A 142,933-nucleotide genomic window follows, 5' to 3' on the forward strand; every position below is an offset into this window, starting at 1 on the left:
CTCCAGAAAAGACGCGAAGGTGGTGACGTGTCCCGGGCACCAGTGCGCCTGCGCAGGCGGTGTCGGCAACTGAACGTCCTGCGGCGCCTCCTCGTGGAAGAAAAGCCCCCAAGACTGCCGGAAGCGGCGGGGGGACGAGAGGAGAACGTGACTGACGTCATCTCGCGGCGGCGAGTGGGCGACTGCCGCGTGACCAGGCCCCACCCGGCGCGTCCCGTTTTTCTTTTTTCTCTTTTCCAGCTCTCAGTAGGGAGTGCGGAAGGTTAATTTTGTGCTCTTTCTCTTACTTTGCCTGTTTTCGGACTCACCACGTTAATGTCGGTTACAAAAAATTTGGGGGACAAAACGGGAAAAGATAGGAAGAAAATTATCAGCATCCCCGATCATCTTTAACTTTTCATTATATTTGCTTTCAGCCTTTCTCATTTAACTAAGTTGTGATCTTATAGTGTAACAGTGACATTAACACATCTTAAGATATTAAGAGTTGCTTGAAAAAAGAAGAAAGGTAATAAATTTAAATAAAATATTAAAAAAAGGAAAAAAAATTTTTAAAAATAGTGTAACAGTGACTAAGTACAAAGATTCCCAAGAAGGGGCAAAAAGCACTATTCCAGCCTCAAGACTAAGAAGAACAAAAAGAGTTCAAACAGAGGAAACTAACGATTCACCCACCCGCAATGTCTAACTTGCTATTCACTTTATCCAGCTCAGGAAATGAGCTCAGAGAGTTAAATAGCTTGCCCAAGGCTGCACTTATTACTAAGAGGGTGGTAGAACTGGTGTTTCAAACGCAGGCCTTAGGATCTGAACTTTAAGATGGATTGGGGAAGACAGTGAAAAGTAGTGCTTGGGAAAAAGGGAGTAAAACGGCAGAAAATTTCCAGAGCTACAAAACCCACTTTTTGCTTCTGGAACTGTTAAGTTACAACTAGTTCCAAGGAACAAGGCTAGTACCACCGTCCGTTGGAGTAATCTTGTGGGAGAGTGCCGTAAAGCAGCTCCCATCAGTCCACTGCCCTTGCTACATGGTGGGGCCACTAGTTGCTGAGTATCACCGACCACAGCACTGCCCTTCCCCATTAGTAGCGGTGAGAGGTGGGAGGGAAGTTACAGTAACAGGTTAGGCATTAGACTTTGCTACTCAAAGTGCATTGTGCAGTCCAGCAGCATCCCTGCAGTTTAGCACTTTCTGCATCACTTGGGAGCTTGATGATAGAAATGCAGTCTTGCACTCCACCCTAAAACTTCTGAATCAGAATATGCATTTTAATTGGATCCCTGGGTGAGTCCTATACGCACTGAAGTTTGAGAAGCTGTGTTGTAAGTCATCCTGCTCCCTTGGTAAGGCAAGTGGGATGGTAGGAAGATGTGAAGGGTACTTGCAGAGTTGGATGGTGAGAGAACAGGCAGACAGAGCAAGGTCGTTAAAGGGGGATTAAAAAGGAATGTAAGAAAATATCACAAGATGCAAAGGAGGAAAACCAGGAAATTGGGATTTGAGAGATTTAAAAAAAAAAGGAAGGAGAAATAGGTTGAGAGGTAAACAGATCCATCTTGTGACAATTCACAAATAATAGACACACGGGCTGTTTCCTGTGGCTGACTTTTCTGTGTTGTCGTGACTTGTGCTTGAGACGGTCTAGTTAATTTAAAGGGGTGGGGGAGAGCAAACCCTGACCATCCCCTTCAGCAGAGTAGAGTGGGATTTCCCTGGGTTCTTCTAGTGGAGGGCATGTTCTGGGCTTTTACTGACATGGAAGAGGGGATAGGAGCTGGCTGAGGTACTTACTCTGTAGCTGGGGGCTGGACTGTGTATTGGGTACATGTGTATGCACATGTGGGCTGGAGGGAAGAGCAGGGCATTGGCACCAACACCCCACAACAGCAGTCATTGAAAGATGGGGTGAATGTGATTGGGAATTGCTAGGCCCAGAAGACCACAAGCCGGATGACTTCTGGTACCTTGACAGACTCAGGTGGCAGGCATGTACACCTTCACTTGGGTAGGTAGTTCTTGGAGTCAGATTTTCTGGAGGTCCCCAAGTGGCTTCTAAGTATTAGCAGGCTGTTGAGATGACAGCAGCACTGGTAGAGGTAAGGCCATAGTAGGCTAGAACCAGCTACTGGGTGGACGAGTAGCGAGTTGTTCTCTTTTTTTTTTTTTTTTTTTTGACACAGAGTCTCACTCTGTTGCCCGGGCTAGAGTGCCATGGTGTCAGCCTAGCTCACAGCAACCTCACACTCCTGGGCTCAAGCAATCCTCCTGCCTCAGCCTCCCGAGTAGCTGGGACTACAGGCATGCGCCACCATGCCCGGCTAATTTTTTTACATTATGTATATATATATATATATATATTAGTTGTCCAGCTAATTTCTTTCTGTTTTTTTAGTAGAGATGGGGTCTAGTTCTTGCTTATACTGGTTTCGAACTCCTGACTTTGAGTGATCCTCCTGCCTCAGCCTCTCAGAGTGCTAGGATTATAGGTGCAAGCCACTGCGCCCAGCCAGCAAGTTGTTCTCTTGATGTCAGAGTGCCTAGCCAGGTTGCCTAAAGGCAGGCAAGTTAAGAAGGCATTTCTCTCAGACCCATAATACACTCAGTCTGTGTAGTAGACAGGAAGCTGTGTAGACATGGAGAGTTTTGAGCTGCTCCCTCCAATGCCCTCAGTGCTTTTCTTAGTGGGGGTTGCCTGTTGGATCAGTGAGTCCTGTTCCGATGTGGAAGCCATACTTTCAGGCACTTCAGGAGCCTGAAGGCCTACCATGAAAAGGAGTTGCTCTGTGCTGAGAGCAAATGAAGCCCCAGAGGCAGGCAGAAATGGGTCAGATGGACCCTAGTTCCAGGGGTCCTGAGGCCCAGCCACACCCAGCTCTAGCCCAGCATAGGAGTCACAGACTCCTATTTTGCCCAAGCTGGTTAGCTGGTTTTCTGTCACTTGCAGTTGAAAACCAAGAGTCTGCTTCATGTGGATTTTTGTCTACTCAAGGACAATGAAGTATAAGAAATTTATACCAAAGCAACATGATAAAGTGGAAAGAACATGCACTTTGGAGTAAAACCGAATGTTATTTTAAGACTGTTTCCAGCAAGATACTTACCCTCAGAGAGGCTGTTTCTTTAACTTTGAAAAAGGAGTAACACCTAAACATAAAATAACGAAGATTCAGTGAGAAAAATGACTGAGAATGTAAATGAAAGTGCCTGGCAAATAAAAGGCATGTAGGAAATGTTCATTCCCTTCTTTCCTCCTTACAGACAGGTTTCTGTGTCCTTCGGTGTCTCCATTCCATCATCTGTGAACTCAGAAACAGCAATTATATTTTACCAGCTGTTAAACTTTTTGGAGAGTAAAGAAAATATCAAGTGAACATGCAATTACAAGCATTAGTTTGAAATGTCAGTATTCCCTTGACACCTGGATCTCTTTTTCCTATTTCACTATCAGCTAAATCCCCCCAAAAGTTTGTAATTTTATAATCAGGCCAACATGAGAAATAATTTGGAAAAACTAGTGACACTGTGCTTTATTTGAGAACAGAATAAAGAGCATGGCTAGAACTCTGCCTGGATGGTCCTTAACATTCTGCCCTTACCAGGGTATGATTAACTTTTCAACACTATTGGTGTAATAAGGCTGAGTGCTGCTAACTTCTTAGAGAATTAGAAAAAGGTTGAAACAAATTCTAAAGGTGAATCCATAAGAAGGAAAATGAGCTGATTTTCTTTTTGTTCCTTTTAAAAATACTGCCCAATGTATAATGAAGACTGTACACAGCAGCACCAAAAAGGCCATTTACAAGAAGAGTTTTTCTTCAACAGAATCCACTTGAAAGTGTTGAGAAATTGTTAACTTAGCTAAGAGCAGTTTACCAAGGAACAGAGCCAGATATCTACGTGCCTAACTAGTATTTAAAGTTGTCAAGGGTTGGGGATGTGCAAATTAGCAGCAAAAAGACTCTTGTTTTGCCTCAAGGGAAAGTGATAGTGGTCAGAGGGGCCAGTTCCAAGGGCTGGTCCAGGGGAGGCTGCTGGTCTTGGTACTCTGCCACATGCCCATTCCGGTGGTGACCGTACTCAAACTTGATCCGTAGCTCGCCAATCTTGGATTGGGGAAGGATATCTGGGATCCACTCGATGATGAAAGGTGTTGGCTCCTTTTGATCTGGGGAAGTGTTGCCTAAAGAGAAAAAAAAAGGAACACTTATTAGTACAATTCTACTTGACTCAAATGAGTGTTCCTAATAGCAAGAAGCTTTACTTGGAACAGAGACTATACTCAGCTTTGATAATCAGAAGGCTGCGTAGTGTTTGCAAGTTCAGTGGTAATTGGAGTATCAGATTTCTTTGTCATCATGAAGTTAAAACATATATTTAAAAATTGTAGGTCTTTCTTACCGATGCTTCAGGTTACGGTGACAATTGCATAGCAAATATGAAACAAAAAAATTCAGATTCAATAACTTCTACCTTCTGCCAGCCAAAAGACTGACGCCTTTCAGGAGAAAAGTGAAAAAAAGGCCAGGTGAAAAAAAGCGGTTTATACCTGTAATCCCAGCACTTTGAGGGGCTGAGACAGGAGAATTGCTGGAGGCCAACAGTTCGAGGCCTATGTCTCAAAAAAAAAAATTTTTTTTTAAACTGGCCAGGCATGGCGGCCCACAACTATAGTCCCAGCTACTCAGGAGGCTGAGGTGCGAAAGGTTCACTTGAGCCTAGGAGTTGAAGGTTATGGTGAGCTATGATTGTGTCATTGCACTCTAGCCTGGGTGACAGAGCAAGACGGTGTCTCAAAAAAAAAAAAGCAAAAAACAAAAATTTTAAAAATATGTATATATGAAAAAACAGGAACAGAGGAAAAAGACCCTACCTAATAATGTATATACCTTTTTCTTTGAGCACTACTTACCTCTGACTTCATAAGCTAATATTTCATTTTTTTACTTCACTATATTATTCTCTCTATACTTTACCCCAGTCACCCCTTTGAAATTCCTTCCCTTCACTTTTTTTTTGTTGTTTGTTTTTTCAAGCAATCCTCCTGCCTCAGCCTCCCGAGTAGCTGGGACTACAGGTATGTGTCACTATGCCCGGCTAATTTTTTCTATATATATTAACCAATTAATTTCTTTCTATTTATAGTAGAGCCGGGGTCTCGCTCTTGCTCAGGCTGATTTCGAACTCTTGACCTCGAGCAATCCACCCGCCTCAGCCTCCCAGAGTGCTAGGATTATAGGTGTGAGCCACCTTGCCCAGGCCCTTCCCTTCACTTCTTTTGGTCATTTCCTTCTCACAATGACAAAGATATCATTTATACGATGAGAAACAAAGCTCCTGGCCAGGCGCGGTGGCTCACGCCTGTAATCCTAGCACTCTGGGAGGCCGAGGTGGGCAGATTGCTCGAGGTCAGGAGTTAGAAACCAGCTTGAGCAAGAGCAAGTCCCCGTCTCTACTATAAATAGAAAGAAATTAATTGGCCAACTAATATATATAGAAAAAATTAGCCAGGCATGGTGGTGCATGCCTGTATTCCCAGCTACTCGGGAGGCAGGAGGATTGCTTGGGCTCAGGAATTTGAGGTTGCTGTGAGCTAGGCTGACGCCATGGCACTCACTCTAGCCTAGGCAACAAAGCAAGGCCCTGTCTCAAAAAAAAAAAAAAAGAAAGAAAGAAAGGATGAAATGGTAAATTTCCTATTTTATATAAATATAAATTTATGTACATTTTACAACAATTTAAAAAAAGTTTTAAATAATAACATTAAGAGGCCGGGCACAGTGGCTCATACCTCTAATCCTAGCATTCTGGGAGGCCGAGGTGGAAAGACTGCTTAGGATCAGGAGTTCAAGACCGGCCTGAGCAAAAGCAAGACTCCATCTCTACTAAAAATAGAAAAAATTAGCCAGGTGTGGAGGCACAGATCTGTTTTTCCAGCTACTTGGGAGGCTGAGGCAGGAGCATCACTTGAGCTCAGAAGTTTGAGGTTGCAGTGAGTTATGATGATGCCACTTCACTCTAGCCCAGGCAACAGAGTGAAAGACTCTGTCTCAAAGAAAAAAAAACCCCAAACAGAAAAACACCACACAAAAATAACCATTAAGATAGACATGGATTCCAGCTCTTAGGGAAATTGGTAAAAAAAAGAAAGAAAAAGAAAAAAGAAAAGAGAGATAGATATGGAAAGGAAAGCAGTTCATGATATATCATTAAGTAAAAAAAAGCAGTGAAGTATATGATCCCTTGTTTCGGAAACTCTTCAAACACACAGAAAAGAATCTGAAAGAGCATATGCTAAAATATTAATGGTGATGTCGCATGGAGGTGGGTGGGATTACAAGTGTTTTTTATTTTTTGTCCTTTATGCTCTATAATGAAATTTATGATTTCTCTATAATGAACATATACTACTTCTACTAGCTTACGTGAAACGAAATACTTTATCCCATGATTGCATTTACAAGATGACTCAATGTGTCTTTGTTTAAAGTCAAGATCCAAGGCCTTGGACAGTATACTGTATACAAGCTGACCCTCAAAGGAAGATGCCCTGTTGAAATTCACTTACCAACTTTGAGAAAAGTTTTTAGTTCCAAGGGTCGTAGCACTGGTTGTTTTTCCATACGACCATAGGTTTCTGCTATGCTCTCTACTTCCACTTTAGGGCATTTAAACAGCTCGTAAGTTCCATCTCGGTTTTGGATAAAGCTACGAGTGATTTCCAAGGGCATCTGGACACCAAGATAATAACAAGAAAGGTGAGAAAGGGAAAACTTTCAAAGTAGATAAATACTTGGATGACAATAGATCTTTTATCACTCCTTCTTTCTTGTTAAGCACATTCAAATTAATTACAACTTTCCCATTTTTAAGTAAATCCTGCCAACAACCTGCCTTTTGTCCTTTACATTCATTTATGGCTTGTTTTTTCTTTATAACCTTCATTTCAACCTTAGCTTAACCACATGCCAGCTGAACCTCTAACATCTTCACGGCTACACAACTGCTACTGGCACAAACCTGCTCTAAAATCAATTTTATTCCTTCCCCTACTGCTTTGCTAGCAGCATTCTTCTAAGTACTCTGTCAAAAGCACCTACAGCCCACCTCACGTCCAGTATGCTCCACACCGTCCTTGGAACTGAGCCAGAGAGAACTCTAACTGAATTTTGTGGTGACCCAAAGCGTTACTAAACTTCTCAGAGCCTGTTTTCTCATCTGTAAAATGCAGTTAATACCAGTGCATGGCTGGGAGGTTAAATGGGGTGATGTAGGTAAATAATGCCCAACAGACAGAAGGTCAACGATCACTGGTTCTCTTCCCCACTTGCTTTTGCTCTGGGCTACTATAGAGCCTCCCTGAATGCCATCTGTTCCAGGCTAGAAGCTGCCTCTGTGACATCTTGCATTTAAAGGAGTTCCGCAAGTATCTTTAGTGCCAACATAGGCCTTTTCTAGGGTTCACGTGTAAGTTCTGTAGTTTACCGAACAACTTGTTTTTTTCTGAACATAACAATGCCTTGCAATTAAACTAATTTTAATGCATCAAGTCACATTATGCTGAATTTTCTACACTATACCATTCCTGCAGGAAGGAAAAATCTTTCTCAAATTTTCAGGTTCTGCTTGAACATGTTGAAAAATGTATAATGTTATCCTGGTAAAAGAGAATAATAATTATGAGTCATTTTACTAATGAGAAAAAATTGCAGTTTAGGGAGGAGGGTTTAATTGTGCTGGAGCCACTAAATTCACAAATAGTAAATCATCGCAAATTATTTATATAGTTTCTAGCTGCCTGCCAGTCAAATCTAAGGTTCATCAAAGTTACTAGGGGATTATTACTTATAATTTAGAAGAAAAATCCTATTTTCTGATCCAAAGGATCAGAAAAAGCATACTCTAATTTAAGACATTTTTCTAGCCATAGAGGATACCCATCAAAATCAGAATCAGAACTATAAGCCATGGATATTTCCGAATAATATCTTAGCATGAAAAAAAAAAAAAAAGAAAGAACTCTCTTTGGCATCTATAACACAAAGCTGGTATAAGATACTCCCTATATTTGTTCCCTTTCTTCCCCTCTCCACCTTCAAACTATTTTAGAAATAAATGCTTACCTCTGGGGTATCTAAGATTTGTTTAACTTGCAGGATATTAGTGATATGCCAGGTATACTTGGAAAAGGTTCCCAGTGGCAAGGCATCTTTCCGAACAAAAGCTTCAATGTAAAAAAGGGACAAAATTAGACTACCTAAAAACATTTTCTTTCACTGTATTTGTTACTCAATTTCTAGAGAGTTCAGTGCAGTGCTATTTCCTTATAGAATCTCAGCACTTTAAAAAAGGAATTCTAAGGCCAGGCACAGTGGCTCACGCCTGTAATCCTAGCACTCTAGGAGACCAAGGTGGGTGGACTGTTTGAGATCAGAAGTTCAAGACCAGCCTGAGCAAGAGTGAGACCCCATCTCTACCATAAATAGAAAGAAATTACTTGGACAGCTAAAAATATATAGAAAAAATTAGCCGGGCATGGTGGCGCATGCCTGCAGCCCCAGCTACTCGGGAGGCTGAGGCAGGAGGATCACTTGAGCCCAGGAGTTTGAGGTTGCTGTGAGCTAACCTGACGCCACGTCACTCTAGCCCAGGCAACAGAGTGAGACTCTGTCTCAAAAAAAAAAAAAGAAAAGGAATTCTAGGGGCAAATATAATAGGGCTTGGAAGAAATGTGACAAGCCAATTGATATAAATATAGATAATTGATATGTTGATTATCTAAGGCTTTGTGCTCCAAGCATGTGATGAGAAGTCCTAACCCTGAAAATTCACCTGGATTTTTTCCAAACATAATTCTCTAAGGTCAAGAAATCACTATTCCTGAGGAAAAATCCCGTACCTGTGGTAGAGTTGGGGAGCCGTTTTTTCGCACTTCCTATTGATATCCTCTGTTGCAGGGCATCAAAAAAGGATTGAGGAATATGGAACACCAGTGGCTCTGGTTTGCCTATGGGAAATAAGTAGAAATGCATTTAAAGAAACTCAGTGGACTTTCTCATGTGCAGGGAGAGATGGAAGAAAACAAATTGCAGGACAGTATTAACTAAATATATCACTGAGGTTTTTTTATACAGAAGTAAAAAGGATGCTTTGATTGACTTTTCTGAGCCAAGCACTGTCACCAGCCTTACTCCTGACCCCTTGCAATCATAAAAACACAGTGGACCCTTGTCATCACCAAGGATAACTTTCCAAATCCCCAATTTTGAAACACCACCAGAGCATAGACTTTGCTCCTTAAAGGGTAAATGAAATGAGATAAGAACAATGAGGCCCAGTAGAGGAGAAGCTTCTTGCCTGCTGCCTCCACGTGATCCACTCCTGCTCGCTATGTGCAGGCACTTGCTACTCACACTCCAGTCTAAGCACACCACTAGGATGGTCAGCACCACGAGTGCTGAGGGACTGCAAAGTTAGGGTACTACTTAGCCAATGAGCATCAGTCTTTTTCTCTAAATGTCATCTCCAGGCAAGTAAAATATTTGAAAATACTTTACAAATCTCTTAAAGAAACTTATAAAACATTAAGTCAACAGAAAGACAGTTCATGCTCCTTATTTGTATGGTGGTTAGTAAAAGAAAAAACAAAGAGAGTCATGGGAGGGATCGAGTGAGTTCAGAGTTTTCCTTAAAATTTCTGCCCATCGGGCTAGTCTCAGCAGAGGGAAAAACTTCAGAACCAGGCCGGGCACTGTGGCTCACGCCTGTAATCCTAGCTCTTGGGAGGCCGAGGCGGGCGGATTGCTCAAGGTCAGGAGTTCAAAACCAGCCTGAGCAAGAGCGAGACCCCGTCTCTACTATAAATAGAAAGAAATTAATTGGCCAACTGATATATATATAAAAAATTAGCCGGGCATGGTGGCACATGCCTGTAGTCCCAGCTACTCGGGAGGCTGAGGCAGAAGGATCGCTCAAGCCCAGGAGTTTGAGGTTGCTGTGAGCTAGGCTGACGCCACGGCACTCACTCTAGCCTGGACAACAAAGTGAGACTCTGTCTCAAAAAAAAAAAAAAAAAAAAAACTTCAGAACCAAATGGACAAACACCTAACTTCTACCTACCTGGATAGAACTGAAACAATGTCTCTTAAAGAAATACTCTGTCTCTCTCTTTTTTTTTTTTTTTTTTGAGACAGAGTCTCACTTTGTTGCCCAGGCTAGAGTGAGTGCCGTGGCGTCAGCCTGGCTCACAGCAACCTCAATCTCCGGGGCACGGCGATCCTACTGCCTCAGCCTCCCAAGTAGCTGGGACTACAGGCATGCGCCACCATGCCTGACTAATTTTTTGTATATATATTTTTAGTTGGTCAATTAATTTCTTTCTATTTTTGGTAGAGACGGGGTCTCGCTCAGGCTGGTTTCGAACTCCTGACCTTGAGCAATCCGCCCGCCTCAGCCTCCCAAAGTGCTAGGATTACAGGCGTGAGCCACCACGCCCGGCCTCTGTCTCTTTTTAAAAAAAAAAAAAAAGAGAGAGAGAGACAGGGTCTTACTCTATCCCCAGGCTGGTCTCGAACTCCTGGCCTCAAGTGATCCTCCTGCCTCAGCTTCCTAAGTAACTACTACAGGAGCAAGCCACGACACCCAGCTAAGAAATACTCTTTTTTTTTTCTTTTAAGAAATATTCTTAAAGACAGTTCAGATGCCTTTTTGAAACAAAGCTTAAGCCAAGAAAAATAAAAATGAAAGGTTTTCTATAATTCTATAAAAAGACTTTACATTCTTCCCATTGATTTTGCCTACTTTATTGAATGCAGAATGTCAATGACAAAACTATCACTGCTTTTGAGCCACTAAAATATTAATATCTGGGTACATTAGAGAAGTCACTACACACAGCAATTTTAAGATTGTTCATCTAGAAACTACATTACAGCCTACATTACAGGGAGCTCTCAAAGTACTAATTCACTAGAACTCAGCTGACAGGATGCTAGAGCTTAGGTTTAAGAATTAGTCTTGAAAAACTCTCATAAAAGACAGACTCAGAGTCCAGGAGAGGCTGATGGTGACTTGGACAAAGGTGGTAGTAACAGAGATGGTGAGAGGGGGTTAAATTGGGTGGAAGGTGGCATAGTAATGGGGCGCAGGAGGACCACAGTGACAACAGCTTACAGCATTGTCAATGTTCCATTTTCTGTCTGGAAGGTGAGTTAATAGGTATGTATATTATTATTTCAAACAATAAATAAAACGTAAAAAGAAAAAAAAATGACTCTCTCTTTCTAACCCTCCTTAGCTTATTTTGTTGTTTTTCCAAAAAGTAATTTCTAATGTTTTATTTAGTCTGCATTAATATCTAAACAAGTATTTCAAGATCTCTGTGCTTGTCCTTTTCCTCACCAGGAAGCTGTAACTAACTGTTCTAATCCTTCAAAACTCCCCTCCTGCCACAGAGTGTCTGCTGTTAGGCTATTATTCAGCTAAAGGCAGTTTATTTTTTTATTTATTTATTTTTTTTGAGACAGAGTCTCACTTTGTTGCCCAGGCTAGAGTGAGTGCCATGGCGTCAGCCTGGCTCACAGCAACCTCAAACTCCTGGGCTCATGCAATCCTGCTGCCTCAGCCTCCCGAGTAGCTGGGACTACAGGCATGTGCCACCATGCCCAGCTAATTTTTTCTCTATATATTAGTTGGTCAATTAATTTCTTTCTATTTATAGTAGAGATAGAGTCTCACTCTTGCTCAGGCTGGTTTTGAACTCCTGACCTCGAGCAATCCACCTGCCTCAGCCTCCCAGACAGCTAGGATTACAGGCGTGAGCCACCACGGCCGGCCTCAACTTAGATTTCTACTCTTGTGGCTTCCTAACAAAGCACAGTAAAACGATAGCATAGTTACCTTAATTTTTCCTATTTTCCACAAGAGCCCAGTTGGACAACCAATACTTACCATCAAACTGATAGTGCATGGTCTGATGGATGCGTTCTGTGACGCTGGCCAGCCAGTCTTGGAAGGATAAAGTCACTTGTGCCTCATCTAATAGCTGCCCACAGGCTAGGAAAAGAAAAGAAAATGCCTCTTCAGTAACTTTTCTTACAGAATAAACAGTTAATTGACATTAAAGAGTTCATACAGAAAAAAAAGAACATGAAGCTGAAACTCAAAGAAGGTAGATAAAATAAGTGAAATAGAATATAGAATATTCTGGGACTTTTTAAAAAAGAATCCACTTAGAAAATAAGAAATGAGAAGTTCTTAGAAACTAATAGGTTTAAGATTATAAACCATAGGCCAGGCGTGGTGGCTCACGCCTGTAATCCTAACACTCTGGGAGGCCGAGGTAGGAGGATCGCTCAAGGTCAGGAGTTCGAAACCAGCCTGAGCAAGAGTGAGACCCCCTTCTCTACTAAATATACAAAGAAATTAATTGGCTAACTAAAAATATATATAGAAAAAAATTAGCTGGGCATGGTGGTGTATGCCTGTAGTCCCAGCTACTAGGGAGGCTGAGGCAGAAGGATTGCTTGAGCCCAGGAATTTGAGGTTGTTGTGAGCTAGGCTGACGCCATGGCACTCTAGCCTAGACAATAGAGTGAGACTCTGTCTCAAAAAAAAAAAGATTATAAACCACAGAAAATCAGCCGCCTTTTAACACTAAACTGCATATTAAAGAATGATCCTTTATAATGGCTGTTTTAGAGACCTCTAAATTAGTTCTATTCATGATGAATATGTATCCATATGCCCCAAATCCTCTCAATAATGAATGTATTTGTTTCATATCAAGGTTGAACACAAACAGATAAGACTGAGTGATGCATTCATGGTGGCTTGCTATGAGATTTACACTTAAAATCTAAAACTTTATATTCAGAAATGTAAACTGAATGAAAATTCACTTTTTTTTGAGACAGAGTCTCGCTTTGTTGCCCAAGCTAGAGTGAGTGCCGTGGCGTCAGCCTAGCTCACAGCAACCTCAAACTCCTGGGCTCAAGCGATCCTCCTGCCTCAGCCTCCCGAGTAGCTGGGACTACAGTCATGCGCCACCATGCCTGGCTAATTTTTTGTATATCTATATTAGTTGGCCAATTAATTTCTTTCTATTTATAGTAGAGACAGGGTTTTGCTCTTGCTCAGGCTGGTTTGGAACTCCTGACCTCGAGCAATCCGCCTGCCTAGGCCTCCCAGAGTGCTAGGATTACAGGTGTGAGCCACCGCAACGGGCCTGAAAATTCACTTTTTTTTTTTTTTTTTTCTAACATCTTCCAAAAAAGTCTATATATGTTTTTTTTTTTTTTGAAAATTCACTTTTAAATAAAAAAGGAAAGAGTGAAATCTTGCAGTCCTGGAGTAAATAACCGGGAAACACAATAACAGTTGTGAAATTCAATGGGGCCAGAATTTACAGTTTGGAGTCAAGAAGTTATAGGACATAGCACCCACATCCTCACTGAGTGATCAGAGTCCATGTCTCAACTTGCTCTTCCCTAAAATGAGGGTATAAATCTCTGGATGATCTCCATATTCAAAATCTTGCCACAAGGCCGGGTGAGGTGGCTCCCGCCTGTAATCCTGGCACTCTGGGAGGCCAAGGCGGGTGGATTGCTCAAGGTCATGAGTTCGAAACCAGCCTGAGCAAGACACCATCTCTACTATAAATAGAAAGAAATTAATTGGCCAACTAATATATATAGAAAAAATTAGCCGGGCATGGTGGCACATGCCTGTAGTCCCAGCTACTCAGAAAGCTGAGGTAGGATCGCTTGAGCCCAGGAGTTTGAGGTTGCTGTGAGCTAGGCTGATGCCACGGCACTCACTGTAGCCTGGGCAACAAAGCGAGACTCTGTCTCCAAAAAAAAAAAAAAAAAACTTTCCATAGATCTATCATTCTATTTCTTTTTTTTTAAATTTTATTTATTTACTTATTTTTATTTTTTCTTATTCTAGATAAGACCATATTCTATTTCTTCTCTTAAAATGTCTCCACATGTCTGAAGTATCACCTTTCAATAGAGAGATAAACAGTGCCATAATTACTATTCATTTGAAACTAAAATTATAAGTACAACCATACAGTGATAATTTGGTTTGGAGCTATTCTCGTTTTTCTTTGCATCAAAGGAAGTGGTGAAAAATTGTTCAAAATTTTTTGAAGTTGTTGATCTATTTACTTTTTGACCTTCCTAAAACACTTATTCCTAGAATGTGTAAGTTCTTAATGAATTAGTTAATTAATATTCAATCTTGTATTATTCTCTAATTATGTACTGGTCTTGCCTTCAAAACCAGAGTAGGTGGGCAGGAATGACGTCCAGTCTTTAATCAGCCAACAATATTATAAGGCCAATCATATCATAGCAAGTGTTCAATAAAAACTGCCAGCATTGAATTAAACTATTTTTTATACATTTTATAAGGAGAGTTAAGAAAATGTTGATTCCCAAATATACAAGCTTAGTTATTCTTTTTTTTTTGAGACAGAGTCTCGCTTTGTTGCCCAGGCTAGAGTGAGTGCCGTGGCGTCAGCCTAGCTCACAGCAACCTCAAACTCCTGGGCTCAAGCGATCCTCCTGCCTCAGCCTTCCAAGTAGGTGGGACTACAGGCATGTGCCACCATGCCCGGCTAATTTCTTCTATATATATTTTTTGTTGGCCAATTAATTTCTTTCTAATTTTAGTAGAGGTGGGGTCTTGCTCAGGCTGGTCTGGAACTCCTGACCTCGAGCAATCCATCCACCTCGGCCTCCCAGAGTGCTAGGATTACAGGCGTGAGCCACCACGCCTGGCCGAATATTTCTTTTGATTAGACTTCTGGCTCCTATAGAATGACTTTCCAAACCACTGTATCCTATTCTAAGGAAGGGAAACTTACCTTGCCTTTTTAATAAAGAAGCAACCACAGGCTTTTTCAGGCCACTTTTCCTTAGATTACTGCTCACTGCATCTTGAGGCAATAGTGAACTGTTCATCTGTGCACCTAAACCACAAATCATTCCAGTGTTTAATAATATGTCTGCAGAACATAAATTGATTTGACATTAATTTCTAAAGACTCTAAAACATATAAACTGTCTTTGCTAAATTCTAGGTTAGTTTCATAGTTTCTAGAAGGAATTAGCATTAGCCTCTTTTTTTTTTTTTTTTTGAGACAGAGACTCACTCTGTTGCCTGGGCCAGAATGCTGTGGTGTCAGCCTAGCTCACAGCAACCTCAAACTCCTGGGCTCAAGTGATCCTCCTGCCTCAGCCTCCCGAGTAGCTGGGATTACAGGCATGTGCCACCATGCTTGGCTAATTTTTTCTATATATTTTTAGTGGCCAATTAATTTCTTTCTATTTTTAGTAGAGACGGGGGTCTCGCTCTTGCTCAGGCTGATTTTGAACTCCTAACCTTGAGCGATCCTCCCGCCTGGGCCTTCCAGAGTGCTAGGATTACAAGTGTGAGCCACTTCGCCCAGCCCTATACATAAAATTTTAACTCTCTCTCTTTTTTTTTTTTTTTTAGTCTCGCTTTGTTGCCCAGGCTAGAGTGAGTGCCGTGGCATCAGCCTAGCTCATAGCAACCTCAAACTCCTGGGCTCAGGCAATCCTCCTGCCTCAGCCTCCCGAGTAGCTGGGAGTACAGGCATGCGCCACCATGCCCAGCTAATCTTTTCTATATATATTAGTTGGCCAATTAATTTCTTTCTATTTATGTAGTTGAGATGGGGTCTCACTCTTGCTCAGGCTGGTTTTGAACTCCTGACCTCGAGCAATCCGCCTGCCTCGGCCTCCCAGAGTGCTAGGATTACAGGCTTGAGCCACTGCGCCCGGCCAAATTTTAACTCTCTTAAACTCCTTATAGAAAACTGGAGAGAATAAACAGAAGTAAAAGGAAGAAAAAAGTTCACCTATTACTCCCACCTCTCAGACAATCATGATTAATATTCTGGTGAGGTATGTCCCATTTTCTTCTGCATGAATAGTTTGTTTTGCTGGTTTTCTGATTTTAAGTAGCTGTGATTATGCTATGGTTGCTGGATTTATCAAAAAAAATTTCTAGCCGGGCGTGGTGGCTCACGCCTGTAATCCTAGCTCTCTGGGAGGCTGAGGCGGGCGGATTGCTCGAGGTCAGGAGTTCAAAACCAGCCTGAGCAAGAGCGAGACCCCGTCTCTATTATAAATACAAAGAAATTAATTGGCCAACTAATATATATAGAAAAAATTAGCCGGGCATGGTGGCGCATGCCTGTAGTCCCAGCTACTCGGGAGGCTGAGGCAGGAGGATCGCTTGAGCCCAGGAGTGTGAGGTTGCTGTGAGCTAGGCTGACGCCATGGCACTCACTCTAGCCTAGGCAACAAAGCGAGACTGTCTCAAAAAAAAAAAAAAAAAAAAAAAAAAAAATTTCTTTTTCATTTCAGATAAACAACAAATAATTAGTTAGTATAAGTGTATTCCAAATATTGCATGGGAGATAATTATACTAAAAGTTATTTGTTATTTATCTGAAATTCAAGTTCAATTGACCATTTTATACTTTATCTGGTTACCTAAGTGATCTAAACACTTCCCAAATTCTTTTTTTTTTTTTTTTTTTTTTGAGACAGCGTCTCATTCTGTCACCTAGGCTAGAGTGCAGTGGTGTCATGTCATTATAGCTCACTGCAACCTCAAATTCCCGGGCTCAATTGATCTTCCTGCCTCAGCCTCCCAAGTTGCTGATACTTCAGGTGTGCGCCACCATGCCCAACTAATTTTTTCTATTTTTGGTAGAGACGGGGGTCTTGTTCTTGCTCAGGTTGGTCTCAAACTCCTGGCTTCAAGTGATCCTCCTGCCTCAGCCTCCCAGAGTGCTAGGATCATAGGCATGAGCCACCAAGCCTGGCTGAACATTTTCCCAAATTCTTTATAATCATTTTTAATGGCCATCTAACATTTTATGATAAAGTGGCTTGACCAGGCTTCATTTTACTATCCCCAGTTATTGGACCTTAGTTGTTTCTAATTCTTTAATATTATAAATAATCATAAAATGAATTATCTCTGGACAAAATGTTTTATTTCCTTAAAAAAGATTATTTAGAAGTGGGACTGGGTTCCATGGCCATTACTGGGACTAGGTTCCAGGGCTCACACTTATAATCCCAGCATTTTGTGAGGCTGAGTTGGGAGGATCCCTTGAACCCAGGAGTTTGAGGCTACAGTGAGCTATGATCACACCACTGAACTCCAGCCAGGGTGACAGAGATGTAAGGTAAGGGTAAATGTAGAGGTAGGGAAAGGTAAGGTAAGGTAAGAAGCAGGACTATTGAGTCAAAGGGTAAGAACTGTTTTTTAAAATAAGTAAACATTTAACAACAATCTCTGTTCTATATTCCTGCCAGAATTGCCTCCCTAAAACACAGAAATGACCATGTCACTTTGTTTCTCCAACTTTCTTCAACTTCCCAGCACCAAACTGCATGACCACCTGGCATGCCTCCATCAATATTCCCTATGGGGACCATTTTAAGGTTCTTAACAGATAGTGCAAGGTACTTACAAATCGTTATAGCAAGGTACACTGTACTAGCCATGCTGGAGAACCCAGATTTCACCTTTGCCTTTTGTCTCATCATTTAAAAAAAAATCTTTGCAGCCGGGCGAGGTGGCTCACGCCTGTAATCCTAGCACTCTGGGAGGCTGAGGCGGGCGGATTGCTCGAGGTCAGGAGTTCGAAACCAGCCTGAGCAAGAGTGAGACCCCGTCTCTACTATAAATAGAAATAAATTAATTGGCCAACTAATATATATATATAAAATTAGCCGGGCATGGTGGCGCATGCCTGTAGTCCCAGCTACTTGGGAGGCTGAGGCAGCAGGATTGCTTGAGCCAGGAGTTTGAGGTTGCTGTGAGCTAGGCTGACGCCACGGCACTCACTCTAGCCTGGGCAACAAGCGAGACTCTGTCTCAAAAAAAAAAAAAAAAAAAAAAAAATCTTTGCTAATTTGGTAGCAAAAGGTATCCTTTTAATTTTTCATTTCTAAAATGTTTGCATTTCTCTGTTTACTAATGAGTTTGGAGTTTGGTCCACATGTGTGGACCAAAGTTAATATTTTCATTTAGAGTCTAGACAGACACTTGACACCTGCTAGCATACTTCAGCATTTTCATATTGATTTATATGAGTCCTTAAGTGACAGTGGTATTATTTGAATTTAAAAAGATGTATATGTGTGTATCTCCACATATTGAAAATACAGATAATAAACTATATTCTTAAATTAGTGTGGGAAATATAACTTACCATTGTCACAAGTTTTTTAATAAACCCACTATGGATGAAAATGTCATAATACTGTCCTAAGGCAGATTAAGGTATAAGATTAACCTGAAGGTTTAAGAGATGAACAAACATATACAATAAAAGTGGAGTTTGGTTGGATCTTATTTTTGGCCAATAAAACCACTTTTAGTTTGACTTGACAAAGAAACATCAGTAAAGAGTAAAATGTTTTTCAGGAAAAAAGAACAGCAAAAACTACTTCTTGTATCGCTGAGATTCTGTGCAAGACATAAAACACAGTGAAACCATCTCTAAAGACAACACACAAAACCAACCAACCAGCCTCTCACCAGATACTTCATCCTTTTTCCTCTTCTTTGGCTTAGAGGCAGTAGACTCACAAGCTGATACTGTTGGTTCTGAATGGCAACCTAACTGGGGCACAATAATCTCTTTAAGACCTAAAAAACAAAAGATTTCTGAATTACTAATACTACACAAGAATAAGTATGAAAAATTACTATCTATTGAAAAATTTATTTATAAAAATACATATCCTCAAAACAAATTATAGGGTGATTGCCTTCTTTGAAAAAAGTTCATTTAAAGCCAGGCACAATGGCAGTAGTCCCAGCTACTGGAGGCTGAGGTGGGAAGATCCCTGGAGCCCAGAAGTTTGAGATTACTCTGGGCAACCTAGCAAGATCATGTCTTTTTTAAATGTGAGACAGAGTCTTACTCTGTTGCCCAGGCTAGAGTGCCGTGGTGTCAGCCTAGCTCACAGCAACCTCAAACTCCTGGGCTCAAGCTATCCCCTGCCTCAGCTTCCCAAGTACCTGGGACTTCAGGTGTGTGCCACCACACCCAGCTAATTTTTTTCTATTTTTGGTAGAGATGGGAGTCTTGCTCTTGCTCAGGCTGGTCTCGAACTCCACTCCGGGCCTCAAGTGATCCTCCTGCCTCGGCCTCCCAGAGTGCTAAGATTACAGGCGTGAGCCACCACACCTGGCCAAGACCATGTCTCTTAAAAAAAAAGTTATTTTAAAAAACTTTCCAAAACATGTGCTTTTGTTCATAGACAATCTGATAAAAGGACATGCAGAGTAATGTAAAACAAAAAAGTTGGGAGCTGCTGCCAGCTAAAGATCACTGAGAAATAAAAAGTGTCTGTAAGATAAAAATATGTTAACAACAAAAGACTTGATGAAGTAACTTTTAAAAGTCTTCTTTTGGCTGGGTGTGGTGGCTCACGCCTGTAATCCTAGTACTCTGGGAGGCCGAGGCAGGCAGATGGCTCAAGGTCAGGAGTTCGAGACCAGCCTGAGGAAGAGTAAGATCCTGTCTCCACTAAAAATAGAAAGAAGTTAATTGGCCAACTAAAAATATACAGAAAAAATTAGCTGGGCATGGTGGTCCATGCCTATAGTCCCAGCTACTCAGGAGGCTGAGGCATCGCAGGAGGATCGCTTGAGCCCAGGAGTTGGAGGTTGCTGTGAGCTAGGCTGAGGCCACGGCACTCTAGCCCAGGCAACAGAGTGAGACTCTGTCTCAAAAAAAAAAAAAATTTAAAAGTCTTCTTTTGAGCAAGATGCTAGTTTTCCTCATCTTCAAAGATAAGAAACAAGCAAGCAAGCCAGAATAAAATTTTTTGCTCATTCTTTGTTTTTATTAACATAGTGCTTCTATGGAATAGTAAAAAAAATCGAAGTAGAGCTAGCTAACTTTGCTAGATTATGTCAATGAAGTGGCCATTTCTCTTGGTCATGAATTTCAACCAACCAACCAACCAACCAACCAACCAACCAACCAACCAACCAACCAACCAACCTTTATGCAAATATGCTAACTGGGATTAAAAAAGGAATGCTTTTCACATGAATTATCCAGCAACTGCTTCTGACAGTTGCTAGGACAATCTCCACATGCACCAGTGGAACTCTTTCATTGCCATTTTAGAAAAACAGAGTAACTGTGTCAACCACACCACCTACCGCTGGAATCAAAATTTAGGAAGTCTGAGAATTCCTGAGCCAATGTCTCGTCACTGGCAAAGGCACAGATGCAAGCAAAGAAATGAATGCATCTCTGGGCTGCCTCGTCCTTGGAGGCATTCAACTTGTGGGATTTCAGAGTCTGGCAGGAGCAGAAGAAGCGGCGCTCAGGCAAGCTTTTGGCACTGATTTTCTGCACAAAAGATGTATGCAAATACCCCAAACTATGCTTCTGGCTTGCCTTGCATTTCACCACCAAGATGTTTTTAGTAATCCTCTGTACCAGGGGACCCGTGGGTTCTGTGGCCAACTGCCAGATGGTCTGTTTGGTTTCTGGGGAAGCCTGCATTGCATTTAGGACTGAGCTCTTCAAGGTCAGAGGTGTGGCCTCTGCCTGGCAGTTCACTGCCAGCTTGATGTGCTGGCACTGGTTTTCCACAACGCCTTGGGTGGCAGCCTTCAGGCATGAGGGGACATAGCACCGCCCAGAGCTCAGCTGAGTGATGATGGTCCCATCTACTGTCTGGATCGTTGTCTCCGAAACACCCAGCTCCACAAAGCATCGGTAATCAGGGCCCCTGTCTCTTTGCCGCACTGAGTAGACCTGCAGGTCAGAGCCTGTGATGATTTTGACAGCTTCAACACTAGGCTGCTTCCGTGCACCGTATCGAAATATGGTTCCACATGTCTTGTTCTTACAGCTCAGTCCCCGGGTTCCATTGTATGTGCCGCATCGGGGACACTTTCTGATTCCCCTCAATGTGGCCTTCCCCAAGTCAGATAAGAAAGCTGGGACTTTAGTCCTCAGAGAGTTTGATTCCATTTTTTCACAGGCCCTACAACAGGCAATAAGCTCATCAGCATGAGTAGACATTCAAACACATATACAAAGTTCAAATCACTTACGATACTCAGTACAGAAAGTGAAATGTAAAGAAGCTATCCACCATTTTTAAACTGTACCACAAAACAACATAAATTTAAACCCTCAAACAAAATAAACGTGAAGGAAACTTTGCCTTCCATATCTCTCTGTATTTTAAAAAATCGTAGCATAGGGGGAGGGGGGCAAGGGTAATATACATAACCTTAACATTTGTATCCCCATAATATGCTGAAATAAAAAAAAATCCTAGCATAACAATAAAAGCATTTCTCCAGGTTTAACCCTTTTCTATACAACAGATGAGGTTAGTTAACCTAATCTTTATGTGCACAGATGTTTAAATTTAGCAAGGACTGGAGAACAGGAAAGATGAGTCCCTTACCTTCTACCATTACCCACAAAACCCAGCAAAATCCTACCTGTACCAGCTGCCAGGGCATCTGGAAAACACTGTTACCTGAATTCATAAGACCTAAAAGATGTTTCATTAGTTTCTGATGATCAGAGAGGACAGGTGAAGACATAATCACTTGCAGAGTAAATGATACTGCTCAGCCTGCAGTCTTCTGAAGTCTGAACACTGTGGTGTAACAATGCAGACATTCTGCTGCCTCTTTCTTGACCATCCAATGGCAAAGCTCCTGCCCAATGTTCCACAGTCAAAGAAGATTCCCACTGCCCTAACTGGAGATCTTGACAGCCTATAAGTAAAATCAGAAAAAAATATTACAGTTATACAAAGACAGGATGATCCTTTCCTCTTAGAAATCAAAGAGAAAAGGAATCTGAGTCTTTCACAATTACTTGAGAAATATTTGATAGACATTTTTATGAAAATGGTTAAGTGTTTTGTACTTCCAACCACAAGAGGGCAAAACAGTGCTACTGTCATTAGAGAGGGTTGTCAGGAACACCTACAGCCATGCTATGTAACTGGTCAAACACTCATCCTTCCTAATAGTAATACATTGCATTTTTAGAGAGCTTTGTGCTTTTCAAAGTACTTTCACATTATTACATTTGAGAGCGCTGAATCCTAACCACTAGACCACCAGGGAGCGACTCATTATCACATTTGAATTTAACAATGTTAATATCTTATTTAAACCAAACAACTGTTCTACAGATAAACATAAAGAAGTTGGCTGGGCACAGTGGTTCACATTTGTAAGTCCCAGCACTTTGGGAGGCTGAGGCGAGAAGAGCACTTAAGGCCAGGAGTTTCAAGACCAGCCTGAGCAACATGGCGAGACCCCTTCTATACAAAAAAAAATTTTTAATTAGCTGGGTGTGGTGACACTCACCTGTAGTCCTAGCTACTGAGAGACTGAGACAGGAGGATTGCTTGAGCCAGGGAATTTGAGGTTGCCATGAGCTATGATCTCCCACTGCCCTCCAGCCCTGGAGACAGAGTGATACCCTATCTCAAAAAAGAAAAAAACAATAGTTAAGTAACTTGCCTGAGGTCACCTAGAGAAATTGGCAATGCAATTTCCACTAACCCACAGAATCTAAGAAGAGTGTGAATCTCTACTTGAGATTTTCCTCCAATATTTTATTATGAAAAATTTCAAACATTTAGAAAACTAGAATTGTACAGTGAACCCTCCCATATACCCACCTACTAGAGGTTATAATTAACATTCTACTTTATCTGCCTTATCACATCTATTTATCCATCCCTCTCTCCATTCATCAATCTCTTTGCAGTTATCAGTTCAGCATGCATATTATTAGCTAAAGTTCATTTTTTTCTGAGATAGAGTCTCCCTCTGTTGCCCAGGCTAGAGTACAGTGGCATCAGCCTAGCTCACAGCAACCTTTAACTCCTGGATTCAAGCGATCCTTCTGCCTCAGCCTCCGGAGTAGCTGGAAATACAGACCCACACCACCATATCTGGCTAACTTTTTTCTATTTTCAGTAGAGATGGGGTCTCGCCCTTGCTTAGGCTGGTCTCAAACTCCTGAGCTCAAGAGATCTACCTGCCTCAGCCTCCCAGGGTGTGAGGATTATAGGCATGATCCACCTCGCCTGGCCTAAAGTTCATTTTTTAAAAAATTTTTTTCTAGAGACAGGGTCTTTTTCTGTCACACAGGCTGGAGGGCAGTAGTGTGATCATAGCTCACTGCAACCTCAAATTCCAGTGCTCAAGTGATCCTCCCACCTTAACCTCCCTAGTAGCTGGGACTATGGGCAGGCACCACCATGCTGGGCTAGCTTTTAAAAACTTTTTTATAGGGACAGGTCTTGCTATGTTACTCAGTCCTCAAGAATCCTCCTGCCTCGAACTCTCAGGGTGCTGGGATTACAGGCATGAGCCACTGTGCCCAGCCCAAGTTCATTATTATTCAGTTATTATTATTGTTGGGTTTTTTTGAGACAGAGTCTCACTCTATCACCTGGGCCAGAGTGCAGTGGTGTCAGCCTAGCTCACTGCAACCTCAAACTCCTGGGCTCAAACGATCCTCCTGCCTCAGCCTTCTGAGTAGCTGGGACTACTGGTGCACACCACCATGCCCAGCTAATTTTTCTATTTTCTGTAGAGACAGGGTCTTGCTCTTGCTCAAGCTGGTCTCAAACCCCTACCCTCAAGCAATCTTCCTACCTCAGACTCCCAGAATGCTAGGATTACAGTGGTGACCCATAGTGCCCAGCCCAAATTCTTTATTTTTAATCCTTTTTATTTTTAAGGTAATCTGTATTATTTAGGGCCACAGGTTAAAAAAAAATAAATAAAAAGTAAATAAAGGTAATTTGCTTGTAACTTTTAAATAGGCTGTTAACATTGCTTTCTCATCCCATCCCAAGAAATGGTCTTTTTTTTTTTTGAGACAGAGTCTCACTGTGTTGCCCAGGCTAGAGTGAGTGCCATGGTGTCAGCCTAGCTCATAGCAACCTCAAACTCCTGGGCTCAAGCAATCCTGCTGCCTCAGCCTCCCGAGTAGCTGGGACTACAGGCATGCGCCACGATGCCCGGCTAATTTTTTCTATATAGTTGGCCAATTAATTTCTTTCTATTTATAGTAGAGACGGGGTCTCGCTCTTGCTTAGGCTGGTTTTGAACTCCTGACCTCGAGCAATCCATCTTCCTCGGCCTCCCAGAGTGCTAGGATTACAGGCGTGAGCCACCGCGCCCGGCCTAGGCCTGAATAATTCTTTATTGTGGGGACTATCCTATGCATTATATTAACAGAATGTTTAGTAGTGACCTTGATTTCCACCCACTAGATCCCAGTAACAAAACCCACATCTAATTGTAAAAAAAACAAAAATGGGTCAGGTGCCGTGGCACATGCCTGTAATCCTAGCTCCCTGGGAGGCCAAGGTGCGAGGAACCCATGAGGTCAGGAGTTCTCCCTGTGAGCAAAAGCAAAACCCCTATCTCTACTAAAAAAATAGAAAAAAAATAGCTGGGCAACTAAAAATAGAATAAATTAGCCAGGCATGGTGGCGAGCACCAGTAGTCCTGTCTACTCAGGAGGCTGAGGCAGAAGGATTGCTTGAGCCCAGGAGTTTTGAGGTTGCTGTGAGCTAGGCTGACACCACGGCACTCTAGCCCAGGAGACAGAGTGAGACTCTGTCTCAAAAAGAAAAAAAAAATGTCTCCAGATAATGACAAATTTCCTCTGGGGGAAAATCACCCCAGTGATTTAGAGACACTGATCTAGAGACATTAGCTCATTCACACAGCATTTCTTTCTCCTCTGCTCAATAAATTTCTTTGGTAAGTATTCTCATTCAGCCAAATGAGAATTCTTAGGTTCTTAGGAGAATGAAGTTCCAAAATCAAAAGATGGAGGATTTACTTTGTCCTTTACCACAAATTATCTGTGACCAAGTCCTTTAATTTTAACATCATCATGGAAATTCCATTCTTTCAGCTTATCTTTTAATTTTTTTAATTATGGCCTGTAGAGAACAATTTGTTAGTATCTTTCAAAATTACAAATGCATATTTATTTCTTAAAAATACATTTAATTTTGTAATAATTTTAGAAAATTTATTTTAAAAATTTAGCTTTATAGAAAACTTACAAAAATAGTACAGAGTTCCTGTCTACCCTTCACCCAGCTTCCCCAAATGTTAAAATCTTACATAACTATGGGACATTTATGGAAAATGACGTTTTTAAAATTTTTTAGTTCATTTATTATTATTGTTTTAGAGATGGAGGTGTTTTGCTATGTTGCCGAGGCTGGACTCGAACTCCTGGGCTCAAGTAATCCCTCGGCCTTAGCCGGGGATCTAGTAGCTGGGACTACAGGTGTGTACCACCATGCCTGGCTAAAAAAATAAGATTTTGGTATATTTGGTATATAATTGGTATAATACTATTAATTCTACTACAGATTTTATTTGGGTTTACCAGTTTTCCACTAATGCCCTTTGTAAAGAAAGAATAAACTTTATTTTAGAATTTTAGATTTTCAAAGTTGCAGATAGAACTGCAGATAGAACTGAGTTGTAGTTAGTTGCAAGATAGAAGTTGTAGATAGAACTGAGAATTCCCAGACACCCCTCACTTAGTTTCATCTGATGTTAACATCATATATTACCAGGGGGCATTTTTCAAAATTAAGAAACATTATTATTAACTAAACTCCAGAGTCCATCCTTTTTTCCAGGATCCAATCCAAGATACCACATTGCATTTAATCATCATGTCTCTTTAGCCTCCTCAGATCTGTAAGTTTGTCTTTCCTTGTTTTTCATAATCTTGACAATTTTGAAGAGTCAGGTATTTTATAAAATATCCTTCAATTTGGGCTTGTCTAATATTTTCTCTGCATATTCCTTTTGACCCAGAAATTCCACTAATAAGAATTTATCTTACAGATAGACTCCCACATGTATGCAATGAGGGAAGCATAAGGCTACTCACTGAAGCATTTCTGTAACAGCAAAACATTAGAACAACCTAATGTTCCTCAAGAAGGAACTGGTTAATTATGGTATATCTATATAATGTAAATATTTTTCAAAAAATAAAATAAAATACAGCTGTTAAAGAATAAAAGGTCGAGGAAATTATATATCGACCTTTAAGATATGTTAAATGGGAAAAGCAAGGTGCAAAATAGCCGGTATAATATATACTGCCAACTGTGTGTAAAAGGACCGGGCTTGTGAGGGGAATTGAGTTCAGTCTCTCTTTCCTACTGCAAGACGCCTTGCGGTGGTTCTCAAAAAAAATTTTTTTAAAAAGAAAAAAAGGAAAGTGGGAATATATGTGTGTGTGTGTGTGTGTGTGTTAGCTTATAAATGAAATACAAATGTTTTAAAATCTCTAAAAGAATAAACTAATAAGAATTTAATTAACTTATTAATTAATAGGGACAAGTGTGAGAGGGAAACTTTATACTATAATATACACCTTGTATATCTGAGCCATGTATATCCATGTGATCTTTTTGAAAATATAAATTGAAAAAAAAATTTAAAAGATAAAACACAGTCATCTTACAGAATTATAATTCAAAAGCAGAATAAAAAGCTAAAGATTCTTTTATGTTCCACTCACACCACTATCACTACCTTCATACTCTTCAAAAAATCCCCACTTCTCAAGAGTAATTATAGTTAACAGGCTGGCATAGATTCATCTGATTTTTTTTACATTTATAAATAAATAAATAGACACAGATATACATTTTTGTCTTTATAAAAATGGAATTAACTGGGTGCAGTGGCTCACACCTATAGTCCCAGCTATTTGGGAGGCTGAGGCAGGAGGATCACTTGAACCCAGGAGTTGGAGGTTGCAGTGAGCTGTGATCACACCACCATACTCCAGCCTGAGTGACAGAACGAAATCTCTTCTCTTTAAAAAAAAAAAAAGAAAGAAAGAAATGGAATTATATTATACAAATTGCTCGGAAGTTTGCTTTCTTCTCTTAACATTTGATCTTAGATTTTGCTCTCCATGTTAGCACAGATGGCTCTAAACACCATTTTTTTTTTTTTTTTTTTTTGAGACAGAGTCTCACTTTTGTTGCCCAGGCTAGAGTGAGTGCCGTGGCGTCAGCCTAGCTCACAGCAACCTCAAACTCCTGGGCTCAAGCGATCCTCCTGCCTCAGCCTCCCGAGTAGCTGGGACTATAGGGATGCACCACCATGCCCGGCTAATTTTTTGTATATATACTTTTAGTTGGTCAATTAATTTCTTTCTATTTTTAGTAGAGACAGGGTCTAGCTCAGGCTGGTTTCGAACTCCCGACCTTGAGCAATCCACCTGCCTCGGCCTCCCAGAGTGCTAGGATTATAGGCGTGAGCCACCTCGCCCGGCCTAAACACCATTTTTAATAGCTGTACAGTAATCTGTAGTGTCAAAATACCATGGCTTGATCAGCTCTACTGATGAGTTTTTAGTTGTAGACAATATTGCAGTGAACATCCTAAACATTTATCAGAATGAATAAATGCAAATTTTCTAGTAGAAGAGATTCTGAACATTGTTTCTAGTTTTCTTAAAAATTATTTGGGTGAGGTGGCTCACACCTGTAATCCTAGCACGTTGGGAGGCTGAGGTGGGAGGATCACTTGAGTTTAGGAAACTAGGCTGAGCAAGAGCCAACCTCTACTAAAAACAGAAAAATTACCTGGGCATGGTAGCATGCCTATAGTCCCAGCTACTGGGAAGGCTGAAGCAGGAAGATCACTTGAGCCCAGAAGTTTCAAGTTGCAGTGAGCTATGATGATGCCACTGCACTCTACCTGGGGCAACAGAGCAAGACTCTGTCTAAAAAAAAAAAAAAAAAAAAAAAAAAACTGGGGACAAGAATAAGATTTTATCAGGAGAAAAAGGTTATACTTCTAAAAAATGTTTGAAAATTACAGCAGTTATTTTAAATGTAATCAAGGGGAGGGGATTAAAATGATTTTTTTTTTTTTTGAGACAGAGTCTCGCTTTGTTGTCCAGGCTAGAGTGAGTGCCGTGGCGTCAGCGTAGCTCACAGCAACCTCAAACTCCTGGGCTCGAGCGATCCTTCTGCCTCAGCCTCCCGAGTAGCTGGGACTACAGGCATGAGCCACCATGCCCGGCTCATTTTTTATATATATATATCAGTTGGCCAATTAATTTCTTTCTATTTATAGTAGAGACGGGGTCTCGCTCTTGCTCAGGCTGGTTTTGAACTCCTGACCTTGAGCAATCCGCCCGCCTCGGCCTCCCAAGAGCTAGGATTACAGGCGTGAGCCACAGCGCCCGGCCTAAAATGATTTTTAATCAATAAATTTATTTATTATAATTTGCCAGGCACTGTGGCTCATCTCTGTAATCACAGCACTATAGGAGGCCAGTGTATGAGGATTGCTTGGGTCTAAGAGTTTGAGACCAGCCTGAGCAACATAGTGAGACTTCATCTCTACAAAAAATAAAAAATTAGCTGGGCATGGTGTCCTGTAGTCCTAGCTACTTGGAGGCTGAGATGGGAGGATCACTGGAACCCAGTAGTTGGAGGTTAACAGTGGGCTATGATGGTTCTACTACACTCCAGCAGCCTGGGCAACAGAGTGAGGCCCTGTTTTAAAAACAAACAAACAACCTCTTAAAATAACATAAAAGGAAAATTTGAGGGCAAATATTATCATTAAATATATATTATCCATCTTGTCTCACTTCATACACCCAAATTCCAGACAGATAACACATTCAAGCACAAAAGAAACAACTGTTAAAATATTAGAAAAACAATAAAATGGTCTATATCTCTATTTTTAAGGAAAAAAATAAAAATAACAAAAAAAGGGAAGACTAGATTTTAAATATGTATATTTTTAAAGATCTCAGAATGGGGATGGCATAAATGACACAAAACCCAGAGTCCATAAAATACTGATTTAATTTTTTCCTCTATATAACAGTGTTTTGTTTTTGAGATGGGGTCTCACTCTGTCACCCAGGCTGGAGCGCTGGAGTGCAGTGGCATCATCATAGATCACTGCAGCCTGTATCAGAGTTTTTTTATTTTTATTTATATATTTTTAGAAAAGGGTCTCACTCTGTCACCTAGGCTGGAGTGCAATGGTGCTCTGATAGCTCATTGTAACTTTAAACTCCTGGGCTCCAACAATCCTCCTGCCTCAGCCTCTGGAGTAGCTAGGACCTATAGGTGCATAGCAGGCTAATTTTTAAAAATTTTTTGCCGGGCGCGGTGGCTCACGCCTGTAATCCTAGCTCTCTGGGAGGCCGAGGCGGGCGGATTGCTCGAGGTCAGGAGTTCGAAACCAGCCTGAGCAAGAGCGAGACCCCGTCTCTACTATAAATAGAAAGAAATTAATTGGCCAACTAAAAATATATATATACAAAAAATTAGCCGGGCATGGTGGCAAATGCCTGTAGTCCCAGCTACTCGGGAGGCTGAGGCAGCAGGATTGCTTGAGCCCAGGAGTTTGAGGTTGCTGTGAGCTAGGCTGACGCCACGGCACTCACTCTAGCCTGGCCAACAAAGCGAGACTCTGTCTCAAAAAAAAAAAAAAAAATTTTTGTAGAGATAAGGTCATCAGTGTTTTTTTTTTTTTTTTTTTTTTTTGAGACAGAGTCTCACTTTGTTGCCCAGGCTAGAGTGAGTGCCGTGGCGTCAGCCTAGCTCACAGCAACCTCAAACTCCTGGCTCAAGCAATCCTCCTGCCTCAGCCTCCCAAGTAGCTGGGACTACAGGCATTCGCCACCATGCCCGGCCTATTTTTTGTATATATTAGTTGGCCAATTAATTTCTTTCTATTTATAGTAGAGACGGGGTCTCGCTCTTGCTCAGGCTGGTTTCGAACTCCTGACCTTGAGCAATCCGCCCGCCTCGGCCTCCCAGAGAGCTAGGATTACAGGCGTGAGCCACCGCGCCCGACTGCATCAGTGTTTTAAAATAACTTTATTGAGATATTTTACATATCAAAAAATTCACCCATTTTAAGTATATAATTCAATGATATTTATTAAATTTATAAAGTCTAGCATCCATCACTACAATCTAGTTTTAGAACACTTCCATCACCCGTAATAGATCCCTCTTGGCCCCTGCAGTCAATCACCATTCCCACTCCCACCTCCAGGCAACTACCAGTCTGCTTTCTGTCTCTACAGATTTCTTTTCTGGACATTTCATATAAATGGAATCATATAATATGTGGCCTTTTGTATTTGTTTTTTTTTTTTTCACTTAACATGTTTTCAAGGTTCATCTACTTTGCAGCATGTATCAGGACTGTATTCCTTTATATTGCTGAATCATATTCTATTGTATGGATAGGTCACATTTTGTTTCTCCATTTACCAGCCCACAGACATTTGGATTGTTTCCAACCTCTGGCTATTACGAACAGTGCTACTGAAAACATAAACACCCAGATCTTTGTGTGGGCAAATTTCTTCATTTCTCTTGGGCAGATACCTAGAAGTGGCATTGTTAGGTCACACATTTAAATATACATAAAACTTTTTAAGAAACTGCCAAGCTATTTTCCAAAGTGACTGTACCGTTTAATATTTTTACCAGCAACATAAGAGAGTTCCTATTTGTCCACTTCCTGGCGAAAACTTGTTATTGACTTCTTGATTATAGCCATTCGATTAGAATGGGTATAAAGTGGTATCTCATTGTGGTTTTCTTTGCATTTCTGTAATGAATAATGATGTTGAGCAACATTTCACATACTTATTTAGCCATCTGAAATGTTATGCTATGTGAAAGAAGCCAGATACAAAAGACCACATATTGTACGATTCCATCTAAATGAAATATGCAGAATTGGCAAATGCATATGAACCAGAAAGCAGATTTAATGGTTGTCAGGGGAAAGAAGAATTCAGAGTGAATGCTAATGGGGACGAGTATTCTTTCTGGAGTGATGAAAGGCTGCACAACTCTGTGAAAATACTAACACCACTGAATTGTAACATTTTAAAAGGTGAATTTTATGCTATGTAAATTATATTTCAATAAATCTGTTATTTAAAAAAACAAAAATATTTGAAATTCAAAAAGCTAATTTCCTAAGATTTCCAAATCTATGAGAAAATAAACAAATCCACTAGAAAAATGGGCAAAGGACATGAAAAGACAGCTATGAAAAAGAAATAAGAAAAATAATTTTAAATCTGTGAAAAGATATTCAACCTTGTAAGTGAAAGGCAAATTACTGCTTTAAAGTGACAAAAAAGATGAATGTTATCACTGTGTTATATGAGGATATGGAGAAACAGGCACTTTGCATTGTTGGTGGGAGTGTAAGCTGCAACACTCTTTGAAGGGATGTAAATAAATGCAAAATACATATTTTGAAAAAAAAAAAGTAGAAAAAAAATACATATTTTGACTTGTAAGATTTCATGTATTATATTCTCACATTTGCACAAAGTATATACAGGGATACTCACTGCTAAGTTGTCCATAACTGCACAAGAACAGAAATAGTTTTAAGAGTTCATCAGTAGAGAACTAGATAAATTATGGTATAACCACACAAAAGAATCAGGCACATCTATAAATATTGATAAGGAACAAGTATCAAAATGTATTCCGGAGTGAAAAAAGGTATAGTATTTTATGTGTAATATGCTACTCTTGGTTTTATAATAAAAAGAAGACAAGAAGATATACATACATAGAATATGTCTGCTGTCTTAGAAGAAATGACTTGGGACTTGGGAAATATTAACAGAGGGCGAGAGGCTTACATTTCACTGTTTGGTACTATTTGAATTTTAAAACATGTACTAGTATCACTTATTAGAGTTTCTCTACTGAAAGTAAATACAATTAACATGACTTGCAAAGAAACTGTATTTGAAGCCCCTGTGGATAGTCTCTTCTTGGCAAGTTTACAAATCAGCCTCCTCAACATAAGACTGTAAAGGGACTAGGGTTGGAAGAGTTAACCCACAAAAGCTCCCTGGGAGTGGTGGATTTCACCCAGGTACTATCTGGCTGTAGATCTATATAGTTTGGTGGTTGCTGCTTAATGCTTGTGAAGCACAGTTAGGTGAAGAGAACGAATGATCATGAATAAAAATAAAACTAGTTGAGTACTCGTGTTATGTCCTTTCTATGTATTTACGCATGTATCGCTCACAAGATCCTGTGAAGTAAATACTATTTTACCCATCTTAAAGATAAGGAAATTGTGGCTCAGATTTGACGAAAGTGTCACAGCCAGCAGGTATCTAACGTGAGCACTGCCTCGAAACATCGGGGAAAGGCCGATAAGGCCCAGAGGAAAGGGGTCCGTGCTCCTGCCTCCGGGGCGAGCACCTCCCCGGGCGGCTTCCGGACCTGCTTCCCGGCATCCTCCCCGCGCGAAATCTCACTTCCGGTCCTAGGTAGGCCCAAGCAGAAGCATCACCTCGCTGGCACCCTACTCCTCGGATACGCTCTCTGCCGGGATCCCCATCTCTACAACCCTCTTCCACCACCGCCCCGGTCCTCTCTCAGCACGGCCCCCTTACCTGCCCTGCGCCCCCCCGCAGGCCCCAGGGCCCCTCGCTGATGACCGCCCTCACCTCTTCTCTCTTCGCCTGCCGCGGCCTTTTACAAACGCGGTCAAGCTGTTCGCTGTAACAACAGTCGTTATTGGTCAGAGCCGCCCACGCGCGGCAAGTGCACGCCCATTTGCGTCCGCGTTGTCAGATGGGAGTTGTAGTTTCCTCCTGGAGACCACTGAGCACCGCGGAGGATGCGGTGGCAGAATCTGTGTTGACCTGGAGGCTGCAAAGCTCGGTTTCTTCTCTGGGGCTGGAGTGCTCTGGACCACCCTACTGTGGCGCCGACCCAGCTCCAAGGCTGATCATGACTACTTTTAGGCCCGAGAGAGTTCTGTTTCTGAGTTGAGTCTGATTGGTAACTGATGCAAAAATCGCTTGAGATTTTGTAGATTATTAGTAGATAACGACTACGAATCTAAAGGTTTGGAGCTCTTGTCCACCATATTTTTCACTGTTTCTATCACGTGTATGTTTATAACAAGAAAAAGTTATCTTTTTCTCTCTTAACCACTCTTTGATATAGTACTTGAACGTTTTCCCTTATAATGAGCTGAAATTGGCTTCCTGTATATCCTACTTCTGGTCCTTGGAATCACAGAGAATAGAACTAAATGTTCTTTGTTCATGAATGAAGATAGTTCCAACACAGTGTATTTCAGGGTGAGGCCTGTGGGTTGAAAACCCCTGAAATGAGATTTTCTGAACCTTTGTCCTAGCTAGTCCAGCTACTTACTAGTGGTGGCGCTGTGGGCAGATTGCTTTTTCCATTGAAAAACCTTAGTCTTCTCAGCTATTTATAAGAGAAATGGTCCTTTCCAGAACTAAGGTTTGTAATATTGTTTATTAAAATGGAGGGGAGAAGGACAAAGTTTTTTCAGAAGATATTTCAGTTTTCTTTCCTTTCTGATTATAAGTTGTTTTTCTTTCTTTTTCTTTTTTTTTTTTTTTGAGACAGAGTCTCACTCTGTTGCCCAGGCTAAAGTGCCATGGCGTCAGCCTAGCTCACAGCAACCTCAAACTCCTGGGCTCAAGCAGTCCTTCTGCCTCAGCCTCCCAAGTAGCTGGCACTACAGGCATGTGCTACCATGCCTGGCTAATTTTTTCTATATATATATTTTTTAGTTGTCCAGCTAATTTCTTTTTATTTATAGTAGAGACGGGGTCTCGCTCTTGCTCAGGCTGGTTTTGAACTCTTGACCTTGAGCGATCTGCCTGCCTCGGCCTCCCAGAGTGCTAGGATCACAGGCGTGAACCACCCTGCTAGGCCTGCAATAACAATTTCATTCATTCATTCAACAATCATTTGTTGAGCACCTACTTTTTACCATGTACTGGATATATACAGCATTGAAGAATAGTCACCAGTGGGGCCGGACATAGTGGTTCACACCTGTAATCCTAGCACTGTGGGAGGCCGAGGTGGCGGATCACTTGAGCTCAGGAGTTCAAGACCAGCCTGAAGAAGAGTGAGACCCCATCTCTACAAAAAATAGAAAAATGAGTCTCTACTAAAAAACAAAAATTACTGTAGTCAAAATAGAAGTCTCTGGTTATTAAAAAGTGAAACAAACAAACAAAAAAGAAATAGAAAATGTGTAAAAAAATAATTAAAAAAAAAGAAAATTAAAAAAATAGAAAAATTAGCTGGGTGTTGTGGTGCGCCAGTAGTCCCAGCTATTCTGGAGGCTGAGGCAGGAGGATTGCTTGAGCCCAGGAGTTTGAGGTTGCAGTGAGCTATAATGACACCACTGCACTCTACCAAGGGTGACAGAGTGCGACTGTTTTGATTAAAAAAAAGTCACTAGTAGTTGAGTGGGGAGCACACGTTTTAAAGAAATGATCACATGAATAATGAAATACAATTAAAATTATGACGAATGTTATAAAGGAAAAGTATAAGATGGTTTGAGAAGCTGCTGATTTAGATTGTGGGATAAAGAAAGGAAGGCCTCAGAGGAAGTGACTAAGTAGAGACTTGAAAGCAGAGAGTAGGGAAAAGGCACTGGGGAGGGATCCTCTCAGCCCTCAATTCACACTTCTTTTCCTTGTTTTGTGAAATGTTTCTCCTTTGCTAGTTGGCTTTATGTTAGGCTTTCGCTATAGAGGGCACTTGAGGAAGAATGCCAGGTGATAGTAGACTGGAGGCACTTCCTTCATGGGTTCTGGTTCTCTTCTCTTTATCATTCCATGTGGCTTCCAGTGGGTCGCTGTGTGAGAGATCCAGCAGTATTACTCTGAGTGGTCCTCAGGACCTGCCCCAGCTGCACCAAACTCCCCCCACCTGCAGGTGCTTCCACAGCAGCTTTGGCTGTACCAGCCTGCAACCATCTCTAGGATTGACAGATAAAATACAGGACCCCTATTTATTTTTTGGAGACAATGTCTCACACTGTTGCCCAGGCTAGAGTGCTGTGGTATCATATCCCTGCAACCTCACACTCCAGGGCTCAATCAATCCTCCTGCCTCAGCCTCCCCAGTAGCTGGGTGTGCAGGCGTGCACCACCATGCCCAGCTAATTTTTGGTAGAGACCAGGTCTCACTATTCGACAGACTGGTTTCGAACTCCTGGCCTCAGGTGATCCTCCTGCCTTGGCCTCCCAAAATGCTAGGATTACAGGCATGTGCCCAGCCTGTTTCCATTTTATGAGAAAATTAATGCAGAGTCTTTCCATTTCCAATATGCATTTTTGATTCATCAATCAAGACATTAAGTATTAACTTCATATTATGTTGAGGATTTTAGCTCACAGACCCCTTTTTCTTTGTCAATAGAACTCATCTCATTTTTTTTATTGCTGTCATTTCAATGTTTCCATTATTATGACATTATAATTAATATACATGTACTTGGTTCAGGAAGGGAGTATTTCCTTTCTTGTGTAATTTGTTTTTCCTAACAACTGCTTTTTTTCAATCTGCCTGATTTTCTTTTATCATTTAAGTCTTCTCACACCCTTCATAGCACTGTAAGATGTCCCACTATTCAATTCTCTGCAGAGTCCAACCTGAGTCACATACTCAGGTCTCGCCTTCTGACCATCAGTCTAGACTGGATGCCCAGTGACTTCACAGCCATCATCCTGGAACTTCACTTTATCTCACTCTTGTGTTGGATCCCATTTTTAGGCAGTACATGATACTTTTTCTTGATTTAAAGTTCTGAAGAAGTGTATCAAGTAGCATCCTAAGAACTGGTAGATAAGATAATCTTTTGAGAACATGCACATCTAAAAATGCCTTATTCTATTGTCAGCCATGACAGTGTAGTTGGATGTATAATATACCCAAACTTTTGAAGGCAGCACCCCAATCCCAACAGACCACTGATTTCCACCATTGCTGTTAAGAATCTAAAGCTACTATTAGTCTCAATTCTTTTGCCATTTGGTAATTTTTAGAATATTCTGCCTGGTGTCTTAAAATTTCATGGTGGCATGGCTTGATATAAGTCTCTTTTTATTAAAGTGTTAATTCAGTAATAGCTATTTTCAATCTTGATACTCATCAATTCTTCAAGGAAGTTTTCTTTTTTTTTTTGAGACAGAGTCTCACTTTGTTGCCCAGGCTAGAATGAGTGCCATGGTGTCAGCCTAGCTCACAGCAACCTCAAACTCCTGGGCTCAAGCAATCTTTCTGCCTCAGCCTCCCAAGTAGCTGGGACTACAGGCATGCTCCACCATGCCCGGCTAATTTTTTCTATATATTTTTAGCTGTCCAAGTAATTTATTTCAATTTTTAGTAGAAACAAGGTCTCACTCTTGCACAGGCTGGTCTTTAACTCCTGAGCTCAAATGATCCACCTGCCTTGGCCTCCCAGAGTGCTAGGATTACAGGCGTGAGCCACTGCGCCCAGCCTTTTTTTGTATTTATAAAATAAATTCCACCCATTCCCCGATTTTCTGTTTTCTTCCCAGAACTCCTTTTGGTTGCATGTCAAACCTCCTGAATCGATCCAACTTTATTTTTTCTCCTCCACTTTTGATTTCTGTTCTAAAACATTTCCTTGTCTTTTAACATTCTCACTGAATTCGTTAACATTTTAAATTTCGTATCTTGTTCTAGTGTCCTGGGTTTTTTTTGTATTTATTTTTATTTTTATTATTTTTTTGAGACAGAGTCTCGCTTTGTTGCCCAGGCTAGAGTGAGTGCTGTGGCGTCAGCCTAGCTCACAGCAACCTCAAACTCCTGGGCTCAAGCAATCCTCCTGCCTCAGCCTCCTGAGTAGCTGGGACTACAGGCATGCACCACCATGCCCCAGTAATCTTTTCTATGTGTATTAGTTGGCCAAGTAATTTCTTTCTATTTATAGTAGAGACGGGGTCTTGCTCTTGCTCAGGCTGGTTTCAAACTCCTGACCTTGAGCAATCCGTTCACCTCGGCTTCCCAGAGTGCTAGGATTACATGCGTGAGCCACCACGACTGGCCTTTTGTTTGTATTTTTTTTTTTTTTTCCTAAGACAGGTTCTCCCTCTGCTGCCTAAACTGGAGTGCAATGGCACAATCATAGCTGACTACAACCTTGAACTCCCCAGGCTCAAGCAATCCTCCCACCTCAGCCTCCTAAAATGCTGAGATTACAGGCAGAAGCCACCATGTCTGGCTTCTAGTTTCTTTAATACATTTTCTCTTATCTAAGGATATTAGTTCTTGGAAATTTTCTGATTCATGAGAGTTACTTTTTGTTTAGAGTTACCTTTCGTAATCAAATTTCTAGTAATCCCTGGCTCTCCCTATTTAATCCTTTGCATTCAGATGTCGAGTGTGACTCGACACGACTAGCAAAAATTATAGAGATTAAAATTACTCTTTGAATGTATCAATAATTTGAAATATAAAAAAATCCAAATAAGTTTGTATGAAAAGAAACTCCAGTTTTTTATTCTACTGCCACGCTTTGTAAAATCTGGGGTATTTAAAAAATTAAATCCTGAGTAGAATAAAGGAATCGAGAAAAAACCAAGCGAGGGCACAGGGTTAAAAGTGAAGCACTCAAAACCTGTTTGGAAGATTTGTGTACATGGGCAGGACTTACTGACTGGGACACTTCACTGAGAGGGACTGATGGTCAGTTGGCTTTTTTGGTGGTGACCTTCAAATGTCATCTCTCTCAGGAGTCATTTAATTTTTCCACAGAAGGATCCTCCAACATACCACCCAATATACATGTCTGTTGCTATTCGAGATATGAACAAGGATAAAGAGCTAGGGATCTTATTTATCCAGTATACAAAATTGTGCTTAATCCTTATTTTCTGTATAGCACAGCCTAGTAAAGAAGTTTACTTTTTCCTTTTTTAGTTTAATTACTACCACAGTAACCTTAGCCTCCAACTTTAGAAGCCACACTGTAATTACTGGTCGTCGGTCTTGGCAAAAATCTCATCTCCGAAGCCAGTGCTGCAAACAACTGTTTGAATAAAACAGAAATTTCTAATAAGATAACTACAAGACATGCCACCTTCAAAGGCCAGTCCCTTGGGAAAAAGAAAAAGAAAAAAAAGACATGCCACCATTGACACCTGTAGTTTTCATGTTTTGTTAATCCCTCACCACAAAGCCACATGAATGAAGGTCTCCAAGTGAAGGGAGAAAATCCTATTCAACTGAGACACACTCATACATTTTATTAAAGGTCTTAAGTTATAATTCATCATTTTGGAGGCATGCTCTTCAAATTTTAAATACAGCAGTCAAATGCAGTGATTGGAATAAAATGTAGTAACCCTCTATGAAGAGATGATTGATTTTATAAATCATCTCATTTGAAAGGTTTGCTTTTTTATTTCCTATAAACACATCTTGTTTTTCTAATTCAACTGTAAGCTCAGGAGCATCCTATCACATTTAGTAAACCTAACTCCCTTTGTAAATGCAATCTAGTCCAGAACAACTGCCTTCTCAAATGGAACAGAACTCTAACACACAAGTAAAAGAAAGAAGAAGCATAAGGACAAAACAGGAGAACACAAACTAGAATGTGAGGCCAGGATTGGTGGCTTACGCCTGTAATCCTACCACTCTGGGAGGCGGGGCAGGAGGATCCTTTGAGCTCAGGAGTTCAAGACCAGCCTGAGCAAGAGTGAGACCCCGTCTCTACTAAAAATAGAAAGAAATTAGCTGGACATCTAAAAACATATATAGAAAAAATTAGCCTGGCACGGTGGCACATGCCTGTAGTCCCAGCGACTCAGGAAACTGAGGCAAAAGAATCGCTTGAGCCAGGAGTTTGAGGTTGCTGTGAGCTAGGCTGACACCATGGCACTCTAGCCAGGCAACAGAGTGAGACTCTGTCTCCAAAAAATAAATAAAAAAATAAAAAAACTACAACGTGAATCTCATTTTCTACATGGAGGATAATATCAATAAGGAAAATAAGAACCTGGTTTTGCAATTAATTAAATCTGCAGAATGCCAATTCTTTGTGGTATTTAACAGTAACCCAATACAAACCACTGTTTCTGGAATAGGATTTTTAAACATTAACAAATATCTGAGTGAATGTAACAATACGGCTAGACCAAAAAGAAAAATCTCGCACACAATAATCACTGCAAGAAGATCCCACAGGTTATAGAAAACATAAAGGAACTTTAATATCCAAATAGTCAGGGTAAAGAATACTGAATTAATGACCCATTAAGTGTGAATCACTTCAGGTTCTTTACAGTACCAGAAAGTAAAATCTAAATGCATATTGCAGAGAATGAAACCATTTAAAAAACTTTAATTTCCTTACCTGATACTAATACCAGTCTGATTTTTAGACTGAAATATCCTCCAATGACTTAACACTAAAATTTAAACCAGAGTTAGCAATGTTCCTGAAATGTGAATTTGTTCAGTAGTAACATTTTCATCATGAGTACTGATACCACTTTCTTCTCAAAAAGTAGTAGTCAATGAACATTTTAAGACTTGTGCAATAAGAAAATATGCTGGCTAATAAAAACTGTTATTACTTGAGTTAGTCAAAATTAAAGAAAAACTATACTTTTGTTTAGATTAAATTATTTATGCCCAAATAATTTACCCTGCAGTCCATGAGATGTACAGGAAACAAAATATTTTTAATAAGAGAAAAACAATGAGGGTCCTAAAATAGAAACATTAAGCCAGAAGAATCTAAAAAAAATTCCTGATTTTTTTTTTTCTTTTTTAGTATTTCATTTAAGCTGCTTTTGGTTGCATGCCCTGATCTGTAGAAGTTAACAAGGAAATTAAATTTCCAAGTATTTAAAAAATTTACTCATCTTCCATAAAGCAACTTTTAATGTATCAACACTTAAAAATACACAGTGACTTAAGGAAACATCAGTACAACTGCATAGAATTGAGCTCCAGAGAATTATACACTTATAAGCTATCTTTCCTGGGCTCTGGTTTACAAGGGTATTGGCTTAGAGACCAGCTTAGTCATTTGCCCCTACCTGGAAGATACAGGCCAGGAAACTTAAGATTTCACAGGCCTTTTCTGTTTCTAAATAAAATGCTGGGAGCTCTCTAAAGGTCTTAAAAACCACCAACCATTCAAATATGTATACTGGGGACTCTTCCTCTCTGTGAGTCAAGGAAGGAGGTTTGTGACCTTCACTGAAAACAAAACCTCCCACAAATTTTCTAAGAGACTCTGAAATGTACTAGAAATTTCAAAACTACAACAATGCCATCAAAGATTAAACCTCTTAATGCTTGGAGCCACTCCCAAATAAAAAAATTGGGAACTCCAGGAAAACAGGTACCAAAAGAATCAAAATAATGATTGCACTGAGGATTCTCTTCTTTGAAGGCTGTTTAAGGAGGTAGGATTTCAAGGTTTTTTTGTTAATCTTTTGGCCTCTGAACATTTAAAAAATGCTTTGCCTGGCTGGTCCTTCAGGCTAATTTTGGAGTTCACAATGAAACTCAAGCCTGACATAAGGATATTCTACAGTTTCACAGCTATCATTTGTACATATTAAAATTAAGTTGATTTACTTCTTTTTAGTAAATCTAACTAGAAAACAGCAAATTATTCCTTTACATACAACTTTGTGTCTCAAAATTCTTGAAAAACAAGAGCAGATGACTTTGTATTCAAAGACTACTAAAGTGTGTATTTGATTTTCACATGCAAAGAACTTAAAACCTTATAAATCTCATGTCAACTCTGCATGATGCCTTTAAGAAGGAAATGACATACAAAGTTTGCTAACTGTGCAAAATATTAAATTGATAAAACATTTTACATAATGAAATAATACATGTAAATGTAGAAGATGACACATGGAATTAACATGGCATAAGAACTTATCACATTTCAGAGATTTTTTTTAAGTAACAAGTTTTTGTTTTCATAGTTCCTGGTACACAGCAAAATTTATCACAGAAGATAAAAATCCTTTTAAACAAATCCAACAGGGAATTCTTGAGGCACCTTCTCATATAAAACACAAGATAAATGCAATTATCAATCCATCTGAGAAAAGTTTTCAATCTAAGTGAACATCATTTTTTCCATTTAAGTATATTTTACAGAACTTTAATAAGGCAAGACAAATCTGTGAAAAAATGTATACAAAAATGACGTAAACTAATAATTTATATTTAAAAACCCCAAAGGGAAAACAGCATAGATGGGAGAGCTCAAACAATGCCTACTTTTTTAACCTAAAACAGATTTGTGCATAAGCTGAAGATTACAAAGAACTTCGAGACTCTGCACAGTTTTGGTTTTTCTTTTCTTTTTTTTACATCTTTATATTACATGTTTTAAATCATATCAGGAATGCAAACTAGAACTGCACACTACTTTAGTGGAAAAGAGTTCAACATTGTGCAATTTTCTGCCTCTTAATTTTTAAAAAGTGGCAGCAATCCCTGCATTTGTATTTGAAACAAGGATCTGAGAAACTTTATCAAAAAAGGTAATGAAGGCAAAAATTGGCAGACATCCAGCATCTTGTTTCTTTTTAAAACAATGTGGATGATAATTTCATGATTAAAAAATGAATCTTTTAAATAAATACATTGTATCTGACATTTGCACTGACTGATTTGATAAATCTTTAAGTAAACAATGGCTTTACTACACTCCCTGTAGCCTCAAGCCACTGGCTTTAGATTCTGGAGTCCTTTTTCACTGGGTTTCATAACCTGCCACTCGATACCCCGAAGGCTGATTAGGCAACATGCTGCCATTCTGCCCTTGAGGCGGCTGTATTCCGTAATTTGGTCCCATCCATGGTGCAGAAGACTGAGTCTGACTGGTGAATAATGTGAAAGAAACAGAGGGGAGAGGAAATCCACTGATTAAAACAAACTAACGCCAAGGACAAATAACATACATAGGAAATGGGAAACATTTTTTCTTAACCCAAATATAAGGATAACTGTTATGCCAGGGAAAGCAAAGCCTTTTAGTTAAGTTTTTTCTCTTAAAAACAAGCAGCCCTGTATGTTAATTTGGGCAGTTTAATTCTGATAGAAATTGTAGCTCTGATAATAACCTTAACATATAAACATCTATCTCCTTTGAAGCCAGCAAAACCCATCTCCCAGCTCAGAAGGGAAAACTATCTATCTTCAACTTGGCTAGACATATGTTGAAAAAGCCCCTATCTGAAAGAAACTCAAGTCATTTGGTACAATAAGAACTAGCATTTATATTGCTTAGAGAAGAAATTAAAATGACCACTAGCATATGTAACCTCATAATTTTTTTTTAACATTACAAATATAAGATACTTTTTTAACCTAAAAAGTTTTATTTCCAGTTTCTTTTTCAGTAAGTAAGATGGCATAACTCAAGGTTTATAAGGAAGCTTGCCATATTATAATGAATGAATAAACTCTTTTGCATAGGAAAAAACATAATGAATAAAACAACTAGCATCAAACTAAGTGTATCTAAGAGTGGCTAAGTGAACATTAGTCATGTGAAAAGCTTAATAACTGTTTAGCTCTTATTTTCTTGCTAAGAAATTAGTTGATTTACTATCAAGCATTACCAAAATTCATATAATCTTGATTACACTTCAAGGCAACATATTTCTTTTCTTTCCTTTTTTTAATAGAGACAAAGTCTCACTCTTGCTCAGGCTGGTCTTTTTTTTTTAAAATATTGAATAAAAGTTTTTTCGTTATATATTTTTTACTTTTTTTTAAACTCTTTACACCTTGATGTCTTGTGATATTCAAGCTTCAGGCTGGTCTTAAACTCCTGAGCTCAAGTAATCCTCCCATGTGGGCCTCCAAGAGTGCAAGGATTACAGGCATAAGCTACTTTGCCTTACCTAAGGCAACATACTTCTAGGCAAATTTTTAAAGAGAAATATTTAAAACTGTAAATTTAAAAACTACTCTATATTAAGTCCTTAAAAGGCTATGGTTATGCTTTACACAAGGTGTCATACTACTAATTACTTAAAATTTCTTTTGGCTGGCTCATGGTGGTGTGTACCTGTAGTCCCAGCTACTTGGGAGGCTAAGGCAAGAGGACTGATTGAGCCCAGGAATTTGAGGTTGCTGTGAGCTAGGCTCATACCACGGCACTTTAGCCTGGGCAACAGAGTGAGACTCTGCCTCAAAAAAAAAAATTTCTTTTGACATTTTCAAAGGTCTATAAAGAAAAAAATTAAATATACTTACTTAAATCCCTGTTGGTTCCATGCCTGGCCATACATTCCATACGCAGGTACTTGCCAACCATTAGGCATGTACTGGCCAATTTGTTGTGCATTTCCATACCATTGGCCCCACTGGCCATAAGGTTGTGGATATCCAATTTGATTCTGCTGTTAAGTAAAATTATAACAGATAATTTAGTATTATTTGAAGTTATTTGTATATATCTAGTCCTATTTTTAGTACCACAAATACTTAGCCAAACCACATATGGCTATCATTACAATTAAAATGACAGGACAAACAAGAATTTAGTAAGTGACTAGTAGAAAAAAACAAGTGAGTAGGCCGGGCGTGGTGGCTCATGCCTGTTATCGTAGCACTCTGGGAGGCCAAGGAGGGAGGATTGCTTGAGCTCAGGAGTTCGAGACCAGCCTGAGCAAGAGTGAGTCCCCGTCTCTACTAAAAATAGAAAGAGGCCGGGTGCAGTGGCTCACGCCTGTAATCCTAGCACTCTGGGAGGCTGAGGCAGGCGGACTGCTCGAGGTTAGGAGTTCAAAACTAGCCTGAGCAAGAGTGAGACCCCATCTCTACTATAAATAGAAAGAAATTAATTTTCCAACTAATATACATAGAAAAAATTAGCCGGGCATGGTGGTACATGCCTGTAGTCCCAGCTACTCGGGTGGCTGAGGCAGTAGGATTGCTTGAGCCCAGGAGTTTGGGGTTGCTGTGAGCTAGGCTGACACCACGGCACTCACTCTAGCCTGGTCAACAAAGCGAGACTCTGTCTCAAAAAAGAAAAAAAAAAATAGAAAGAAATTAGCTAAAAAACTAAAAATAGAAAAAATCAGCCAGGCATGGTGGCGCATGCCTATAGTCCCAGCTACTTGGGAGGCCAAAGCAGGAGGATTGCTTGAGCCCAGGAGTTGGAGGTTGCTGTGAGCTAGGCTGATGCCACAGCACTCTAGCCCAGGCAAGGGAGTGAGACTGTCTCAAAAAAAAAAAAAAAAAAAAAAAAAAGAAAGAAAGAAAGGAAAAAAAACAAGTGAGGTTATACTGCTATAACTCTACAGGATGCTCTGAATGGCACAGTCTTTCTAAGGCAGCAGTTGATTCCCTAGTAATAAATATTAAACTCAGTCTAATGTATAAGTGTTTGGTAAACTATCTACATGATTTTTTTTTTCTTTTTATACTTCCTATCTTTCAGATACATGATTGTTATACATAGGAAAGATATAAAGATTACTTATTCTTTTATTCAGCTAAGTTACTAGACCTACAGAGTTTAGGATTTTCTTACTCCCACTTCTGTGTTGCATTTACAATTTACTCATAGCAACCTTTGTGGTGTTAAGTTTGAACCACTAAAGCTACCTGGAAGAACAAAAAGCAATAAAATCTGGAAGGAAATGCCTAAATATATTTACAGCTTTATTTTCGTTACAGTTGAAAAAAATTTAATAACCTGTTAAATTTTTCAGAGCATTTTAAAATTCACTGTGTGAGCATGAGTTAAATGAGGTACTCATATTCATCATGTCATCACTACAATTCATGAACCACCACTCTGGAACTGTAATACACGAAGGGAGAGCCCTTATATACTATCATGTTAGCTATAAACTTACTAACAAGGATTATCAACAACGTTCATTTTAAGATAACTTTATTATCCCCCATAATATGCCGAAATAAAAAAATAAATAAATAAATAACTTTATTATTAGCCCAGAAATTACTTCTCAAAGTTAAGAACCCTCTCACCTGTTGCACAGGATTTATCATATCAAGAGATTCTTTGCCCCAATAGCATTTCACAACATGACCTTCAATGGTAGTTCCATTAACAGAAACAATTGCATGTGCTGCACTTTCATGGGAATTGAACCTATTGAAAACAAAATTAAGAATCACCAACAAAAATTTCTTTAAATATTTATGAATAAGACCTATTTTTAAAAATCAGGGTGAGTTTGAGGTAAAATAGGCAGTTCACATAAAAGAATCAATAAAATGGCTTATTTTCTTTGCTATTTTTTCCTCAAAGATTCTGTAGTTCTAGAGAAACTTGTGTTAACAAGGAATGTGTTTTGTGGGACTTGTGTTGGAATTTGGAAAATGGGACCTATAAAAAAAAAAATGACAAATATGCCATATGCTAGAGAAATTTCTATTTCTTTATAACCAAGGTAAATTTTTAAGAAAACCAATAAGGTAAATGTTCAAAAACTATATGGGAGGCCGGGCGCTGTGGCTCACGCCTGTAATCCTAGCTCTTGGGAGGCCGAGGCGGGCGGATTGCTCAAGGTCATGAGTTCAAAACCAGCCTGAGCAAGAGCGAGACCCCGTCTCTACTATAAACAGAAAGAAATTAATTGGCCAACTGATATATATATAAAAAAAAATTAGCTGGGCATAGTGGCACATGCCTGTAGTCCCAGCTACTCGGGAGGCTGAGGCAGAAGGATCACTCGAGCCCAGGAGTTTGAGGTTGCTGTGAGCTAGGCTGACGCCATGGCACTCACTCTAGCCTGGACAACAAAGTGAGACTCTGTCTCAAAAAAAAAAAAAAAAAAAAAAAAAACTATATGGGAGAAAGTGATTTTTTAAGAAACCACTCCTACCGAACAAATGAATATCCTTTATCTGGAAAGACTCGAATTTCCATTATTTGTCCAAATGGCGAAAAAGTCTGACGCATTAGTTGTTCTGTTAGACAAAAAACAAAAAGAAACCACGTTAAGTTATATTAAAATCCTACAAATATTAAGCTTGGAAGTTTAAAAAGCTTTCATACCTGTTAGCCCAGAAGTCACACCTCCACAGTATACAGTACAGTTGCTTGGACTAGACTGATTTACAACCTCATCATATGATAGCTGTTTGGTGTTTGCTGGGGAGGAAAAAAGTTTATCTTTAATTCATTAAATAAATGTTCAGAAAGAGAAAGGTAGCATTAACTACACTACTGTAATGTTAATATTTACCTTGATCAAAACACTTACATAACATATATTATACTTGAATTTAGAATTAAACCTCCCCCAAGAATGTCTAAAAAATTACCCAGTATTCTCTATTTAATAGGAGACTTGACATTAGAGATAATATCATTATTATTTTATAATTACAAAAATGAAAACTAAGTACATTTTTGAACAGTAGTCTTGATTTGCTTCTCATCTATTTCTGCAATAAGTCTCCGGGAACAGCTCTAACATTTAATATCTAGTGTATTTTTCTCCAAAATTCCACATTTCCTTTTCTTCTCCAATACACCTACACTCATATGTACTCTTTGGAGCTGGAGGCTTTCGGGTTGCCCAGTTAGTTCTGATTTGTCTTCCACCAAGCCACTGGCCACCCATCTGTTGAATGGCGTTTTCGGCATCCTGTTCCACACAACATTGGAAATAACAAAGAAGCCTCTATTAGTTGATGTTAAACAATTTTTAGCAGTAGTGAAAACTTGGTGCTTTTCACAAATGTTTTTAAGTAAAAATGCTTTATGAAATATATAATACATGAAAGCTTTCCTAAAATGCAATGGTGCTTTTTAAATATCTTTCTTTTATGTGGATATCAGACTTTGGGAATGTTAATCATCTGAAAAAGTCATGAACCTAATGAGGTAGATATCATAAAGTTCATGTAACAACTCAAGACTATTAAGAATGAAAATCTTATTTTAAACAATCCAACAAGCTTGCTAATGACAGTATTTGGTTTCTCATTCATCTAATAAGCAAAAACTGAGCAGTTATGTTCCAGGCACCAAGTTAAAAGCTAGGGATGATACACCGGTGAACAAGCAAACACGGTCTCATATTCTTACACAGATATTACATTCTTTTGAAGGGAACAAATAAAGTAACATCAAGTTCCTGCTTGAGAAGTTGGAAGGACAGTGCTAGCATTTACTGAAATGGGGAGAAAGACTGGGAACGAGAAGGCAAACAGGTTTGAGGAAGAAACAAGGAGTTCCATGTTAAGTTTAAGATGGTTGCGAGACATTTGAATGAACACCATTTGTTAGTAAGTATGGAGCACAGAGACAGACTGAACTGAAGATATAAAACTCAGAGTCATAAAGAAAGAATAGAGAGCAAAAAGGCCTGGGACAGAGCCCTGAAAAACAGCAAAATTTAAAAACTGAGTAAAGGAAAAATTCCTAAGGGGACTAAGAAGAAGTAGCCAGTGATGAAGGAAGACACCCACAAAAGTATACTATCATGGGAGCCAAAAAAGCAGAGGTCAAGAGGTGATCTTAAACAGAGTAGCACTGATAGAAAGTGAGAGTAAAAGCCAGCTTAGAGTGGACCAAAAAGTAAATGGGGTATAGCTTTTGTTTGCACACATCAAATGTGGGCTTAACCTACTATTAAAGGAACAGGCAAATCCAAGGCTCAAAGTCTTTGAGACACATGAAAGGAGATGCATATTCTTAAAAAGAAACAAATATTGTTTATGACACTAACCAGTTTGAACTCCATGAGATGCTTAACTAATGTTATGGGTTGAATTGTGTCCCTCAAAATGATATGACGTCCTAATAAACCCAGGTACCTGTGAATATAATCTTATTTGAAAATAGAGTCTTTGAAGATATAATTAGTTAAGATGAGGTCATACTGGATAAAGATGAGCTCCAAATCCAATATGACTCATGTCCTTATATTAAGAAGAGAAGATTGGCTGGGTGCAGTGCCTCATGCCTGTCATCCTAGCACTCTGGGAGGCCAAGGCAGGTGGATTGTTTGAGCTCAGGAGTTCGGGATCAGCTTGAGCAAGAGTGAGACCCCATCTCTACCAAAAATAAAACAAATTAGCTGGGCATGGTGGCGTATGCCTGTAGTCCCAGCTACTCGGGAGGCTGAGCCAGGAGGATTGCTTGAGCCCAGGAGTTTGAGGTTGCTGTGAGCTAGGCTGACACCACGGCACTCTAGCCGGGGCAACAGAGTGAGACTCTGTCTCAAAAAAAAATAAAAGGAGAGAAGATTATGTGGACACACAGAGAAAGAAGATGGCTACGTGGAGACAAAAGCAAAGACTGGAGTGATACAGTTACGAGTCAAGGATTGCCAGCAAGCCCTAGAAGCCAAGAAGCATTCATCCATAGAGCCTTCAGAGGGAGCTGAAGGTAACATGCTGACACCTTGATTCTGGATTTCAAGTGTCCAGAACTTTGAGAAAATAAATTTTTGTTTTTCAAAGCCATCCAGCTCATGGTACTTTGAAATAGCCTCCCTTGGAAAAAGATATAACTACTTACTTGCCAAAGAGGAAAACAACCTTTTTATGGTGTATATATACGTGTACACTGGTAGTTGTGAATGAGAAATGAAGTGGAAGCATAGGCAAACAACTCTTTTGAGAAATTTGATCCTGAATTATAGCAGAGAAATAGAGATACAGGTGGGTAAGAGATATGAGGATCAAGTGTAGTTTTGATTGAGAGATACTAGATGTTGATGGGAACGATCCAGTGGAGAGGGAGAAACTGACGGCACAGGACAGTAAGAACAAGGGTAGCACATATTATACGATTCCCTTCATAGGAAATGTTCACAACAGGCAAATCTACAGTAACAAAAAGCACATAAATAGGTGCTCAAGACTGGCGGGAGGGGCATGGAAGGAAAAGGATAGTAACTGCTAACAGATATGTAGTTTCTTTTAAGGATGATGAAAATACTCTAAAAATTGATTATAGTGATAGCTGCATAACTGTGAATTCCCCTAAAACCACTGAATTGTATATTTTTTTTTTTTAAAGAGATGGGGTCTTGCCATGTTGCCCAGGCTGGAGTGCAGTGGCTATTCATAGGTGTGATCGTACAGCCTACAGCCTTGAACTCCAATCCTCCCACTTTAGCCTCTTGAGGAGCTAGGACTACAGTGCCATCGAGTTAAATCGTATACTTTAAAGGTGTGGATTTTATGGTATTGACTTATATCTCAATAAAGCCATTGTTTAAAAAACAATAAAGCAGGCCGGGCGCTGTGGCTCACGCCTGTAATCCTAGCTCTTGGGAGGCCGAGGCGGGCGGATTGCTCAAGGTCAGGAGTTCGAAACCGGCCTGAGCAAGAGCGAGACCCCGTCTCTACTATAAATAGAAAGAAATTAATTGGCCAACTGATATATATATAAAAAATTAGCCGGGCATGGTGGCGCATGCCTGTAGTCCCAGCTACCCGGGAGGCTGAGGCAGAAGGATCACTCGAGCCCAGGAGATTGAGGTTGCTGTGAGCTAGGCTGACGCCACGGCACTCACTCTAGCCTGGGCAACAAAGCGAGACTCTGTCTCAAAAAAAAAAAAAAAAAAAAAAAAAAAAAAAAAAAACAATAAAGCAGCAGAAGCAGCACAGAATCAAAGTTCTGAAAGGCAAGAGGTGGGAACCCAATCATAAGTGATTTGGCCATTGACAGGAAGGACCTTTTCTTTATTGTAAAAAGAGGAAGAAGGAAAGATGGATAAATTTTATGTAACTTTGGTGGCTGAAAAATAAGGAAATTCATGTATGATAGCTTCTTTTTTTCTCAGTGAAGCATGATATAATGCTGTCAGCTTAGGGTGATAATGAGGAAGGGAGGAATATTTGAGAAGATGGGGTGGTAAGGAATAAAACAGTTACCACAAACAATGGGGAATCAAATGTATTAGAGAAACGTAAGTTTGTGAAGACAGTACTGAGTACGCATCTAAAGTGTGTCACCATTAAATGAGAAGCAAAACCAGTTGGACTCAGTTTTTCTCCAATAGCATTCAGTTACTCTGGGGTAGGCAGAGAAGCTAAGATTATTGAGGTTTTCCTAGGCATGTACAACACAGGAAGAGAGGTAAGGAAGTTGGGGGTAATTGCAATCAGGCTGTGGCACTGTAACACCAGAGCCAAGCACAAATCACAAATTTTATAGAAGTTGAAATGTAAACTTGGGAAGATTAAATTATTTACTCAAAGTTACATCTCTCATATGATGGTTGTCAGGACTCATATCCATCTCTAATTCCAGAAGCCATACACAGATATCCTTTGCTATTTAACTCTAGTTCATACTAAACATGCATTCAGTGGTGATTTTTATATAGCAGAAGCCTATATTTTTCATAATCTCACAGGGGACCAATGAAATCCTAGCCTACCCAACCCCCCAGCATATTTCCCTAAATCTTATTATCAAACCTATGAATCAATCCTCTAAGGAACTCATACTAAATTGTGTCTATCAATTCATTGTACAAGGTATTTTTCTACCTTTTAAAATATTATGCTGTGATTAATAGCAAAGCTTTCAGAACCAACTACACTGTCATAATTTTTATTTTCTAACCTCACAGGGAAAAAAATCTTTTTATTGGTAGATGGGACACATGTATGTCTAAGCTCATATATTTCACCTCTCAATGTGTATATCCCTTTCAACTCTTCTTCTAATACATGGAGTTTTCCTGATCTCTTGGGATTACCTACTTTTTTCACAGGTTTTTCTACTTTCCTAAAAGACATTTTCACTTCACATAGGGAAGAAGACAGCTATACTATGTAACATATTTAAACAATCTGACCACAGATATAATGTTACTGTGAGAATAGCTGAAATAAAATTGCAGTATATTTTATGTTCTCTTGCCTGGATTTGTGAGCCATGTAAACATTTTTAGAGGAAAAAATAATTGTTTTTAAGAGACAGGGTCTTGCTCTGTCACTCAGGCTGGAGTGCAGTGGTATGAACATAGCTCACTGCAACCTCAAACCCCTGGGCTCAAGCAATCCTCCTGCTTCAGCCTCTTGGAGTAGTTGGGACTATAGGTGCACGCTGCCACGATCAGCTAATTTTTTTTTTACTTTTTGTAGAGATGAGGTCTTATTATGTTGCTCAAGCTGGTCTTGAACTCTTGGGCTCAAGCCATTGTCCCGTCTTGGCCTTCCAAAGTGCTAGGATTATAGCTGTGAGCCACCACATCCATCCTGGAGAAAATTTTTGATATAGATAGTATATTTTGGGCAAATGATTGCAAGAGATTATAGCATATATCTGGATAGTAAATGTTCATAGGAATAATTGGATATTAGTTCAATGTAAGTAGAAACAGGAACTAAAATAAGCATGCCAGATTGACACTATTTTGGCATAGCTGCCAAAACATTTGTATTTTTAAAAAATCTGGAAGGAATCATTATGTATATCATAGTAAATGATGTTCATAAATTTGACCTGAAGTCACTAAGAGATGTTATAATATCTACTTCAAATACTCCATTTAAGAAAATAAGAAAAGCTTTTCTAACATACATTTCAAACTACAAAAATTTTTAATGGCTATAAGGTACTCTTAACACAGAAGGTAAAATGTTTCTATACTTATCATAGGCAACCACTAGTCATAACATAAAGGCAAACAATAAAATCCAAAGTTAATAAAACCTTGGTGTGTGTGTACTACAAGATTAGTGCATATAAGCTGTCCCACCATGCACCCCAATATTTCTGGAAGTATGATCCTGTTCCATTTAACTGTTTTAAACCTTCAGTTACCATATTTTATTTTTTTTTTGAGACACAGTCTCACTCTATTGCCCGAGCTAGAGTGCCGTGGTATCAGCCTAGCTCACAGCAACCTTAAACTCCTGGGCTCAAGCAATCCTTCTGCCTCAGCCTCCCGAGTAGCTGGGACTACAGGCATGCGCCACCATGCCTGGCTTATTTTTTCTATATATTTTTAGTTGTCCGGCTAATTTCTTTCTATTTTTAGTAGAGACAGGGTCTCGCTCTTGCTTAGGCTGGTCTCAAACTCCTGACCTCAAGCGATCTTCCAGCCTTGGCTTCTCAGAGTGCTAGGATTACAGGTGTGAGCCACCACACCCAGCCTAATTACCATATTAAAAAAGTTAAAAGGACTTAATTATTTGAATTAGCAATATATTTACAAGGTTCAAACATCTCAAAGTACAATACAGGGTGATACTTCCCTCCCTATCTCATCTTCTTAGTTCTCATCACCTACCTCAAACAAGAAGCTCTGCCACAGGTTTTTGTTTATCCTTACAGGGGAAAACACAAACACACCCATACTTGTCACACTAATGTATGTTTCCTTCCTTTTTTATACAAATTGGTCTTTCACCTAATAATGCACAGTGAAATTCTTTCCATAATATAGTATTACACTATCCTTCCATTTCTCTGCAAAAAAACCCCCAGAAATTTTAGGCTGGGCATGATCACTCATGCCTGTAACCCTAGCACTTTGGGAAAAGGGAGGCCGAGGTGGGAGGACTGCTTGAACCCAGGAGTTCAAAACCAGCCTGAGCAACATGGCAAGACCCTGTCACTACAAATAATTAGCCAAATGTGGTAGTGTATGCATATAGCCCCAGCTACAGCTACCCAGGAGGCTGAAGAAGGACCACTTGAGCCCAGGAATTTGAGGTTGCAGTGAGCTATGATCATGCCACTGCACTCTATCCAGACAAAAAGAACAAGACTCTGTTTTAAAAAAAACAAAACATATTCCAATTAATATGGGTGAAGGAAAAAGAATAAATTGATAAGAAAATTAATATTCTATTAAAAAAAATAAAAAAAACCCAAAAACAGAAATTTAAAGCCCACACAAACTGCCACCTATCACAGTATTTTATTAGCTACTTTTCAATTACCATGGAATATAAAAGATAATGAATTAAATCCATAAATGAGATTTTCAACATCTACGTTTGGCTGATAATTTAAATATCTTTATTTTCTCTATTCTGAAAACTTTTTATCAGTACCTTGCATGCATCACATGCTAAATAAATGTTAAATGATGAAGCAGGGGAAAGAAGATACACTCTGGTAAGGTGCTAGTTATTAGTAAAATGAACAAATGGCAGATGAAAGAAAAATTAATTAAAACAAACTGAGTGTTTCCTTTCCTTATTCTTAAAAGCACTGCACATGCACTTCTTATTGAGCTCACCCATTTGTTGAAAAAGGAGACAAAGCCATATCCTTTAGACTTTCCTGTTGCCATGTCTTTTACCACTCGGGCATCTCTGAAATCAGAAACATTCAGAAGTTTAGGTTTGCAAACTATCCTTGGATATAAAATGAGAATTTCAAACACAAGTCATTTTTATGTTTCACCTTCAGTAAAGTGAACCTTTAAGGCAAATTCACCTTTTATTCTACAAAATTTATCATGTATTAACAAATGAGTCTTATTTATATAGACATGCAAATCAATAACTTCTTAAATATATACACATATGTACATTGTACAGAAACTGTCTCCCACTTCAAACAGTTTTTTTAAATATTAAGCATGGTGAAAGCAGCTATTCACATGAATTAACCACTTATAAGGTTCAAAGGTACATTAAATGAATGGCTTTCTTTAACCATGCAATTTATAATTTGCTATTTGACACCATAGTCTACCTACATGAAAAACTTAAAATAGAAAACTGGAAATTAAAGAATGAAAAAGTTATATATCCCTTAAACTAAACAAATTACTTCATTTTTTCTCAGATTAATTTATACCCCCCTTTTGGACTAGAGTAAATTTTGAGAACTGGACATTTTCAGAAATGTTAAATCATTGAAGAAAAATACTAGACACACACTTTAGTTCTAAACTACATAAGAAAAGATTTTACACTGATTTTTATAATAATATTCATATAAAATGATTGGAAACTACAAGAAATAAAAGCAAAATTTTAAAAAGTCAGAAAGTAAAAAAGCACGCCAACATTTATCCACTGTGAACCGTAGCTTGTAGTTAGCCAGGGCAATTCTGTCCATTCTTCAGAGACACTCTGCAAAATAACCAGAGCCCTATTATTTGAGATTGAGTAAAAACCCAGCCATGATAGCTAAAACTCCATACCTCAAAAAATTGGACTCAAATTGTGCTTCACAGGCAATCTGCTTTTAAGTTAGCCAGGTATGTCACAATGCTTGTTCTCTCAGGACACATGAACAAAACAGGCACTTTTACAACAAAAACCCAAGTCAGAAAGCCATGCAATGTAATTTTATATTAAAGTATACATAAGCATATTTTAGATCAATCTGAGTGATTTAATAAGTGTTTAGGGTCAAAATGACAAAGAGGTGATGCTGAAAAGGGAAAACTAATGCAAGTCACTTCTCAATATGCAAAAATACTTATTAAATTATCTGTATGGTACACATGCATTTAACTTGGTAACTGACTCACTTCTATATCATAATTTGCTAGTCTACCCTACACTAAAGGAACAGCAAGAGTTTACACTGTGTAAATCAGGGGAAAGTACTATATTTTTTATACTATATATTTTAACAGACCATTGTTTTACTACACACCTCATATAAATCAAGCATTGTTACAGGCACTCTATAGAGAATATCTGACTATCATAAGAACCCTTCAACATACAGTTATCAACTTAGCTCCTGTAACAATAACAACAAAAAAATCAGGAAAATATGCTATCAACTGCTAAATGATTCTTTTAAATTTAGGAAAGCTACCTCCTTGTATATAGTCTAAAACTCAAATATTACACATTACCATAACTGAAAATTTTATAAAACGTAAAGAAAGGCCTTACCAAGGAAAAAAAACCAACGTATACCTCAATAATCATGGGACCGTAAGAAATTCTCCAGATTAAAAATATAATACAGAAACATATCAAAAAGAAATTCCTGATTCATGATTTAAAAGTCATGAAATTGCTAAAATCTGAAGGTCATTTAACCTAAACTTACCAATTGTTACACAATTTTTGCTAATTCCAAAATAAAATTCCCATGTTTTCAAAAATTTACTTCAAAATCAAAGCATTTAATAAGACAGCTATTTAATCTGTTTACAGTGTTAGTAAAAGTTTTTCTTCTTAAAGACCCACCCAGGAAATGTCAGCCTTGAAAAAAATTCAACTCTTACTTATTAATCTCTGAAAGGATTCACTGAGGAAGCAGCAGCAAAGACATATAGTTCAGGGTTCTTAACTTATGGTCCTGTATAGCTACTCTGATAATAGGATAAAATTTACAAAAATTCACCACACCAAAATGAAAACACACAAAATTTTGCATACAGAGATTTAAAGTCCTTGAGAGAGGCCAAAGTTTAAGACCCTCCAAGTCTAGATATTTGAACACAAGCTAACCATTATCAAAACCCTAAAACAAAGAAAGAACAATCAAATTAAAACTTTATTTTCCTAATCAGTTCTCACAAAGAAAAACGTAATCTAACAGAAAAGTCCATTTATAAGTTCTAATCTTGTGACTGCCTTTAAAATTGGCCATTTCTTGGTCACTATGCATTGTCATGTCTTACCAATGAACTATATTCTTCAAATGAAAACTCCCAAAAATTCATCACCAATACTAATGGCATTTATTTACTTTCCAGTCCCCTCATCTTCTCATCTCTGCTGTTAGTCTATTCAAAGCAAACCACAGCTAGTGTTTCCTTTTTACTACTCTTTTAGCTGGAGCAATAATAAAGCAACCAGAAATCCCATGAAAATTTTCTAAATTCAACAACTACTCCTAAGAAAGTACTACTAAAAACAACTTACTCTTACTCTTACTCTAATACGGCATGCTTTCCAAAATATTAAAGTTCTTCTGTGATGAATGCTACTTTGAGTAAGTTATTTACAAAGGGCCTAAAATGTATGATTAATAACAAGCGCAAGCAAGACAGTGCTTCACAAAATACAAGGCACTATTATTGTTGTTAGCAATTAAAAAAAAGGGGAGTAAATATCTAGAAAATAACATTTAATAACTGCTTTTTTTAGGTTGAACTGTTAAGCTTTCTTTTTATTAAAATGTATTAATACAAAATGCATGGTATCATAGAAGTGCCCAATGGATCTATGTTTCTTAGTCATATCACAAGTTACTAAAGAGTATCACCAAGCTAGCAAGATACCTATATAAGAAATATAATATGTACAATGGCAAAATTTGTCTCTTAAAAGTTAATGCTAATTGAAAAAGGATTTTAAGATAATTGAAGACCAAAGATAGACTTATTTATCAATGAAAAAACAATCTTTGGCTGTTAACTTCTTGAATAATCTCTAAATAATAAAATACACTATATTCAAGTGTTAAAATTAATGTCCAAAATTCACAATTATTTTCAAACTAATTCTACATAAGATTGTTTCTAATTTAAAACATTTTATTTAATTTCTGTTACTTACGATATTCTTCCAAATGGTGCAAAAGCAGCTTTTATATCTTCAGTTGTAATTTCTGGACTGAGATCACCAACAAAGACATGGAAATGATCTTATAAGGGGAAGGAAGGGGAAGTGAAAAGAAAAACATAACTTTAGAATTTAACAAATACTAAAATCTATCCAGTATTCTTAAAATGATTTATGAATTACAATAAAGTATCAATGAAACACTATCCTCTATCTACACAAATCCTATCTACTTTAAACAAAATGAATCAAAGCAATTATATAGGAAAGATTCTCCTAAAAAGACTGTGGATATCTAGCTGGAAACTAACAGTTATATTTCTATGTATAGTCAATTATTATACTGGTCTAAGAAAATAAACTAATAATATATAACAAATTTCAGTTCTGTAGAAAATTTAATGTAGTTACCATTCTAATAATAATTCTTTACTTTTATTCAGTTTACCACTATATAAAGGCTTTACAAATTAAAATAAAATAGTGGTATTGTGAATTATGTAGACAAGATTTGCCTCAGTTAACACAATTTACTGAAGCTAGCTACACAATATACTTGGTTTAACCATATTTTGTGAAGAACAATCAAAGAAATACCTTGCATTGCAACAGTTTGATGTTAAAGTATTTGACAGTTTTCTCAAAAGCCAACAGTTTTGGTTGCCCAGACATTACACCATTCAGTTTATGTGAATCCATGTGCAAGTGAACTAAGACTGAAGGCAACAGAATGAAAACAGTAATCCCTTCACTTTATATCAGAACCATTAAAAAAGCATTGGAGAGAAATAACCATCCCATATCTGAACTTTTAAAAAAAGACAATTCTCAAAAAAAAGGAAACACTTTAAAAATGCAAAATTGTTGGATCAACACTTTAAAATGAAGAGTGAGAGAGAGATAGAGAGAGAAAGAGAGAGAGAGAAAGAGAGATACCAATTTCGACAAGGTACATTTGGAAAGAAAAGTTACCCATATTTGGCAGGCCTTAAGCAACATATAGGGTAGCTCTTTGAGAAACAAAGTTTTAGGAGCAACTTAAGCATTTGCAAGATCTGGGTATGAAGCCCAGATGGTGACCTCAACAAAGCAGGGTATCTTGCCCTTTAGTTGGTGAAAGTATTTCTAAGGCATCAGCTGCTAGAACCAACATAGTGGACAAGCCACACTTGGTCAACACTGGGAAGAAGGGGGAAAAATATTGCCAGAGAAACAAGAGAAATACTACACTTCCTCCCTCCCCTCTCCCCCCCACAGTATCAAACAAAAAAACTTCAAGTGGTTAGTGAATACCCTTTCAAGAGATTTCATTTTATGTTTAAGAAGATACAATTACCTTGTGAACGCTGTGTGCTGACAACGGTACTACCTGATGACAAAGATTAGATTTGTTCTTAAATTTATTAACACAAACACATTAAATCATATCTTAGGATAACGATCAAAACATTACTGCAAACATGTATGATGATTATATGCTTTACAATAAAACTACTGGGTATAATAAAAACAAATGTTCAAAGAGTATAAAATATACTTACTGCTTGTATCTTTCTTTTGACTGCTGGGGGTTGTTGCCCAATTCACTTTGACTTCCTAAAAAAATTTTTCTACATTTAACACCATAAAAATAAAGCTCCAAATTAGATTTCCATCTATGAACAAATAAGAAGTTGTATGTTTGATATGAAGCATTCAAGGGGATGCCAGTTCTGGTTAAAGTTTCAATACTTATCTTCTGATCTACACTTAAGGAAATAATGATAACAAATCCTCATCTTGATACATTTCTTTTAACATTCAATTAACCTTTCTTGCCTAAAGTATCAATACATTTTTTTCTTTTATTCTTCACCATTACCATCTGATGTTTCAACCAAGCTCAAATAATTCAACAAATATTTTAGTATCTACCATGTACAAGGCAACATGGAAAATACTAACATAAACACAGGCCTTTGCGTTCTATAAAAGCTTTATTTCACCTTTTTAATATTAAATGTAGATAACTGACCTTTTCCTATAAGTAAACGTAATGTTTCTATAAAAAGGAAACGAAATCATATATAACTTAAAAATTTCCAGCTCAAGTCACCTTCTTCAATTATGACAGCTTACCTTACCCATTATCTTCCGTCCATTCATAGCAGCTAGTGCTGCGGCTGCATGACGATGTTCGTGAAACTCCACAAAACAATATGGATCATTTCCAGCTGTCTGTTGGAGAAGAAACGCAAAAGCCAATTTTAGGCTTTATGCTCTCACTACCTTAAAATTATGTAAAGATTTCCCCCAAGTTTTATGTATCTAAGTTAGCAAACCATGAAGAATGAAACGTCCAATCCACAAGTAAATTTTTATTTTTAATTACTTTACTTTTTTAGAGATGGGGTCTGGCTCTGTTGCCCAGGCTAGAGTGCAGTGGCATAGTCATAGCTCACTGCAGTCTCCAACTCCTGGGCTCAAGGGACCCTCCTGTCTCAGCCTCTTGAGTAGCTGGGACTACAGGTGTGTGACACCATCCCCAGCTAATTCAGATAAAAAGTAAATAAATTGTGGTGAGTGCCTATAGTTCCAGCTACTTGGGAGGCTGAGGCAGGAGGATTGCTTGAGCCCAGGAGTTTGCATTCAGCCTGGGCAACACATTAAGATCCTGATTCTGAAAAATAAATAAAAGAGATTTAGGCCGGGCGCGGTGGCTCATGCCTGTAATCCTAGCACTCTGGGAGGCCGAGGCGGGCGGATTACTCGAGGTTGGGAGTTCAAAACCATCCTGAGCGAGACCCCGTCTCTACTAAAAATAGAAAGAAATTAATTGACCAACTAAAAATATATATACAAAAAATTAGCCGGGCGTGGTGGTGCATGCCTGTAGTCCCAGCTACTTGGGAGGTTGAGGCAGGAGGATCACTCGAGCCCAGGACTTTGAGGTTGCTGTGAGGTAGGCTGATGCCACGGCACTCACTCTAGCCTGGGCAACAAAAGTGAGACTCTGTCTCAAAAAAAAAAAAGATTTAAAAAGTAAACTTTTAAAAACAAACTATTTTTATATAAAGCTATTTTCTTAAACAGGTTATTATATGCTATTATAATTTAATCCTTTATTAATAACTATATATCTAAATCATATATATAGCTATAAATACATATATTTTCTCCCCATCATCATATAACCATTTCTTTTCTTTCTTTCCTTCTTTTTTAAAGAAATGGAGTCCAGCCAAGCTCGGTGGCTCATACCTGTAACCCCAACACTTTGTGAGCCTGAAGCAGGAGGATCACTTGAGGCCAGGAGTTTGAGAGGAACCTGGGCAACATAGTAAGGCCCTGACTCCACCAAAAATTTAAAAATTAGCTTGGTGTATTGGTGAGTGCCTCTAGTCCCAGCTACTCAAGAAGCTGAGGCAGGTGGATCACCTGAGCCTTGGAGTTCGAGGCTGCAGTGAGCTATGCACTTCAGCATGGGAGACAGAGTGCGACTCAGTCTCATTTATTCATTAATAAATAAATGAATAGTTTAAAAAGAGAGAGACAAGGTCTTACTATGTTGCCTAGGCTAGAATAAAGTGGCTGTTGATCCCACTTCTGATCAGCACCAAAGCTTTAACCTGCTCTGTTTCCACTTCCCACTCCTGGCAGGTCACCACATTGATGCTGAACCTAGTGTGGACACCTGAGGACAACCAATGGGTGTAGTACACTATATAGCCCAGAACTCCTGGCCTAAAGCCATAAAACCACCTTCCCGCCACAGCCTCCAGAGTAGCTGGGACCCCAGGTACATGCCACCGTGCCCTGCTTATATATTACTTTTTACTGCTACAAATCTACACAGCTTCTTGCTGCTTCTAACTTGCTGAATAGCAGAGAAATCTAATCTTAAGAAGGTTAGCCAACCTTCTTAAACTAGTTTCTAAAATATAGGTAAATAGGCTCTGAGAACTAAAGAGGTTCCCTGATAAGTGAAGTTTCAGAGTAACTTTCAGAATGTGGACTTTCCTTCCCCCCGCCAAATACTAAAAAGCCTTAAAGAATATGGACTTTCTGACATCAATTTTTATGCCTGCTCAGAAGTCTTTTAAAAATTGTATCCCCTTTTCTGTTGGTGTTCCATGTAGCTGGGGTTACATGACAGATAAAGCCTGGATGTATTAGTATGAATTAAAAAAACAGAAAAATCTAATATTTTACACCTATCAGTGCAAAATACCAAATGACTTCAAAGTCCATTTTAAAATTCTTTCCATAATCTCCTAAACAGAATTATTAAAATAAGAAACTAATTAAAAAGACTAGAGGGGAGGGGAGAAAGGGCATTTATTGAAACCTTAAAATCTGTACTCCCATCATATGCCAAAAAGAAAAAAAAGACTAGAAAGCTACTAGAATAAAGGAATATAACATTTTGTTTCACATAATTGTTTAAAAGAGTCACTACCAATGATTTTCAAGAATTTTAGAGCAAGGAGGCAACAGCAAAATTCAAAATATTGGGACTACACAATATTTTTTTAAGAAAATTAAAGAAAATATTTCTCCAGATTTAAGGCCTGATAGAAAGAAAGAAAAAAAAAAGAAATAAAAGAGTTTTATATAATAAAATAGTAATTTTTAAAAACTAGAGAAAATAAATTGTATAATTCCAACTAATAAATCACTAAATGGGAATTCTATTACAAAGATCAATTGACAGGCACTGAAATGTGCTTAGAAAAAGTAGCCTGCACTTAAGAGTAGAGCAAACAAATGAAAAACAATGTACATTTTACTTAATTTGTATCCAGGAAAAACTATAACTTTTTATATAAAAAGAATCTAAGCAGGCCCAGCGAGGTGGCTCATGCCTGTAATCCTAGCACTCTGGGAGGCCCAGGCAGGCGGATTGCTCAAGGTCAGGAGTTCGAAACCAGCCAGAGCAAGAGCGAGACCCCCGTCTCTACTATAAAGAGAAAGAAATTAATTGGCCAACTAATATATATAGAAAAAATTAGCCGATACAAACATCTTGGTTACATAAAAAAAAAAAAAAAAAAAGAAAAAATTAGCCGGGCATGGTGGCACATGCCTGTAGTCTCAGCTACTCAGGAGGCTGAGGCAGCAGGATTGCTTGAGCCCAGGAGTTTGAGAGGTTGCTGTGAGCTAGGCTGACGCCACGGCACTCACTCTAGCCTGGGCAACAAAGTGAGACTCTGTCTTAAAAAAAAAAAAAAAAAGAATATAAGCAAATATATATATATTATCAACCTTTATACTCCAGGCAGTATAAAATACATAAATGTGAACACCAGTCTAGGTGTGTGAATAGACTGCAATTTAGATTTCAATATTAAAAATCTAAGCTTTTGAGTGATCAAATTCCAAAATTTATAAAAAGTGGCAAATGCTAATCTAGTTATGATAGTTGTTTCTGCAGCCTAGGTACGCATTAACACTTTGCCCAGTGATCTTTACCCAAGGAAACATTAATATATGTCCAGACAGGGAAAGAGGACAACAGCAAACTGGAAACAAATGCAGAAGATTTATATTCTAGTATATCAACTGGGGTTTACATCCCTGCTTTGCCTCATTTCCTCACATTTGAAATGAGAATAACATCTTCTTTATAATGTTTCTATTGAACATTTGTGATAATGCATTGAAATAACTGACAGATAGCAAGTATTCCATAAATTCTACTACTGGAATAAGGAAGGAGACCTAGATAAAGAAAAGACTGATTTAATTCCCTATCATCTTTCCCTTTCAGTCTTATCTTTCTCTACAGGACAGAGATCTTTTCTCCTTTATCCAAAGTCATACTGACATTAAATGTGATAGAATAATGAAAAGGACAAAAATGTTTGTTGATTCCATCTATGATATGTAAATGACCTAAATGACCTTACAGCATTAGGACAAGGGTTTGACAACATTTTAAGATCTAAGACAACAAATTAAAGCCAATTGGCTAAACAATTAACTTTTTAACATACCAAGTAAAAAAGAGTTAAACTGGAATACGACAAGAAAGCAGCAGATACACATATATGTATTTATGATTTTCTTTTCTACAGAAAAGAAAACCAAACATTTATAGAAAGGAGATACTATGAGATAAAAGGATTTCTCTTCAGCACTGTCTTTCCCATTAAAAAGTTTTAAATTTGTCTTTTTATACATAATATGATTTAGTTAACTCCAACTAGATGAATGAGTTCAATATTTTTTTTACACATTAAGGTGTGATAAATAGGAATAGCCTAAATACAAGAAAACTTTAAATCATGACCTTCAAAAATAAAGTTAAAAACACGTTCATTGTATCAAATGTCTATTATTTTTTATCCCATTTCCTAATCTAATTGTAATGATTGAATTTATTAGCTGACCAACTGACACCACACATTAAAAAACAATTCTGATGTGTCACTGCACCTTAAAACAAGAGCCTACATATATATTTAAAAAATACAGTTTTCCTTTGCTCTAGAAACAATTAGTTCTATTCTCTTCTTCCTTTACTAAGTAAAACAAACTAAATTCATTTGTCAGACAGATTTGTTACAAATTCACTAAAATCTTTATGAATTTAGACTGTACAACTAAGAGTTCCTAGAAGTAGTGGCTTTAAGTCATGTGTAAAAAAAGAATAAAGTAAAATACCCTTACATCCATAATCATTTTGCAGTTTTTACAAGGTCCAATCTGGCTAAAGAGCTGAAGAATTAGAGCTTCTGTCACATCTCTGGAAAGGTTACCAACATATCTGAAACACAAAGAAAAACAATTTACCATTTAAATTTACTTCTTTTACATCAGTTTCTAAAGCTGAAAGCTGCTTACTGCAAAATGAATTCCGGAAGGAGGCAGTATAAAATTGGGGAGCAACTCACAAAAGTTTGCCAACACTTGGAAATCTCTTTCAGTCTGGGCACAGTGGCTAATACCTGTAACCCTAGCACTTTGGGAGGCCAAAGCAGGAGGATTGCATGAGGCCAGGAGTTCCAAAACAGCCTGAGCAAAGAGAAAAATTAGCCAGGCGTAGTGATGAGCACCTGTAGTCCCAGCTACTTGTGAGGCTAAGGCAGGAGGACTGTTTGAGCCCAGGAGTTTGAGGTTATAGTGAGCTATGACAATGCCACTGCACTTTAGTCGCGGTAACAGAGCAAGACTCTGTCTCAAAAAACAAAAACTGTTTCAAAACATATGTAAAATATGTTATTTGCAAATAGAGTAGACACTGCTAGTAGAAAGGAAACTGTTTTATGTATGTACATGTGTGTTTTAGTCAGTTTTGAAAATTAAACCTGATGATGTTTTCTAAGTTTCTACGCTTACCTTAGGAAGATATACCTTAAAACTCTCAAATGAATCATTATTAGATATACATAATATTTTATACAGTCAATCCTAGGAAGCATTGTAATTATTACTTTTATTACTGAGAACATTAATTTCCCCAAATTTTTAATTCACATGATCCCAATGACACTGTCTAACACAATGAATAAATTTTTGAAAGTCATGAGTAAATCATCTATTAGGTACTGTGGATGTGTACGAAGGGATGGGAAACCTTTCACTGAGTATCACTGATCAGTGGAGGATGGGTGAAAGGGAACAGAATGATTCCAAATAATATGACTTGGTGATTAATAAACTTAATTAGGCTGGGCGTGGTGGCTCATGCCTGTAATCCTAGCACTCTGGGAGGCCGAGGTGGGAGGATTGCTTGAGCTCAGGAGTTCAAGACCAGCCTGAGCAAGAACGAGACCCTGTCTCTACTATAAATAGAAAGAAATTAGCCAAACAATTAAAAGTCGAAAAAACTAGCTGGGCATGGTGGTACGTGCCGGTAGTCCCAGCTAATCGGGAGGCTGAGGCAAGAGGATCACTTGAGCCCAGGAGTGTGAGGTTGCTGTGAGCTAGGCTGACACCATGGCACTCTAGCCCAGGCAACAAAGTGAGACTCTGTCTAAAAAAAAAAAAAAATGTCAAGGTCATGAAAGATATCTCCTCACAGATTGAAGGAGAGTAAAAAGACATGATGACTAAATACAAGGTTGTATTATCTTGGATTGGATCCTGGAATAAAAAAGGACATTAGTGGAAAAACTGGAGAAAATGGAATAAAGCCTATAACCAACAGTTTTGTACTAAGGTTAATTTCTCTTTTTTTTTCTTTTTTGAGACAGAGTCTCCCTTTGTTGCCCAGGCTAGAGTGAGTGCTGTGGCGTCAGCCTAGTTCACAGCAACCTCAAACTCCTGGGCTCAAGCAATCCTCCTGCCTCAGCCTCCCGAGTAGCTGGGACTACAGGCATGTGCCACCATGCCCGGCTAATTTTTTCTATGTATACTGGTTGGCCAATTAATTTCTTTCTATTTACAGTAGAGATGGGGTCTGACTCTTGCTCAGGCTGGTTTCGAATTCCTGAACTCGAGCAATCCGCCTGCCTAGGCCTCCCAGAGTGCTAGGATTACAGGCGTGAACCACCAAGCCCGGCCCGTTAATTTCTCATTTTTGATAATTGAGCCATGGTTATATAAGATGTTAACATTATTAAGGGGAGTTGGGTGAAGGTTATATGAGAAGTCCTTACTATCTCTGCAACTCTTCTGTACCTATTCTCATCCAACTCTTGTGGCTGTAAGGAAGTCTCAGAACTGCATACAAGTCTAAATGAAAAAAATAAGGCTCTTCTAAAATTTTAACTCTAAACAGGTTGAGCATTGCAATTCTGAAAATCCAAAACTGTGAGCACCAACATGATGCTCAAAGGAAATGTTCATTGAACATTTCAGATTTTTTGGATTTGGGATGCTCAACCGTTAAGTATAATGCAAATATACATCTGAAATCTGAAAAATATAAAATCTGAAACACTTCTAGTCACAAGCATTTTGGATAAGGGGTGCTCAATCTTCATATATATTGCTAAAGCTAGAGATCTAGTGACAAATGGACAGTGTTTAGAGAACCTGAATTCTGTCACTTATTCTTTGCAAAATCCTCTAAGATTTCCTGAGAAATATTTTCTGAGTAACATAATCCAGTTTGAAGATATGTAATAAAAAGCAGTAAGCAACCTTAAAAAAAAACACTAAGTACCGTGTTGCCTTTATATTTGTTCGCCTAATGTGGCCTATTGTATCTGGTAAGCATGAGGAACTTCTATCAACTAACTCTAGACATAGCTATTTAGAGAAATGCTATTCAGAGGTAAGTGCACACAAAACTTGCTCTCAACATTCAACACCACTACAATTAACTAAAAGTAACATGGTGTGGTGGTTCACGCCTATAATCCCAGACCTTCTGGAGACCAATGTGGGAGGATAGCTTGAGGCTAGGAGTTCAAGAACTGCCTGGGCAACATAAAAATATTTAAAAATTAGCCAGATGTGGCACAGCACACCTGTAGCCCCAGCTACTCAGGAAGCTCAGGCAGGAGGATCACGTAAGCCCAAGAATTCAAGGCTTCAGTGAACTATGATCATGTCAATGCATTTCAGCCTGGTTAATAGAGCGAGACCCTGTCCTTTAAAAAATAATACATATACAATATTTTCATATTAAATCAAATGACAAAATCTCGGCCGGGCATGGTGGCTCATGCCTGTAATCCTAGCTCTCTGGGAGGCCGAAGTGGACGGATTAGTCGAGGTCAGGAGTTCGAAACCAGCCTGAGCAAGAGTGAGACCCCGTCTTTACTATAAATAGAAAGAAATTAATTGGCCAACTAATATATATAGAAAAAATTAGCCAGGCATGGTGGCACATGCCTGTAGTCCCAGCTACTCGGGAGGCTGAGGAGTAGGATTGCTTGAGCCCAAGAGTTTGAGGTTGCTGTGAGCTAGGCTGACACCACGGCACTCACTCGAGCCCAGGCAACAGAGTGAGACTCTGTCTCAAAAAAACAAAAAACAAATTAATTGGTCAACTAAAAATATATAGAAAAAAATATCCAGGCATGGTGGTGCATGCCTGTAGTCCCAGCTACTGGGGAGGCTGAGGCCAGAGGATTGCTTGAGCCTAGGAGTTTGAGGCTGTTGTGAGCTGGCTAATGCCACAGCACTCTATCCGGGCAACAAAGTGAGACTCTGTCTCAAAAAAATAAATAAATAAATCAAATGACAAAATCTCCTTTTCATTCTTCTGCAAATAATAAATATGGGGATTGAACCCATTACATTAATCTTTTGTTTGCCAATAAATGAGTTACTCATACCTAACTCAAATTTTTAGAAACTAATTATTCTACTACTTTCTAAGTCTATTTGTTAAATAAATACTAGTTTGAGAAAGAAAGTTTAAACGAATTTGAAATTTGCAGATGTGTTTTATATCTAAGATACTTTCTTTTTTTTTTTTTGAGACAGAGTCTCGCTTTGTTGCCCAGGCTAGAGTGAGTGCCATGGCATCAGCCTAGCTCACAGCAACCTCAAACTCCTGGGCTCAAGCGATCCTGCTGCCTCAGCCTCCCGAGTAGCTGGGACTACAGGCATGCACCACCATGCCCGGCTAATTTTTTCTACATATATTAGTTGGCCAATTAATTTCTTTCAATTTATAGTAGAGACAGGGTCTTGCTCTTGCTCAGGCTGGTTTCAAACTCCTGACCTTGAGTGATCCTCCCACCTCAGCCTCCCAGAGTGTTAGGATTACAGGCATGAGCCACCATGCCCCGGCCCCTAAGATACTTTCAATGGGAAAATATTTCTTATAGTTTATAGAATATTTTATTCTTTTTTTGTTTTGTTTTGTTTTGTTTTGTTTTGAGACAGAGTTTCGCTCTGTTGCCCAGACTAGAGTGCCATGGCATCAGCCTAGCTCACAGCAATCTCAAACTCCTGGGTTCAAGCGATCCTTCTGCCTCAGTCTCCCAAGTAGGCTCTCCATGCCTGGGACTACAGGCATGCGCCACCATGCCTCCCTAAATCTTTCTACATATTTTTAGTTGTCCAGCTAATTTCTATTTTTAGTAGAGACAGGGTCTCGCTCTTACTTGGGCTGGTCTCGAACTCCTGAGTTCAAATGATCCACTCACCTTGGCCACTCAGAGTGCTAGGATTATAAGTGTGAGCCACCACACCTGGCCTAGAATGTTTTATTCTTCACAGTTCATTCTCATTTTGATATATTATATAAATATATTTTAGTTTTTCCATATTTTGTCACATACCAATCTGTTTTTGAAGCCATAGTATTTCCTATTAACAGTATGGATTTAAATTGCACATATAGATTTTTTTCTTTTTGTCTACCAAACATCTTATTTATAGAGAAATCATTACCCTATGGCAGAGTCTGATTCCCTGCAGAAGCCGAAAATGCTAGATACAGTTTTGCAGCCTCTCCTGCAGCTAGAGCATGTGCATGTGATGCAGCCTAGGTCGTCACTGGTAGAGATACCAGTGCTGAACACAGAATCTAGACAGGTCTTACAGAAGCGTAGATTGAAGAAAATCCATTTTGATGGCAAATAACAGCGGTGAAGTTCCATGTCCACTGCCAGTGGAAGGTAGGATGTACGTTTTTCAGTGGATTTGGTAGCAGTATCTATCTTGGGATGCTCTGTGGCTTGATCATAACCATAGGTCTAATAATTGTCTCTTTTTCTTCAACATTTTCTAAGCCATGTTCAATGACCTGTCAACAAATACTATGAGTGTCCAATATATTTTTAATCAATTCCTTTTATGCTTAAATTACCTAGTTATGTTCTTGCTACTTGCATTTAATATCCGAATATAAAAATTGAAGCCATAGTATTTCCTATTAACAGTATGGATTTAAATTGCACATACAGATTTTTTTCTTTTTGTCTACCAAACATCTTATTTATAGAGAAATCATTACCCTATGGCAGAGAATGATTCCCTGCAGAAGCCGAAAATGCTAGATACGGTTTTGCAGCCTCTCCTGCGGCTAGAGCATGTGCATGTGATGCAGCCTAGGTCATCACTGGTAGAGATAAAATGAATTTTATTTATTTATTTATTTATTTATTTATTTATTTATTTATTAGAGATAAAATGAATTTTATTTATTTATTTATTTATTTATTTATTTATTTATTTATTTATTTATTTATTTATTTTTGAGACAGAGTCTCGCTTTGTTGCCCAGGCTAGAGTGAGTGCCGTGGCATCAGCCTAGCTCACAGCAACCTCAAACTCCTGGGCTCAAGTGATCCTTCTGCCTCAGCGTCCCAAGTAGCTGGGACTACAGGCATGTGCCACCATGCCTGGCTAATTTTTTCTATATATATTAGTTGGCCAATTAATTTCTTTCTATTTATAGTAGAGATGGGGTCTCACTCTTGCTCAGGCTGGTTTTGAACTCCTGACCTCGAGCAATCTGCCTGCCTCGGCCTCCCAGAGTGCTAGGATTACAGGCGTGAGCCACCACGCCCGGCCTATTTATTAATTATTTTTGAGACAGAGTCTCACTCTGTTGCCCAGGCTAGAGTGCTGTGGCGTCAGCCTTACTCACAGCAACCTCAAACTCCTGGGCTCAAGGTCTCCTCCTGTCTCAGCCTCCCGAGTATCTGGGACTACAGGCATGCGCCACCATGCCTGGCTAATTTTTTCTATATGTTTTTAGTTGGCCAATTAATTTCTTTCTAATTTTAGTAGCGACAGGGGTCTCCCTCTTGCTCAGGCTGGTCTCGAACTCCTCAACTCAAATGATCCACCCACCTCGGCCTCCCAGAGTGCTAGGATTACTACAAATAAAATTTGTAAAAGAATGTTACAAATCACCACGTAAAAATGTAGAATTTGATAATGAAGCCCCTGTGAAAATCTGAGTAAAAAGCATGAATGGGTAGGTTTTTACCTAATGATAAATTCCATTAAAAGTAAGGATTCTTATTTTTACTTATATTAGATATTTACTGTCTAGAACACTGCCTGGACCATTGCAAGGGCTCCATAAATATTTGTTAAAGAGATAACTGAAATCTCTCAAAATGACTTCTGAACATTTGAAATTTGTTAGGAAATTATTTCATTTTGTCTGAATGTCCCTAGGGGGAAAAGGTTAGTTATGTCTTTTACTAATTACAAAATTGTGTAGAATAGTAAGTCTTGTACATGTATATCAGCATCCTAACTTTACTATTAATAACTGTATACTCTTTATAAAAGATAGTCTGTGCATGAGATAGCCAAAACTACCTTAGTAGCTAGTATCTCCCTCACTTGGCTTGAACATATGTATCTAATTATAAGCCTGTAGACATCTTAAGCCGTATCAATGCTCTCAAGATTGTTTTCATTTTTACTTATAGTTTACAACAAACATTTTAGACAACTAATATTACAAATTTGTAAATAAATCCACTTATTGTTGATGTCACTGTCACATGCCACATCCAATCCACTGATAACTCCTGTTGCCCTATTTCCAAAATATATCCAAAATCCAACCACTTTTTACCACTTCCACCGGTACTAGCTACTCCGTTACAAGCCACCATTTTATCTCACCAGAGTTGGCTTCCTGACTAGGGTGTTTGTTTCTGTACACCACTCCTCTGCTTAAAACCCTCCTATGGCTTCCATTCCCACTCAGACCAGGCACAGTCCTCAAAAAGCCCTGTATAATCTGGTATCTTCTACCTCTCCTACCATCCCTACTTACCATCCCAACCTCATTTCCTACTCTTCTCTTAAAGCTACCACAAGCAAGTCCCCAAGGGCCTCTGTACTAGCTGTTTCTGGAGAGTTCCTCCCTCAGATATATGCATGGCTCTCCCTCACCTCCTTCAGTTTTTTACTCAAATATCACTTAGGAAAGGGTGATCTTCCCTTAACATTCTCTAAATATCCACCCCATCCTTACCCTGCACTACATGTAATTTCTTTTTTCTTTCACAAACAGGGTCTTGCTATTGCCCTAAGCTGCCACATGGCACACAAATTTAGCTGTTACCTTAAACTCCTGAGCTGCCACCTCAACCTTCCAAAGCACTGAGAATATAGGTTGAAGCCATCCCAGGCAGCCCTTACACAAATTATTTTTTAAATCTTTTTGTTTGAGATAGAGTCTCACTGTCAACCTGGCTAGAGTACAGAAGCTCACTGCAACCTCAAACTCCTGGGTTCAGGCAATCCACCTGTGTCTACCGCCCCAATAGCTGGGACCACAGGCACACACCACAACACTTGGCTAATTTTTGCATTTTTAGTAGAGATGAGGTCTCACTCCTGCTCAGGCTGGTCTTGAACTCCTGGTCTCAAGTGATCATCCTGCCTTGGCCTCCCAGAGTGCTAGGATTACAGGCATAAGCCACCTTGTCCAGCTCTTACAAATTCTTAAAAGGCCTATTATATTTATTATTGTATTCCTAACTCCCAGAACAGTGACAGCCATGTAGTATGCTCTCAATATTACTGAATGAATATAATGTTCCTAGCATATTTTTTTTCTAGTATATTCTTTTTTTTTACTTTTTTAAATTTCTGTTTTTAGTAGGGACAGGGGTCTCACTCTAGCTCAGGTTGGTCTGGAACTCCTGACCTGGAGCGATCCACCCGCCTCGGCCTCCCAGAGTGCTAGCATTACAGGCATGAGCCACCACGCCTGGCCTTTCTAGCATATTCTTAATTACTAAGTTATCTGAAAGCATCATAAGTATTCTTGAATAATTAAATATATAAATGTAGTCAACTTTGCCTTAACTCTTATCTTTAGTTAAGGGTGAGCAAGCAAATTCAACTGAACACAAAAGAAATGTATTTCATACAAATTACAAGGCCAAAAGTATGTGTAAAGGAGTGCGGTGAACAAAAAAATGAAGATAAGCATAATCTGGCAGAAAGGCAAAGCCTACATTTAGCATTATGTAATTATTTAGTTGTAGAGTTTTAAGCATGGGCTACAATTTATAGATATGTATTCTTAGCAGATGTGAAAAGCCATACAAATGGAAAGTGTAGGGACTTTTGTGATAATAAAAAAGAAAAAAAAAAAAAAAGAAAAGCCACACAGTAACTGTACAACTATCTAAAAAGGAAGAACTCACATGCATTTGAGAGTAAATCATACAAAGGATGTTAAAGTGTCTGGATTTGAGGAAATTACCACCAGCAATGTTTTTCTAGTCTAGTACAGCTTTTAATTCCCAAGTTCAATGTTTTTAAAGTGACCAAGGCCAATTCAAACTCACTATACACATATTTTTATTTTTTTATTAAAGAAAATTTCAAGATTATACATTAGTAATATGTATACATCACCAAACCACTCACTAAAGATGTGTGAACTTATTAATTGTAACTTGAATACTCCTCAAAATAATCCTGCATTATAAACTTTAAGAAACTTTGTCTCACAATGTTTTCAAAGTATTGCTGAAAAGAAACTGAATACTAGCAATCTTTAACTTAAAAAGGTTATGCTCACATGTGGCAAATAAAGACATTTCCTCTGAGTAATTCAGGTATACAGGTTGATACTAAGATTCAGACTCTATTGTATCTTCAAGAATAACTAAAATCTTGATTCACTGCTTGAAACTGTACCCATTTTTCAAACAAATTTATGGATCGCTCACCATGGACATAGTGCCATGACTGTATTAAAAGTCCCTTACGGGGGGAGGGGGGCAGGTATATACCTATATACATGAGTGAGATGTGCACCATCTGGGGGATGGTCATGCTGGAGACTCAGACTTGTGGGGGGAGGGGGAGAAAGGGCATTTATTGAAGCCTTAAAATCTGTACCCCCATAATATGCCAAAATAAAAAAAAAAAAGAAAGAAAGAAAAAAGAAAAGTCCCTTACTTCCAGTGTCATTAAAGCAAACATTTTACATTAAAAGTGAAAACACTAAGAAAACTTAGGGATCAGTATCCTCATATTTAATCAAGATTGGCCTGAAGGAAAAAAGGGGATTTTGTGTTGAGGGAAGTGGAAACAAGAAAGGAGACAGGAAATTTTAGAGGATGGACTACTTTGGGGAAGATTCTTGGATAGGGTGTTCTAGCGAGAGATAGAAGTCAAGTCTTCAGTGCAAAATGGAAAAATTGACATCAGAGTTCTGATGGAGGATTAAATGAGCATATAAAGCACTTAATACAGAGCCTGGCATATAACTGGCATTCAATAATTACCTGTGAATCAAACTTCATTGTCTTTAAATGGTTAGTCCCTGTCCTCAAGTCTGTACTATTTAACTACCTGCTTTTGTAGACTGGCCAGAGAAAGCTGACATTGTCTTCATTATTTGATATTCCCAAATCAACCTACTAAAAATGTTAAGTTACCAGTTATTTCTGGCAGTTCCAGAAATTAAAAAGTTTCCAAATAATATTAAGAATCTTAAATTTAGGCCAGGTTTGGTGGCTCACACCTGTAATTCTAGCACTCTGAAAGACGGAGGTGAGAGGTTCCCTTGAGGCCAGCAGTTCCAGACCAGCCTGGGCAACAATTTGAGACTCTGTCTCTACAAAAATTAGCCAAGTGTGGCGGCTCATGCCTGTACTCCCAACTACTCCAGAGGCTGATGCAGGAGAATTCTTTGAGCCCAGGAGTTGGAAGCTGCACTGAGCTATGATCCAACCACCACACTCCAGCCTAGGGTGACAGCCTGAGATCCTGTATCTCCAAAAAGAAAAGAAAAAAAAACCTGAAATTTAAATACATTGTAAAAGATTAGCAGAGCCTTAACCCAGTATGCCACTGACCGTCACATTTCTGGATAAGGAGGGGAAAAAAGTTTCCACTAACACTATGAGGCTACAGTCTTTTTTAGGCCATATTCACCTCCAGATACAATCTTTCTAAAAACAACAGTCATATCTAATTGCTGCACTTTACAAGCTACTTCAAAGTAACAAATTATCAGACAAACTAGTAAAAAACTTATTAATCTATTAAGAAAACAAGTGTAGGCCGGGCGAGGTGGTGGCTCACGCCTGTAATCCTAGCACTCTGGGAGGCCCAGGCAGGCAGATTGCTAGAGGTCAGGAGTTCGAAACCAGCCAGAGCAAGAGCGAGACCCAGTCTCTACTATAAATAGAAAGAAATTAATTGGCCAACTAATATATATAGAAAAAATTAGCTGGGCACCGTGGCGCATGCCTGTAGTCCTAGCTCCTGGGGAGGCTGAGACCAGGAATTTGAGGTTGCTGTGAGCTAGGCTGACACCATGGCACTCACTCTATGTAGCCTGGGCAACAAAGTGAGACTCTGTCTCAAAAAAAAAAAAGAAAAAAGAAAAAGAAAACAAGTGTAACCATATTTCCCAAACAGATTGGAAATATCAACATAAAAGTGAAAAAATTTTGGAGGTAAAGAATTATTAATACACTGTACTTCAAAACAACTATAATATGTAGATTGAAAATTGCAAAAAGAAACCTAAAATTTTATTTTAATGCATAGAGCTCTCAAACTGCCAATATTCCAAAAATAAAAACAAAAAGCTAATACAAGAACTAACTGAGGTTTTCCTTTTTCTTTTTTTTTTCTAATAAATGCAACAAAGGCAGAATCACCTTATCTGACAATACTTTGAAAAACAATGCAGTGGGGAAAGCTACCCGACAAAGAAACATCTCAAGCTCATATAACTTAACACTAACTTTAAAAATCCTCAGACTTGACTAAATATGTTAAGGTATTTATCAATTGTTGCTTCATAAAAGCTGCGCGCTCGTTCAGCAGCATGTCAATCACAAGAGTAGCGACTATAAAAATATACTCCTCAATTGATATATACTTCTGAATGAGATTTCTACTTTTATAATGCACTTTCGAAGTCTTTGGAGTGTCCGGTTAGGCTTTTTGATAGGGAGTGCTACAGAAGGAAAGCCAAAGTGAGGTTAAAAATACTTGACTTTTTTCCACTTGGCAACTGCGAGAATAAAAGTTTACCTCAAAGAAAATGAATACGAGCAGTCTCAAGAAAAAAATTATCACCAAGAACAAAAAGAAAGGAAGAGTTTCAGGAGGGAATCAAAGTAAAATTAAAGATAAAGGGTTAATTCAAAAGGAGGGGGGGCGGGAAAAAAACAGAAGACAGCAATGGGACAAAAGGAAGGTTCGCTGGGTTCTAAAAAGAGGTTTGAATGAAAAAGTCTTTTCTCCAGGTCTAAGACCACAGAGGGCCGGTGGCGAGGCCAAAGGCCACGCAATGATGTCGTTAAGGTGAAGGGATTAATTTCCAGAGTGGAGCCTCCTCTCCCTCCACGTTAGCCTCTCACAGCCCTGGTCTCGGTTCTAAGCATCCAGGTGTGTGCCAAGGAGAAACGAACCACGATACCGCGGCATCCACGGAGAACAATAGGCTGGGGAGCGGCGCAGGGCCGAGGCCTTCCCTCCGGGACGACCACCATCCCGCCTCCCTCATCGCTGCCCCAGACTCACAGAGTCTTGGGCATCTCGTCCTCCATGGCTGCTGCTGTCGCGGCGGCGCCTCTGGGTCCAGCTCCCTGCCCTTCACTACCTCCCAAATCGTTTGAGCGGCTATGGCTGCGGAATAGCGGGGTTTCTCGGATGACCAGGGGTTACCCCGCCTCCTCCTTCGGCGGCAATTACACTACACTGTCCGGCCCGGCGCGAACAATGAAGCGCCGATACAAGATGGCGGCGAGCCGGGAAACTAGAAGCAGCCAGCGAAGTGACCCGGGCCGCGCAGGCGCAGAATAACCTTGCACGTTCAACCTCCAGGCCGCCAGGCTACATCTCAACCTATAGGTTCACTTGTTGCGCAGCCGCTCTTCAACCCGACACGAGGGATGTCTCAGACTGAGCAGGCGCAAGAATTAACTCTTTCAAGACTTCGTGAAGTTTTTTATTTTACAGTGCACATTTGAGTGTTTCAACAGTGAATTATAATAAAACAAAAATGAGAAGGGAAATTAAAAAGCCGAAACATTTTCATGGGAGGAAAGGTTTATAAAGAATTTTCAAGGTGTCACGATTTTAGAGGCAAGCAAAAACGAGCTGCGCCGCCCGGGAATCGAACCCGGGTCGCAAGAATGGGAATCTTGCATGATACCACTACACCAGCGGCGCTGATAGCTCCTAAGTTTACCAGAGTTTCTTAGAAAGAAATACAGGCACCACTGTTTTTCTTGTAAGAATAATTTTCATATATTTATTTATTTAAAAATAAGAGTTTATTAACGGTGTATAATCTGCTATTTTTTACTGATATAAGAAACAATTATCTTCTCTTATTCCAATATAGTTGAATGGATTTTTCTGTAAAGAAGAAATCTTAATTTTAAATTTTTTAGTTACAAATTTTTTTCATCTGTAAAATAGAGATGCTAGAAAAGAAAGAAAAAAAAGAAATAGGTCAGGTTTTCAATTTGCCTTGTTGGTACTAACTAAATATTTGAAAGTGAAGAAAATACATCCAGATGCCAGATTTTTCTTTATGTTTGCATTTTTTTTGGTATGTTCAAAGTACGTTGAAAATTATTTAAGAAATACTTATTTAATGCAAATTGGTCACAAGAATATTAAAAGTAAATGAGTCTGAAGTTCAGCCTTCTTTTAGGGGACAGAGAAATTAGGGCTCTGAAATGTGGTTCATTGTACAAATCATGCATTTTATAAGCTACAGAAATGTTGTTTTGTGTGTGTGTGTGTGTGTGTGTGTGTGTGTGTGAGATAGAGTCTCACTTTGTTGCCCAGGCTAGAGTGAGTGCCGTGGCAGTCAGCCTAGTTCACAGCAACCTCAAACTCCTGAGCTCAAGCAATCCTTCTGCCTCAGCCTCCCAAGTAGCTAGGACTACAGGCATGTGCCACCATGCCCGGCTAATTTTTTTTATATATATTAGTTGGCCAATTAATTTCTTTCTATTTCTAGTAGAGAGGGGCGTCTCACTCTTGCTCAGGCTGGTTTTGAACTCATGACCTCTAGCAATCCGCCCGCCTTGGCCTACCAGAGCACTAGGATTACAGGCGTGAGCCACCAAGCCGGGCCCCAGAAATCTTTTTTATACATAGGAGAATTTTTCCTTTTTTTTTTTGAGACAGAGTCTCACTTTGTTGCCCAGGCTAGAGTGAGTGCCATGGAGTCAGCCTAGCTCACAGCAACCTCAAACTCCTGAGCTCAAGCAATCCTCCTGCCTCCTGAGTAGCTGGGAATACAGGCATGCACCACCATGCCCGGCTAATTTTTTTATATATATTAGTTGGCCAATTAATTTGTTTCTATTTATAGTAGAGACGGAGTCTCACTCTTGCTCAGGCTGGTTTCAAACTCCTGACCTCAAGCAATCCTCCCGCCTTGGCCTCCCAGAGCACTAGGATTACAGGTGTGAGCCACTGTGCCCGGCCCATTCTCCTCCTCTTCAGGTAACTAACAAACATTAAAAGATTAGTCTGGAGACTTGAAGCTGACACCGCGACACTTGAATTAGTTTTAGCAGAAGAGAAATGGAGAAGCCATAGAACATTAAGGATGCATTCAAGAAGGCCTGAGACCATGGAAAGCTTGCCTGCTCTCTACACTATTTTCCAAGGAGAGGTTGCTATGGTGACAGACTATGGAGCATTTATCAAAATCCCTGGCTGTCGGAAGCAAGGTCTGGTCCATCGAACTCATATGTCATCCTGTCGGGTGGATAAGCCCTCTGAAATAGTAGATGTCGGAGACAAAGTGTGGGTGAAGCTTATTGGCCGAGAGATGAAAAATGATAGGATAAAAGTATCCCTCTCCATGAAAGTTGTCAACCAAGGGACTGGGAAAGACCTTGATCCCAACAACGTTATCATTGAGCAAGAAGAGAGGAGGAGGCGTTCCTTCCAGGATTACACTGGGCAAAAGATCACCCTCGAGGCTGTCCTGAACACTACCTGCAAGAAGTGTGGTTGTAAAGGCCACTTTGCAAAAGATTGCTTCATGCAGCAGGGTGGGACCAAATACTCTCTGATACCTGATGAGGAAGAGGAGAAGGAAGAAGCAAAGACTGCAGAAGTTGAGAAGCCTGACCCCATGAAGAATTCTTCTAGAAAAAGAAAGAAGGAAAAGAAGAAAAAGAAACATAGAGACAGGAAGTCATCTGACTCTGACAGCTCAGACTCTGAGAGTGATACAGGCAAGAGGGCAAGGCACACATCAAAAGACAGCAAGGCAGCAAAGAAGAAGCACAAGAAGAAGCACAAGGAGTGAGAGTAGCAAGAGTGCAGAGGGTGGTTGAACCAGGGGCCTTGTGCCTTGAAGCCCTGGCTCCTAGAAAGACTCAACAGTGAGAATATGGCTTTCCACCCCATTAAGTTCACTCCCATGGGAGATGCGTCCCCTCGTGCAACAGGCAGGTTTGAGAGTTAGAGGTCACAAGTAGCTGCCTGAATGAGTTGTTGTTTCCTTGTCACTCCTGGTCCTTTTGCAAGTGACCCCTGCAGCTCACACATTCATTCATCCAGCTTCCTTCATTCAGCAAGAGGTCCTATTACCTTCTCCAGCGGCCACTGCCAGAGCTGGAGTCCTGCACAGGAGTCCAGGCTAGCGCCACAGGGACTGCTGTGTTGGTAAGTCTGGCTGTAGTTAGAGAACAGAGTGACTGGCCCCTTCTATTGGTCTGTTTGGGCTGACTGGTGGGTGATCTCTGCTGCATCCAACATAGGGGCAGAGAGACTGGCAGCCAGAGGGAGGATGTGTTAAGAAGTGGTGCTCACCCTTTCCATCCCCCAGCATGGTTCTGTGCTAGAAGGGACAGCCAGTGGCCACAGCCAGAAAACAATCATTTGCCGTGTGACTTAGCTAGTGTATGACATTCCAGCGGACCACTGAACTGGACAGCTGAAACCAAGATCATTGTTCCACTTTGTATTTACTACTGTGTAAGTCAGTTGATTCTACTTCAGGTCCCTGCTTAAATCCTGGCACTAAAAAAAAAAAAAAAAAAAAAAAAAAAAAGATTAGTCTGTAAACCTCTACATTTTACTTTAAATGCATACAGATACACATGTATAATACGTACTTGAGATTTTTAGTTATTTCCAAAAATGGGGTTATGCTATAGCTGTTACTTAACAACTTGGTTTTTTTGTTTTGTTGTTTTCTTTTTTTGAGACAGGGTCTCACCTGGTTTCCTGGGCAAGAGTGCAGTGGCATTATCATAGCTCACTGCAGTCTTGAACTCCTATGCTCAAGAGATCCTCCAGCCTCAGTATCCCAAAGTGCTGTGCATTTAGGTGTAAGTCACCCCACATGGCCACAACATGCATTTCTCACTTAAACTTACAACATAGATATTTTGCAGTTCAACAATACAGATATAATTAATAGTTTTAATTTCATTTTTATTTTTTTGAGACAGAGTCTCACTTTGTAGCCTGGGTTAGAGTGCCCTGCCGTCCACCTAGCTCACAGCAGCCTCAAACTCCTGGGCTCAAGCAATCCTTGGGCCTCAGCCTCTCAAGTAGCAGGACTACAGGTATGCGCCACCATGCCCAGCTAAGATTTTCTATATATTTTTAGTTGGCCAATTAATTTATATTTTTGGTAGAGACGGGGGTCTCGCTCTTGCTCAGGCTAGTCTTGAACTCCTGACCTCGAGCAATCCTCTGGCCTTGGCCTCCCAGAGTGCTAGGATTATAGGCGTGAGCCACTGTGCCTGGCCTAATTAATAGTTTTTAATAGCTATAAAATAGTCCATAGAGTGAATGTTTCACAATTTATTCAATGGTAAATTAAATTAACTACATAAATGGTATTGATGGGCATTCAGTTTCCTTCACTTTTTTCCCTCTACTACAGTGTTGCAATAGTATCTTGCTACATACATCTTTATAAACTGATTCTTTTATTCCTGTAGGACAGATTCCCAAACATGGGATTACTGAACTGAATAATATATATAATATTCATAGATAAAGGTTATAGTTATTCACACCCCCACCAAGAATGTCTGAAGTCAATTCCTTACCCCTCCCCCACCCCAGCTCCATTTAATCTTACACTAAGATGTTATTAGTCATTAATTTTTGCCAGTTTTATAAATAAAAATGCTATCTCTTTGTTTTAGTTTGCATTTATCTAAACTACTACTGGAATTTAGAGACTTTTTATATGTTTTTTTTTAATCATTGGCATTTTCTCTTTTGTAAATTGCCTATTGCCTATTCATATACTTAGTCTATGTATATTGAGTTGTTTACTTCTTATAGAGCTCTCGCTTTTTGTTTTTTTTTTTTTGTTTTTTTACTCTTGCTTCTCTCTGGAAGTAGAGCTCTTTGTATTTTATATATTTATAATGTTAACCACAATTCTGTGGTCATATTAGTGGCAAATATTATTATTATTATTATTATTTTACAGACAGAATCTTGCTATGTTGCCCCAGCTGACATCAAACTCCTTGGCTCAAGCCATCCTCCCTCCTCAGCCTACTGAGTAGTCAGGACTATGGCATGTGCCTGCACAAGACAGTGGCAAATATAATATTTTTCACATGCATTTTTTCCACTTCTAAAATTCTATCCTTTGCCATATTAAAATGTTTAAAGTTTTATGTAGTCGAATTTGTTTATCTTTTCTTCTGTTGCTTCTGAATTTCCTGTCTTCCCTAAGATAAAATAATGTCATTTAGATTACGGTAATTAGAATAAGAAAGAAATGAAAGAAGAAAGAAGGTATGAAAATGATTATCTTCAAGGCAGTTTCAAAGAAGGAAAAAAGAGATGGAAAAGTGGCAGAATTTTGGTTCAGAGTATGGTCGAAGTTAAAGCTGGGCCCAGTGTGGTGTCTCATGCCTGTAATGCTAACACTCTGGGAGGTCGAGTCGGGAGGATTGCTCAAGGTCAGAAGTTCAAAACCACCAGCCTGAGCAAAAAATGAGACCCCCCTCCTACTAAAACTAGAAAGAAATTAATTGGGGGGAGGGGAGCATGGGCAATATATGTAACCTTAACACTTGTACCCCCATAATACGCTAAAATAAAAAAAATGAAAAAAAATTAATTGGCCAACATAAAAATATGTAGAAAAAATTAGCCGGGCATGGTGGCGCATTCCTGTAGTCCCAGCTACTCAGGAGGCTGAGGCAGAAGGATTGCTCGAGCCCAGGAATTTGAGGTTGCTGTGAGCAAGGCTGATGCCATGGCACTCTAGCCCGGGCAACAGAGTGAGACTCTGTCCCAAAAAAAAAGATAAAGCTGGACACTAAAATTATAAAGACAGATTTTAATCAGTAATATATTATTGCAATAGGAAAAAGTCCAGCATGAACTGAACTGAATTTCCATTTGTATGGTGGTGACTGAGCATTTTGAAAGAGAACAAGGGAATAGGGAAAGGAGTGAGCAGGAGCTCAGTGGAATCAGGGAAGCAAAAAAATTACAAAAAGCAGGAAGTAGGGATTTGTCCATGTGAAACCCATGTGGGTTTGTTAATCTAATCACCCACAGAGGTTTGGGGATGGGGTCCTATCTTCAGATATTGGTTGGAATAGTCAATTACATTGGCAGCCCTGAGTTTTCTCAGGCAGGGACTTTCAGGGGGTTAGGCTCAACCTAGGGATGCATTTTGAGCTGTTAGAAACTATGTTAATGTTTTGTTCTAGTCTTTATAGGCCAAGGTTGAGGCCTAGTTGAAAAGAGGGCTCAGAGGAGCCTGGCTAGAATTTGGTCATGGAGAGAATCTTCCTCAGTATTTAGCTTCCTAAGGATACTGGGTACCTGGACAGCACTCCATTGACCTAATGTTACACTTCATATGTATGGTAACATTTTTCCCCGATGGTATTTTAAAAACCCTTTTGAGTTTCTATGGCATTCCTATTTTGAATGGCTAATGGTCCAGAATGAGGGAGCCCTCTGACTCCCACTTTGCAAGTTTTCTAGCTATCTTTGCACCAAAGTGCCCTTTCAGTAAACTCTTTCAGAAGGATTCAGAGCCACAGTCAAAGTTTCCAGATATAACACTTGGGTTAAGGTCACTAACATGACCAATTCTAATCAGCCAACAAATACTTATTAAGGGCCTATTGGACTTAACACACTGAGGTATTTTTTTTTTTGAGACAGAGTCTCGCTTTGTTGCCCAGGCTAGAGTGAGTGCCATGGCATCAGCCTAGCTCACAGCAACCTCAAACTCCTGGGCTCAAGCAATCCTTCTGCCTCAGCCTCCCAAGTAGCTGGGACTACAGGCATGTGCCACCATGCCCGGCTAATTTTTTCTATATATATTAGTTGGCCAATTAATTTCTTTCTCTTTATAGTAGAGACGGGGTCTTGCTCTTGCTCAGGCTGGTTTCGAACTCTTTATCGCGAGCAATCCTCCCGCCTTGGCCTCCCAGAGTGCTAGGATTACAGGTGTGAGCCGCCGCACCCGACCCACACTGAGGTATTGTGGTCATGTAGTTTGGCAAATGGAAAGTAAAAAACACACAGTTTAGTTTTTTCTTTGTAATTTCTAGATGTAGTGAAAAAGGGACTTAATCTTCATATTTTTATGTTCCTAAGGAGTGTGTTTATTTCCTGTAGGACATGCATCTTGTTCTATTAACACCTCCACTCTTTCTGTTGTGTTTTACTGGCCTCTTTGCTGTCTCTCAAACATACCAGGCTTTCTCTAGAACACCCTTTTTTTTTTTTTTTTTTTGAGACAGAGTCTCACTCTGTTGCCCGGGCTTGACGTCAGCCTAGCTCACAGCAACCTCAAACTCCTGGGCTCAAGCAATCCTCCTACCTCAGCCTCCCAAGTAGCTGGGACTACAGGCATGCACCACCATGCCCAGCTAAGTTTTTCTATATATTTTTAGTTGGCCAATTAATTTCTATTTTTGGTAGAGATGGAGTCTCGATCTTGCTCAGGCTGGTTTCGAACTCCTGTCCTTGAGTGATCCTCCTGCCTCAGCCTCTCAGAGTGCTAGGATTACAGGTGTGAGCCACCATGCTGGCCCCAACCTTCTTTTTTCTTTTTTTATGAGACAGAGTCTCACTCTGTTGCCCAGGCTAGAGTGCTGTGGTGTCAGCCTAGCTCACAGCAACCTCAAACTCCTGGGCTCAGGCAATCCTTCTGCCTCAGCCTCCTGAGTAGCTGGGACTACAGGCATGTGCCACCATGCCCAGCTAATTTATTCTATATATTTTAGTTGGCCAATTCCAACCTTCTTATGAACATGCATAATGTTCAACTGTATGATGTGTAGGAGAGGAAAAAAACAATTTTTCCTTTACTCTTCTGAGTTTTAGTTGTGACAGATTCCTCTAACAAAAGACATATTATCCAAAACAAACAAAAAAGCAAACAACAACAACAACAAAAAACCCAAACACAAGTTTTAATAACATTGTTATGGTCCAAAGTTCGAGAAAAGACCACCTTAGAAACCAAATTGGGTCACATTGTGAGTCTTTATTTACTGGCCAAGACTACTGCTGTCCTGCAGAGTGGCAGGCACAGAAAAGTAGTGATGAGCTAAAAAAAACAGCTCCTTTTAAAGACAAAAACCACAGTCTAAAAAATTATGTAGGCCACCCGTCATCCTAGCATTCTGGGAGACCGAGGCGGTAGGATTGCTCGAGGTCAGGAGTTCAAAACCAGCCTGAGCAAGAGCGAGACTTCATCTCCACTAAAACAATAGAAAGAAATTAATTGCCCAACTAACATATATAGAAAAAATTAGCTGGGCATTGTGGCACATGCCTGTACTCCCAGCTACTCGGGAGGCTGATGCAGATGGATCGCTCTAGCCAAGGATTTTGAGGTTGCTGTGAGTTAGGCTGATGCCATGGCACTCTAGCCCAGGAAACAGAGACTCTTTCTCAGAAAAAAAAAAAAAAATTATCTGATTGTTCAAGCACAGTCAGAAGGGGCCTTACGTGACTAGAGACACATGAGCGAGGGTATGGTTTTCTACATTTTATCATGTTCTCTCCAGATGGCTGGAGCCCCGGGCTGGGCCGGCCTTGAGCCCCCCACCCCCGCGCCTAGAACTATCTCAAAGCAAGCTGTTTACATAAGCAGATAGTGTCACTTAGTCTGGGGTACAGTAAAATGTTACAACATGCGGCTGGCAGAATATGCATTCAGTTACAAGTGGATTGCTTTGCTTTCTTCTACAACCGGAACCTTATTTTAGCTGACCTCAACAAACATGTGTACCTCACATATACCAAGGAGATATCAGGGAAATGAATAAATCTCCAGTAGGTGGCTTTGAATTCAGGCTTATATCATGTCTTAAAAAAATAGCAATAGCTGGTCCCAGTGGCTCACGCCTGTAATCCTACCAATCTGGGAGGCCAAGGATCGCTCGAAGTCAGGAGTTTGAGACCAGCCTGAGCTAGAGTGAGACCCCGTCTCTACTAAAAAATAGAAAGAAATTAGCCAGATAATTAAAAATATATAGAAAAAATGAGCCAGCCATGGTGGCACATACCTGTAATCTCAGCTATTCATGAGGCTGAGGCAGAAGGATCCCTTGAGCCCAAGAGTTTGAGGTTGCTGTGAGCTAGGCTGACACCACAGCACTGTAGCCCAGGCAATAGAGTGAGACTCTGTCTCAAAAAAAAAAAAAAAAAGGAGGGGGAGGATAAATTTTTATACAAGTGACAAGGAAGTGAAGGATTTTTTGTGTGAAAGGATTTTGAATCTCTAAGGGTGGCAAATTATGGGAATTCAATAAATGATAGAGAAATTCTCCTTAATAAAGTTTGCATATAGATTCCTGGCTGATAAAGTTCTGTCAAAAGACAAATTTGAAACTAATTTAGTTTGAAGATGTTAACTGGCTTTTATTTGCCATCCCAGAATGGAGTAGTTCCTATGAGCTGGGCAGAGGAATATTAATTTTTAAAAAACACAGTGTTTATATATATATGTATATATATATATATTTTTTTAAAGGAGAGTTTTATTTCTCATGAAGGATTCTCAACATGCGGTGGCCATTCTGACAGGCTGAAAACACAGTACTCTTGGGCCACAAGGCAGGAACACCATATTTCAAGTTAGAGATAAAAGGGAACAGGACTTTATATTGAGTGGGGTGGCTAACTATAAATATTTAACCAGGTATAAAAGTCATGAATATTTATGAAGAGAAAACACACATGTGTAAATTGTGCTTTATATGTCCCATCCTGTCATGGCTGGGAACTCAGTTTTAAGACTTTTTTCTGGGGTCCCCTTGAATGAGAGGGGTCTATGCAGTTAGCTGGGGGGCTTAGGATTTTATTTTTAGTTCATAGTCCCCCCCTTTTGGCCAATATATGCCAGAGGCAACAGTGATGGCCAAACTTTATTTTGTTTCATCATTGCCATGGTGATGTGGTCATTTGTCCCTTGTCCATCTAAGCCCTCAGTGGGACCCCTATAGTCAGGGGGAGAGGTTTAGAGTCATAAAGGCTTATAGTCAATTAAACATTTTGAGCCAGACATGAATGGGGGTACACGGGCACTCATTAACCCCTCAACCTTTCAAGCAACATAGTTGAAAACCAAAAGCCTAAAACGAATTATCAAATTATAAGTATCCAGCTACTGTAGTCTTAGTTACAGACTTGTAGCAATTAGTTATATAAACATAAGCATTTGTTAAGACCATTTGAATTAAGGAATTGAGAGGCGTGAGTCTCTGTGTGTGTGTGTATGTGTGTCCTTGATTTGGAGGATATGAACTAATTCTGTCCCTCAAACTGGCCCTTACAATCTCATGTGCCTCCATCTTCCGTGAAAGTCTCTGGGCCTAGAGGGGAGAAGGGCTGCTTGTATAATAGCAGGTGTTGGCAATGGAAAACAAATCAGGTCCAGTGGGATTTTAGATGAGGAAAATCTACAGGCTTTGTTGAATCATCTCTAGTATTCAGGATATCATGATTCTGGTTTTCTCAGAAGTAACAAGAGATAAATAACATTAATAATTTGACAATTAAAGGATAATTTGGGAATAACAATGGGAAAAAGCAACTTATTCTGTTAGGGAGCCAACTAAAAATATCATGAAGAAAATTGCATCCTGTTTTGTTTGAGGTTAACAAGGGTCATCAGTGCATCAGCTTTTTAGCTAGTCTTGGAAGATATTTTTTAGTTCAATGGTATGCTCTCTAATGTTATTAGGCCGATATCTAAAGGTACCTCTCAGAGTCCTTTCTATAAATTTCCTTGAAGAAGCAAATTTTGGGCTATAGCCAGCTGAAAACTGCTTTTTTTTTTTTTTGAGAGGAATTAAAATAAAATAATAACTGACATAAAGTCTTAGAACAGCCATGGTTAAAGAGACAATTGAGGCCCGGCACTCTAGCTGGGGCAACAGAGCAAAGCTGTCTCAAAAAAAAAAAGTTTATTATTTTAACTTACAAATGACTCATTTTATGATTATCCTTTTTAATTTAACATGAATTTAAGATCTTAAATTATTGACAAGAATTTTGAAACGACACAGGTACTATCCATAAGCTCATAGTCAAATCTAGCAAGTATTAAAAATACTACAGAACCTATTTTATGACCTTAAAACATCTAGCAAGAGATACTATCTGATATGCCTGACCAAGAGGTTAAGGTGAAAGTGTCTAAATTCAATTTTGGAGACATTTTTATTTTACTTTACCAGTGACTTTAAAACTATATTAAAAATTACTAAAGTCACATGAACTTTAAAAGCATTTGGGCTTATTTAATTTATGACTTACCCATGTATATATTGATATAAGGACCCTATAGCCTTGATTTTAAACTCTAGCTATGCAACTGGCAAAACTCACCAGTTCAAAAAGACAGCTGGATTTATTTATTTATTTATTTATTTGAGACAGAGTCTCACTTTGTTGCCCAGGCTAGAGTGAGTGCTGTCAGCCTAGCTTACAGCAACCTCAAACTCCTGGGCTCAAGCAATCCTTCTGCCTCAGCCTCCCGAGTAGCTAGGACTACAAGAATGTGTGACCATGACTGGTTAACTTTTTCTATATATATTAGTTGGCCAATTAATTTCTTTCTATTTATAGTAGAGACAGGTCTCACTCTTGCTCAGGTTGGTTTCAAACTCCAGACCTTGAGCAATCTGTCCACCTTGGCCTCCCAGTGAGCTAGGATTACAGGTGTGAGCCGCCGTGCCCGGCCAGGACAGCTGGATTTAAAACATGCCACTGTGAATGGAACAAGTAAATTTTTTTTTCATAAAAGACAGCTTTGCAGTAGGTCCTTCAAAATATGTTAAAGAAATATACCTTGGGGCAAAACATTTCTAATTTCCTTACTCTCCACTTTGAAGTTAAATACTTTTATTAATAATACATATTAAGGCCAGGCGTGGAGCTCACGCCTGTAATACTAGCACTCTGGGAGGCCGAGGCAGGTGGATTGCTCAATGTCAGGAGTTCGAAACCAGCTGGAGCGAGACCCCGTCTCTAATAAAAATAGAAAGAAATTAATTGACCAACTAAAAATACATATACAAAAAATTGGCTGGGCATGGTGGGTGTCTCCCCCAATATTAAAAGCCAAGTTAATACTTTTGGAGAAATTTGTGTTATCTGTTATCAGAGATAGACAAAAGAGTGAAAAAAAAAACCCAAATTCGGATAAATGGGAAAAAAAAGCAAAATTTAAACATATCATCCCATCTTCTTCAGACAATTTCTTTTTTTTTTTGGAGACAGAGTCTCACTTTGTTGCCCAGGCTAGAGTGAGTGCTGCGGCGTCAGCCTAGCTCACAGCAACCTCAATCTCCTGGGCTCAAGGGATCCTGCTGCCTCAGCCTCCCGAGTAGCTGGGACTACAGGCATGTGCCACCATGCCCGGCTAATTTTTTCTATATATATTAGTTGGCCAATTAATTTATTTCTATAGTAGAGACGGGGGGGGGGGGGTCTCGCTCTGGCTCAGGCTGGTTTCGAACTCCTGACCTTGAGCAATCCGCCTGCCTCAGCCTCAGCCTCCCAGAAAGCTAGGATTACAGGCGTGAGCCACCGTGCCCGGCCAGACAATTTCTTAATTCTGTGAATAAGTAGTTTAGTTAAGCAGCTGTGTCCCATTGTATGAGCTGGTATTGACAAAAACAAAGGACAACATTTGGAGCAATTTTTTTGAACCCACTTTGGAAGGAGAAAAACAATTGTTTAGGAACAGATATGGGAGAAGAGGTGTAAAAGGAGAGTTGACTCTAAATATTTCACATGTGGTTTTTTTTTGGAGTCTCTTAACTTTAAATCACCCTTCCTAAGGGAGGCTCTGAGAGACTCTTGATCCCATTTGGAAGATTGATATACTAATTATATTACGATCTTTATTGTTTTGGAAGGTTTGATAGTCTCTTTGTTTTAATTGAGCACACAGATGAACTGGAGATCTACTAAGATTTTTACTGTGGCCAGCAAAGTTTAAATTGTTTCAGGTTAGCTCTATTTAGGACAAGAATTTTTATAGTTTTTCAACATGTTAGCCCCTGACATCTCTGTTGGCAGCAAATCAGAGATCATTTCTTTGGAAGTAAGAGGTTTTTTAATAACTTACGATACGAAAGGGTCCCTTCCAGTGCCCATAATGTCCCATAATGTGCCAATAACATGAGCATGCTCACAAATCCTTATGGATCAATTGAGTCCGACTAGGTCCACTCCAAACTGGGCACCTACAACAACATTCCATCTAGGAATCCAGAATGAAGGGAACTAGAACTGGGGAGAAAGGGAGGGAAGGGGTGGAGAGAAATAAAGTCTCTGAGATCTTCATCCTAAAAATGGGATATCTTGGATCCAGGGGAGCTTACCCGAGCCTTTCCCAGTGAAGTCAGGGAGACTTTGACCTAACAATGGGTTCAAGCAGACATTGGTGCATTGACCTCTGATCACACTGGGGGCAACTGAGGGTCTCCCTGGATCCCTTCATGCTGATCAATTTGTTAATTAAAAAAACCAAAACATGAGGTTTATATTATTTTTAAAAAAGGAGAGCTTTATTTCTCATGAAGCGTACTCAACCTGCGATGGCATTCTGACAAGCTGCGAAAGCACTAGTTGGGCTACAAGCCAGGAACATGTGTTTCAAGTTAGAAATAAGAGGGAACCAGGTTTTATATTGAGTGGGATGGCTACCTATAAATATCTAATAAGCTACATTAGAAGTTGTGAATATTTAAAATTGTGCTTTACACCTCCCATCCTGTCATGGCTGGGAGCTCAGTTTTTTTTTTTTTTTGAGACAATAGTCTGGCTTTGTTGCCCAGGCTAGAGTGAGTGCCGTGGCATCACCCTAGCTCACAGCAACCTCAAACTCCTGGGCTCAAGCAATCCTGCTGCCTCAGCTTCCCAAGTAGCTGGGACTACAGGCATGCGCCACCATGTCCGGCTAATTTTTTCTATATATATTAGTTGGCCAATTAATTTCTTTCTCTTTATAGTAGAGATGGGGTCTCGCTCTTGCTCAGGCTGGTTTCGAACTCCTGACCTTGAGCAATCCACCCGCCTCGGCCTTCCAGAGTGCTAGGATTATAGGCGTGAGCCACTGCACCCGGCCACTTTTGTTTTTTTATTTTGAGACAGGGTCCTGCTCTCTCACCCAGGACAGAGCGCAATGGCATCATCATAGCTCACTGCGACCTCCAATTCCTGGGCTCAAGTGATCCTCCTGCCTTAGCCCACTAGTAGCTGTGACTATAGGCATATACTACCACACTCAGCTAAGTTTTTGTAGAGACAGGATCTCACTATTGTCCAGGCTGGTTTTGAACACCTGGCCTCAAGCAGTCCTGCCACCTAAGCCTCCCAAAGTGCTAGGATTTCACACATGAGTCACTTCCACCAGCCAGAACTCAGTTTTAAGGCTTTTTTTGGGGGTCCCCTTGGATGTGAGGGGTCTTTTCAGTTAGCTGGGGGGCTTAGGATTTTATTTTTAATTCACAGGAGGTTGGCTTTATAGACAGAAAAGGGCTGAAAACATTAGAAACAGAACAAAAAGTGAATTGGTCGTTTCAAAGTGACTTTCCTTGTAAAGATTAAAGCAAAGGGGAATTCTTTATCATGCCAGCTAAAACTAGCCAGTTGGAGGATTTAGCTATTACTCTCTCCTGAGTTTTCAGAAGGCCAGATAAACAACTTAGTTTTGGCCTGGTGGCGAGGAACTTTAGCATAAGTAGCTCTATTTTGGCTTACTCTTTTGGGCCTAGTGCAGGAGCTCAGTCCAAACCAATGGTTTCCTTTGAATTTTATTTAACAGGTCTAAAGTTGTCTTCAGTTATTAAACTTTGTCCTTCCAGGTAGAGAGGGGAGGAGGGATGCAGGTGTGTTTGTAAATTTATGTCCTGCTTTTAGGCAAATAAAAGAAGACAGAGAGCTTTTTGTGTATCCAGGGAGTTCTCAATTGCCTTCAGCTCAAAAGTGTCCTTACTGCTAAGGATGTTGCTGAAGGCAGGTTTGGCTGCCGTCACCTAAGAACCAAACATGAAGAGGCGAGGAGAGTTGGTGAAGGAAAAGTAGTTTATTCAAGTGCCAGGAGCCTGACTGAGGAGATGGCAGAGTATTGTCTTAAAGACCATCTCATCTTTCTCTGATGACTGAGAAATTTATCAAGTAATATAAAAGGAATGGTAAAGGGTGTACCTAGAGCAGAAAGCAAGTTTCTTGCAAGTCATCCTGACTTGTTCACTAGGTATCAGTCAACAGTAGATCATCAGGATCTTGTTATCAGTTGTTTGCAGTAGGCCTGTTCCGGACTCTTGATCTGTTTATATTAAAAATCATTTTCTAATCTGGTGACCCGTTAGCTGTGTCAATAAGCAACAGGTTAATTCTAGGCCGGGCACGGTGGCTCACGCCTATAATCCTAGCACTCTGTGACGCCAAGGCGGGAGGATCACTTAAGGTCAGGAGTTCGAAACCAGCCTGAGCAAGAGCGAGACTCCCGTTTCTACTAAAAACAGAAAGAAATTACTTGGACAGCTAAAAATATATATAAAAAATTAGCTGGGGCCGGGCATGGTGGCTCACGCCTGTAACCCTAGCACTCTGGGAGGCCAAGGCGGGTGGATTGCTCAAGGTCAGGAGTTCGAAACCAGCCTGAGCAAGATTGAGACCCCGTCTCTACTATAAAGAGAAAGAAATTAATTGACCAAGGAATATATATAGAAAATATTAGCCGGGCATGGTGGCGCATGCCTGTAGTCCCAGCTACTCGGGAGGCTGAGGCAGTAGGATTGCTTGAGCCCAGGAGTTTGAGGTTAGGCTGATGCCACAGCACTGGGCACGGTGGCACATACTTGTAGTCCCAGCTACTTGGGAGGCTGAGGCAGGAGGATATCTTTTTTTTGGAGACAGAGTCTTGCTTTGTTGTCCAGGTTAGAGTGAGTGCCCTGGCGTCAGCCTAGCTCATAGCAACCTCAAACTCCTGGGCTCAAGCAATCCTGCTGCCTCAGCTGCCCCAGTAGCTGGGACTACAGGCATGCACCACCATGCTCGCTAATTTTTCTATATATGTTAGTTGGCCAATTAATTTCTTTCTCTTTATAGTAGAGATGGGGTCTCGCTCTTGCTCAGGCTGGTTTTGAACTCCTGACCTGGAGCAATCCGCCCGCCTCGGCCTCCCAGAGTGCTAGAGTTACAGGCATGAGCCACAGCGCCCAGCCCAGGAGGATCTCTGGAGCCCAGGAGTTTGAGGTTGCTGTGAGCTAGGCTGACGCCACAGCACTCTAGCCCAGGCAACAGAGTGAGACTCTGTCACAAAACAAAACAAAACAAGCAATAGTTTAGTTCTAAAACCAGCCAAATGCAAACCAGAAGCACAATGGCTTCCCTTTAGCTATCCTAGCAGTATAGTCTGAATGGCCCTTGGGGTGCGCTTGCAAAGAGGCATATTTTGGGGTGGTACATTCTGGTCTCCTTCCAGATATACTACTATTATTCATGCTATTAGTCACTACTATTCCAGTACCTTCACCTCAGACCACCCCATCCCCAGACTCCCTCATTTTTATTTCACCTTGCACCGTTTGCCCACTCATCACCCACCTAACAGTCCCCGGAACGTAGCGATCTATCAGTGCGCGCTGTTGCCCCAGAGTTCTGTTTCTGGCGGGAATCAGCTGTGTGTGCGTTCTCTGAGAGGGAGTGATTGAAAGGGCAGAAGGCACCAGTGAAGAAATAAGGTGCTTCACCGAATAACATGGGGAGGAAGGTGCAAGGGGGTCACCCTCAACCTGTGTCTTTGGCGTATTGTGAAGGAAGGTGGGCTTTGGCGGGGTGCGGTGGGCTTGAGGGCCGGAGCAGCCCAGGATGCAGAGCTTCTGGAGGGTCCGGTGGACCAAAACGAGCGAGGGGCCTGGGCCGGGAGACAGGCAGGTCTGAGGGGGGGGGGGCCTGGCAGGGCTCCCAGAGGCAGGGCCAGGCTAGATAGGGAGGGGCGAGGCTGGGCGGGCTCGGAGGGGCGGGGCTGGGCTGGGGGCGAGGTGGGCGGAGCATGTAGACTTCGGGGACACTCTGACCCCCAGACCCGCAGTGGCAGGAGGACCGGCGAACGCGGAGGCTGCAGAGCACAGGGAAACATGGGGCGCACCGTTTCAGAGCTCGTCTCGCCGCTTGTGGGGCTGTGGTTGTTGCTCTGCAGTTGGGGGTGCCCCGGGAGCGCCGAGCCACGGTCTCCGCCAGAGAAGATCGGTAGGCGACACCGTAGGGGTCCGGGAGGGCATCGGACACCGCTGCGTGGCGCGCCCAGGCTCGCAGGCCGGGCTGCGAGGGCTCAGCCGACCTCACACGGCGCACTTCACCCCATTCACGCCTCAGGCTGGCTTTCGGTCCTCCTAGGAGTGGGATCGTGCCTTTCCAGGCGTGGAGAAGTGCCCACGGGCAGGTGGGTGCCCAGAGTCCCGCAGCCCCTTTCTCAGAGGCCGAGGTCCCTCTCTGCGCCTTCCCTTCGCTGCACCTTGGGAGGCCGGTGTTCTGGCTGGACTTGGAGCGCCCGGCCTCTCCGCCACGCAGATTTCAGGCTCCATCTCCGCATCTGAGCTCGGCCTGCTCTCAGAGGCCCCTGGCTTGCACGGTTTCTTTGTTTAGGACGAATACAGCTGCTGAAAGAATCGGCTCTTTTTTTTTTTTTTTTTTTTTAAGGTTTATTTTTTTTTATTTTTTATTTCGGCATATTATGGGGGTACAGATTTTAAGGTTTCAATAAATGCCCATTTCCCCCCTTTTTTTTTTCTTTTTCGAGACAGAGTCTCACTCTGTTGCCCGGGCTAGAGTGAGTGCCGTGGCATCAGCCTCGCTCACAGCAACCTCAAACTCCTGGGCTCAAGTAACCCTGCCTCAGCCTCCCGAGTAGCTGGGACTACGGGCATGCGCCACCATGCTCGGCTAATTTTTTCTGTATATATTTTTAGCTGTCCAAATAATTTCTTTCTATTTTTAGTAGAGAAGGGGTCTCGCTCTTGCTCAGGCTGATCTCGAACTGCAGAACTCAAAAGATCCACCTGCCTGGGCCTCCCAGAGTGCTAGGATTACAGGCGTGAGCCACCAGCCCGGCCAAGAATCTGCTCTTTCTAATTTCAGGCGCTTTGGTGTTTTGCTCCTTGCTCCTCCCCGGCCCCCACTCCCCACTTTTAAAATTGTGTTCTTCTGGATCATTAACATATCTACTATGAGTCTCCATTGAGACAGAACAGAGCTAGAAATGGCGGTCACTTTGTTTAAAATGCTTACTGTGAAGGCCCAACTCTTCTGTTCCCATGAGTTGGGCACCAAGAGGTGTGTGCAGGCCCATCGATGCCTCCGGAAAGACCTGTGAGAATTTTTGGGCATGGGGAAAAAATCGAATTAGTGTCCATTTTTAAATTAACATACTACCACTTTTGTCTGTTGTCTGTGTATGTGCAGATTCAGAGAGTTGGATCTTCAGTGCGGGTGTCCTTGCCCCCTTCTCCAGGCTCCCCTGAATTGTTGGTAATAGCTTTCAGTAACAGCCATTATTCGTTAATGGCCTTTCAAAAACACAACACAACACAACAAAACAAATCAACTCACAAAGATAGTAAGAGAGGAAAAAAAAAAACCTGTTCCTTTTTTCCCCCCTCAGCGATTATTGGAGCCGGAATTGGTGGCACCTCAGCAGCCTATATTCTGCGGCAGAAATTTGGGAAAGATGTGAAGATTGACGTGTTTGAAAGAGAAGAGGTTGGGGGCCGTCTGGCCACTCTGACGGTTCAGGGGGAAGACTATGAGGCAGGAGGTTCTATCATCCACCCTTTAAACCTGCACATGAAGCGTTTTGTCAAAGATCTGGGTATGTAATTTTGGTCTTAGATCTCATCAGATTTCTGTGTGACATCCCTGGATATTTCATCAGATGGAGAACTGAAACTTTTCTGCCTTGTTAATTGTCTTTGACAGAGAAGTTGGTAAAAATTGTTTTCCTCACTTTCCTGTTAGCAGTTGGTACTGGCTGCTCTCCTGTAACGGGACACTGGTTATCAGTATCTTCTGTTATCTGGAATTACAGACAAGGGGTGAGGGTGGGGGTGGGGGTGGCTGCTGTTGTCAGTTCTTAAACTTCTGAGTTTGTGTTGAAGAATCAGAGAATGTTTTGAGCTAGCAGCAACCTTCGCATGCTCATTTAACAGCTGAGGCAATGAGACCCAGAGGCTTGAAGTGTCTGGCTTCAAGTCACTCACACAGCTGTGGGTGTAGACATGTGCCTTGAACTTGGGATGTCCGATGGCTGCCCTGCCAGGAGAGGCACTGGAGGGGTTGTGGGGGGAGTCTGGCAGGCCTCTGCAGGCCCTTTCCTCAGGGAATTGTGTAATACTGGCCTCCTTGCAGTTATCTGAAATATCCAGTTATGCAAAATGGAAGTCTAATGGGAATGGGAGTGCCTGTTTCCAGTCAACTGTCTTCCACATGCCTGGTGGATGCTTCCTGGGCTTCCACTTCCTCCGTGAGGGCAAATGTCCACCCGGAGCAAGTCATGCCACAGACAGTCCTGTCTGACATTTTTGTTTTCAATTGAATTCAGTTGGTACTCTGGCTTCTTTCCTTTGACTGTCTAGTATTTTTAGACTAAAAATAGCCAGATATAAATATGTCTAATTTTGATATGTCTGTATGATCGTCTGACCCATCTTCTGGAGAATCTGCTTTTGGACAATAGTGAGTGTGTAGTGTATCACACTGTTCTAGAGATCGAGCTACTTTAATGTGTCTCCTGAGCACACATTAAATTTGGGAAGCCCCAAATTCACTCACTTCAGAGTGTCATTTGATCAGCACAGAAACCACTGACTCAGCTACCCTTTCTCTGTTTTTGCAGGTCTCTCTGCTATTCCGCTCCCTAGCGGCCTAGTGGGGGTGTATGATGGAGAGACTCTAGTGTTTGAACAGAGCAGCTGGTTCATAATTAACATGATTAAACTAATTTGGCACTATGGATTTCAGTCCTTCCGGATGCGTATGTGGGTAGACGACGTGTTAGGCAAGTTCATGAGGTAATTTTTCCCCTTCCATTTAACCTACCGGTAAGACCTTTCAGTTTGATGAACTTTAGGAATTATAATTTCTTGGAACAGACCTAAGTGCAAGACCCGTTTGTAAGATTGCTAGGCAAAATGTGTTATAGAAAATATGCAGACCATTTATCCACTCAGAAATTGAAAGGGTAGTTTAGTTTTGCTTACTAAAAATAGAAAGAAATTAATTGACCAACTAAAAATATATATACAAAAAATTAGCCAGGCATGGTGACGCATGCCTGTAGTCCCAGCTACTCGGGAGGCTGAGGCAGAAGGATCACTTGAGCCCAGGAGTTTGAGGTTGCTGTGAGCTAGGCTGATGCCATGGCACTCACTCTAGCCTGGGCAACAGAGTCAGACTCTGTCTCAAAAAAAAAAAAAAAAAAAGACAACAAAAAAAACCACCCCAAAGGTCGGCCAGGCACAGTGGCTCACGCCTGTAATCCTAGCACTCTGGGAGTAAGAGCCCATCTCTACTAAAAATAGAAAAAATTAGCTGGGTGTGGTAGTGCATAGCTATAGCCCCAGCTACTCAGGAGGCCAAGGCATAAGGATCACTTGTGTCTAGGAGTTTGAGGTTGCAGTGAGCTACAGTGACACCACTGCACTCTACCTGGGATGACAGAGCGAGACTCTGTCTCAAAAAAACCCCCAAAACAACAAAAAAAATCTCAAAAGGGTGAAATGGAGGACAGAGAGGCACCCTGTGTACCCTTTAAATTTTGTTGCTTTTTTTTTGAGACAGTCTCACTCTGTTGCCTGAGCTAGAGTAAATTTTGTTTCTTTTACTATATATTTTAAAAGTTGCTTTCTTTCAGTTGACATCTTAGAACAATCTTTATTGTTAATCATCATCTTAATTGTTTTTAAGTTAATATCTATATGCTCTAATATAAGTTCATGGCTGGGCACGGTGCCTTATGCCTGTAATCCTAGCACTCTAGGAGTCCAAAGGCAGGAGGACTGCTTGAGGTAAGGAGTTCAAGACCAGCCTGAGCAAGAGTGAGACCCCATCTCTACTAAAAATAGAAAAATTAGCTGCCTGCACTTGTAGTCCTGGCTACTGGGGAGACTGAGGCAGGAGGATCACTTGAGCCCAGGAGTTTGAGGTTGCTGTGAGCTAGGCTGATGCCATGTTCCTCTACCCAGGGTGACAGAGTGAGATTGTCTCAATAAATAAATAAATAATATAGGTTCATTATTTCTTCCTTTTTTATGTTTTTTTTTTTTTGTTTTGTTTTGTTTTTTTTTTTTTCTTTCTTTATTTCTTCCTTTTTTATTGTCATACAATTATATCTTTTTTTTTCCCCCTGGAGCCACTGCCAAGAGGCCTTGAGCAGTGGACTCCTACAATTATATCTTTATACATTATAAGCTCATTTCTGTAGTTCTATAATTATTGCGTCATGCAGTTACAAATATATCTTCATACTCTATTTTATATTTATTGTGGTTTGGTTTTTTTGTTTGTTTGTTTTTAGAGACAGGGTCTCACTCTGTTGCCCAGAGTAGAATGCAGTGGTATCATCACAGCTTACTGCAATCTCAAGTTCCTGGGCTCAAGCGATCCTCTTGCCTTTCGAATAGCTGGGACTACAGGCATGTGTCACCATGATTTTTTCTATTATTTGTAGAGATGGGGTCTCACTTCACTCTTGCTCAGGCTGGTCTCAATCTCCTGGCCTCAAGCAATCGTCCCGCCTTTGGCTCCCAGTGTGCTAGGATTATAGGCTGAGCCACTGTAGTTGGCATATTTAGTGTTTTTTTTTTTTTTTTTTTTTTTTTGAGACAGAGTCTCACTTTGTTGCCCAGGCTAGAGTGAGTGCCGTGGCATCAGCCTAGCTCACAGCAACCTCAAACTCCGGGGCTCAAGCAATCCTCCTGCCTCAGCCTCCTGAATAGTTGGGACTACAGGCATGTGCCCCATGGCCGGCTAATTTTTTTTTTTTTAATATATATATTTTTAGTTGGTCAATTAATTTCTTTCTATTTTTAGTAGAGATGGGGTCTCGCTCAGGGTGGTTTCGAACTCTTGGCCTCCAGCAATCCACCTGCCTAGGCCTCCCAGAGTGCTAGGATTATAGGCAGGAGCCACCACGGTCATTTAGTTTATTTTAATTTATGTAATTACCTTACCAGTGCTGTTTACTTGTTCTTGTGGATTCAAGAATCTGTGAAGTGCTCTATCTTAGCCTGAGGATTACCTTTGGTGTTTCTTTTGGTCAGGTCTGCTAGTGTTGTATTGTTTTTGTTTATGTCAGAATGCCTTAATTTTACTTCATTCTGAAGGATAATTTTGCTGTATATAGAGTATATAGAACTCTTGGTTGAGTGTTTCTTTCAGTATTCTTTGTCAAGCTAGTCCCTTCTCGTCCCCATGGCTTCTGATGAGGAGTCAGCTGTTAATCTTATTGAGGATCTTTTTATGGGATGAGTTGCTTTTATCTCTTTGTCTTTCCACAGTTTGAGTATGATGGATCTAGATATCAATCTCTTTGCTTTTATCCTGTTGGCTTTTGTTGAGCTTCTTGGATGTGCAGATTAATTTTTTAAAATCAAATTTGGGAAGTTTTTGGCTATTCTCTCCTAGGATTCCTGTTATCTGAATGTTGGTATGCTTTCATGTTGTCCCATGGGTCTCTGAGGCTGTACTTATTTTCCTTAACTTTTTTTTTCATTCTGTGCTTCAATCTGTACAATCTCAATTTACCTATCTTCAAGTTTGCTGATTCTCCTGCTATTTCAAATCTGTTGAACCCCTGTAGTTAATTTTTATTTCAGATATTGTTCTTTTCAACTCTAGAATTTATTTCCTTCTTTTTTTTTTTTATAAATCATTTCTGTCTTTATATTGATAATCTATATGTGGGGAGACATTGCTGATATACTTGCTTTAGTTCTTCAACCATGGTTTCCTTTAGTTATTTGAGCATATTTATTATAGCTGATTTAAAGTCTTTATCTAGTAAGTCCAATGTCTAGGCTTCGTAATGGACAGTTTCTGTTGACTGCCTTTCCCCCTCCCTGCGTAAAAGCCATACTGTCTTGAGTATTTCATAATTTGTTCTTGAAACCTGGACATTTAAAATGATATTATATGGCAACTCTGGAAATCGGTTTCACCTTCACCTCAGGGCTTGTTTTTGTTGCTACTGCTGCTGTTGGTTTAGTGACTTTGTGATACTAATTCTCTGAAGTTTGTATTCCTCATCATGTAAGGCCACTGACTTATGTGTGTTAGGGTATGTTTTCAATGCTCTAGCAGGCATTTACAGCTCTGCCTTAACATTTTTTTTTTTTTTTTTTTTGAGACAGAGTCTCGCTTTGTTGCCCAGGCTAGAGTGAGTGCCATGGCGTTAGCCTCACTCACAGCAACCTCAAACTCCTGGGCTCAAGCGATCCTCCTGCCTCAGGCTCCCAAGTAGCTGGGACTACAGGCATGTGCCACCATGCCCGGCTAGTTTTTTCTATATATATTAGTTGGCCAATTAATTTCTTTCTATTTATAGTAGAGACAGGGTCTCGCTCTTGCTCAGGCTGGTCTCGAACTCCTGACCTCGAGCAATCCGCCTGCCTCGGCCTCCCAGAGTGCTAGGATTACAGGCTTGAGCCACCGCGCCCGGCCTCTGCCTTAACATTTATTTTATACTTGCTCAAAGCGTCAGGGTCAGCCAGAGATGACGAATTAGCCTGGTCTTTCCTGGTCATGGGATAGCCTTGCACATGTCCTTCTAGATTTCTGGGAACACGTTTTATATTTTCATTCCCTAGTGTTAAAAGTTTTTAAAGTTTTTGGTCAGTCTCTTTTAGCCCCAGTTGGTATCAGTTGCAGGAAGCTGTGAAGGTAAAAAATTGCCACTGATTTTTTCTTTTTTTTTGACACATGCCCTCAGGACAGGGTTGTTTGTATATAGTTAGCTCTGAATCAGGTCAAAGAAAGACAAGACCTGAGGATAAAGCTTTTTGGGATCTGCCACATAGGTCATATAGTGACAGTTCTTTGGGGGTGGTGATTTTTGGGAACCCCAAACCAGTTCTGTCCTCTCTAGTAGCATATGAATTGCTGATTTCACATCTCTTGTAGTCACAAGGCTGCTGGTCTTCAAAGCTGGCATGAGGGGGATGGGAATAGGGCAAGTTAAAATGCTATAGGGCTCATTGTTCTTACTGAGGTTCAGCCACTTTTCTTTCTTTCTTTTTTTTTTATTGAGACAGAGTCTCGCTTTGTTGTCCAGGCTAGAGTGAGTGCCGTGGAGTCAGCCTAGCTCACAGCAACCTCAAACTACTGGGCTCGAGCGATCCTGCTGCCTCAGCCTCCCGAGTAGCTGGGACTACAGGCATGCGCCACCATGCCCGGCAAGCCACTTTTCTTGAATCAATACTCCTTGCATTTTGACAAGGCTTTAGTTAATTTCCAGAGTTGTGAAAACGTTGATGTTGACAATTTTTGCCAATATTCTTAATGCTTTTATGGAGGAGATTTTCAGAGGTCCTTAGTCTACTATTGTGAAAGTGCTCGCCAACCCCCTTACTTTTCTGATTTTACCTCCTTCTCTTCTGGATCTCTCTGCATCAGCTGCACTGGACTCAGTGCAGCCTCAGAAACTGCCTCAGTTCCTTGAACATGCCAGGGAAGCTTCTGTTATGTGGATTTTGTACTGCTTTTACCTTTACCTGAATATTTATCCCCAGATATTTGTATGCTTAGCTTCCTCACCTCTTTCAGGTCTTTGCTCAGATGTCACCTTCCAAGTGAGGCTTTCCCTGACTACTCTAATCATTTTATTGGTCTGTCTTATTTAGAGTTACAACCCTACCAACCTCATGCATTCTCATTCTTCATTTCTGATTTTTCTCTTTAATACTTACCATTCTCTAACCTGTTATATAATTTACCTATATTTAGTTAATTTTTATTTTCTATTTCCTAAACTAGAACATAAGCCACATAAGGGCAGAGATTTTTTTCTGTTGCGTTGACTTCTGTATCCTCAGTACCTAGAACAGTACCTGGCTCAGAGTTGATGTTCTACAGATATTTGTTGAATGAATAAAGAGTTAAATGTAAGTGTAATTTGAAAAGAAAAAGGCTGTTTAAACAATCTGACTAGCAAAAACTACTAGTTATATGTCTTTTTATTTTATTTACTTATTGTTTAATAGGGGAAAGTTCTTTTTTTTTTTTGAGACAGAGTCTCACTCGGTTGCCCATGTTAGAGTGCCATGGCGTCAGCCTAGCTCACAGCAACCTCAACCTACTGGGCTCAAGTGATCTTCCTGCCTCAGCCTCCTGAATAACTGGGACTACAGGCATGCGCGACCATGCCCGGATAATTTTTTCTATTTTTTAGTAGAGACGGGGTCTCGATTTTGCTCAGGCTGGTCTTGAACTCCTGAGCTCAAATGATCCACCTGCCTCGGTCTCCCAGAGTGCTAGGATTACAGGCATGAGCCACCATACCTGGCCTGATTGGGGAGAGGTCTTGCTCTGTCACCTGGGCTAGAGTGCAGTGGTGTCATGACACCTAACTACAACCTCAACTCCTGGGCTCAAGCAATCCCCTGGCCACATCCTCCCAAGCAGCTGGGACTACAGGCATACGTCCCCATGCCTGGCTAATTTTTCTATCTTTAGTAGAGACAGGGTCTTGCTCTTGCTCAGGCTGGTCTTGAACTCTTCAGCTCAAGCAATCCTCTGGCATCGGCCTCTCAGAGTGCCAAGATTAATGGCGTGAGCCACCAAGCCTGGCCTGCTTTCTTTTTTTTTTTTTTTAAGACAGAGTCTCACTTTGTTGCCCAGGCTAGAGTGAGGACCGTGGCATCAGCCAAGCTCATAGCAACCTCAGTCTCCTGGGCTCAAGTGATCCTCCTGCCTCAGCCTCCTGAGTAGCTGGGACTACAGGCATGCGCCACCATGCCCGGCTAATTTTTTGTATATATATTTTTAGTTGGTCAATTAATTACTTTCTATTTTTAGTAGAGACGGGGGTCTTGCTTAGGCTGGTTTCGAACTCCTGACCTCAAGCAATCCGCCTGCCTTGGCCTCCCAGAGTGCTAGGATTACAGGTGTGAGCCACCACGCCCGGCCTGCTTTGTTTCTTTATTGGCAATTATAGCAACTTCACCCTTCATGAGTTCATGACTTCATGAGTTTGAGTCTAGAACTCATGGTTGTTTTGTTTTTGTTTTTTTTTGAGACAGAGTCTCACTCTGTTGCCCAGGCTAGGGCTAGAGTGCTGTGGCATCAGCCTTGCTCACAGCAACCTCAAACTCCTGCGCTCAAGCAATCCTTCTACCTCAGCCTCAGTAGCTGGGACTACAGGCATGTGCCACCATGCCGGGCTAATTTTTTCTATATTTTTAGTTGGCCAATTAATTTCTATTTTTTAGTAGAGATGGGGTCTTGCTCTTGCTCAGGCTGGTTTCAAACTACTGACCTTGAGCGATCCACCAGCCTCGGCCTCCCAGAGTACAGGCATGAGCAACCATGTCCCACCTCATGGTTGTTTTTTTTTCTCTTTTTTTTTTGAGACAGAGTCTCGCTTTGTTGCCCAGGCTAGAGTGAGTGCCATGGCGTCAGCCTAGCTCACAGCAACCTCAATCTCCTGGGCTCAAGCGATCCTGCTGCCTCAGCCTCCCGAGTAGCTGGGACTACAGGCATGTGCCACCATGCCCGGCTAATTTGGCCAATTAATTTCTTTCTATTTATAGTAGAGACGGGGTCTTGCTCTTGCTCAGGCTGGTTTCGAACTCCTGACCTCGAGCAATCCGCCCGCCTTAGCCTCCCAGAGAGCTAGGATTACAGGCGTGAGCCACCGCGCCCGGCTCATGGTTGTTTTTTATATCAGTCCACATGATCTGGGCTTTATTAGTAAGCAAAAGCAAGAATTTTTAAAAAAATAAATGAAGGATGTTATAAAAGAGGTATACTTTAGGAATCCTGGGAGATTTATAAATATTTCAAAAAGAAACTAGAAGCAGGTAGATCATTTCACTTTGGTAGTTTGAATATAAATCCTAACCTAAGATCAGGGAAGTGAGAATGGAGTAAAAAGACAGATATTAGGAAGATTGATAAGGTTTCCTGCTTGGGTGGGAGAAGCAGATGTGAAATATGTTTAAGCTTTAAAACTAAATAAACTGAGGATGACAAGTAGGATGTTAGCAGTGGCCAGTTATTTTAGGTTGGGATGTGATGAATAGAGATCAAGCCTGGTGGAAAGACAAAAATGGTGCTACCAGTGACCACATTAATGCAGAAGAGTGTATACAGAGTACAAGGGACTTCTAAAGGAGGCTAAAAATAGGTGCTCCCAGTGATCATATTACTGTAGAAAAGCAAGACTGTATACAAAGGACAATAGACTTGTAGAGGAGGTGGAGGGCAAGGATTGTCTGGGAGCGCTGGGGAAGATGGTCTCTGAGCTGTGTCTCACATGATAGGTAGAAACTTATCAGAAGGGAACATGGAAGTCAGTTTGATTCTTATGCCACTATTTCCCTTCTTTATACATCCCCTACTCCCCTTCTTGTTTGGTGTCTAATGGTCATTTCTCTTCTTTTCATAAAGGATCTATAGCTACCAATCTCATGAGTATGCCTTCAGCAGTGTAGAAAAATTACTACATGCTACAGGAGGGGATGAATTCCTTGGACTACTTAACCAAACACTTCTTGAAACCTTGCAGAAAGCAGGCTTCTCTGAGAAATTCCTTGATGAAATGGTTGCTCCTATCATGAGGATCAATTTTGGCCAGAGCACGGGTCTCAATGCTATTGTGGGTAAGACAGGGCTTGGAACTGTGGTGGAGGTTAATTCACAAAGGGGCTCACCCGATGCTGTGGTGGCTCCTAACTTTAGGCCAAGGTTGGGGAAGGTTGCCTCTCTGTGAACTTCAGACATTATTAGCAAAATTTTATGTATCTAGATGTGTATTTTTAGGGAGAGAGAGTCCTAAGCTTTTATGAGTTCAGTGACTCTCAAGTGGGGGCCCCAGAGGCCATTTTTCAATGTCTGGAGACATTTAGAGGAGGACATCTAATTGAGAGTGGAGAGTTGGGTAGGGGATCTCTTACAGATTCAGAATTTTTTCTATTCAGATTCAGAATTCAAAACATTTTTTCCTCCTGCTGACAGGGGCGATGTCATTGTCCTCTTCTGATTCTGGCCATTGGGCAGTAGAAGGTGGCAATAAGCTTGTTTGCTCAGGGCTCCTTCAGGCTTCCAAAAGCAATCTTATATCTGGCTCAGTAATGTACATAGAGGAGAAAACAAGGACCAAACAGACAGGTAAGCTTTAACTTTCATTTTCTTTCTCATATCCTCTATAGAAAATGATTGCTCAGGGTGGAAAACCTCTCTTCTGGTATCTCTCACTTAGATCCACAATGATGGAAGTTTAAATTGCATATGCTGTGCCATGTAGAAATATTCCCAAATGTACTCAAGTGCAGAAGCATGACTCCTTGGATTTAAAAAATAATCTCATTCTCAAAAGTAAAAATTCCTTATTTTGAACTTACTGACATTCTGAATAGAAAACTGGCCTCAATAAAAATGCAAGAGACAGTTATCTTGAAGAACAAAACCCCTTTTAATTCCTTAGAATTACAGAGACACAATTAAGAAGGTATAGAATTATTTTTAGGGTGTATAAAGTATAGTATGTTGGAAACACTAAAGAAATGTGTGCTTCCTATTCCCTCTAGGAAATCCCACAAAGATGTACGAAATGGTCTACCAAATTGGATCTGAGACCCGTTCAGACTTCTATGACATCGTCTTGGTGGCTACTCCATTGAATCAAAAAATGTCCAATATTACTTTTCTCAACTTTGATCCTCCAATTGAGGAATTCCATCAAAATTATGAACATATAGTGACAACTTTAGTTAAGGGGGAATTGAATTCATCTGTCTTTAGCTCTCGGTCCATAGATAACTTTGGCCTTCGTACAGTTTTAACCACTGATAATTCAGATTCATTCATTAACAGTCTTGAGACTAAGTACTCTGTAAGGAAAAAGGAAACTCCTCAATCATCAACAGATGGAACATATGTTTGGAGGATGTTTTCCCCAGAAACTCTTACTAAAGCACAAATTTTGAAGCTCTTTTCGTCCTATGATTATGCCGTGAAGAAGTCATGGCTTGCATATCCTCACTATGAGCCCCCAGAGAAATGCCCCTCCGTCATACTTCATGATCGACTGTATTATATCACTGGCATAGAGTGTGCAACAAGTGCCATGGAAATGAGTGCCATTGCAGCCTACAACGCTGCGCTCCTTGCCTATCACCGCTGGAATGGACACACAGACATGATTGACCAGGATGGTTTATATGAGAAACTTAAAACTGAGTTATAAAATGACAGTATCTCTGTTTTCGTCTCCTACTTCCAAATGAGTATCACTGGCAAAAAAGGACAAAGTCTGAGCAGAGATGATTTTGAATAGGATATTTTGCCAATATCACTGTTGAACAGAAGTAATCCCTGTGGGTCATAAGAAAAATAAAAGGTTCTAATTAAGCGTGATGATGTAACTATTGCACTTATGCCCTCTCCAAAATTTCTTAAGTATTCTTTCAATATCCATTAGTAGTGTTGCTCAAACTTGTCTGATCCTAAGAATTACCTGGAGTTTTTTAAACATGTGAATTCTTTAGCTCCTCTCTTAGAGATTGTTTCAGTAAGTCTGGGGGCAGAGCCCTGGATTTTGATCAAAAACATAAGCATGGGCCAGGCCCGGTGGCTCATGCCTGTAATCCTAGCAGTCTGGGAGGTTGAGGCAGGCGGATTGCTCAAGGTCAGGAGTTTGAAACTAGCCTGAGCAAGAGCAAGACCCCGTCTCTACTAAAAATAGAAATAAACTAATTGGTCAACTGAAAAAAAAAAATTAGCCGGGCATGTAGTGCCAGCCACACGGGAGGCTGAGGCAGGAGGGTTGCTTGAGCCCAGGAGTTTGAGGTTGCTGTGATCTAGGCTGACTCCACGGTACTCTAGCCGGGACAACAGAGTGAGACTGTCTCAAAAAAAAAAAAAAAAAAAAAAAAAAAAAAAGTCCTAGAAAAACGCAAGAGCATTTTAAGCTGAACACTTGAGGGAGAACTTAAAGACCATGTTAGTTGGGGACTGGTCCATTTGAACTTTACATCTGGATGTGATCTTCAGTCAGATAAAACTAATAAGGGAGCTGGCGTCTTTATGCCTGGCTCTTAGTAATTTTACACCCTCTTTTGAAGTAAATGTGCTCATGCTCAAAGCCTTGACTTTCAGAATGTTGTCCTTTGATTGCTTCTGTCTTGATATTAATAGGGGTGAAATTTATGTTTTAGTAATTTAACCTTAAGATGTCATACAAAAAATCTGAAGTAAATGAAAAGCAAATATGGGCTATTGAGGTAGAAATTGGCATTCTACTATACCTTCACTTCAGGAGCTTTTAAAAATACTGACAGATCCCCAGAAACAGAGATTCTGATTTAATGGATGGAGGATAGAACCCTTGGCACTGTAACCTTTTAAAATTCCCAATGTGCAACCAGGGTTGAGAATCACTGATATGGGGGCAAAACTGTCTACAAAGGGTTTTTACTGCCTTCAAAGCAGATCCATTTTGCAAGGAATGATTTCTCAATGAGAACTTCAGTAGTAATCTTGATAGTAAGAAGCATTGACAGTCTAACAGCAGAGGCAACTTAGGTAACTCCAGAGTAGTTGGCACTAAAGTAGGATATTCAGAATCACAACAAGCTTGACCAAATGCAGCACATGTTCAAAGTGTTAAATGTTTCAGTTACTGCAGAATTCTGAGTGACAAACCGGTTCCTGAAGTCCACATTGTAATCACATGTAGGGCTGTAAAGCATCCCAATTGATTTTAATATGCAGCTAAAACTTGAGAACCAGTTCTACATCTGTTGTACAGAGATCATGGTTGGCTGTCGTAGGCAATGGTAGAACAGAACAAGTACATGCTTAAGAATTCTAATTATAGGCCGACGGCGGTGGCTCACGCCTGTAATCCTCACACTCTGGGAGGCCGAGGTGGTAGGAATGCTTGAGCTCAGGAGTTTAAGACCAGCCTGAGCAAGAGTGAGACCCCGTCTCTACTACAAATAGGAAGAAATTAGTGGAACAACTAAAAATATACAGAAAAAATTAGCCGGGCATGGTGGTGCATGCCTGTAATCCCAGCTGCTCGGGAGGCTGAGGCAGGAGGATCACTTGAGCCCAGGAATTTGTGGTTGCTGTGAGCTAGGCTGACACCTCGGCACTCTAGCCAGGGCAACAGAGTGAGACTCTGTCTCAAAAAAAAAAAAAAAAAAAAAAAAAAAGAAAAATTAGCTGGACATGGTGGCACATGACTAGTCCCAGCTGCTCCAGAGGCTGAGGCAGGAGGATCACTTGAGCCCAGGAGTTTAAGGTTGCTATGAGCTATGATGATGCCACTGCACTCTAGCTGGGGCACCATAGCAAGACGGTCTCAAAAAAAAAAAAAAAAAAAAAAAAATTCCCAGTAGGGCATCTGAAATTGCTTTCTCAAAACCGAAACAGGTTATTAATACACCAGGCATATTAGGTAGTTTTAATGGTACTACAGTATGAAGCAATTTTATTGGAAGAAAAAAAATACTACCAGGGATTGCCACTCCAGTCTTCTTTACAGAATAAACTGGTAAAAATGATGCGGTGGCTGAATGAAAGCCAGCTCTACTCCAATGATTCTCCAATGCATGAATTAAGCATGCATCAGAATTTTCTGGAGGGCTTGTTAAAGAATTGCTGGGCCCCACCCGTACAATTTGTTTATTCAATAGATTGGTAGTAGGATAAGAAAAATTTACATTTTTTAAAGTTCCCAGGTAAAACTACTGTTCTAGGAATCGCACTTGGAGAACTAGTTCTACAATTTAGCTCTGTTGTTGCAAAAAATCAATGTCAATGATTCACAAAGAGTTGCTGAAGAATGGACGAATAGAAATGTACTGGACTTCACGTCAACTTTCCTTATTGTGATTAAGTTAGTTTGATCCCTCTAGCTGTTCTTTTGTTGTAAACATTTTCTATAAGTAGGAAATACCATTTTAGAGAGAGAAATACATATAATAGCCATTTACTATGTTCTGTGTTTTACAAAAATCTCACATGTGTATATTCCCTTCTGCACAGTTTTATAATATATCTCTTATTTGAGCTTGTGGGGCATAAAATTCATGAATAGATGAATATATTGTGGACACCACCACTTCTCACTACCCTTTCTCTATGCACAAAGACCACAATACACTGCAATATTTTTCTATGGAATCCTATTTCCACTCTTGTATTCAAATTTCTCCCCACTTAATGATTATGTTCAAAATAAATAACTATGGCATTACTGTTTTACTTCTGTTGTACTATATTTGGAATACAGATGTTCTTGGGCAAGTCAGGAGATTAACATGACTACTGTTAAATTTTCAAAATTATAGTTAATATTTCAGAAGAAACCCATGGATGTTTGCAGGTTCTTTATCTGCTCAGTGTTGAAAGATGGAGAAAAGGAATCCTTGCCATAATCTACATTTAATAAGATTGTTCCATTTTAATGCATAAAACCCTTTGAAATACATTTCAACCATGAGAGTATTAGTGTCTACAATTCATGTTAGAAAAAGTTAAAATAAGAGTATATATTCTATATTCAGAAAATCTGAGAGAGCATTTTTGATTATTACAAAAGTTTATTTAACAAAAGTTTAATATGAAAATGTACATGACCTGATTTTGACATCATAGTAAAACAGGCCCTTTGGGGAGGGGACATGGATTTCTCTGCGCAACAGCCATTATTTATACTCGTTCCAAGGCTTCTAACATGATGATACTATTTCCTCGTATTACCTAAGAAAGGGAAAAGTAAAACGGAAAACAATTCATTTAGGAGACAGATCAATGATGATTAAAGAATTTTTACCAAATCATTAAGGCTGACAATTACCTTTATGAGATGCCAAGTTATTCATTGACTTGTCTTACTTTTTAAACTGCAAACTGAAATGAACCTCTCTACCCTTATCCTTAAGGGATTGAAAAATTAACGGGAAAGACAGGTACAGAATAGGTTAGGTACAGTTTAAGACCATTCAGGGAACAAACAAGGATGGAAGTTAGTAAAGGCAGGCTTTACGAAAATGACATCTTACCCGGGCCTTGGAAATTGAGTAGAAATTTTTTTTTTTTTTGAGACAGAGTCTGACTCTGTTGCCCAGGCTAGAGTGAGTGCCGTGGCATTAGCCTAGCTCACAGCAACCTCAAACTCCTGGGCTCAAGCAATCCTTCTTCCTCAGCCTCCCGAGTAGCTGGGACTACAGGCATGCGCCACCACGCCCGGCTAATTTTTCTACATATATTAGTTGGCCAATTAATTTCTTTCTATTTTTAGTAGAGACGGAGTCTCGCTCTTGCTCAGGCTGGTTTCGAACTCCTGACCTTGAGCAATCCGTCTGTCTTGGATTACAGGCATGAGCCACCTCGCCCGGCCACACATACATTTTTAATATACTAAGTACCATTAAGAAATTATCATGGCCTCAGTGGGTCACTGACTTGAACAAGGTATTAATGAAACCAACTGTTTCCTTTGCTAAACAATTTCTGACAAAACGAAATTAACATAAACTTAACGTGTTTGTCTTTCTTCCAGTTTCAAAAAAGTCCAAAGTCCACTTCTGTTTTTGCGTTTTCCTTAAAATGTCTTTTTATTAAACACCATAATGTATTATCATTACTTCATTTTCAAAGTGAAGACTCAGCTGCAATTACTATCTGCTGATCAGTTTAAGGGGAAAATTGCCAGAAGGATCCATGATCCAAGGTCAATTCCTTTTCTGATAAAATTCCAATAAGCAGTGTGTCACACAATTGGATAAAAATATTATATTTTCAAACCAGAATTGACATTTAATATGCCAAGGCCTTTCTGAATCCTTTACAGCAAATTTGTTGAGATGAACAAAAACCCCAATCTACCTTCTATTAGAATGAAGACTTCCCAATTTGTAAAAAGAAGGGTCAGAGGAAAATCTTGAGGTATTTAGAAACTGTTTTTTATCAGAACCTGGCTGCCAATAATCCTATCAGCTTTATTCAACAGAAGCTCATAGGGGAATGCAAGTGAAAGGCAGTGAATGCAATTTGGGAATTGGTGTGACATGTAGAGACTCTAAACTGTTTTTTCAGTTATGACTACTTTTTAAAATGTAGCAATGGAAAACCATTTGAAATAAGTAAAGACAAACCCTGGGAAGAGTGATTTTTAAAAAATTACATAGGCAAAGGTGTTAAAAATCGGTCTATCTTCAACTATCTACTGTTCACACTTTATTTATTTATTTTTTTTGAGACAGAGTCTTGCTTTGTTGCCCAGGCTTGAGTGAGTGCTGTGGCGTCAGCCTAGCTCACAGCAACCTCAAACTCCTGGGCTCAAGCAATCCTGCTGCCTCAGCCTCCCGAGTAGCTGGGACTACAGGCATGCGCCACCATGCCTGGCTAATTTTTTGTATATATATTAGTTGGCCAATTAATTTCTTTCTATTTATAGTAGAGACAGGGTCTCGCTCTTGCTCAGGCTGGTTTTGAACTCCTGACCTCGAGCAATCCGCTGGCCTGGGCCTCCCAGAGTGCTAGGATTACAGGTGTCAGCCACCGCGCCCGGCCTACACTTTAAATCACTTATCAGGTATGCTGTCCTATGTTAGACAAAGAGGGATTCAAAGTCTGGGTCTTATTGACAAATATCAAAACTCTTCTTCAGTAGTCATAAACTATGGCCTAATGAATGTAGAAAAGTTTCCTCCTATAATGAGAACTCACTGTTTTTTCTGATTTTCCCTGTTCTTTTCTCATGTCAAATGCTATCATTGTTGATTTTCCCTTGTAACTTTTACCTTGGTTACTTTTAAGTTTGGGGTGTGATAAATCCGACAATCCAGCTTACCTATGTATACAGGTAAAATCAAAGTGTGATTTGTGGACTGGCAGATCTGCATTACCTAGGCAGTTGATAGGAATACAAAACCTCAAGCTCCAACTCACAAATACTGAATCAGAATCTGTATTTTAATAAGATTTTCTGAGGCTGATACGTATGTTAAAGTTTGAGAACTATTGCTGTAATAACTAACTGATTATGGGCCTCTCTTATAAAGCTCAAAAATTATTTCCAACAGCTATTCCAATCCCTAGGACCTTAGAAAGTTCTGTATAGTTGGGACCTGACCTATAGGTAACCGGATATTATCATAGCCAAATGACTGCCATATGTGAAACTATTAATAAAAAAGAGATGCAAAGTCTAATCTGCCTGTGATTTGCTTTTTCTGGGGGTTACCAACTCTAATTCAAGAGTTTGACATAAGGAAATTTAATATACATTACAAAAGAAAAATGAATTGTCTAAGAGAAATCTTATATCTTTACTTACCACCATTCCAATATTGTTCTGTTGCCCACTAGTTGCCATCTCCACACATTCATCTATCACAAGATTCATAAAGGGATCAAATCCCCGTAATATTCCTTGGACATGTCTGCCACCATTTAATTTCACTATTAAAAAGAGAAAAAAAAGTTTTAGTAAAACTACCCACCAACCATCAATTGCTCATTAATAATTAGTTGGGATAAAAAGTTGAGATGTTTGACTCACTATCCTTACTATACGACTAGCATGGGTTACATGTGTTTTATATTTACTTCCATGTTTTAAAGTATCCCATAAAGTAGCATTATCCTTACTTTATAAGATTATATAGTTACTCTATGGTAGAGGTGAGATTCAAACTGAAGGCTGCTTACCTCTAAAGCCCATGGTTTTGACCCACGGATATACTTCAAATATTGTGTGGGTTGGATTTTTAATTAGGTTAACAAATCTGGTTTTCCTGCACACTCCCAATAAACAGACTATTCCTTGTCTAAGTCTTTTGTAGCTTGTTTAAAGGAAAAAAAGTTGATAAATTTTCAAATACCACAACACAGAAAAATCCTGTTAATTTTGTCAAAGTAAGGGAGGACTTATAGGAAATTACTGAAAGTCTGAAGAGCTGTTAAATTTATTAAATATCAGAAATTAGGTAAATAAAATTATCTAGTTAGGAATTTCATAAATCTGCTTACTTAGTGGATATGAATCAGAGATTCTGCATGCTCTAAATTTTTATAAAGTTGCTCCAAACATATACTGCCAAGATACATTAAGAAACTACTAAATAATGAAAAACAAAACAAACTCACATGATAACTTCTTGTCCATAAATCTGAAAAAGCAAAAGGGTAAAGATTATGTAACTGATTTTAAAATTTTAAGCATAAACAAGAACAGAAGTAGGTACATGTAAAATAATTTGCTAAAATCTATACAATAGAATAATGAAATTTAAACAGTAAAAACCTTGTATTGCTGTAAAGGGTGAAGGATTAAGGGGTTACCTAAATAAGATATTCTGTAACCGAATGTAAATTGGGAAGGGGAAAAATTAAAATAAAAATGAAATGCATTTAGACTATATTAATCTCCATTGAGTATGTATAGTAATAATGTGAATTACAAAAACATTCATATTGGCTGGAAGCAGTGGCTCACGCCAATAATCCTAGCACTCTGGGAGGCTGAGGCCGGCAGATCGCTCCAGGTCAGGAGTTTGAAATTAGCCTCAGCAAGAGTGAGACTCCTGTCTCTAGTAGAAATAGAAAGAAATTGGCTGGACAACTAAAAAATATACAGAAAAAACTAGCTGGGCATGGTGGCAAATGCCAGTAGTCCCAGCTACTCAGGAGGCTGAGACAGGAGGATCGCTTGAGCCCAGGAGTTTGAGGTTGCTGTGAGCTAGGCTGAGGCCACAGCACTCCAACCCAGGCAACAGAGTGAGACTCTGTCTCAAAACAAAACAAAACATTCTTATTATTCAATACTGTTGTTCCACTGATCTTTCAATGATTGAATTTTATTTTCTTTCTTTCTTTTTTTTTTTTTTTTTGAGACAGAGTCTCACTTTGTTGCCCAGGCTAGAGTGAGTGCCGTGGCATCAGCCTAGCTCAAACTCCTGGGCTCAAGCAATCCTACTGCCTCTGCCTCCCAAGTAGCTGGGACTACAGGCATGCACCACCATGCCCGGCTAATTTTTTCTATATATATTAGTTGGCCAATTAATTTCTTTCAATGTATAGTAGAGACGGGGTCTTGCCCTTGCTCAGGCTGGTTTTGAACTCCTGACCTCAAGCAATCCACTGGCCTGGGCCTCCCAGAGTGCTGGGATTATAGGCGTGAGCAACCCACCGCGCCCGGCCTGGATTTTCCAATAATAATAGAAAAACAAAGATCTGGTTACCTTTTGGTTATTTCCAAAACTAAATAAACTAAGTTGTAAAGACAGCAAATAGTAATTAAACCATATCCAATTCAATCGGTATTTTACTTTATATTTAGAAAAATAAGTAATGTTGTTTTACTTAATATTAAAGCATCAAGTTTGTATGTTCAGAATAGTTCTCAACACGTGTGTTTTAGTAAATATTTTGAAACTTTAAAAAATTGGAATTAAACAAGAAAATTCCAGTTTAGAGGCATAGTATGAGAACACTAAAGCCATGCAAAGGAGATTTTTGCCTCTTCCAATTATAGGCTAGAAAATATGAAATTTCATTCAATTTTTTTGTATAAGGTATCATAGGATGATTCCAAGATAAATAAAACCTGGGGTCCTGAATGGAAGTGGGAATAGATACATTTACAAAGAAAAATATATTTATGGAGTATGATAAATAACACCATATATTTTAATAAAACATATAAAGCATAGCAAATATAACATACAAAATCTTATTAAATCGGCCAGGCGAGGTGGCTCACACCTGTAATCCTAGCACTTTGGGAGGCCGAGGCAAGAGGATTGCTGGAAGTCAGGAGTTTAAAACCAGCCGTCTCTACTATAAATATAAAGAAATTAATTGGCCAACTAATATATATAGAAAAAATTAGCTGGGCATGGTGCCGCATGCCTGTAGCCCCCGCTACTCGGGAGGCTGAGGGAGCAGGATTGCTTGAGCCCAGGAGTTTGAGGTTGCTGTGAGCTAGGATGACGCCACTGCACTCACTCTAGCCTGGGCAACCAAGCGAGACTTTGTCTCAAAAACAAAACATAACAAAAAACCCCCAAAATCTTATTAAATCCATACAACTTTTCAATTATGTAATATTATTACCACCATTTTATAGAGGAGGAACGAGGATTAGAAAGGTTAAAAAAATTGTTCAAATACACACAATAAGCCAGAAAGTTTGAGAAGAGAACCTGTCTCCACTAAAAATGGAAAAATTAGCCAGGTGCGGCAGCCCATGCCTGTAGTCCCAGCAACCAGGGAGGCTGAGGCAGGAGGATCGCTTGAGCCCAGGGTTTTCAGGTTGCAGTGAGGTATGATGATACCACCGCACTGTACCCGGGGGGACTGAGGGAGTCTCTCAAAAAACAAAAAAGTAAGGATCTCCTATTTAAAGTTTGACTTACCGGGTGTAGGAAAAAATTCCAAAAAACAACGAGCCTTCTCTGATTAGAAAAATGAATGTTCTTAACACAGTTCCAATGTCAGAGCAAGATATCACGCGACACTCAAATTTAACTTAATTACAAGACATTCTCTAAGGTTAAAGGGTTTTTTTTGATTCTGATTCCTCTTGTACTATAAAATACTTGCATACAGCCCCCTCTTTCCTTATAGAATTACTCCTCTAGCCATCTTAATTAGACCATGATGCCATTCACGATGTTCAACAAAGGGTGGTATGCGACATCTTCCAGTAGCGAGGGAGAGCGCGGGGAAGACGAGAGGCCGGGACCTCGGGACTGGAAGGCAAGTCGCCAAATGGAGGAGCCTCGGCTGCCTCGGGTGACCAGCCCGACCAAGCCGACGCGCGGGGTCTGCCCGGCCTTCACGTCCCGACGCGCGAGACCCTGGCCGAGATCCCGGCGGCCTCGGACCGGAATAAGATGAGGTGAAGGGACCCACGCCATTCGGCCCAGGCACGCCAGGCGTACTGGCGGGAAACGAAGGGTGACCTAAGGGACGGGAAAACTTTGGTCCGGCGCTCACACATACTCACTTTTTCAACTCGGGAGGGTGAGCTTTGCTCATGGTATCTACTCCGCGGAGCCAGAGACGACTAGAAACGGAATTTGCAGCCTCCCTCACGCTCCCGCTGTAGGCCCGGCGTCTCGCGTCCGACGTCACTCATCCCCTCAGCCAATTGCTTGTCGACATTTTTCACATTTCACCTCGCGATACTTGGGGAAGTCCAAGCGCGTCTGTCACGCGGAGTTTCTGGCTGTGCGGTCAGGGATTGGCCAGGACGGAGGCGGGGCTTCTAGGCACCTTTCTTAATTCCGTTTCCTTTGTGTAAAATTGAGATAACGGTCCCGCTCTTAGTTTGTAGTGTAAACCAGGGCAGCCCTCCATCTGTGGGTTGGGTCGTTTGTTTTCTTCACATACGCCGAATGAAAATGAGCTCAGGAGAGGGCCCCTTGTATTTCTTTGGCACGTATTCCCGCAGCATAACCCTAGGGTTCCCGTAACATGCAAATTAGCAGCCTTTGCCCCAGAGGAGAGTAAGGTGACTGGGCCTGTCTCCAGGATTTCAGTCTGTTCCCGATTCATGGTCCTTGAATGGTCGGAACGCTGCCTCCAGAACCCCACTAATGTGCCGTTCCCCCGTATGTAAACGTGAGGTGCAGCCACGAATGATCTCTAACATGAGGTATTGTTTTTCTACATCAAGTATCAGTGTAAAAAGTGGTCTCTGACTCATTTCCATTTTTTTAACTTACCCCAAAATAGGAGAATCCAGGATTTACAGGAGAGTAGACCAAAGGAGACCTGTTAAGTAGGGGATGGTTCACCAAAATTCAGTTCATTGCTATTGCTCAGAAACGGCTCTATTTCAATACCGATGATAATAAAGTCCAACCCATCATATATAATAGTTTGTATTCTTTTGGTACTCAAAATCCTAGACACTAAATTTTATCTAGAGGGGTCATAGCAGACTACCTTTCCCACCACTTGCTGTTAGTGTCTAGTGGAAACTAGAGACATGATATCAATACTGAATTTCTCTTGTCATAATGCCCTATCCTTCCCTCAAAGTTTTCCCAATTTACAATGAAGCAGTTCTGACACCTAAACTATAAGAAATAACTAATTTCCATTCTGGACACCTTAAATTTCTTATTTCACACATAACAAGTAGAAGCATACTGAGAAAATTACATATTTGCAGCCCAGATATAAGATAACACAATAGTAAAGGGAAAGTCAAACCTTTATTTATTTCTGAGGCAGTCTTGCTCTGTTGCCAGGGTTAGAGTGCTGTGGCATTAGCCTAGCTCACAGCAACCTCAAACTCCTCTGCTCAAGTGATCTTCGTGCCTCAGCCTCCCGGGTAGCTGGGACTACAGGCATGAACCACCATGCCCGGCTAATTTTTTTCTATATATTTTTAGTTGTCCAGCCAAATTCTATTTTTTTAGTAGAGACGGGCTCTGGCTCTTGCTCAGGCTGGTCTTGAACTCCTGAGCTCAAACAATGCACCTGCCTAGGCCTCCCAGAGTGCTAGGATTACAGGCGTGAGCCACAGCCCCCAGCCAATCTTAATTCTGCAGGCAGTTGTCAAGGAGTGGTACTGACTTTCAGCTTCTGGAGTTGGTCATCTGCATGTCCTTTCCTAAGTCGCCCCTGAAATGATTCAACCAGCCTTCCAGTTGTGCACCATCTAAAGGTGGTTATGTCATCAAAATGTCATTAAGTATTGAAAGGACCAGTTTCCTTTCAGAAATCACAAAGATTAAATAAAGAAAAGAATCTCAACAAAATCCTAATGTTGATAAAGATGCTACCTTGCCTACTTTAGCTAGGCAAGTCAAGACTTTGGAATGAAAGGCTGTAAGCTCCAGTAGCGCAATCGGTTAGCATGAGGTACTTATATGGAATTAAAGGCTGTTAAAGAGAAAGAATCTCTAAAGAATGATAAAGATTGGAAGATATTAGAAAAAGAGATTCGTATTCTTGTGCAGGAACATGCTGCTCAGGACAAGAGGATCCAGGACCTGGAAACTGAATTGGAAGATGGAAGCAAAGCTAAATGCTATAGGCAGGGAAAAAACATCACTCTGCAAATAATGGTTCACTGGAAAATCAGCTTATTGAAATGACGAGGATTAATGAAATCTAAGTTTTTTTTTTTTTTTTTTTTTTTGAGACAGAGTCTCGCTTTCTTGCCTAGGCTAGAGTGAGTGCCGTGGCGTCAGCCTAGCTCACAGCAACCTCAAACTCCTGGGCTCAAGCGATCCTCCTGCCTCAGCCTCCCGAGTAGCTGGGACTACAGGCACAAGCCACCATGCCCGGCTGATTTTTATATTATATATATTAGTTGGCCAATTAATTTCTTTCTATTTTTATGGTAGAGACGGGGTCTCGCTCAGGCTGGTTTTGAACTCCTGACCTCGAGCAATCCGCCCACCTCGGCCTCCCAGAGTGCTAGGATTACAGGCGTGAGCCACCGCGCCCGGCCGAAATCTAAGTTTTTTGAAAATAGTAATAAGAATTTGAGAATTCTAAGCCTGGAGTTGATGAAACTTAGAAACAAAAGAGAAACAAAGATGAGGAGTATGATAAATACGAAGACATGGAGACGAAGCTATAGGTCACCCAGAAGAATCTCAAACAGTCTCAGGGGCAAATAGCCAAACTTGAGGGGAAACTTGTTTCAATGGAGAAAGACAAGATTGATGAAAAATCTGAAATGGAAAAACTCTTAGAATACATTGAAGAAATTAGTTGTGTATCAGATCAAGTAGAAAAATACAAGCCAGGCTGGGCGTGGTGGCTCATGCGTATAATCCTAGCACTCTGGGAGGCCGAGGCAGGCGGATTGCTCGAGGTCAGGAGTTCAAAACCAGCCTGAGCAAGATCCCATCTTTACTAAAAATATAAAGAAATTAGTGGAACAACTAAAAATAATACAGAAAACATTAGCCGGGCATGGTGGCGCATGCCTGTAGTCCCAGCTACTCGGGAGGCTGAGGCAGTAGGATAGCTTGAGCCCAGGAGTTTGAGGTTGCTGTGAGCTAGGCTGACGCCACGGCACTCACTCTAGCCTGGGCAACAAAGTGAGACACTGTCTCAAAAAAAAAAAAAAAAAAAATATCGCCCAATTAGAAGAAAATTTGAAAGAGAAGAATCATGAAATTTTAAGGCTGCAGCACTTTTTTTTTTTGAGACAGAGTCTCACTGTGTTGCCTGGGCTAGAGTGTCATGGCATCAGCCTAGCTCACATCAACCTCAAACTCCTGGGCTCAAGCGATCCTTCTGCCTCAGCATCCCCAGGAGCTGGGACTACAGGCATGCGCCACCATGCCCGGCTAATTTTTTTTATATATATGTGTATTTTTAGTTGTCCAGCTAATTTTTATTTTTAGTAAAGATGGGGTCTTACTCTTAGTCAGGCTGGTCTCGAACTCCTGAGCTCAAATAATCCTCCACCTCGGCCTCCCAGAGTGCTAGGATTACAGGTGTGAGCCATTACACCTGGCCAATGCAGCAGTCTCTTGAAGAAAATATTAGGTCGTCTAAACAAGTAGAAGATATGAATGCTAAATGTCAGCTTCTTGAAAAAGAAAAAGACCACCTTGTAAACAGGAATACAGAACGGGATGAAAATTTAAATGCTGAGATGTAAAACTTAAAAGAGAAGTTTATTCTTGAAAAACAAGAACATGTAAAGCTTCAGCAAAATGAGTTACAAATTGATTCACTTCTGCAACAAGAAAAGGAATTATCTTCTAGTCTTCAGCAGAAGGTATATTCCTTTCAAGAGGAAATTATTAAAGAGAGGAATCTCTTTGAGGAAGAATTAAAGCAAACACTGGATGAGCTTGATAAATTACACCAAAAGAACAAGCTGAAAGATGAGTCAAGCAATTGAAAGAAGAAATAAAATTTAGAACTGAAGAATTCAAACTCCTAGAAGAAAAGCTGAAAGGGAAAGAAGGTGAACTGGAGAAAAGTAATGCTGCTAACACTCAGGCCACTCTGCTTTTGTAGGAAAAGTGTTAACAGTACAGTGCAAAACCTTGAGGATGATACTGCTCAGTCTGAAAGCTATAAAGCATTAATAGCTGCTGAAATAGAAGATCTTAAGCTGGAAAAAGTGGCCAAGGCTGAGAAAAGTGCAGAGGATGTTCAACATCAGATACTGGCAACTGAGAGCACAAATATGCAAGGGTACTTCGAGATCTGCAGACCAAGTCGACACTTAAAGAAGCAAAATTAAAGAAATCAGTTTCTTCTCTTAAAAAAATAACTGATTTGCAGAACCAACTTGAGCAACAAGACAAGGACTGTAGGAAACTGGAAAATGAAGCAGTAAGAAAATCTGGAAGAGAAAATACAATAGCAGAATGAACTGAAGAAATAAGTGTCCTGTATGAAGAACTGTATAATAAAACAGAACCTTTTCAGGTGTCAAAACCCTGCTCTCAGCTTGCTAAAAAAAAAAAGTGAGACAAAACTTACAGAGGAATTGAATAAAGTTATAGGTATCAAGTGCTTTGATCCTTCAAAGGCTTTTCATCATTAAAGAAAATTTTGCCCTCAAAACCACATTAAAAGAAGATCCAGCCTCTCCTTGGAGCTGCGATGATTCTACTACACTCTTGCCCTGGAGACAGAGCAAGACCTTGTCTCAAACAAACAAAAAACCCCACAACAACAAACCAGAGAAAAAGACTGACAAACTAGGGCTTCCAACCTGTGGGATAATAAATACTTTAGTAACTAACATGTGAATGGAGTTCCAGAAAGAGAGAAGAAATAAATTGGTGTAGAAAAATGTCATCAAGAATCCTGTCATCCAAAGATAACCAATTTTAATATTTAATATAGACATTTTCAGGCTTTTTTCCATATACATAAGCACATACAAACACATACCCACACACACACATCACCATGGGATACTAAAATATCTGCTGCTGATAAACTGTTTTTTCCTTTAATGTTATACTGTGAATATCTATGTCAACAAATGTGCATCTGCACAATAATTTTTTTTTTTTTTTGAGACAGAGTCTCGCTTTGTTGTCCAGGCTAGAGTGAGTGCCGTGGCGTCAGCCTAGCTCACAGCAACCTCAAACTCCTGGGCTCAAGCAATCCTTCTGCCTCAGCCTCCCGAGTAGCTGGGACTACAGGCATTTGCCACCATGCCCGGCTAATTTTTTGTATATATATTTTTAGTTGGCCAATTAATTTCTTTCTATTTATAGTAGAGACGGGGTCTCGCTCTTGCTCAGGCTGGTTTCGAACTCCTGACCTTGAGCAATCCGCCCGCCTCGGCCTCCCAAGAGCTAGGATTACAGGCGTGAGCCACAGCGCCCAGCCTACACAATAATTTTTTTTTTGAGACAGAGTCTCACTCTATTGCCAGGGCTAGAGTGCCATGGCGTCAGCCTAGCTCACAGGAACCTCAAACTCCTGAGCTCAAGCAATCTTACTGCCTCAGCCTCCCAAGTAGCTGGGACTACAGGCATGCACCACCATGCCTGGCTAATTTTTTACATTTATATTTTTAGTTGTCCACCTAATTTCTTTCTATTGTTTTAGTGGAGATGGGGTCTCGCTCTTGCTCATGCTGGTCTCAAACTCCTGACCTTGAGTGATCCTCCCGCCTCGGCCTCCCAGAGTGCTAGGATTACAGGCATGAGCCACTGCGCCAGGTATAATTTTTAATGGCTGGTTAATAGCTCATTGTATAATGTAGGCATATTTTTATTCATTAATCTACTACTGCTTAGTTTTTCCCTCCATTTTTGAGCTATTATAAAAATTCTTTGGTTATCCTTATTGCTAAATCATTTCACATCATTATTTTCTTCATTTATATTCCTAAAAATAAAAGTGCTGTGTAAGAGGGTAAAAAAACAAAAAACAAAAAAAACACCAAACTACTAGGAATATATTACCGCCTGGAAACAACAGGCAGGCTATATTATTTCAAGTAACAGGTTGGTAAAAAGACAATGAGGTCCTTATCAAAATGACAAAGTGCCAGGCCAGGGCAGAGACACTGGATGTTACAAATGTCCCGGGCAAAAATGGTATTTGGTAATGGGAGACTGCCCCTCCTTTACTCAAATGGAGTCACAGCTCCTAGCCCAGTTCACTTGCTTTTTTCCCCTTGAAATTCCTATTGCCAGGGGATTGTCTTGATAGGGCTCTGTTAATTCAGTTGGCTAAGTAAGCAATGCCGAGTTTAAGCTTTCACTGCATTCCATTCAAGGAAAACCAGGTTCTTTCAAATCCAGCACTTCACAACTCTCTTCTAATCAGGTAGCCAACAGTTACTCTGTTACTGTTCATATTGGTATATACCAAAATCAAAAACCCTCTTTCTTTTCAAGGAGAAAGTGTTACCATAAGATTGTCCTGTCACTCTGCTGCAGACAGCCTTAGGGCCCGTCAGCCAATAAAAGGGAAGCTCTGCTTCCCATAATCAGTGTGATGTTGCTTCTCATGGTGTCCAGGCTGAAAGACAGTGTAATAATTTTAAAACTGCACATCCACACCTTGATGGTGAGAAAAGAATATCCACAAGGAACCTTTCAAAGTTCTTATCCAAACTACTCTCTGTCCCAACTCCGTATCTTAAATCAACTTTGTGCCCCTGTATAAATAAAACAAAACCAAGTGAAACAAAGACTCAGAAACCTTTCTTTCCCTTTCTAAACTACTGACTTCATGGATTTTGTTTTACAGATTGTGGAAAATGGTGTGGTAAAACTTCCAGTAAACAGGAGGTTGGCAACAAAGAGAAACACTTCTCAAACTCCATTAGATCAGAGGCAGGTTAGAGGAAACTGCCAGTCTGTTGGTACCTGTGTAGTAAGAATTTGGTATTTTGGAAGACTCTGGCTCTGGTATAAGGGAATTTCTTACTGCCAGAACAAGCACTTGCCACATAAAATATAGGCTCTAAATCACACTCCTGTACTATCTCTGACCCAAATTTTATACCGATTTTTTCCATTTCACTTTTCTGGTTTAAAACAAAGAAACCAGTGTCCAGTGGCAAGTGACATATGACTTATGCTCATTCCCATCCTTAATTTCTTCATTCATAAACTTTGCTTAGAAGACTAAAATTCCCATTCCTTTTTAAAAATAGACTCTTGCCCTCAGCCCCGATGGCCACTGGCAAAGACTTTTATTTCCCAATGGATACGAGAGACTCCTTCATCTTCTTGGTCATAGTCGGGATGAGGTGCATGTGGTCATCAACACACTTGGTCACACAACCGTCCAGCTGACGCTTCACCTGAAGCTCCTTACTCCCTGCATCTATGGAATCTTTGGCTTTGTCGTTGCAATGCATGGTGCAGCGGGCCAGGCGGTCCTGTGGCAAGAAGGAAGAGGGTAGAGAGGCTGAGTCTGGCTTCCATTTACTGAGTGCTCATGTGCTAGGCCCTGTGCTATAGCCTTGACGTATATTATCTTCACCCATCAAAGGGACATTCTAGTGTGATTGACCAAGATTGTTGGAGTGAAACAGGGAGGCCCAGATAAGACATTATTTCTAGAAAGGCAGGTGAGTGACAGAATAAATTGTACAGAAGACTTTTCCAGTAAATAAGAGGTCATTAGAGGTTACTGCTAGACTTGCACACATCTTGATTTTTTAATGTCTGTTCTTACTACAGAATAATCTCAATTCAACAAATATTTATTGAGCATCAACTATGTGCTGGGCACTATTCTCTTTTTGCGGAATATAGCAATGAGTAAAACACATAAAGTTCTTGCTAGAACTTACATTCCAGTGAAGGAAGAGAAACAAACAAAGTAAGTAGAAATATTAAATAAATGGTTGGATATATGAATCTGGAGTTCAGGAGTGAAGTCTGGTCTAGAGATACAAATGTAGGAGTTGTCAGCATATAGATGATATTTATAACTGGGAGACTAGAGTAGTAGTTAGAAAGGAGAAAAGGATCAAGGACCACCCTGGGCACTCCAGTGTTCAGAGGTTGGAGAGGGGAAGAGCCAGCAATGGAGGCCAAGAAAGGAGGAAGGTGGAAAACCAGGAAAGTGAGGTGTCCTGGTGGCCAACTGCATATAGTGCTTCAAGGAGGAACGCGATCCACTGTGTCAATGCTACACACAGATCGAGTAACATGAGGACTGAGAAATGACCATGGGATTTAGCCTTATGGAGGTGAGTGGCAAGAGCTGTGGAAGAGGGAGGGAAGATATGCTTTTTTTTTTTTTTTATGAGTCAAGAGTCTCTGTTGCCCAGGCTAGAGTGCCATGGCGTCAACCTAGCTCACAGCAACCTCAAACTCCTGGGCTCAAGTGATCCTACTGCCTCAGCCCCCAAGTAGCTGGGAGTACAGGCATGTGCCACCATGCCTGGCTAATTTTTTCTATATATTTTTAATTATCTGGCTAATTTCTTTCTATTTTTAGTAGAGACGGGTTCTTGCTCTTGCTCAGGCTGGTTCCGAACTCCTGACCTTGAGCAATCTACCCGCCTTGGCCTCCCAGAGTGCTAGGATTACAGGCGTGAGCCACCACGCCCGGCCAGAAAGTATGCTTTGAAAGGACCTAAAAGAATGGAATGAGAAAGTTATATAGCAATCTAAGAATCAAATTTTCAAAGACCCAATCTATACAATTAGCTGTCAAAATGAACACACTGAAACCCTTTGGAGTTCTATGATCTTGAAAAAATTAGTCCTTCATAATGGCAATAATTTTGAAGAGTTTTGTATAGCAGAATGTAAAATTATATCACATTAGGTATAATTTTTCCATGTGGATGGAACTTCAGGCTATGAAAGACAGGTTTGGCAGCAGGTCCTGCTTCTCCTCAAGTTCTAGAAAAATATACTTAGAAGAAGGGAGTAAAATGAAGTTGTGGATACCCTGTGGTCCAGAGAGGGAAAAAGGGAGCTCTTTTATTAATAGCAGCCTCAAAGGGGCTTGTGAGCCAAGCATCAATGAGTCAACAATAACCACGCTTCATATAAGTGACTGCTCCTTAGTGACAGAAGAGCTTCTCCCTGGCTGTAGCAAGTAGAAACAGTCCTGGGTGGGTGTACAGGTCCACTAAGTGGTGGTAGGGTCTTGTTCTAATATGTACCTTTTAAAACTATCTTATGTCACTTTCCTGAAGATTTTGCTGCTTTTAAAAAATTAATTATGTTTTAGGAAACTTTATACTATATAGTAAATATATATTATAGTTGGTGGTTATGGCAAACAACAGCAGCGAAACCACAAACAAGGCTCTTGGTCATGTACTCTGCTAACTCCCTTTATATCATTGTTTCTACTGGAACATATGTGCTCTGGGAAAAACACTGCCCAAACTGTGCTTTCTTCTAAATTCCACAGCAATCAACACAAAGAGGACTTCTACCAAATGTGGGGTTTTCCCCCCACACCAAGCAGTGGATACCAGTTGGGTGTCCTCTAATTCAATTCTGACACCATCTACTTGGAGATAGTATCAGATCCCACACGGTGAGGGAGCTATTCTGCCAACAGCCCTTCGTCCCAACACGTGTCACAAATTCAGGCCTCTGGAGCTTCTGACAGACTAGCTTAAAGTTAGGGTTCCAATGACTCCCTCCCTGTTTGGGTTCGATTTATTTGCTGGAGTGGTTCACTGAACTCAGGGAAACACTTAAGTTACGTTTATAGATTTATTGTAATAGATAACAGATGAAGCGATGCATAGGATGAGGTATGGGGGAGGGGGCGAGAAGTTTCCATGCTCTCCCTGGGTTCACCAACCTCTAGGAAGCCCCTCTTGTTTAGCTATCTGGAAGCTCTCCAAACCCAGTCCTCCTGGGTTTTTACAGTGGCTTCATTACATGGGCATGATTGACAACTGTGCAGGAATGTAATTGGACAAAAAGCACACGATCCAAACCCAGCAAGGCCTGTCTAGCTTCAGATTCTTCCTGGCTTTTCTGCATAGCATTCCTTCCTCCAGGGTCTGGGGTAGGACGCTCTCTGGAAAGAGGGTCTTTTGACCCACAAGCAGATTAGAGTCTTGCCTTGGGCAGGTAAAAGGAGGAGAGGAGAAGGTCAGAGTGACAGATTCTATCTCCTGAGGCCTAAAGGGCCCAACATTATAACAAGGACTATGGGAGTTATGAAATGCCATAGGCACCCTGGATGAAAACCAATATATACATCATAACACCACAATATGGTTCAACTTACAGCACTCAACTTCCAGGATTTTTTCTAAAATTTCAAACCCTGTGAAGACTGGTTGGTCACAGGATTACCACAAATGTTAACAGAAGCCAGACACTAAAGCCAAGAGATATGAACAAATGTTTGTCATCTCATGCAAAAGAGGACATCAAGGACTGCAGTGCTCTGTCTGGGATATTCCTCACCTGGAACTTCTCCAACTCGTTGGTCACCAGAGCCTGAGCTTGTGCCAGAGGTGCATGGCAGCGCTCAATGCACTGGTGCACCTGCTGCATGGAAGCCTGGCTGTCCTCACAACAGCTGGCGCTGCACCGGAACATGAGTCCCTGGGGAGGGAGGGCAGAGTGAGGTTAGGTAAGACAGCCTCTGGGGACAGAGATGACCATGGAGCGGTAGAGGAGTCAGAAGACCACGTCGGTATTTGTGCCTCCCTCTCCACCTTCTGCTTTCACCTTCCCTAAGAACAGACACCAGGTCCTCAAAACCACGACTGGGGAAAACTATCCTAGATGCCTAGCCGAATGTCCCATGCCTTGTTGCTGCTGGCTCACTGGCACTTGTTGCACCGATGGCTGGATGGACCGGGAAGGTGGGGGTGAGTCAGAGGAGAACATGTGCTGAAAACCAGGTGCCCAGACCGCAGGGTTCAGAGGTCAGCAGCCTAGTAAACTGTACTCCACCAGGGGGCAACCGACCCATTAATTAACGACTCCAGGAGCACTATCAGGGAAACCCACAGTTCGGTGAGGGAAGCAGGACCAACACCCATAAAAACATGTAGGGGTCAAAGCAGAACAGCAATAAACCAGCGCTGTGTGAAGCGGAGCTCGGCGCAACAGCAGCGGGCATGACCTGGCCAGCGGGGAGACCGGGAGCCTTCGCCTTTCTGGTCTTTCACCTCGGGCGCGCTTTTCTGGGCCTCGGGCTGCTCACCTGCGGAAGGGGCCGCGCATGAGGCGAAGCTGGGGGGACGAACCCCAGGGCTTCTGTCTCCGGCCCCTGGACCTCCCCCTCCCCCGGGCTGGACTGTGGGGAAACGGCCTTGCGCGTGGCGGGGGCGCACGGCTTTCGCCCTAGCGGCCGGAGCTCCCGAAGCTCCGTGTGAGGGCGCCGCGGCCACCGGGACGCCCGGACCGGGTCTGCTGGGAGGGCGGCCGCAGTACCAGGCATCGCGCGGCGGCTGACGGAAGGGTCCGGCTCGGCCCCCGCCCCGCTACCTGCATCTTCCGGATGTTCTCTCTCTCCAGACTCTTCACCATGGTGTCCACGGCCTCCTGTACCCGCACTTGCGGCGGCTCCGCCATGACGACCCCGCGAGCCCGCATGGAGACCGCGCACGGGCCCGCCCCGCCCCCTCGCCGCCGCTCCCGGCTCGCGCCAACCCTTCCCGAGCCCACGCCGCCCCCTGGCGGCCGAGAGGAGCAACTGCATGCCGGGCGCAGGCGCCCGGCTCCTGCTGGGCTGGGCACACCTGCTTTCCTTCCTTTCTATCCTCCCTTGGTCCCTCCCTTCAGAGTCTTAAAACATCTTTCATGTGATTGATATGTAATTTAATAGATGCCCAGATTTGAGTATACAGCTTGATGAGCTTTAACAATCTTTGCCTTTTCCCAGTGAGTCGCAGCCTTTTCTCCCCCATCCCCACCCACACTGACTCCACTGATCCCCTTTCTGTCACTATAAGCTACATTTTCCCTTCCTATAATTTCATACAGATGTGAGCATTCAGTATGTACTCTTGTGTCTGGCTCCTTTCACTTAGCATGATGGTCGTGAGAGTGAGCCATGCTGTTCCTTTTTGTTGCTGAGTAGAAAGAATTTCATGGAATGACACCACAATTTGTTTATCCCTTCCCCTGTTGATGGGCATTTGGGCCTTTTCCAGTTAGTAGCTATTATGAACAAAGCAGTGACTCTGGGCATCCTTGAGCAAGTCTTTTGTAGACACAGATTTTTTCTTTTGGGTAAATATGTAGAAGTGGGATTGTTGAATCACAGGGTAGCTGTATGTTTATGTGTTAATTTCTAATAAAAAAATAAGCCTCAAAGTCAAAGCAGGGGCTAGAGATATGCAATCAACAATGAAGCTTTTATATGCCAGCAACATGGATCTGTCCCTTAACTCCTGGAACAGTTCTATCCTGACTGCTCCACCCTCCCACCCCCAACTGGACTGTCCTATGCATTCATTTGGCAGGCACATATTGGACACCTTCTAGACATGGGGTACTGTCCAGGGGCTGGGGTACAGAGGGGAGCATCTGTGAGAGGGGAAGGGGGGCAGATACAGGCAATGTTGGAAGAGTTGTGGCCCAGGAAGGGAGGTGGCCCAGGGTGGCAAGAAGGAAATGAGCCACTAAGGTGCCTCAGGAATGCTTTCTTAGAGGAGATAAGGCTTGAATTGAGTCTTTGGATTGAATTGAGATAAGCAGGTGTTTGCTTGGCACATGGGATGAAGAGAATGCGATGCCAGGCATGGGGGGCTGCCATGAACAAAATAGAGTGTGAAAGAGCTTGAAGCTTTGGGGAAGCCAAATTGTTATGCTGACTCTGGAGCCTGGAGTAGAAAAGGAGACTAGTGGTAGGGGGGGTCAGAGGACATGGGACAAGGAATGGGGCCTTGTCATCGGAATTTAGGCATTTGCTGCCACTGGGCACTAGATGGCAGAATTCTGGTTTGAGGGCAGTGGGGAGCTTGACTCAACCCAAGGTCCTCTCTAGCTCAAGTGCTGGTAACTCCCCAGAAACCAGTGTTCAGGGTCCGAGATACCTTTTCCACTTCAAGCCCAGCTACAGGTGACACCAGCAGCAGCTGGAATCAGGGTGATGCCAGCTATTATACAATGTGCCAAGCACTGTTTTAAGTGCTTTAGATGTGATTATCTCGTTTAATTCCCACACGATGTAGGTACTTTGCTGTTCACTTTTCTCCCACTCAGGGCAGAAAACCGAGGCCTAGGGAGATGAAGCCACTTGCCAAAGTCCGCACTTTAGAAACTGGGAGAGCTAGAATTCCAACCCTGAGAGGTTAACTCCAGACTGTAGAAAGTATGAAATTTCTGTTGTAGATGAGTTAATGTTTATACTTATATCTCATGTTCCACAGAAAGTTCTTTCTTCTATATAGCAAAATCTTTAACTCCTTATTTTTCTGCCTTATTTCTGAAATGCCAGACTGAGTCTCTCCAACATTCCCTACTTGTAGTAGCCAAGTTATTCGGGTTAAAATGAGATTAAAAGTCCTTGAGAGGCCAGCACTGTGGCTCACGCCTGTAATCCTAGCACTCTGGGAGGCAGAGACAGGCAGATTGTGTGAACTCCTAGTTAAAGATCAGCCTGAGCAAGAACAAGACCCCATCTCGACTAAAAAATAGAAAAAATTAGCTGGGCATGATGATACATGCCTATAGTCCCAGCTACTTGGGAGGCTGAGGCAGGAGAAACGCCTGAGCCCAGGAGTTTGAGGTTGTTGTGAGCTAGGCTGACACCACGGCACTCTAGCCTGGGCAACACAGTGAGACACTGTCTTAAAAATAAATAAATAAATAAATAAAAGTCCTTGAGTGACCCAGCCTTATTAGTTTGTGTATACAGAATGTTTCTTTAGTGTTTATGAAAAATGATTCATGACTTCTGGTTAGTTGGCTTTGGAAAATAAATGAGACTGTCCTTACTCAGGTGTTTAAAAACTCCCCAACAATCTTCAGAAAAATTCTGGCCAGAGTTTGAGGGAAATAGACTTAAATAAAGGAAAAATCATCCAGTATGTAGAATGTATTCTGATAACCAGTGAGACTGAAGCTGTAATTGTGTTAAATATACTGGCTGACAAAGGATATAAAACATTTCAGAAAGAGCTCAGATCTCACTTCCCATAGTCAAATACTTGGGGTTCGAATTATCTCTTGGAACTCAGAACCTACTCCCAGATTGGATGGAGTTGAATAGGAGTCCCTACCTCGCACACACAGTTGGGAGGATTCTTGGGTATGGCTGGGTTTTGCCAGATTTAAATTTTTAACTTTAGGATAATAGCACAGCTCCTCTAAAAAGCCTTAAGAGGAGAAGAAAAGAACCACTTACTTGGAGCAGGGAATATCACAATGCTTTTATGACAATTAAAAAAATTAATGACCACCCCTGCAGTTGGCCCCCCAGACCTATATAGGCCTTTGATTTGTTAATTCAAAAAAGATAAGGAATTGGACTCAGGGTATTGACACAAACTTTGGAGGATGATAAGCAACCTATACCTTATTTCTCTAAGCAATTGGATATGACAGTAAAAGGATGGCCCATTTTTCTGATAGTGGTGTCTGCTACTTATGATATTTTATAGGAAGCTGAAAAGTTTTCTTTTCTTTTTTTTTTTTTGAGACGGAGTCTCACTCTGTAGCTTGGGCTAGAGTGCTGTGGCGTCAGCCTAGCTCACAGCAACCTCAAACTCCTGGGCTCAAGCAATCCTTCTGCCTCAACCTCCCAAGTATCTGGGACTACAGGCATGCACCACCATGCCTGGCTAATATTTTTTCTATATATTTTTAGTTGGCCAATTAATTTCTTTCTATTTTTAGTAGAGACAGGGTCTTGCTCTTTCTCAGGCTGGTTTCGAACTCCTGACCTTGAGCGATCTGCCCACCTCAGCTTCCCAGAGTGCTAGGATTACAGGTGTGAGCCACAGCGCCCACCTGGCAGGAAGCTGAAAAGTTTACACTTGGGCAACTGGTGACTTTTCACATTATACAGTATGTTCTTCTGCGGCAGTATGTATTAATCCTACTAGAATAAAAGGCAGGCTTTTGGTTAAGGGCTAGTGTCGGACTGGTAAATATCAGGCTACTTTGTTAGATAATTCTAATATAACTCTGAAGATAGTGTTCACCTTAAATCTGGCCACCTTGCTGCCTATGGACTCTTGTTCCTGATTCTATGATTATAGTCAGATTACTGACTATAATCAGTACAGTTTCTTGGATTTGACTGAGCAGCCCCTGTAGGACCCAGATGAGGAGCTCTTTATGGATAGAAGACGACTTATGTAACAGGGACAATGCAAAGTTAGGTATGCTGTGGTTAGAGGCCAACAGGTAATTGAGCCACAAGCTCTACCACCTAGGATACCTGTCCCAGAAGAATAAATTAATTGCATTAACTAGAATGATTCTAAGTGTGCTTTTTTGTGGTACATGCTCATAAAGCTATTGGAAGAAACAAGAGTACCTTACCTCTGAAAACAAGAAAATTACATATGGATCACAAATCCTTGTGTTATTAAAAGCTGTTTTATTGCCTAGGGAAGTAGCCATCATGCACAGCTGGAGACATTAGAGAACTGTCTAAGGAAGAGTTGAGGGCTAAAAGAGCAGCCTGGTAATTCTCCAACCAATTAAGTGGACTTAATCCACTTTCTCCAATTAGACAGCCAGGGAACCCTTATTTGTACAAGAGTACATCAGCAAATGTTTCTTGAAGGTCTAAGGAAACTGATAACACACTAGCTCCCAGAGAAACAGGCAAACAGGAGCAGGTACTCTTGGTGTACCCTCTGTGTATATTTTTAACTATGGGGTCAATGGGGAAAAAAAAATCCTTGGGCCTATGATTGTCTAAGAAGCTGGACAATGGGAGACATTTGCTTGTTGGAAATCCTTATTACCACCCACTTTTTAGTCCATAACAGGTCAAAAGTTGCCCATTAAGCTAGCTCCCTAAAACTGCTTTCATGAATGACTAGGGGAATTTTGGATGGAAATTCCATCTGGGGGACACTGGGTCATTATCTTCCAGGTAGGATCCCAGATGGGAATGAGTACTTCCTTTGATATATTTTGCTACCTTGGTGGGGAGAGGGTGGCAACTCAACAAGTGCAAAAAAGTTTCATTTACAGGTCCAACATTTTTATTTTTCCTCATACCCCAACTATGTCTCATTTCAGCAGGAAGCAGCCAGATAGATACAAGTCCTAATTAAGGCTAAGGAATGAACTAAAAAGGAGGGAATTGCTAAGGGCTCCATGAACAAATTTCAATGACCCCTATATATTTTTTACAATCCTCTCCCTTAACTAAACTACTTGAACTTTTGAGTTATTTCCCAGAAATGGATTTTCTGCAAGACAAAGGAATTGAGATTCTGAAGGCCCCAGGGTAGACTTCCTCTTGCCTAGACTTACCATCCCCTTAGACCTGCCCTGCCCCAAGGCACATGGCCCTTCCTTAAAAAGCCAATGATCTCGGCCAGGCAGGCACGGTGGCTCACGCCTGTAATCCTAGCACTCTGGGAGGCTGAGGCAGGCAGATTGCTCGAGGTCAGGAATTTGAAACCAGCCTGAGCAAGAGCGAGTCCCACTATAAATAGAAAGAAATTAATTGGGCAACTAATACATGTAAAAAAAATTAGCCGGGCATGGTGGTGCCTGTAGTCCCAGCTACTCGGGAGGCTGAGGCAGCAGGATTGCTTGAGCCCAGGAGTTTGAGGTTGCTGTGAGCTAGGCTGAAAGTGAGGCTCTGTCTCAAAAAAAAAAAAAAAAGCCAATGATCTCTCTGAGTCTGAGAAACAGATATGAGGTAGCGTTTCCTGTTCTCCCAACAAGACATCATTCATATTAAAAATTCCATTCTTTCTTGCCAATCCTCCTTGTCTCAATAACTGGATCATTCTGCTGTGAGCAACTTTACCTAGGCTGAAAGGGATATAGGGATGGGTGGATGGGTTTATAGCTATTATATCTTTTTAAATATTTTATTTTGAAAAATTTCAAACTTACAGACCAGATGCAATGGCTCACGTCTACAATCCCAGTGCTTTGGGAGGCCCAGGCAAGAGGATAATTTGAGGCTGGGTGTCTAAGACCAGCCTGGGCAACATAAGGAGACCCCATATCTAAAAATATTTAAAAATTAGGCATGGTGGTACACACCTGTAGTCCTTGGTACTTGGGAGGCTGAGGCAGGAGTACCATTTGAGCCCAGGAGTCTGAAGTTATAGTGAGTTATCATTGTATCACTGCACTCCCACCTGGGTGACAGAGCAAGAATCTGTATCTAAAAAAAAGAAAAGAAAGAAAAATTTCAAACTTATAGATATGTCATATAATAATAAACACCTATCCCACTGCTATTATTTTCCCTTTCTGTACGCCCTTTTTTTTGAATCATTTGAAGTTAGTTATAAACAACATGATTCTTACCCCCGAAATACTTCAATATGCGCCTCCTAAAAACAAGGTCCTTTTCTTATAAAACAATACCATTTTCACATTCAAGATATTTCACATGCCTATAATCCTAGCACTCTGGGAGGTTGAGGTGGGCGGATTGCTCGAGGTCAGGAGTTCGAAACCAGCCTGAGCGAGAGCAAGACCCCATCTCTACTATAAAGAGAAAGAAATTAATTAAAGAAATTAATTAATTTCTTTAATTAATTAAAGAAATTAATATATATACAGAAAAGTTAGCCGGGCATCATGGTGCATGGCCTGTAGTCCCAGCTACTTAGGAGGCTGAGGCAGGAGGATTGCTTCAGCCCAGGAGTTTGAGGTTGCTGTGAGTTAGGCTGATGCCATGGCACTCCCTCTAGCCTGGGCAACAAAGTTAGAGTCTGTCTCAAAAAAAAGATATTTCACACTGACCCAATGGTATCATCTAATATGCAGATTCCATTAAAATTTCCCTTATTATCACCATAATGTACTCGGTGGCTGGGTTTCTTGTTTTTGTTTCGTTTCTTTCTCCAGCCATGATTCAATTAAGGATTACATTTTTTTTTGAGACAGAGTCTCGCTTTGTTGCCCAGGCTTGAGTGAGTGCCGTGGCATCAGCTTAGCTCACAACAACCTCAAACTCCTGGGCTCAAGCAATCCTTCTGCCTCAGCCTCCCAAGTAGCTGGGACTACAGGCATGCGCCACCATGCCTGGCTAATTTTTTGTGTATGTATTTTTTAGATGGTCAATTAATTTCTTTCTATTTTTAGTAGAGACGGGGTCTCGCTCTTGTTCAGGCTGGTTTCGGACTCCTGACCTCGAAGCAATCCATCTGCCTCAGCCTCCCAGAGAGCTAGGATTACAGGCGTGAGCCACTGCACTGGCCAAGGATTACATATTTTGGCCGGGCGTGGTGGCTCATGCCTGTAATCCTAGCACTCTGGGAGGTGGAGGCGGTCTGTGTGAGGGTGGTGAGATACTGAAGGGAGTGAGGGCTGTCATCCTACCAGCGGCACTGCTAGGCTTGGGGACCTCCAGCCAAGACATGTGGCTCCTGGTCAGAAACTCGAGAGGCAGGACCATTAGGTGCCAGCTGAACTTTTAGCAGACTTGCAGAGTGGCTCTATTAAATAGCAAAGGAGGTGGGATGGATTTCTTCTCCTGACTTGAGATAACATTGGCAATGACTAGAAGGAAGATCAGGGTGATTTTTTCTCTCTCCTTGTTAGGAGTATGGAGAGTGGCTTAGTAAAGGGTGAAATAAGCACATTCTTAATGGAGGGGCAGAAGAGGAAATGTAAATGCCTTTGGTCTACCTGTGCCAGTGGAACCCCTCCTTACAGGAGAGAGGCGCAGGGCATGGCCAAGGCCCGGTTTCTCCGTCATTTGTACACAGGAATAATCATGCTAAAATGTGTTTGCCAGGCAGACAGGAAGGAGACAAGATATTATATCTGGACAGCCACAAAAGTGTGGGCTGTGTGTGGGAGGTATGTGATAGGTAAGGGAAAAGGAAGGAACCAGCCTGTAGGTATCCAAAGAACTTCCTGGAGTACAGGCAGGTTGTGTGTACATGAGCCTCATGGGTATCAGAGCTCCAGATTCCTCATACCTTTTTGTCCCCCATCACTACTCCTCGGGAGCTGCCGTATCCTTATGGCACCTGGGACCCTGTAACCCAGAGAGGTGGACATCATGTGGAGTGGTCATCCCTTGGGACTGTGGAAATAAACATAGCCCAACTGAATGAGAAACACAAAGGCTATTTATTTTTCACTTGCTATAGCAAGGGAGTCAGCGACCCTCACTCGTGTTTGGCAGAGACTGGAAGGCAAGGGGACGAGTGGGAATGCTGTATAGTGGCCAAAGGGAAGGTGTCAGGTGTGCCCTGATTGGAGGCAGCTGGCATGGGGAAGCCTAAGGGGAATTGGTAAGAAGTGGGGCATGTTTGGCTTTCCCTGGTTTGTCCTAAGTTGGACGTGGGGATAAAAATTAGGGAAACTCTGACTTTTAATCAAGTCCTGGCCATTTTGGGCTGATTGTTACAGAAGATATTATTTGGCTTCCTGAATTATCACTAGAGATAGCAATCTGTTTCCCTGCAAGTGTAACTTATAGTAGGCTGGTTTCTTGGGCTTTTATTGTGAAAAGGTTGGCTTCCTGGACAGGCTGCTGCCTGGTGCAGGGCAAAGTTCCATTCTTATAGATGGCCTGGCCATTGTCCATTTGTATATTCAGTTTCTCAGGACTGTTCTGACAGGGCACACATTGGGGCTCTAAGGTAGACTGTTCCTGCCACATGTTAGTTTTGAGTGGCTGAGTCTTTTGCGAACAAGAGAGCATTCTCCTCTTCTCAGTATGTGTGGCATGGAGAAGAGCCTGGAAAGATAGCTTGGGAGAAAAGAGAATAGTAAAACAAGGCCTAGTTGGCCCTGTTCCCACTATTTAAAGGAGAAGGAATTTTATGCATGCTTGGAAAGTCATAGTGGTAATAAATTCCTTGTTTAGCTAAATATTAGGCAAACTCAAGGGAGACTCTTGCGCTCTTGCTCCTCCGAAGTGTAGCCCTCATGGGTTAATAATGTGTCGGTGTCAAGGATACAGTGGCAGAAATCAACACAGAGCATCTTTCCCCCTATTCAAACCTACCTGCCCTCCAAGGCCCAGCCCAGGTCCCAGCTCTCCAGAGGCCTTCCTGAAATGCTCCCACTCATGAGCATCTATCCCACTTCTTGGAATTTCTGTAGCACTTGTTGACATAATTTTCTCCCCAGCTCTTCATTCCAGTTAACCTTACATTGTTACCTGACTACAAACCCAGCAAGCAGAAATCACACCTAACTTTTGCTCTAAATTCCTTTGGAACCCAGGAAAGTTCTGCACATTGTTGGCTTGCTAACTGCATAAGGGAGTAATGGAAAGAATATTCCTCTCTCTTTATTTTAAGCTAAGAATATTCTCTCTCTCTCTTTTTCTTTAACTTAGTGTCATTTATAAAGCCCTCAACTCTTCCTGCCTTCAGTGGAGAAGTAGAACATCCCACCTCCCAAGAGGTTTGATTCCCCTTTCTCCACCTCTGTCATGTCTTCCTTTTTGGCTCTAGTCCCCCAGTCATCTGTGTGTGTTTCCCTCTGGCCTGTCCAGTCCAAGTCCTGGAATCTTCACTTTTATACCCAAGTTAAATAAAAATTCAAGTATGAAGAATTCATAACATAATAAATGCATTGCAACCTGTAGTTTCTACACTCTATTACCTGAATGGAGATGATCAGACTCACCAGGCAGGGATTTAAGAGAAAATATGAAGTTAACTTTCATTTTCTGGTGAAGGACTGTCTATTGGAGGTTAACTCCTATAATTTCTTGCCAGTTTGGCAAAGGTGCCCAATGTGTAAGGCCAATACTGACCACTGAATGTCTGCAAAGTCCTCCTCCTTGCTGGGGTCACCTGTGAATTAAGATTTAAACAGAATTGTTGGGCTGGACATGGTAGCTCATACCTGTAATGCTAGCACTCTGGGAGGCCGAGGTGGGAGGATTGCTTGAGCTCAGGAATTCGAGACCAGCCTGAGCAAGAGCGAGACTCCATCTCTATTAAAAAAAAAAAATAGAAAGAAATTAGCTGGACAACTAAAAGTATATATATAAAAAATTAGCTGGGCATGGTGGTGCATGCCTGTAGTCCCAGCTACTCAGGAGGCTGAGGCAGGAGCCCAGGAGTTTGAGGTTGCTGTGAGCTAGGCTGATGCCACGGCACTCTAGCTCGGGCCACAGAGCGAGACTCTGTCTCAAAAAATAAAAAAACCACATAAATAAAAAATAAATAAATAAATAAATAAATAAATAAAAAATTGTTGGCCGGATGCGGTGGTTCACACCTGTAATCCTAGCACTCTGGGAGAGGTGGGTGGATCGCTCAAGGTTAGGAGTTCGAAACCAGCCTGAGCAAAAACGAGACCCTGTCTCTACTAAAAATATAAAGAAATTAATTGGCCAACTAAAAATATATAGAAAAAATTAGTCGGGCATGTTGGTGCATGCCTGTAGTCCCAGCTACTTGGGAGGCTGATGCAGATGGATCGCTCGAGCCAAGGAGTTTGAGGTTGCTGTGAGCTAGGCTGACACCACGGCACTCTAGCCCGGGCAACAGAGTGAGACTCTGTCTCAAAAAAAATTGTTGATTGGGTGCTGTGGCTCACACTGGTACCCTCAGCACTTTGGGAGGCCAAGGCAGGAGGACTGCTGATGTAGGCCAGGAGTTTGACACCAGCCTGGGCAACATAGTGAAACCCGTCTCTATAAGAAATACAAAAATTAGCCAGGTGTGGTTGTGTGTACCTGTAGTCCCAGTTACGTGAGAGGCTGAGGCAGGAGGGTTACATGAGCCCAGGAGTTCAATACTTCAGTGAGCTGTGATTACACCTCTGCACTGTAGCCTGGGTGGCAGAACAAGATCCTGTCTCTAAAAATTAAAAAATAAATTGTATAAAGCCTTCATGCACATCTTCTGGGAAATATGATATCCTTCTCTCAATTTCTCTGAGGATTGTAAGGGGCTTACATTTCTCTATGGAATCCTGGCTGAAATTCCCTTGCGTCTGAGGATTTCTCCCTCTCTGCCACATTTCATCTCCTGTCTGTGCAAGTCCATCTCTGAACCTGATCATTCTGCACTAGGCACTGCCCTGATTGCTACACTCCCTCTTCGTACCATGCACACAATAGAGCATGTGTAAGTGGTGGTTGTTGACCACAAGTTTAAGGCAACAAGAGAAATTATATGGCATCACAGTACAGCAAACAACTTTAACTTCAATACTGTGGTTTATAAAGTCCTCAGCTATTTCTGTCTTTGGTGGAGAAGTAGAACATCCCACCTGCCATGAGGTTTGGCTCATCTTTCCTCTCCACCTGTCATGTTTTCCTTTCTGGCTCCAGACCCCCAGTCCACTGGATGTGTTTTCCTTTACTTTTGTAGCCAAGTTAAATAAGAGAACCATTTCTCCTCAGGAAGAATCCCACCTCTAAATCTTAGAATATTATACCACACACACACATTTCTCTCTCTGCTACATAAATATTTTAAAAATTAGTCTACCTAATAAGCATATAGGTGTTGGCTATATTAGTCTTTGTGTTTAATTTTCTGTGTGCTTGAAATATTTCAAATTTAAAAATTACAAGGAAAATAAGTGAGAAAAACTATGTACCCCATGATCAATGCTGGACATAGAGGTCTGGTGGCATAGAAAGTCTAATTTATTTACTTAAAAACATCTAGTTTACTGTGTGCCACACAGTAAAATAACTATTTTACTATAAATAACTATTAATTTAATCCTCATTCTAATCTTATATGGTTGTTATTATTACTATTCTGATTTTATAGATGAGAAAACAGGAAAGTTAAGTACCTTGAGCAAGGCCATGTGTTTGTAAGTAGTAAAGCCAAGATTCACAGCTAGGCCAGGCCATCTGGCTCCAGAGGCTACACCCTTAACCACTTGCTTCTGTTGCCTAGGCTAGAGTGCAGTGGTGTGATCACAGCTCACTGCAACCTCAAACTCCTGTGCCCAAGTGATCCTCCTGCCTTAGCCTCCCAAGTAGCTGGGACTACAGGCACGTGCCACCACAACACAGATAATTTTTCTCTATTTTATAGAGAAGCAGTCTTGATCTTGCTCAGGCTAATCTCAAACTCTTGGCCTAAACTGATCCTCCTGCCTCAGCCTCCCACTAACTGCTTCTTGACAGGAGTCCATGTGGTCCTGGTATATCAGTGAGATTCAATGGTGGTGGGGCACTGGGGCCGTGGAGACTCACTGGGGCTGGGACAAGGCAGCAAGCTCTTAGTGGTTCTTGAGGAGCATTTAAGAGTGCCGGCAAAGTTCTTCACAGATCCAAGAAGTGTTGGTTGATGTAATCAGGCTAGAAGGTAGGGAGGAGGAGAGGAAGGGAAGACCTAGTGGATGGCTAGAGGCTTCCTGCCTATAATCTTGACTGTGGTTACCAGCTGCAAAAGAGGTTACAAGATTTGTTATGGATGTTAAGTAGGGCTAAAGAGCCATCAGGTGCCACATAGTACAGCAACTTCACAGTAAAAATGTAGAAGACGCTTGCAAGAGAAAGAGTCCCTTTCTCATGATTGCCCACGGCTCTGATACCTCTCGGACACCTGGATCAATAAACAGGCACCCCATCCTTCGATCAGAGGTACAAGACATCTGGCCTACAAATGGAGAGTGAGGGGAGCTTATAACATGGACTTTCTGACATCAATTTTTTTGCCTGCTCAGAAGCCTTTAAAAAATTGTCTCCCTTTTCTGCTGTTATTCCAGTTGGGGTTATATGACAGGTAAAGCCTGCATGTTTTCTTATGAATTAAAGAGTCAGGCCGGGCGCTGTGGCTCACGCCTGTAATCCTAGCTCTTGGGAGGCCGAGGCGGGCGGATTGCTCAAGGTCAGGAGTTCAAAACCAGCCTGAGCAAGAGCGAGACCCCGTCTCTACTATAAATAGAAAGAAATTAATCGGCCAACTGATATATATATAAAAAATTAGCTGGGCATGGTGGCGCATGCCTGTAGTCCCAGCTACCTGGGAGGCTGAGGCAGAAGGATCACTCGAGCCCAGGAGTTTGAGGTTGCTGTGAGCTAGGCTGACGCCACGGCACTCACTTTAGCCTGGGCAGAGACTCTGTCTCAAAAAAAAAAAAAAAAAAAAAAAAAAAAGAGTCAAACAAAAAAAATCCAATATTTTATACCTATCAATTCAAAATATCATATTACTTTATAGTCCATTTTAAAATTCTTTTCATAATCTCCTAAGCAGAATTGTTAAAATAAGAAACTAATTCAAAAGACTAAAAAGCTACTACAATAAAGGACTATATCATTTTGTTTCAAGCACAAGTAATAGTTTAAGAGTCATTGGGAATGATTTTTAAGAATTTTAGAGCAAGGAGAAAACCTCAAAATGCAATATATTGGGACTACACACTATTTAGTTTAAGAAAATTAAAGAAAATAAAAATTGTAAAATGCCAACTAATAAAACACTAAATGAGAATCCTATATTACGAAGATCAATGTTGACAGGCATTGAAATGTGGTTAGAAAAAGAAGCTTGCACTCAAGAATAGAGCAAACAAATGAAAAACAATGTGCATTTTACTTAATTTGTATCCAGGAAAAATTGTAACTTTTTGAATAAAAAGAATCTAAGCATATATACATGTTATCAGCCTTTATACTTCAAGTGGTAAGAGTACAAATGCATAAATATATTTTATATATATCAGTCTAAATGTGTTAATAGACTGGAGTTTAGATTTAAATAATAAAAATGTAGGCTTTTGAGTGTTCAAAATCCAAAATTTATGAAAAATAGCAAAGGCTAGTTTTTTCTGTAGTTAGGCACTCATGAACATTTTGCCTACTGATCCAGCAAAATATTAATATATGATCAGACAGGGAGAAAGAATAGCAAAATGTAAACTAATGCAGAGGATTTAAATTCCAATAGATCAGTTGAGGTTTACATCCTTGCTTTGTCTCATTTCCTTATACATGAAATGAGAAATATGCCTTTGTTATAATGTTTCTATTGAGCATTTGTGATAATGCATTAAAACAATAGGTAGCAAGTATCCCATACAAGCTACTACTGGGCTAATGAAGGAGACCTAGATCAAGAAAAGACTGGTTTTAAATTTCCCATCATTTTTCCCTGTCTTTTCCTGTTGTTTTCCTCTATGGGTAAAGGTATCTCTTCTCCTTTATCCAAAGGCGACCAATATTAAATGTGATAGAAGAATAAAAAGGATGACAATGTTTGTTTATTCCATCTATACGACATGTAGATGACCCTGCAGCATTAAGAAAAAAGTTTAACAACATTTTAAGATCTAAGACAACCAATCAAAGCCAATTAGCAAAACAATTAACTTTTTAAAATGCCAAGTAAAAAAGAGTTAAACTGCAATATAACAAGAAAGAAAGTAGCAGATACACATATAAACATACACGATTTTCTTTTCTGGAGAAAAGAAAAGCAAAATTTACAGGAAGGCCAGACTATGGGATAAAAGGATTTCTCTTCAGCACTGTCTTTCCCATTAAAAAATTTTAGGCTAGGCGAGGTGGCTCACACCTGTAATCCTAGCACTCTGGGATGCTGAGGCGGGTGGATTGCTTGAGGTCAGGAGTTTCAAACTAGCCTGAGCAAGAGTGAGCCCTCATCTCTACTATAAATAGAAAGAAATTAATTGGCCAATTAATATATATAGAAAAAATTAGCCAGGCATGGTGGCACATGCCTGTAGTTTCAGCTACTCTGGAGGCTGAGGCAGGAGGATTGCTTGAGCCCAGGAGTTTGAGGTTGCTGTGAGCTAGGCTGATGCCAGGACACTCACTCTAGTCTGGGCAACAAAGTGAGACTTTGTCTCAAAAAAATATTTAAATTTGTCTTTTTATACATATTATGATTCAGAGTTAACAATAATTAGATGAATAAGTTCAATGTTTTCTCTAAACATTAAGGTGTGATAAATAGGAATTGCCTAAATGCAAGAAAAACTTATATCATGACCTTTAAAAATAAAGTTAAAAACACTTTCATGTCATCAAATATCTATTATTTTTATGTTGTTTCCTAATCTAATTGTAATAACTGAATTTATTAGCCACAAGTAATGGCTTTAAGTTATGTGTAAAAAAAGAATAAAGTAAAATACTGTTACATCCATAAGTATTTTACAGTTTTTACAAAGTCCAATCTGGCTAAAGAGCTGAAGAATTAGAGCTTTTCTGGGTTTTTTTTTTTTGAGACAGAATCTCACTGTTACCCAGGCTAGAGTGCAGTGGCGTCAGCCTAGCTCACAGCAACCTCAAACTCCTGGGCTCACGTGATCCTCCTGCCTCAGCCTCCAGAGTAGCTGGGACTACAGGCATGCGCCACCATGCCCGGCTAATTTTTTCTATATATTTTTAGTTATCCAGCTAATTTCTTTCTATTTTTTTAGTAGAGATGGGGTCTCGCTCTTGCTCAGTCTGGTCTTGAACTCCTGAGCTCAAACAATCCGCCAGCCTTGGCTTCTCAGAGTGCTAGGATTACAGGCATGAACCACCACACCTAGCCTTTTATGTAGGTTTTTAATATTTTAAAATAAATATTAAATAATATCTAAGAAGTGAGAATCAATGGGAAAACTCATCAATGCAACTAGTGAAACCATGACAACTCTGCCAGGGATAGGATTTCACATCAATTTAATTCATATTTTTGAGGCTGATATCTAAGCTCAGATCGTTATAAGACTGGAAACCCAAACACTTAAAATATCCCTTTTTATTTATCCCCCCCAAGTTCCAGAATGCATAATTATCCCTTTTCATTAAGACAGCTCTAGAAAATCAACCTACAGCAGGGCAAAATCAATCTACAAATAAATTTTATAAAGCAGAATGCTATATTGGGTTTATTTTCTGACACAATCACCACACAAAAATGCAAAATTTGATAATGAGGCTCCTGTGAAAATCTGAGTAAAAAGCATGAATGAGTAGGTTTTTACCTAATGATAAATTACATTTAGAGTAGGGATTTTTATTTTTACTCATATCTACTGTCTAGAACACTGGAACATTGCAAGGGGTCTATAAATATTTGTTAGAGATAACTGTACTCGTTCTCAAAAGGACTTCTGAACATTTGAAATTTGTCTAGGAAATTATCTCATTTTGCCTCAGTTACCCTAAGGGAAAAAGGTTAGTTATGTCTTTTACTAATTATGAGATTGTGTAGAATATTAAGTGCTTATATATATACTATGTATCAGCATTCTAACTTTACTATTACATAATAACTGTCTACTCTTCACAAAGGATAGTCTTTTGCATGAGATAGCTGAAACTGCCCTGTTCATGAGCTAGTACCTCCTTCACTTGGCCTGAACAAATGTATCTAATACTATGCCTGCCTGCAGATGTCTTAAGCCATATGCATGCTCTCACGATTGATTTTTACTGATAGTTTACAATAAACTAACATTTTTTTTTTTGAGACAGAGTCTCACTTTGTTGCCCAGACTAGGGGTGAGTGCCGTGGCATCAGCCTAGCTCACAGCAACCTCAAACTCCTGGGCTCACGCGATCCTCCTGCCTCAGCCTCCCGAGTAGCTGGGACTACAGGCATGTGCCACCAGGCCCGGCTAATTTTTTCTATATATATTAGTTGGCCAATTAATTTCTTTCTATTTATAGTAGAGACGGGGTCTCGCTCTTGCTCAGGCTGGTTTCGAACTCCTGACCTCCAGCAACCTGCCCACCTCAGCCTCCCAGAGTACTAGGATTATAGGCGTGAGCCACCGCACCCGGCCTAAACTAACATTTTAGACAACTGATATTATACATTTGTAAATAAACCCACTTATCGCTCATGTCATTCTCACATGCCACATCTAATCCATTGGTAATTCCTGTTGTTCTATTTTTAAAACATATACAGAATCCAATCACTTTTCATCACTTCCACCAGAACTAACTACTGTTGCAAGCCATCATTTTATCTCTCACCTGAATTGGCTTCCCAACTAGGCTACTTATTTCTGAACTTTTAAAGGTTAAGACAGATTATACCATTCCTCTGCTTAAAACTCTCCTATGGCTTCCATTCCCACTCAGAAAGACACAGCCCTCAAAAAGCCTGTATAATCTGGTATCTTCTACCTCTCTTACCACCCCTACTTACCATCCTGACCTCATTTCCTATTCTTATCCTAAGGCTACAAGCACATCCCCAAGGGCCTTCGCACTAGCTCTTTCTAGAGTGCTCCTCCCTCAGATATTAATATATATGCATGGCTCTTACTTCCTTCAGTTTTTTTCTCAAATGTCACTTATGAAAGGATGACCTTCCCTTACCATTCTCTAAATATCCACCCCATCCTCTCTACCCTACACTATATATAATTTCTTTTTCTTAGAGACAGGGTCTCACTGTTACTCTAGGCTGGTGCGTGGTGCACGATCACAGCTCACTGTAACTTTGAACTCCTGGGCTCAAGCTATTCCCCCATCTCAGCCTCTGGAGTAGCTGGGAACTACTAGGCACACACCACCGGTCCTGGCTAATTTTTAAAAATTTTATAGAGATGGGGTCTTGCTGTGTTGCCCAGGCTGGTCTCAAACTCCTGATCTCAAGCAATCCTACCGCCTCCGCCTCCCAAAGCACTGAGATTACAGGATTGAGCTATCCCACTCAGGCCTTACACAAGTTCTTAAAAGACTTATTATATTTACTGTTGTTATCCCCAGCTCCCAAAACAGTGACAGTCATGTGGTATGCTTTCAATATTACTGAAAGAATTTAATGTTCCTAGCATCTTCTTAATTACTAATAGTTATTTGGAAGCATCGTAAGTATTCTCAATTAAATATCTCAGTTTGGTCAACTTTGCTTTAAATCTAACCTTTGGATAAGAGCAATAAGCAAATTCAACTCAACACAAAAGAGATGCTATATCATACAAATTACAAGGCCAAAAGTATATGCAGAGGAATGGGTTGGATAAGAAGAATTAAAGATAACTATGGGGTTCTCTAA

General features: G+C 40.6%; 6 protein-coding genes, 1 non-coding gene and 1 pseudogene across 19 annotated transcripts; 3 read left to right on the forward strand and 5 right to left on the reverse strand.

Annotated features, from left to right (window-relative positions):
* Positions 1-3,499: 3,499 nt before the first annotated feature.
* Positions 3,500-32,678, reverse strand: C3H2orf42 (chromosome 3 C2orf42 homolog). Of its 3 annotated transcripts, none has more exons than XM_012750141.2 (11): positions 32,562-32,678; positions 22,424-22,539; positions 21,577-21,820; positions 20,234-21,069; positions 18,593-18,703; positions 14,871-14,975; positions 11,948-12,052; positions 8,898-9,005; positions 8,122-8,222; positions 6,567-6,729; positions 3,500-4,181 (listed from the first exon to the last, which is right to left on the reverse strand). In XM_012750141.2, the coding sequence occupies exons 4-11, from the start codon at positions 21,054-21,056 to the stop codon at positions 3,973-3,975; spliced, it is 1,725 nt and encodes a 574-aa protein (XP_012605595.1). In that variant the 5' UTR covers positions 21,057-21,069; positions 21,577-21,820; positions 22,424-22,539; positions 32,562-32,678; the 3' UTR covers positions 3,500-3,972. The 3 variants fall into 3 exon arrangements, with proteins under 3 accessions (XP_012605595.1, XP_075856968.1, XP_075856969.1); XM_076000853.1 differs by having other exon boundaries at positions 21,539-21,820; XM_076000854.1 differs by having other exon boundaries at positions 21,539-21,820; positions 32,616-32,670.
* Positions 32,679-39,162: 6,484 nt separating this feature from the next.
* TIA1 (TIA1 cytotoxic granule associated RNA binding protein) lies at positions 39,163-75,058 on the reverse strand. Of its 9 annotated transcripts, none has more exons than XM_012750143.3 (13): positions 74,782-75,058; positions 63,070-63,166; positions 58,537-58,635; positions 57,960-58,014; positions 57,755-57,787; positions 56,413-56,500; positions 53,172-53,247; positions 46,490-46,598; positions 46,004-46,099; positions 45,831-45,915; positions 44,971-45,094; positions 43,225-43,370; positions 39,163-41,836 (listed from the first exon to the last, which is right to left on the reverse strand). In XM_012750143.3, the coding sequence occupies exons 1-13, from the start codon at positions 74,805-74,807 to the stop codon at positions 41,680-41,682; spliced, it is 1,191 nt and encodes a 396-aa protein (XP_012605597.1). In that variant the 5' UTR covers positions 74,808-75,058; the 3' UTR covers positions 39,163-41,679. The 9 variants fall into 9 exon arrangements, 7 of the variants coding, with proteins under 7 accessions (XP_012605597.1, XP_012605598.1, XP_012605599.1 ...); XM_012750144.3 differs by having other exon boundaries at positions 39,163-41,840; XM_012750145.3 differs by lacking the exon at positions 57,755-57,787.
* Positions 75,059-75,361: 303 nt separating this feature from the next.
* Positions 75,362-75,432, reverse strand: TRNAG-CCC (transfer RNA glycine (anticodon CCC)). The gene has a single exon. It is a non-coding gene; the product is annotated as a tRNA-Gly (tRNA).
* Positions 75,433-76,760: 1,328 nt separating this feature from the next.
* Positions 76,761-78,265, forward strand: LOC105863225 (zinc finger CCHC domain-containing protein 17-like). Of its 2 annotated transcripts, XM_076000860.1 has the most exons (2): positions 76,761-77,148; positions 77,396-77,570. In XM_076000860.1, the coding sequence occupies exons 1-2, from the start codon at positions 76,832-76,834 to the stop codon at positions 77,568-77,570; spliced, it is 492 nt and encodes a 163-aa protein (XP_075856975.1). In that variant the 5' UTR covers positions 76,761-76,831. The 2 variants fall into 2 exon arrangements, with proteins under 2 accessions (XP_075856975.1, XP_075856974.1); XM_076000859.1 differs by having other exon boundaries at positions 76,763-78,265.
* Positions 78,266-91,767: 13,502 nt separating this feature from the next.
* On the forward strand, positions 91,768-104,343 carry LOC105863282 (prenylcysteine oxidase 1). The gene is made up of 6 exons (XM_076000861.1): positions 91,768-91,965; positions 93,377-93,583; positions 94,607-94,781; positions 102,376-102,587; positions 102,943-103,095; positions 103,515-104,343. The coding sequence occupies exons 1-6, from the start codon at positions 91,854-91,856 to the stop codon at positions 104,171-104,173; spliced, it is 1,518 nt and encodes a 505-aa protein (XP_075856976.1). The 5' UTR covers positions 91,768-91,853; the 3' UTR covers positions 104,174-104,343.
* A 3,174-nt stretch (positions 104,344-107,517) lies between these two features.
* Positions 107,518-114,153, reverse strand: SNRPG (small nuclear ribonucleoprotein polypeptide G). Of its 2 annotated transcripts, none has more exons than XM_012750199.3 (4): positions 113,954-114,153; positions 111,091-111,113; positions 110,279-110,403; positions 107,518-107,697 (listed from the first exon to the last, which is right to left on the reverse strand). In XM_012750199.3, the coding sequence occupies exons 1-4, from the start codon at positions 113,983-113,985 to the stop codon at positions 107,647-107,649; spliced, it is 231 nt and encodes a 76-aa protein (XP_012605653.1). In that variant the 5' UTR covers positions 113,986-114,153; the 3' UTR covers positions 107,518-107,646. The 2 variants fall into 2 exon arrangements, with proteins under 2 accessions (XP_012605653.1, XP_075856978.1); XM_076000863.1 differs by lacking the exon at positions 113,954-114,153 and adding an exon at positions 113,361-113,378.
* Positions 114,154-117,466: 3,313 nt separating this feature from the next.
* LOC105863264 (hyaluronan mediated motility receptor pseudogene) lies at positions 117,467-120,752 on the forward strand (annotated as a pseudogene).
* A 336-nt stretch (positions 120,753-121,088) lies between these two features.
* Positions 121,089-125,494, reverse strand: FAM136A (family with sequence similarity 136 member A). The gene is given in 4 exon segments (XM_012750187.3): positions 121,089-121,294; positions 124,314-124,454; positions 125,062-125,105; positions 125,108-125,494. Coding segments are annotated over 4 exon segments (720 nt in total). The 5' UTR covers positions 125,454-125,494; the 3' UTR covers positions 121,089-121,105.
* Positions 125,495-142,933: the final 17,439 nt, after the last annotated feature.

Source organism: Microcebus murinus, chromosome 3, assembly GCF_040939455.1.
Source record: "Microcebus murinus isolate Inina chromosome 3, M.murinus_Inina_mat1.0, whole genome shotgun sequence".
Taxonomy (NCBI): Eukaryota; Metazoa; Chordata; class Mammalia; order Primates; family Cheirogaleidae; genus Microcebus; species Microcebus murinus.

Coding starts and splice junctions, on each gene's coding strand:
- LOC105863282 (XM_076000861.1), top strand. CDS start 91,854: ATGGGGCGCACCGTTTCAGAGCTCGTCTCGCCGCTTGTGGGGCTGTGG. Junction 93,584..94,606: donor GCGTTTTGTCAAAGATCTGG/GTATGTAATTTT, acceptor CTGTTTTTGCAG/GTCTCTCTGCTATTCCGCTC. Junction 103,096..103,514: donor AACAAGGACCAAACAGACAG/GTAAGCTTTAAC, acceptor TATTCCCTCTAG/GAAATCCCACAAAGATGTAC.
- SNRPG (XM_012750199.3), bottom strand. CDS start 113,985: ATGAGCAAAGCTCACCCTCCCGAGTTGAAAAA. Junction 111,114..113,953: donor CACCCTCCCGAGTTGAAAAA/GTGAGTATGTGT, acceptor TTGCTTTTTCAG/ATTTATGGACAAGAAGTTAT. Junction 107,698..110,278: donor AGAACAATATTGGAATGGTG/GTAAGTAAAGAT, acceptor TCCCTTTCTTAG/GTAATACGAGGAAATAGTAT.
- TIA1 (XM_012750143.3), bottom strand. CDS start 74,807: ATGGAGGACGAGATGCCCAAGACTCT. Junction 46,599..53,171: donor TCTCCTTTTTCAACAAATGG/GTGAGCTCAATA, acceptor TGTGTGGAACAG/GATGCCGAAAACGCCATTCA. Junction 45,095..45,830: donor AAAGGATATTCATTTGTTCG/GTAGGAGTGGTT, acceptor TGTTTTCAATAG/GTTCAATTCCCATGAAAGTG.
- LOC105863225 (XM_076000859.1), top strand. CDS start 76,832: ATGCATTCAAGAAGGCCTGAGACCATGGAAAGCTTGCCTGCTCTCTAC.
- C3H2orf42 (XM_012750141.2), bottom strand. CDS start 21,056: ATGGAATCAAACTCTCTGAGGACTAAAGTCCCAGCTTTCTTATCTGAC. Junction 8,223..8,897: donor GCTCCCCAACTCTACCACAG/GTACGGGATTTT, acceptor TTTACATTGAAG/CTTTTGTTCGGAAAGATGCC. Junction 4,182..6,566: donor AAAAACTTTTCTCAAAGTTG/GTAAGTGAATTT, acceptor TTTTCTCTTTAG/GCAACACTTCCCCAGATCAA.